The sequence below is a fragment of the Schistocerca cancellata genome, chromosome 6 (assembly GCF_023864275.1).
Source record: "Schistocerca cancellata isolate TAMUIC-IGC-003103 chromosome 6, iqSchCanc2.1, whole genome shotgun sequence".
In the NCBI taxonomy this organism is placed as follows: Eukaryota; Metazoa; Arthropoda; class Insecta; order Orthoptera; family Acrididae; genus Schistocerca; species Schistocerca cancellata.
In genome coordinates, this window is record NC_064631.1 from 292,551,215 (window position 1) to 292,695,393 (window position 144,179).

Sequence of the window (144,179 nt, forward strand, 5' to 3'; positions counted from 1 at the left end):
TCGCGACATCTTATCTATGCTACAAGCTGACAGGTAGCTACAACAGCTCCAGAGCTCGGCAACTATTCCTCCAGAACTTTTGGATTCCACAGCACTGTGAGATTATGCATATGGCCAGGTCTTGACTTCTGAGAGACAAACAGTTACAGCTTTTCTTTTGGACTGAACGACGTTTTCTAGTAACAGATAGCAAAATAGAATAGCTCAAGTGGAAAGAAACACTTCCTATTTAAACTTCTGCATCCAACAATGTTGGCAGTTGTGTGTAGGTGGCAGTAACGTGATTTTATTTCTGTGATTACAAAATAGTCGAATGTATGCACTGGGTAGCCGAGGCAGCTAGTTCATGGTGATTCGGTCAACAAAGTAAATGAATTTACTGAACATGCTGCAAATTACTACAGGGAGCCTGTGTGTCAGAATTCTCATCCAGTGTGGCGCAACTGCGTTACGATAGAAAAATGACTCGCAGAGAAGAGGATTTCGTGGTCTGTTGGACGGATGGTAGGTTGTTATACCTATGGTCTGGGTTCGATTCCCACTTCTGTCAATGATTTTAGATAGGGAGAGACAGATTCCATTCTCTCCTGGCTACACCAAGTGAAGGAGATATAATGGCTGCGTGATCTGAAAATTCACATTAAAGATGATATTCCTTCTTTACCAAGTAGACGGTAGGTTGAACCACAATAAAGTCTGGAGTGGCGATATGTAGAAACTCTATCACCAGTAACCTTTCTTATACTAGTTATTTATTTCAAGTGACGACACAAACGCTATGTATGGTCACAGGACACTTATTCCATCTTTTATTTGAGCTTCTGTATGTCGATAAAATTGGTTCTGAACTGGGAATGCAACTCAGACCGCCCTTAACGCGGAATTTGATCCCTTCGTGGCAATACAGCTCGGCTACAATTTGTTGTTTGTTCAAAACTGCAGATTCCTCAACACCTTCACATATTATGCGTGAATGGGATCGAATCCTGGCCCGGCACTAAAGATTTAATTATGTATTATCAAGCTCTAGCATGAGAACACCTATCTGCTGGTGGATAATAATTTTGATTTTTAATGTATTTTCATTCGCTGTCAACACTAACGATATCCGACGTTTTTAACTCCCAGTGAGACACAGAACTATTTGCGAGATGACTGTAAGTTCAAGATGCTATTCTGAGCAGCTGGTGGAGAAAAATTCGGTAGCTGACGTCTCTTTGTGTGTAGTCAACAACGATATGTGTGGGGCTCTGTTCCCAGTGAGCTCTGAACTCTTCGTCATATTATTTCAGTTCAAACATGCTCACATGTCACTGCTGGTGCAACAAACCCATACTTAACGTTAGTTTTCTCTAGAATATAACAGCGATAGGTGCCGGGTTGGAGTCCTGGGAAGGAAAAAATTAATGTTTCGTCTCGTCATTTCAGTTAAAACATCTAGTTACTGCCGCGAAATTCCGATATGTCACATTTGACTGTGTTTCGATAGCAATCCGATTAGGTTCCGGGTTCGAATCCGTGTCCAACACACAGCTTTACCTCACGGCATTTCAAGTAAGTTACTTGTGAAGAAGCACTATTTAACATCTCTCGTAGTTCGTTAACAGGGACAATAGATGCTGGGTAGGAATTCGCGTCTGTTAAAAATGTTTGCGTTATGCAATTTAAAGTTGATATTTGCTAACTGATACTGTCTAAAATCGAGGTATATCACTCTCTGTATGCCTAATCAGGAATGACTGTTAGTTTCCGTCAGTCACGAGATCTTGGCTTAGTCTGCATGAGCTGGGTTTGAATCCGTATGCAGAACAAGACGGTTCGTCGTGTCATTTAATGTTCATACATATTCTCAACTAGCTGCTCGTGAATAACTTAAATTTTTAATGTCATTTTGTGTTAAATAGTTCAAATGGCTCTGAGCACTATGGGACTTAACTTCTAAGGTCATCAGTCCCCTAGAACTTAGAACTACTTAAACCTAACTAACCTAAGGACATCACACACATCCATGCCCGAGGCAGGATTCGAACCTGCGACCGTAGCGGTCACGCGGTTCCAGACTGAAGCGCCTAGAACCGCACGGCCACATCGGCCGGCCCCCACCATCTGGTATCAATGCATTACCTTATAATCCATTATATATAATCATTTTCAAAGTACACTTGATATTATAGATGAGTAGGACATAAGACGGGACATAGATAATGTCCGTTTGACGTCAACAGTGTGTAACATTTTACTTTTTTTGAATAGGACAATGTTCCTCTCCAATAATTTTTAGATTAGTTACATTAAGCTTACGCTGCAAGAGAATTCGCTTGTATTTTTCAATATGTGGTCTGTTGTCGGTTTGAAGGCCTTCCATAACATCGGCAACGTAGTGCAACTCCACCGAGAGCTGTTGGAGTAGGGTGGAGATACCAATGTGAAAGTTGCGAGCTGTCGAAGACGATCTTCATATTCCTAATGCGATTAGGACATCGTATACTCTTGACGACGTTTAGCACCTGTGCGGTCAGTCACCCAATTTCAGAATTCATTTTGAGTAATCCTGCTAAATTCCCAAAATATTGTCTTTTTATATTGATGAGTAATATGGATAGTCGTCACGTTCATGTGCCATCTACAACGCAAATTTAATGTTACTATCCTAGGAACTAACCTGCAATACGTTTTGTATTTCATAATCGGAACTATCTGCGTTAACCGTCATCAGAGCAATGTCAGGGAACAGAATGCAGTAGTGCCTACTTGAGGACCTGCTTGAGTAGTGTTCTAAGGAAAGGGTAGTTGCTGGTTCACATTATATTACACTAGCGAGAAGTACCGACGTTTCCTTTTCTCTGCAAACATCCAGAACTATATTCAGTAACTAAATGCTAAAAATATATTTGCATTGTGCCAACTCAAAGATCAATAGATATGGATATAGATATAGATTTTTATATTTAAAGCCATTCTCGTTCTGAGTTGGAATAAACATCATTCATTATTTGCTTGTTCTTGTTACGATTGTTATTGTCATTCTCTCACTCGCAAGAGTCTTATGCTGATGCTGTATGAATAAATTATGCCATTAGATACAAAGCGGTTTAGTTTTGAGACCTAACCAACGAGGGGGGAAGGCACAGTGGTCTGCTTCAGGAATTCCAAGCAATAAAACACAAAAAACAACCCAGGAAGGGTTCGAACAGCTACTTTCACGCAGAGACATGCATTTGGAATCTGTTCATCGTTACGGGGTCAAACAAGAGGGTAGCATTACTGAAACAATGATCGGGCTACTTAGTATATAATAGAGCATACAGATTTCAAGGAGGAAACGTATGAAGACGCAGACTTCCTCGTTATCAATATGTGCGGCATATCTTTCGTGTTAACGAAAGTAAATTCCCGCTTTACCTCTTCTTACGTGTCAAATGAAATGAATGCCATGAGGAATAGAATATTTGTTGACTGCGTCTCTTCTTGCTTCCATCCTTACCAACATATTTCTTCATTCTCGTGGTAATCATGACATTCTATGTGCATGCTGCAAACGATTGCAAGTGGACAAATTCGACATCGAGGTGCAAAGCGTTTGGTATCTTACATTATATTCAATTCGAATAAGCTTCCGGTGTATTTTTACTTCGTTTGTATTTTTAGATGATTATGAACGTTACGGAAATTTATCTCACATGCTTTATGTTGAATGAGAAACATTGAATGATCCGTTTTGCTTTCCCTACGTTGAAATGATATAATGTCGGCGTCAACAGCCTTCTTCCACGCCGGAAGCTGAAACTTGTATCATTCTGGATTAATGATAATTGAATGTCTCATATGTATACATAGCCCACAAGGCGACGTCAGAAACCATCAGGGGAGAACGCCGCATAGAAACCAAACGTGCGCGCGCGTCTCCACTCTGAAGAACCGTATCGGAGAATCACGGCAAGCATTTCGCTGAAGAGCTGCCTCGTCAGAGAGCCGAGAAATGGCAGCGTCGTAGCAAGTATTTGTCAACACTCTGATAGTGCATTTACTTCCGGGTGTAAGTCGGCGTTACCTCGCTAAATTCACTTGACATTCGTTTTCCACATCGAAGACTCGTACGATATAATCCACTGCAAGATGACACAATTAGAAAGTATATTTAATTTCTGGACTCCAAGAACGGCGTTCTTCACATAAGTAACACCTGTTTGTGTGTGTATTCGCGAAGACGACGGTGCAATCCCGCGCCTGGCCATCCCGATTTAGGTTTTCAATGATTTCCCTAAATCGTTTCAGGCAAATGCCGGGATGGTTCCTTAGGAAGGGCACGGCCGATTTCCTTCCCCATCCTTCCCTAATCCGAGCTTGTGCTCCGTCTCTAATGACATCGTTGTCGACGGGACGTTAAAACAGTAATCTCCACCTCCTCTGTTCGTGCGTTTAAGGTTGCGTTTTGAGACTCAGGCAACATCGCAGTGACTATAGTCCGCCTCTGGCCGCCAGTGTTTCGTTAGCTCAGAGGTTCCCTTGTGCGTTGCAGTGCTTGTACTACAAGTTCGAATCACGGTTGAAGCCGCTGACTACAACCTTTTATTTTCCATTTTAATTAATGGAGTTGCAAACTGCTAGTAAAAATTTCTTATGCGAAATCTGAAGAATGCCTTTAAACATCAATCTTCGTCCGATTTCGACTTAGTAAAGTAAGTTAATATCATGGATTTCTGCTTTGCAAATTCCAAGGTGCTTCACTGTAAAATAGGTCCTGAAAAGATTCAAACCGACTGTCAACGATATAAATTTGAGCTTTGTTCGTCATATAGGTCTAACATGTTGGAAGGTTGTTTATGAAGTGCACATGTTCATTAATATAGTTCCCATCTTCTAAATTTTTGCAATAGCATTTAACTGTAGACGTTTTCTAACACCGGCGTTAGCAATTCCTTTCCGTTCTCTGAAACCTTCAAAACGACACATTTTTCTGGTTTAAATCTGATGACCTTAACTATCACTTCCGATGAACAATAAATACTTCATGAATCCATACATGGAACTCCAAATGTGCAGTGTGCCTGCACTGCTACAGAGCATGCATTGCAAGGTATTCACACAGTTTATCGCATAGACTTACCATAACGAATGAAACAAGAACTGTAATACACTTTACACCACAGACGCTCACTCTGGCTTGACGAAAACATCCAAACATTGACCAAACGTTGCACAAATAATTAATTTTGAAAGGAAAAGAAACGAGGTATGAAGCATTTATAAATTCATCAAATGTAGTGAGGTGGTTTAATTTCGTCCCAGTCTATAAAATTAATTTCGGGCCATACTCAGCTCTTGCCGATTACCCGCCTACTAATCAGGGCGTCTGTCTCCGTTGCTTTTGAGCGTGAATGGAAATTGCAGAAATTTTCTGTGGAGCAACATTTAATAATAAAGCGTTTTAAATCATCAAAAGCGATGAGCGGTAGCAGGCGCTTTTGATAAAGAACGGGGGAGTGCAGCGCCGCTGCTGTCTCCACGGCCGCTGCCAGTAGCCAGCAAATGGATCCCGGAGCTTTGCCGCATACGGCGTCCAGAGGAGGACAGTCTGCAGGAAATCTGCCGCAAAATCGTTACTAGATAAAATTTTGATATCGGTGTGTCACAAAGCGAAATAGATTGAATCTGCGCTACCATTACATTCACGTCTTCAGCATTCAGACAGAAGAGGCTATAAAAATATTTTATGCCAGCTGCTCTCGATCCACTGACATTATGAACAGAAACAACGCACGCTACCGCTAGACCACAGGCGAAATCAGCCTAGAGTCTCTCTATCTTGGGACAAGTTTTCCTCCAAGAAGTGCCGCAGTCTACAGTGTTGCCAGATTGTGCAGATAACCGGACTTAGAGAATTAGCGAGTTGGCCAGTTTTTTTGTCCCATGTTGCGATCGGCGGGAATTAGCCTCTGAAGCGGCCGGCCGCCGGTCGAGTTTTATGTCAAAGAGTGTACATCAATAGTTAGCCAGTAGGTAGTCTGTTTTACTAGGCGAGATTTCTTTTCTGTGTGAAGTTCAAAGAATGAAAGTATTGAATTAGTAGTGATAATAAATAATAATAATAATAATAATAATAATAATAATAAAAGGGGGATAGGGAGAAAAATGAAAATTATGTTTTTAGTCTGTGAGAAGGTAAGGATGATGAGGGTTTAGCTGTGGGGCTTTCCAGTGTGGAAAGGAGACATATTTTAATAAAATAATAATAATAATAATAATAATAATCTGCTGACTATATTTTGGGAGACAACAATAATGAACAATTGAGTCACTGATCTTTAGTTTTTTTTTATGATTGCTGCTTCCCATTTTTAACACAGATGTATAGAATTTTACGTACATATTTTTACTGTCTGTCATTGTTGTACAGTGTTATACAATATGTGCTAATCTTTAAACATTTTTTTTATTTTCCCTGCAACTTTTTTTGTAAATTAATTGTATTACGCTTGTTATATGTAATTAACATTTCCTTTTTTTTCACTCGTTAGACCCTGTAGCATCACACACATAAAACAATATTTACGGTGTGTGTGTGTGTGTGTGTGTGTGTGTGTGTGGCGGGGTGCAGCATGCGCAGACACATGTCAAAATCCTGACTGTTTGGCTGAGACTTAAACCATACGTTGTTATAAAATAGTGTGTGTTGCGGGTTTCATCTACAAGTGTGTGTAAGCGAATTATCAGACTATTATTGTAAAATTTCGTCACTCCTGCATTTTGGTACACAACATCATCAATAGCAATTTCACTGCCAGCTGAAGTGCTGTTCTTTTAAACTATCTATTCAAATGTTCACCACTTTGTGAGAACAAAACTTATGTTATTTGCTAAATGTTACTTTTCAAACACATTTAATTTTGTAGACACTCAACAAAATTCCTGTTAACTATGCTCAGTACACTCAAACATACCAGCATTTTTGCACACAGCAATATAAATAACATTAACTGGTAAAAGTTAACCAAAGAGTCCTTGAAACACTGAAAGGTCATTCATAATGTAACAACACATATTAAGGACAAATAATTTTCTTTTACTCCTTTGGAAGAAAGCACATTGTTTGTGACAGCTGCAAAATTCACGTTTTTAGCTTCTGTCATCTCTCACAGCAACGGATGCACACAGCAAGAGTACATATTATAATTTAATGTTGCTTCACTTAACACCAATTGTCATTTTACAAGTATTTCACATTTTAAAAATCACAGAAAATCTTTCTTCACATTCTGGAGGAAAGTAAATGCCCTGTAGCAGTGCTGTAGAAACAATGGATGAAATGAAGAGTATCATTACTATGTGAAATGTCACTGCTGAAGTCGCTGAAGATATGAAGACTTCAGCTCTGTATTTGAGTTTCACACAGAGGAAACATCTGGATGGAGGGAAGGAGAAACTGTGTAGTTCCTACGCCATTTTGTTGACAACTGCCACATGTAGGGTTGCAAGCTGCGATGTCCACTTGTCCAGTGCATAGTACCTCGTAGCACAGAGTGACTGCTTGTCCAGCTCCAAAACCTGGTTTACCTGATCTATGCGACCACGGATGGTGCTGTTGGAAAAATTAGAAGTCATTAGCACAAATAATATGACAATGCTCTTCTAAAGTAAGAATAATGCATAAAATAAAAAGGGTTTAAAGACACACACACACACACACACACACACACACACACACACACACACACACGAGAGATATAGTGGGGGGGGGGGGGGGGGGGGATTGAAAACTTTTTCACCTAAACCAGATTTTGACTCCTCACAGATGTCTGTTACCTCTTTTCACCTATAGGAATAGTGACCCAGAAGTAGATTAATAGTGGCCAAAGGCTTGTGGAAAGCAAAAACAAATGTATTTTCACAATTTCATTATTCACTGAGAGTTGTGTTTTCTCTCCCCCCAGGAAAAGAGGTGTATGAATCAAACCCATCATTAACTCATTTATATGTGCTTGTTTCCAGGGTGAGTGGCATAAACTTCAAGCTAGCCATATACATAAAAACGCAATATTCAATACATATTACTACAAAATTTCGGGTCAGACTCACAAATGAGTCATATCATTGAATCTCTTCTGTACAAAGCTACTATTTTACTATTTTGGTGTGAAAAAACCCTTGTTCCAACAAATTAATAAAGGGAACTCTGGATCTTTGATCAATGAAATTACAAAATGTTGTTGGTTGTTTCGTGAGCTGCTGGTCACTATTTGTCTAGGTGAACAAAGATTATAAACACCTTTACCATGCCAAAAATTAGGCATGTCATTCACAGAAGCTACTGTGCTGGTCCAATAGGGCAAGCAGTGATCTCAGGTGGGTAGATGGTGGGAAAATGGAAAAAAGCAAAGTGAGAAGGGGAAGAACAGCATATGAGGAAATTGGAGAGGGTGACGATGGTGTGACCTGTGGAGGTGCACGCAGGAGATGTAGCTGGTAGGTAAAGGGCAGGGGAATCTGCTTTTGTAGGCACAGGTCAGTTGCTTATCTCTACTTTTGTAAGTAGCTGTTATGACTGCATAATTTCAGGGCTTACACCTTGGCTCTGACTGGTTACACAAATAACTAAAGGGTAGTGCTACAAAATCAGCAGACAATTTTATTACTTTGGTCAAGATATGAACAAGGTCCACAGTTCTTACTTTTTAGTGACTTAATGATTTTTGTGATTGTGTTTTCAGCTACATCTAGGAAGAACTCTGAATTTTGTGGTCAGTGAATCAAATTTAATATCATCTGTCTCACTGCTACTGCCATTAGGGAGATAAGTATCATTTGCCTTTGAGAGTCTGTTTCGTGCCTAGCAATGCTGAAGAGTGTCCTAGCCTTGTTCCGAGAATTTCAAATTTTTTGTGCACAGTACATAGTTTTACCTTTTCAATGATGTGGTGACAGATTTTGCAATAGTGTTGGTAGCACATTTTTAAGCCTTGATTAAAGGTAATTCTCTACATCAAATAAAGCTGCTATTGTAGGATATTCTTTATCACATATTTTGTCCCTCTTTTTTATACTGTCATTTTCCTTAAGCTATTATTTTAAAAAACATGGATTCTTAATGTTATAAAAATATTTTTTGAAAATAATTAAATTTCCCACCTACTTTGTGTACATGGTAAACCACTTCCCATTCTTCAACCTGTAAATTCTCCCAGAATGGTATAACTGAGATAACATTTACAATTCTGTGAAATTTTACTTTCCCATTTGTAGTTAATCCAGACTGACGGGGATGCGTTATTGCTACCATCTGGACATCATGGTCAGATAAACACTGCAGGGTACACATCTGTTTCACGAAAGACAGACAGATTTAGAGACAAATTATCGACCATCGTTGCACTGTTATCCTATTCTTATTGGGGATGTTACTGTGACAAGGAAACACAGGCTAGGTAGCATTAACTCAAAGTGCCCTCAATCAGATCTATTGGAGATTAAATCAATATTGAAACTTACACATACAATAGTCTCCCTATTATTTTTTCTGTATCTCTTTAGTAAACCCTCTCATTCACTAAAGAAGTTGAGAAGTTTTCCCACTGGAGAGGCCTGTAGACAGTCAGAACTGCTTTTTGCATGTTTCAATGTTTATTATTGAACCGCTCAGTGAAGAGCTCACTGAGGACTGTGACCCAGGACTTTTTATTCTACTTTTTGTGTATGTTGCCATTCCCCATTCATTATTTTAATCCAGATATTATACTAAATTTTATCCATCCAGGTGTACCTGTTCAATTTCTGTGACTTCCAAATGAAGTTCAATTATAATGGTACAGCTGTAAAAGCTTTTAGACTTTTCAGTGTTACCTACTGATGTGCAAAGCTCATCTTTCTAACAGAACAATTGCATCTTTTGATAGAGACGTACAAATATTGTAATTGTTACCATTTGCACTGCCCAAACTACCTTTCCATTTCTCCACTGATTGTTGTAACAGCACCTACAGCTTCTTGACAGCTTTGTCTTTCACAAACATTTACTCTAAAAGGCCAAACGAAAATTTGGGAATTATAGGGAATGGCCAGAAAATGCCTAGTTACACAGAAATTTTCTGGATTCCATCTCCAGTTTTCTGGACCTCCTTCCCCTTTTCATCAACAGAACATCTTTCCACAAAATTTTCATCAAGAACTTTCTCCTCCGAATGCAAAAACATTTCGTTGACTTCGACCTACATAGAGAGGAATGACCACTGTAATACAAAAAAGAAAAATCAGAGCTTGCATGGAAATATTTAAGTGTTCATTTTTCCAACAAGAGTGAAACTGTAGAGAAATAGTCCGAAGGTGGTTCAATAATCCCTCTGCCATGCACTTGAGTGTGAATAGTAGAGTAGTCATGTAGATGTAGAATATGAGCATGGCATCACCTTCAACTCTACACAACACAATCAGCTTAATAACACCTCTTTCATTCACACACAGATTAGACTTAGGGTGCTGCTTGCTGGGACTACAATGAGCTACACATGAACACAGAGATTGTACTAGACAATGAAGACAAGACCATTTCCTACAGTAAGACTGCTTTCCTACACTTCAACTATGGACCCAAAGGTCTCAGTTGGAAACACAACATTTCCTGTACTAGAAACGGAAACATGGCATGAAATTTAACCAAACTTAGAAGATATGTTATCTACAGGAACTGATATATTGCTTTACATCAAGAGTGCAGCAAACACCACTCAACATGCAGAGATAGAATTACAGAGTTCTGAAACACTCTGGCAGGGCTGCTCAACAACTAGACAGACTGATGGCATGGGATGTGTTCTACCAACAAAAAAAGTTTGTGAAAATTTGGTATTTTATCTTTTCCAAATGTTGCCTCATTTGTAAACAAGACTGAAGATACAAAGGATTTGGCAGCTCTTGCAAGAAGCCACTGGAAAATAATCTTCCTGTTCAATTATTGGTAGGCAAGAGCCCTGTACAAGTGTGAGATGATTCAAATACATCAGCTGCCCCACATGGTAGTACAACATGTATCACATGCCATGGAATATATCATGTGCCACTACCTGGATTTGTTTTGACAGGCAGTCTGCAGAATGCTTTCTTCCTGGTCAGGGATATGAGCAACTCTAGGTCTGTGTCAATCCACCTTTTGCAGAGCTATGGGTCCTATCCCAGCAATGCCACTATGAGCAGCATTTGATGTCTTATACCTGAACACGTTTTTATATAGCCACATATTTATTACCATTCATGTGGCCTTACATTTGCCTACTCACAAAATGAATATCCTAACTTGGGTAGATGGAACATTCGTCAGGTAGGTCAACTCTACTACACAGGGGAAACATTCAAGACAAACTAATTTCAAACGTATATGAATATAAAATTATATAAAAATATAATAGAGGGAAACATTCCACGTGGGAAAAATATATCTAAAAACAAAGATGTTGAGACTTACCAAACAAAAGTGCTGGCAGGTCGATAAGACACACAAACAAACACAAACAAACATACACACAAAATTCAAGCTTTCGCAACAAACGGTTGCTTCGTCAGGAAAGAGGGAAGGAGAGGGAAAGACGTAAGGATGTGGGTTTTAAGGGAGAGGGTAAGGAGTCATTCCAATCCCGGGAGCGGAAAGACTTACCTTAGGGGGAAAAAAAAGACAGGTATACACTCGCACACACATACATATCCATCCGCACATACACAGACACAAGCAGACATTTGGTTTGGAGGAAAGGTTAACTACTGAATTAGGGTGTTGTGGTTCCAGATTGTGTTGATTGGAATTTTGAGGTTTTGGAGGGAGTGGAGCTGGAAGTGGGAGATTGAGTAGATGGGAGAGACTGGGTTTGGGAAACCAGGAGATTGGATAGTTTTTTAAGGTGGAGGGCGGCATGCTGTTCTAATTTGCGGTTGGCCTGTAGGAGGATGCTCTGAACAGCCGGTGTGGATGTGGGAGAGGAAAGATTGAGGATTTTTATTAAGGATAGGAGTTGACGGGTGTGTTGATTGGCTAAGTTGATATGTAGGTGAAGGATTAGGTGGGTGAGGGCAATGGATTGTTCAGTTTGGAACTGGTATAGGGACTGATGGAAAGAAGGGTTGCAGCCAGAGATGGGAACTTTAAGTGTGAGGCCTTTGGGGGGTAATGCCAAATGTCAGACAATGTCTGCTTGTGTCTGTGTATGTGCGGATGGATGTGTGTGTGTGTGTGTGTGTGTGTGTGTGTGTGTGAGCGCGCGCGCGAGAGTGTATACCTGTCCTTTTTTCCCCCTAAGGTAAGTCTTTCCGCTCCCGGGATTGGAATGACTCCTTAACCTCTCCCTTAAAACCCACATCCTTACGTCTTTCCCTCTCCTTCCCTCTTTCCTGACAAAGCAACCGTTTGTTGCGAAAGCTTGAATTTTGTGTGTATGTTTGTGTGTCTATCGACCTGCCAGCGCTTTTGTTTGGTAAGCCTCAACATCATTTTTTTTAGATATAAATTATATAATAATGACTTCATGACAACATATCACCACTGACAGTACAATGACTTAATCAGGTGGAGTGACTTGCAACAAGATAATCACAAATGAATTTTAAATAGTGATTTAACACTTCTGTTGACTTTTACCTTTAATGTATTGACCTTAAGCTCCGATTACATTACGTGTATAAAATGGAGGAGTTTTGGAGATATGTCTATATGATCTTTTTTTATTTTGGTCTAATATGCCACAAATGTTTGTAAAGGTATTTGTGAAACACACTGGAAATGTCAAATTCTTTAAGTCTCCGTTTTCTTTTTTTAATCTTTACAAAAGTGAAGAATCAGAAATGACCTGGCCAAAAGCAATTATTTTTATTGATGTCAATCAGGATTATTGCCGTAGCTCAGATGTTTTTCCATTTTACATTTTTAATTTACAGTATCACACTTTTTATTGGTGTTTGAATAAAATATCCTTTTGAATATTTTATAACTATTCTGCAATTTTAATTTTTTTCTGTTGCATTTGATGGATGTGTCACAATGAGGACATATTTACAAAATATTATGTTAAGAAGAAGACATCAATAATCACATTATACTATAAAGAGCCTACAAAATACAGCACAAGAAACAGGAGTTTGCACATCATTTGAAAAGACTGAGATCCACCTATAATCGGCCACATAACAGTAAATAACATGAAAGTGAAAATAATGAAACAATTTAAATAGCAGCTGAAATTTTAACATACAAGTTGGATAAGAAACGTGCATGGCAAGTAATAACTAACAAAATGATAAAAACCTCAAAAATTAACATGGTCTACATACAATAAAAATGTCTTAACAATCAAAATTAAATTAAAACATTAAAAGGCGGTGGTTCAACCAGAGGTGACATAAGGAAGTCAAACTCTTTTAAAAGTTACCTAGATAAACAGAATCAACAAAATCCTAAAAGCAGAGAAAAGAATAGCTAGAACGCACATAAATTTGAAATATCAAAAAGATGGACAATGGTGGATAGTGCCAAATGATATGGTGTAGTTAGTTACTTGTTCCATTGATCAATCTCACAGTGACGATTATGATGTGGAAATGACAAGTGCATAAGAAATGCACACATGAATCAAAGGGGGGGGGGGGGGGGAAGCTTAAAATTTTTTATTACCTACCCCATTACCTTGAGTGGCACAAAATGCATATATTATACATACATATTTACTTATTCCTATTAAAGAATTCATCTGTGATACAGTAGGAGATGTCCAGGAGAAATGATTTCAATTTATTTTTGAAACTATTACTGCTGTCTGTCTGACATTTTATTTCATCTCTTAATTTATCGAAAAGTTTTACAGCGGCCAAAGATAGGTTAAGATGAGGATAGTGTAAGTCTTTCTATCTTCTGGTATTATACGCATGAATGTCATTGTTCTTCTAATAATTTCCGGGTATGCAGCCGGATCCCGTCGACATTCTGCCACGATATTTCGGCCCAGAGACGTCCGGCCATCATCAGGTGAGTACACAACTACTGTGTAGTTGTGTACAGTAGTTGTGTACTCACCTGATGATGGCCGGACGTCTCTGGGCCGAAATATCGTGGCAGAATGTCGACGGGATCCGGCTGCATACCCGGAAATTATTAGAAGAAGAAATACGCCGGGAAAACTTCAGAAGTCACAATGTCATTGTTGTTTTAAACTGGTCCATATTGTTGAGAACAAATTTCATTACTGAACAAATGTACTGTGAGGCTGTTGTAAGAATTTCTAACCTTTTAAACAGATGCCTACATGATGTATCACTATGAGCCCCACATATTATTGTAACCACTTTCTTTTGAACAATGAATACTTTTTGCCTAAGTGTTGAACTAGCCCACAATATTATTCCATATGACATCAGAGAGTAGAAGTATGAAAAGTATGTTAGGTTATTAATTTCTACATCCTCAAAATTGGCAATTATTCTGATTGCAAAAGTTGCTGAATCTGGTCACTTCAGGAGACCCAAAATATGAAGTTTTCAACTAAGATTCTTATCTACATGTACAGCCAAAAACTTAGTATGCTCTACTCTGGCTATTGACTTCTGCTAATGTGTTATATTTATTGAAGGAACTGTGCTCCTCGAGTGGAAAATTGGATGTAGGCCTACTGTGCTTTTTCAAAGTTCAGAGCAAGTCCGTCCAAAGAAAACCAATCAATAACTTTTCCAAAGGCATTATTTGTATCATTTTCTATTGGAGTTTCTTTTACTGGATTAATAATGATCGTTGGCAGACAGTGTTAATTTAGCTTCTTGTTTCAGATAAGAAGGGCGGTCATTCCCATACATCAAGAACAAAAGGGGGACCCAAGATCAAAACCAGTTAGATGAAGTGGGAAAACTTCCTTAAATCATTTAAACCATATAAAGAAACTTCTTGCTTCCTTATGTGTAGGAATGACTAACTACTCACATGCTGGTCCATTTATACCATCGAATTGTAATTTCTCTAACATAATATCATGGTGCACAAAATCAACTGCTTTGAATAAGTCATAGAAAATTCCTACTCTTGACAGTTTACTATTTCTAGACTATTATGTGGACAGTGCAACTGTATATTGTAGTAACAGTGGAACAGCATTTTTGAAATCCAAACTGTGATTTACTAAGTATCCCATTACAGTCGAGATGGCTAACCACTCTTGAGTACATTACTCTCTTGCAGATTTTTGAAAATGCTGTAACCAAGGATATTGGGAGGTAATTATTGACATATGTTGTGTGTCCTTTGTTTGTAGACAGGCTTGACAATGGCATATTTTAACCCGTCTGGGAAAATACCTTGAGTTAGTGATGCATTACATTTGTGACTCAGAACATCAGCTGTAACTGCTCCACATTGTTGTGATATCTTGTTAGAGATGTCATCTACTCCAACAGAACATTTATTTTTCAAAGATTTAATGATTTTGCTTCATTCACAAGAGGTTGTTAGGTGAAAATTAATCTGACTAGGATTTCCCAAAACTGACTCTTCCATGTACTGCTTGGCTTTTTCTTTTGAACTATTCTCACAAATTTTTTCACCTACACTTAATAAATGGTGGTTAAATACATTAGCTACTTGTGTACTGTTGGTTAAGATTGTCTCATTCTCTTTAATAGTAATACTACCTATCCGGTGGTTACTTTTCCGGTCTCCCTTGTAACAACATTCCATACTGATTCGATTTCATTGCCCAAGTTGTTAATTTCATCTCTAATAAACATATTTCTTAATTTGCTGACAACTCTTCTCAGTTCAGTATGTTACAATAATTTTTATAGTATAAAATTACTTCTATGTCTTCACTAATTTTTGCTGTCTCATGCAGTTGTCTTTTTCTTTCTGAAGATACTTTAATATCTGTAGTAATCCAACAATTCTTTGAAAGCTGTTTGGTGTTACATTTAGTAATTTTTTTGGGGCAACAATGTTCAAAAAGGGATAAAAATTCATCAAGAAATATGTTGCATTTATCATTAGCATTTCGCTCATTATACACATCTCCCCAATTAACATTTCTTAAACTTTCTCTTAAGTGCTCTATAGATACTGGTTTGGGCAATCTTACACTTTTACTTAATGGTTTTTGAACTGTACACCCAGCTAAGTTTTGTAAGTTAATCAATTGTGCATCATAGTATGATAATCCAGTGAACTGAAGCCCCCATTAGAGATACTATATGGAAAAAAAGGATCTCTCTTCCTGGTCACATTATGAGGACACCAGAAACCTGATTACCCAGAAAAATTATAAAGAATTACTGGGACACAAAGCAACAAGTAGGATGGATAAAGGACTCCAGGGAGGATATGAAAGAGCTAGAATTAATCCTGGGCGATTCGCAAAGCTAAACAGACTTTAATGAAACTGAAAAACATAAAAAACATGATTTAAACAAAAAATAGACAGACGGAAAATAATGAAGAGGTTATTTACAGGTGAGGGAATGACAAAAAAAAAATCAGAATGAATGAAAAGATACTGGGCAAATCAGAAAGAAAACCTACTGAAGAAGACTACTAGAAATGATTGCCTGAAATAGTCCAATAAGGCCGTGAAAGTAGAAGATGATGAAAGAGATGTATCACAAATATTTAATAATCACTTCTTACATTAGAAGAATGGCATGGTCACTGCAAGCATTAAAGAAAGAGAATACACACAAAAAGCAACACTGCAAGCATGCAGGTAAACTACAAGTACTCGTCAGCCTGATAAAGAAATTAAGAACCAATGTAATTAACTTCCTCAAAGCCATTAACTCTCACGGAATTGACAGTAGCTCAAGTAATGCACTGAAAATCTGGTCTTCGCTTACATGCAACATATACAGTCGCATATGCACTGTTGTGGGATACTTCCAGGCAGATTGAAATATAAATAAAGAATATGTTGTCCGATTTGGGCTGTACTATGCACTATTAAAATCATGTTATTAGCCAATTTTGGCCGTGAGCCATTGTCAAGCCCATTCACTACATAAAGTATTAAATATTGTGTTCTTCACACTCTTTATGTTACAAACATAAAACCAAAAATCGTATTCCATTGTATGTTAGCTAACAGCATGATTTTAATAAAGCACAATACAACCTACGACTGGAATGTATTCTTTTATTAAACATTAAGAGGTTGTCGATCCCAATGGAAGTAAAATCTTCAAGACTGAAATATGCTACTGGCAGACCATTTTACAAAAAAGAGGGTAAGACAGGTAAAAATAATTACTGACCAACTCAATCTCACTACTTACCATCTCTCAGGTATTGTACAATATTATGTATGCAACCACCACAACATACCTCTTTCAAAATTAAATATTTAGTCTGATTTTGGATTTCAAAACTGTTTCTCAACAGAGCATGCTATTTTTCAGTTAATGGACCAGATTATAACAAATTTAAACAACAAAATATTGTCCACAGTGATGTGTCCAAAACATTTGATTGTGCTGTTCACAATACTCTACTTGACAAGCTCAAACATTATAGTGTCAAAACTCTTGCTGCTGAACAATTTTCATCATATCTAGATAAAAGGGTGTAGTGTGTTTCACTGAGAAACTCTAGAGTATACACAATGAATGGCCACCTTCTGATTGGTGAATAATATCTGCAAGTGTAACACAGGGATCAATATTGGGTCTTCTCTGTCCTTGTTATATAAAAATAATTTTCCACAGAACAGGGTGTCTATAAATTAGCTTTACAACTTAAGTCTAATGCTCTGATAACTTTATAATTATACTAGATATTAACAAATGGTTTTCCACATGTGACACGAAAACTCAATTCCCCCCCCTTCCAGGTGATGCAATTTTGATGCAAAATCAAACACGAAAACCTGATAAAACGTGGAAGCCACAGCAGATCTGTATTTGGCCTGGTTCATACAGGTGAGGTCCGGCACCAAAGCGCAACAAAATTTTCGAACATGATATGGAACCATCCCAAGCAACTACTGGCATATATCATTTATGGAAACAGTTTCCAGATAGATGGATTGGACCAGATGGTCCAATTCCACAGCTGCCACGATCCCCTGACCTCACACCACTCTACGTCTTTTTGTGGGATTTTGTAAAGGATCTGGTGTACTGAACCAAGGTTAGGGATCTACAAGACTTTAAGGTATGCATTCACAATGCATTTGAACATGTCACTCTGGAGATCTTTAACAGTGCATTGGGAGAAATGGAATTCCAACTATACATTAACCATGCCACTAAGGGTGCACACATTGCTATGTATGAATGAGGAAACAAAACTTTATGAGTTATCATATGTTGAAAACCATTTGTTAATATCTAACACAGTTTTAAAGGTATTAAAGCCTTATGTTGTATTTATGCACACCCTATATACCCAAGAAGCAGAAGTATCTCTCTCTGTTCAATATTCAAGTATTTTGATGAAGCCTAGTGGAGTAATCACCATACTGAAAAATGTAAGTAATATTTTGATGAAAATTACCAACCAGTTCTCTGGAAATGGATTGTAAACGAATTAAAACAAAAAACAGGTAAGTGCAGGTAAGGCATGACCACACGATCAGAAAAAACAAGTTTTAGGATAATATAATAAATGGACCAGAATATCCTAAATTCTTAGGTGTTTATCTTGATAAATCTAAACTGGTAGTCACATGTTACCGGTCATTTTAAACATCTAAGCTCATCAACTTTTACATTATACGTAATAGAAGACTTTGGAGCTAAAAATGTAAGAAAGTCATCTTATTCTCCTTATATCGAGTCACTAATATCTGGGGGAGGCGGAGAGGGTGAGCGACGCTTGTTCATCAAGGAACAACTGCTTGCTCCACAGGAGCCATGATAAGGATAATATGTGATGTCCACCTAGAATCCCTTGTTGACAGATCTTTATACAGTTGGGCATATAAAAACAACCTCACAGTTTTCTCTAATGAAGTTTTTTTGTCAACAATCAATCAACGTTTCAAAATAACTGTTAAGACTCATAAATACAACACTAGAAGTTGAAATTATTTACACTATCACTTGGCCTTGTTGTGGCACAGAAACAAATGAGGTATTCAGACCTAAAAATTTTTGATCGTCTACCTAGTGATGTAAATCCTCTGGATCAATTTTAACAAAATATGGCACACAAAAAGCAACTTCACAAGGATTGGCACTGTAGTGTTTATAACCTCTGATCTCCAATACTTGTGGAGAACTGGGCAAACACTTTTTTTAGCCCCTGCATATAGGCTTCCCTGTAAGACAGTCTTCACATGTAGAAGTAGCAGTATCGGCTTGTCTTATCGACTGGTTTCACTAACGCAGCCCACACATCACATGGAAAAAGGTTTCCCAGCCCTTGACGTGTAGGGTGCCTGCCCTGACAGGTGTGTTGCAGTAGTGTCACCTATTTTATCAATCTGTTATGCAGAGCTATTCATCAAGGTGTGCATCGCTGGTGAGACTTCGAGATGGATGAGGAGTGGACAGACAGACAGACAGGGAGGAGGAGGAGGAGGAGGAGGAGGAGACTAATGGAGAGAGGACAGGGAGGAGGTGTAAGGAGACTGGGTCAGGAGGAGATGGATGGAGACTATTGACAGAGATCTGGAGGGAGAGGGAGATGGAGATGTGCAGAGCAGGTGGAGAGGGGGAAGGGGAGGGGGGCAGGAACAAGGTTGGCAGACAGGGCAGCGGAGTCAAGGTGGGCAGACAGGGGATAAGTGTATTGGCAGTGACGGGAGAAGGAGATGGGCAGAAATTGGGGAAGGAGGAGGCACTGTGTGCAATGACTGTTTAACTAAAGTGCGCGTCATTTATGTTGGCAGCCGAGTTTAGGTTCGTTCTGCGCATCTGACGTCACAAAACACAGTCATCCAATGAACAGAGAATGACGTTGCCACATCTCGACTGCAGTGCAGAGCATGGACGAGTGTCTTCAGTTTTAGAAACGTTCAGTCATAAATAAAGTAATAGAACAAAAGCAATGTCTTGATAGCAGACATTCTTTTATAGAAAGTTTGGAAAAAGAATTCTTTATACCAATTGCTTCATATTCTATTAATTAATTAAACCAAACAAGCAATAAGACTCCTAATTCAGTTGATAGCAAGGAAAGGTGTTTGTATCACTCTCACGAACCGCTTTTTCGCAATAAAGAACAGCGGTAATTGTTTATTTCCTATTGTACTTCGACGAAGCGTGAGTAATTCATAGTCATACCACAGTGTTTGTCAGTATTTTGCGTGACGTGTTATAGTCCTCGCGGCATACTCTTGTCAGACGAGGTGCGTTAGCGTAACGGTTAAGGTGTTTGGCTACTGCGCGAAAGGTTACGAGTTCAAACCTTGAGCGGTGCTTAATATTTTCATTGTTTAAAAACAATATCGAAGTGCCTTACTTCACGAATTATACTCGTTTGAATGCAATTTTTTGAAATTTCTAGTGCTTTGTCTCTTCATTAACCCTTTCGCTGCTGCAGACACGTGCTCCCCGCATTCCGCGCAGTGCGCGATTTTGTCACTGCACTGCTCACCTGTGCAGACACATCGTGTTCCGACTGCTTTGACACTCTTATCAATCGATTCCACAAAAACTATTTGGCCCAAAAATTAGATTTTTACACATCTTCTTGACTGATACCTTCCCCCCATAAATGACTTAATTTTGTTTCGATGTTCAACGCAGTTATTATGCAGTATTAAATACAGTAAACCATTGCACGAAATTTTGAAGAGTTTGCAGAGGTAAAAGTCCATAGAGTATACTTTCCGTAAGGTCGATTTTAGTTCCCACAATGTTGAGAATGAAATGTGGACAAGATACCTAAATTTCATATAAAATTTACTGTATAACCATATCTCATTTAATTTAAGTACAACATAGGTGTCGTATGTAATATTGAGAAATATTCCGTCTTTCGCGACTGTAATAAAAGTATTATTTACACCAGACGCGTTTGGCTTTATTTTAAAGCACTTCAATCAAGGAAAGGTACGGCACATACACAATGGTACTCAAGTTCTCTTTCTTGTTTTTGTTCCACACTCGCAGTTTTACCAATGGTACTGAAATTTATTCCTCTTCTGCATCTGTAATAAGGGACTTATTTAGACCAGACGCGTTTCTCTCTTTTGAAGCATCTTCAGTGGACAGTATTTTGTCTCCTCCATTGCCAAGTCACCTTTCATAGTTTTGTGCTGCGGTATCACAATATTCAACGTTTGTGTTGGCAGATCAGTGTTTTAGCAAATAAATGATGTTTGTGTGTGCCACACACAAAAATTATATTTGACATAGCTCAGAGCACTTCACTGATAGACGGTATATTCAAGTCCTAATGTTTTTGTAAGTCCACAGTTTTGTTTAATGTATTTTGTCTACTTCCTTTTGATTGATTGAAGTGCTTTAAAATAAAGCCAAACGTGCTCAGTGTAAATAAAACTTTTGTTACAGTCGCAAAAGACGGAATATTTCTCAATATTACATACGACATCTATGTGGTACTTAAATGAGCTATTGTTATACAGTAAATTTTATATGAAATTTAGGTATCTTGTCCACATTTCATTCTCAACATTGTGGCAACTAAAATCGACCAAACGGAAAGTATACTCTATGGACTTTTACCCCTGCAAACTCTTCAAAATTTCGTGCAAAGGTTTACTGTATTTAATGCTGCATAATAACTGCGTTGAACATCGAAACAAAATTAAGTCATTTATGGGGGGAAGGTATCAGTCAAGAAGATGTGTAAAAATCTAATTTTTGGGCCAAATAGTTTTTGTGGAATCGATTGATAAGAGTGTCAAAGCAGTCGGAACATGATGTGTCTGCAGAGGCGAGCAGTGCAGTGACAAAATTGCGCACAGCGCGGAATGCAGGGAGCACGTCTTTGTAGCAGCGAAAGGGTTAATGCGGCCGTGGTGGCTTTACTTCATGAACTGCACACTCCCCCCTACACGTAAGCTTGCGAACTATGCTATACTATGGCGCTGCTTCTATTGGCGCGTGCGTCGTTTGCAACTGGCAACGCAGCAATCTCCCGCGTCTGGGCGGGCATGCGCAAGCCGCCAAGATAAAAGAATTGAACTATAGTACACAGGTGAAGCCATGAGCAAAAGGCTCGTAGATGATAAAATTAAGTTCAAGCTGGAAACATACCTGATACATCCTTGAAAATGCACCTACTCCACAGGAAAATTGTGGAATGTGTAGTTTATTTGAGTGTGGTGTTGGAGGGGGGGGGGGGGGTGTAAAGAGGAGGACGGAGAGAGAGAGAGAGTTTATAAGTCACTGTTGGCATGCCACATTTTTTCCTGACAAAGTGTACTACAATTGTGAGACTGACTGACTCCATAGTATAGTGAGAAGTCACTACTATGAACCATTATCCAGATAACTAACTGACTGACCAACTGTCTCACCGCCTGCCTGATTAACTGATACTGGCTTAGGCTACTGGCATGTAATCTACAGAAGAATCATCAAGATGTGATACATGACAAAAAAGTGAAGAAGTCAAAAGGCATGGTCAGACATCAGTGTAACTTCATACACATCATTAGCACATATGTAAATGATTTGAGTTGCAATTCTCCATGAGAGGTTGAATGGCAAAAAGTGTGCATTGGTGTTATTTGTGTTTAGTGTTGCTAACAAGTCCGTGTCAGTTGTTGAGTGATCACTGTGAAGGACATATATGCCATGTACTTGTGCGAGACATTTATCAGCACCTGACAGAGTTTGAAAGGGGTCTCATTATGTGCACCCATTTGGTCAGCCAGTTGAATCATGCAATATCCAGATACGTGAGGCATTCAGATGTGACAGTGACCTGATGTCGACAAGGTTCCGGTCAACCAAGTCTGACCATCTGAAGGGAGGATCACCATATTGTGCACGAATCACATTGTAATTCCTTCATATCTGAACCTGTCTTCTGAGAACAAGTAATGGACTCCCTACAATGTTCTACATCATCTCATACCATTGCTCTGAGACTAGCAACATCTGTACTACGGAATTTTCACCCCCAGGTATAGGCTGCCATTTACTCAGTTACACAAACTTATGCTATCGGAGTGGTGCTGTGACCAGGAATCATGGAATACTGATGAATGGTGTTGCCTTGTGTTTAGCGATGAACTGTGCTAACTTGTATGACTACTGTCAATGAATATGGCAGTGACATGGTGAGAGGTCCCATTTTTCAATGTTTTGGAGAGTCACAGTGATGTTACTCCTAGCATCATGGTACTGGGAGCCATTGGTTTGGATTGGTTGGTTGAGGTTTAAGAGACTAAAACGGAAGGTCATCAGTCCCTCAATCCAAGTTATTTCAAAATTAATTATGTCCACCAGGAATGTGTTCTGATGACAAAAGTACAGAGGAGCTATAAAATCAAGACAATGAAGGCAATACTAGTATTTATGGAGAAGTGTATGGGTCATGCAGGCACAAAGTCACAGTAGCCGAGGGGTCTCCCAGGACCTGACCAAGGAGACAGAGACCTCGCCCACATCCAACCACTGCCAGCCCACTGAAGGTCACAGACAATTACAGAGCAAAGAATGCTTTGTAGAGCAGATTCAGAACACTAAAAATGAGAAGGCTAAAACGCAATGGACATGAGTTGGTCAATAAAAAAAAAAAAAAACGAGATGAGAGAAGTAGACAAAGCAGCAGGTGGGTGTCCCTGTGGCTCTGTGCACAATGAGAGGTGTCGCACCCACAGCTGTCCCACCCATGATCCATTACAGTCAAGGAATAAGGAGTGCCCACTATTCAATAGAGTACTACCCCTAAAAAGGTAAACAAAAGCAGCAGAAAAGGAGGTAAAGTGCATCTAAAAGCAATTAAAACACAGTAAAAGAGGGATGAAAGAGTTAACTGGTCAAGGAGGAAGGGTCCCACAGACACAAGATGCAGCGGGGGATGATGCCCCAACCACAACCTCCCTGAAGATAGGTTAAAACCTTACATCTGAGAATAAAAACCACTTTCACAAAGAAAGTGGAAAACCAGATCAAGTGTCCATGATTTGCCTGCTAATACTGTAGGCAAGGAATTCAGAACATAATGATTAGCACTGAGGTCCAGAAGGAAGGGGAGGATATGAGCCAATGTCTGCAAGGCTTGTTACATAACAAAAGCTGTGTGTTTGCCTGGTATGACCAATGCAGAGGCAACACAGGATGGTTGATTCCTTCCAGGAGGAATGGAAGGAGCAGTGGCACGCAGCAGTAGTCCTTGATGGTGCAGAGATTGTTAGAGTCAGATGTAATTCCATCTTCAAGTGCAAAGAGGTCTTATTTGCACCGAAAAATCAGCACTTGGGATTGTCGAAGTGAGTGAGGGAGGGGGATTGCTTCTCTAGCAAAACGCTCTGCCACTTCATTCCCTGGAAAATCTACATGACTTGTGACCCTGAGAAAGACAATCGAGCAGTCAGTATGACTGAATTCAGCAGGAAAGTGATGAATAGCAGAGACCACAGGGTAAAGAGTAATGTCGGTCAATGACCTGGAGATTGCCCACTGAGTCACTATGTATTAAAAATCAGTCAAGAAAGACCCATTTAAAAAACAGAGGGCTCTGTTAACAGCTATCAGCAGCACCATAAAAACCATACATTTTCCTGGCAACGATTAGTGTTCCTGACTGGTAGGAGATGTGAAAACGTGTCTTGTCTTATCCACAGCTGTTATAGAACTATTTCTTTAAAAGTCAGTAGCATCTTAAAACTACAGAAGAACTGAATGTCTAGTTCCACTCCAGATTAGCTCCTAGCTTCTCATCTGTCTAGAGGGTAAGGTCTCTCTGGCAGATGACTCCTTGGACCATATTCACAGTTTTATGTGGAGCACTGGTCACTAGTATATCACCCACTCATTCATATGCCTCAAAAGCTGCAGGCTGTGCAGCAGTGGAGGCTTTAACAAATAACGATCCATTGCGGATTTTTCCCAAAGACTCAACTGCTTCAAATTTATTTTCAATGTGTTCCATAGAAAATAATGGTTTTGTCACAGTAAAAGTATCTCCATCTGAGTATACATCATATACTGGATATAGTGTCTCATCCCAATCATTTGACTTGTTCCTCCTACCCACAAGGCAGCCAGAGTAGGGAAATCAGTAGTATTGTAACTGCACACATTGAAATTTCTATACCTTTCTGATGAAATGGCCACGTCAGAATGGCCAATGTTTTGGTTTAATTTGGTACACATTGTGTGCGACGCATCAGCCTTGATGCTACCAGCTCCAGTCAAGTGTTCTCCCCACATATGCCACCCAGTCACAGTAAAGAACATTTGGCACAAGAGACATTGCTGGGAGTCCTGATGCCCCAGGAAGACCCATATCTCATCCGTGGCCTGCACTGGGACCTAGTAGCTCAGGAACACCAGTGTGCTTCTGTGGTGTTGGGGCCTCTACCAAACGGATACATAAAGATCTCGCCACATCAGATTGGCTACCATGTTGTCTTTCAAGCGTACGAGACTACACAGGTACTGTGTGCAGGTGATCTATAACACTGCAAGCAGTAGGAATTATTTAAGGTGTTTTTCCTCAGTCTGTCCACACTACATAAAAAATTAGAATAAAGGTCCATCCAGAAGAGGAACAAAAATTGCTTCAGTCCAAAGGTTATTTAAAATAAATGACATGCAGAACCTGGGGGATAGCCGGGCGAACATCAAAGGCTGCCACTAGGGAGAAGTAAACAAAAGAAGCATAGATAGTCTGAGATGAGAGACTGCAGCAATAGCTGGGGGTCCTGTGTTCACCGCGCATGTACATAACTGTCATGAGCCCCCTCAGGAGCCATAGGATGTGACTTCAGGTCATGACTGGTAGTGGATGAGGTAACTCCGATAGCACAACTGTATGTTACAACATAGCAAGCTGGGACCAGCTACTACTGTTCCACTACTACTAATAATTATTGCTGTTGTACTGATTTTTAATTTACTCTTCTACATAATGTATATGTAATATATGCTTGAATCTTTCAAAATGTTAATCACATGGCACTTCATGTCAATTTATGCAAACTCATTATTCAGGCTGCAATTACTCACATGCTGATTACAATAGCACATTTAATTTTACTAGAAACCATTCTGATTAAAAGTTACTGAACATCTTACTACAAAATGGAATACATAATTTTGACTGAGAATCATTCAAAGTGAACATGTCAACACATATCACTGAAGATCCATGACTCCAGACTTTACAATAACATGTTTTAATTTTACTGAAACTACGTAATTTAAAAGATAATTGGTACTGAAGTTTAGAAACACAAAACTACTATTGCCTTTTGCGCCATTATACCTGCTTAGTTATAAAGTTTGACACTATGCTTTTGCTGCTGTAATTTTTCTGGACCAAATGACATCCTTCATTAATAAATTAAGAACTTGCATAAATTATAATAATTTTCAATATGACAACTGTATTTATAAATTAATAATTATCAGCATAGACATACAAAATAGTTCAGTGATCTTTTGTATTTTATTAACTCACTACATACTTTGTAAATCACATCTTTGTTGAGACATTTAGTTTACCAAAATTAGTCAATTCAAACATACAGGTTCTTCACACAAATATGTAGTTTCACAAACCCAAAAGCATTCATACACAAGTCCTTAAATAGCACACTCCACCCAAAAATCTTTAGTCCGTGCCCGATCAATACACGACACGACCTGACCTACATCTCCACGATGGTCCGCTGTCGATCAACATCAAGTATAAGGGCTGTTCAATAAAGAATTATCATAATTTCTCGCACTGAAATTTAATCTTATGATATTCTGTTAGCTTAATGTGCAACAGACACGCCGTAGTAGTTTCATTGTTGAGACACCTGGTTCCCGCCTATGAGAGGCAGGCAAGGTCAGACGTGTTCAGTATCGCCTATCACTGCAATGGAGGTAAACGTGAGGAACAATATGTGGCTTTGAAATTCTGCTTTCATCTCAAAAAATCTTCAGCTGAGTCTTTTCTTCCCTACAGTACAGCTCGAAGATAGTTTAAAATGTTTAAAGAAGGGAGACAATCAATTTCAAAGGAAAGTGGACACAGTGCTCCAGTTATTGCTCTAACGGAAGAAAACATCAACACTGCTGGTGTCATCGTGAGAGAGGATCGATGAATTACCTTAAGAACACTTTCTGAAATACTGAACATTTCATTGGGTGCCACCCACACATTGGTGACAAAAAAATTACATGTGACACGTGTTTGTGCGCGATGGGTTCCACTACTGTTGGTTCCCGAACAAAAGAACATTCACGTGCTGATCTGCATGCAGTTAAAGCTGATGTTAGAGTTTCTTTCAAATGTAATCACTGCTGATGAAACTTGGCTACATCATTTTGATCCTGAGAGGAAACAGCAAAGCTCAATTTGGAAATCTCCATCACCAACCCCCCAAAAAGCAAAAGTTGTTGCTTCTGCTGGGAAAGTTATGGTCATCTCATTCTTTGATATTCATGGAATGGTTTATCAGCCTGTTGTATCTGCACACACGTCAGTAACTGGACAATACTACAGGGATATCCTGAAAACATTGCAAGTTCATATCATGCACAAAAGACCACATTTCCGTGAACCAGGCTGGATGCTGCACCACAATAATGCGCGGTCACATATTGCCAATGTTGTTATTGAAATCGTGCAAAAATCAATGTGAAGTGCATCCCTCACCCTCCCTATAGTCCAGATTTAGCCTCATGTGACTTTTTTCTATTTCCTAACATGAAGAAACGCCTTCGTGGGATGCATTATCAGTCATCAGAAGCAGTGGTGAAGGCTGTGGAGCCAATTTTGAATGAAGGAAAATGGTTTCCAGCATGTATTTGAAGACACCATCAAAATTGTGAGGATGAGTAAAGGTATGTTGTAAAAAAAAAAAAGATAGATAAGTAAAATAAAAAATTATGATCATTCTTTATTGAACAGCCGTCGTAGAAACATCATGAATTTGATTCATTCTGTCACTAAATTCCTTGTTCTGTTGGAAATTGGTACCACGATACAGCTGTACGAGTGGTTCTGGTCACGTCTGTGTTCATTTCTATAAGTGATCAGAAAGTTTATTGTATTCAATGACCACATAATTGAAAGCCAATTTTGATGTTAAACTGTGAGACTTCATATGTGAAAGTACACTTTAGGTAATTTGCCACTGTCATACAGATTAACAGGCTGTTGGAAGAGCCTGCCTGAGAAACATTTTATTTGAGGGCCGAAACTGGTCTTCATGTTGCTAATAGTCAAAATAAATGTGAACAAAGTCACATTAATTACAAGTTGTGTGGTATATGTTATTGGAATATTTTCCATAAAACTCATTTTACAGCAAACCAATGAACTTTCCTCATTGATACACCAAGTGCAGAATAGGACTCACAGATAAGTAACCTTTCAATGTCATGGACACCTTGCATCATAAAAGTGTAACCTCTCATGCAACAGTATCATGGTGCCAGTTGTCAACAGGGAATGCTCATCCACACATGGCACGTGTCTCTATGAACTGCCTGTGTGATGTTGAGGTACTCCCATGGTTAGCAAGATCCCCAGAACTGTCTCTGACAAAATATGCAGCATCAGTCAGGATGTCAACCTTGTCCCAATGTCAGTGTTCTGGATATCGAGACCAATTTTAACAATTGCGGTCCAGCCTGCCTCAAGAGAGGATGCAACAGCTATATGACATGGTTCCCAGCATAATCAGTTCATGCACCCAGGCCAGAAAGGGTGCAGTCTCATACTGATAAGTGGGCTCCACTGCTAAGTTCTTTGTTAATTTGGTTCAATTTTGTTATTACTGAAACACCATCACATACAATCTCTACCTATGAAATTTCAATTTATTTCCTCCTCCCCTTCTGCATATCTCCATTTTTTTGTCAGATAGTGTATTAAATATTACAGAATAAGCTAAAATTTAAGGTACTACATGTTTGAAGAGCAAAGTTGTGTTTGCATGCATAGTTTAACTGTCACTATGGTAGAGACTGAGACATGGTTAGGTTATATTCACTACCCCAGCATAAAAATAAACCAACATTTTAAAAAAATACACTTTGTTGCTACAAACACACACATACTAACACTCTTACAGCTGCAGATGCACTAAAACTAAACTTTTAACTACCTTTAACTTATGCAGCAGCATTTAATCACTAAAATATAACATTTAGGTGCACTTACAAATTGTAGTGATATTTTCAGTGTTAATGTTGCAAATAGTCTGCTCAAAAAGAGCTGCTATGATAATCTACTTTTGCTGGTGCGATCAACATTTACTACAGGGTACTTAGTAGATCCATATTATGCCATTTCTTTAGATTTTATCAGTAATGTTTCGGTAAGCTTACCTGTCCAGAATGCAGGACACCAGTAGGCTCTCAACTTCACTTGCATCAATATTCAGCTCTTTAGAGATAAAAGGGATGTGAATTCGTGTGTATGGTGTGATGAGCTTAATAAGTACTTGTGTTCTTATATTCCGTAACAGATCTGGAACCAAAAATTGCAATAACAAATTGCTGAAATTGTGAGGGGAAATCATCATTATCATCATCATCATCATCATCACAAACAGTATGCTACGCGCGCGCGCGCGCACACACACACACACACACACACACACACACACACACACACACACACACAGATATATATATTTTGCAGTTTAAGTTTCATTTATCAATTCTTATCTTCTACTTGAGCTACAGGTTACTCATTGGCTGGATGATTAAAGGGACCAAACTACCAGGTAATCAACCTTTTTCCTCAGACAAACACATCTACATGACTGTAGATCAGAGATAACCTACCACACAAAAGCCAGGGGAATAAAATGCAAAGGTCTATGAAACACCAACAAAGGTGAGATAAAGGACAAACACAAGGAAGGGAGACAGATGAAGAAAGGCAGACAAGTTGCCCCATCTAGTGAGCAGCCAGAAGCTCCCAAAAGCAATGTGCAATGAGGGGACATACATCCCTCAGCCCCCACCACTTACCACAGGTACTCCACTCAAAAATTTCCTGCAAAAGATTAGCAACTTGGATGGGTCAAAAAATGCACAGAGAGACAAAAGATGAACAAGTCTGATGGATCATGTGAGAGGGGAGAAGAAGAGTACAAGAGCAGGTAAGGTGATGACCAGGTTGGACCACCAAGCCCAGATAGCCACAGCCCAGTCTGGGCAGAAGAGGCAACAGTGTTCTGCCAACCCCTCAATGGGCCAATAAGGTTAAGTGCCTTTCCTTAAAGAGAGTGGCAAAAGCTTACTTAACAAATAAAATGTAAAACTAAGCCAGCTGTTGAGGCATTATGTTCTAAGACCAGGGGTATCGAGTCAGGGAGATTAAGAGAGGGTCGCAGGGTGGATAGGTTGGAACAATCCAGCAGAATGTGGACCACTGGCAGACAGGAAGCACAACGACAGTGGGGTGGGTCCTTGCAACAGAGGAGGTGACTATGAGTCGACCAATTATGGTGGATGTGGAGCCGGCAAAGGACATTACAGTCCTTGTAAGATGCGTGCGTGGATGACTTCCGAGATTCATAGTCTCCTTCATCACCCGTAGTTTGTTTGGTGAAGTCACAGTAAGCCATTCCAAATTCCTAAAACTTGGCAGCATAATACGATCTGAGGTCTGCTTCCAAAATACCTATCTCAGGAGTCTGATTACTGGTAGCCTGTTTGGCCAGGCTATCACTGAGTTCATTGCTGGGTATCCTGAAGTGGTCCAGGGCCCAGACGGAAGTCACCGAGTGTCCACATTGCTCGAGGGCATACAGGGAGTCCTGAATAGCAATGACCACGAACTAGCAAGGGTAACGCTAGTCGAGAGCTTGCAAACTGCTCAAGGAGACGCTCCAGATGAGAAAGGACGCACCAACACAGAAATGAATATGCTTCAGAGCATGAGAGACGGCTACCAACTCAGCAATGGAAACACTACAGCCATCCAGCAAGGAGTGCAGTTCAGTATGTCCCGTGAGGGTATAAGCAAAGCCCACACGACCAGCAACCTTCGAGATGCTCCAAGGTTGGAGAAAAATTGGTGGTGGAGGGACCAAGTCTTTCGGATCATGTGGTAGGTCAGGATGAAGCTGTGGCACAGGAATGCACCATGGAGGTGTACGTGAGTGGGTTCAGAAGAGAGGTGGAAGAGCAAATGGAATAGTGATCATAATCCCTGATCTGGGTCACCGCTGAGGGAGATGGATTTCTGTGTTTGGAATGAGGAGATGGTAGTTCGGTTGCTTAGGGGAGCTGTGAACATGGGTAGCACGATCGACAAGTTGTTGATGCCTGATCCATAATGGAGGGACCCAGCCTCCACGAGTAAGCTGTTCACAGGATTAGTCCCAAAGGCTCCTGTCACAAGCTGAACCCCACAGTGGTGCGTTGGATCCAGTATCCTCAATGCTGAGGGTGATGCTGAACCATATGACAGACCCTCATAATCAAGATGAGATTTATCAGGCCTTAAAGTGCAGTCAGCATAACCACTTAAGATGGTGAACATGGGGAATCTGTACCAACCAAGAATCAAAGACCAGTCCTAGAAAGCAACAAGTCTTCACAACAATGAGGTAAAGTTCTGGTTGTGGGTACAATGTTGACAGAAATGCATGACTTGAGTCTTGACAGCTGAAAATGAAAAGCTATGAATGAGGGCCCATGACTGCACCTTTTGAATGGCATCTTGCAGTCTATGTTCAGTGATACCCATACTAGAGGAGGAATAGTAGAGGCAAAAGTCATCAGCATCCAAGGAGGGTGAAACTGAGTACCCCACAGCAGACCTTTGACATCGATAGAGAGGAACACTAAGTACAGAGCCCTGTGGGATCCCACTCTCTTGGATATGGGGGTACTGTGGGAAGTACAAACTTGAAACTGAAACATACAGTGCAACAGGAAGTTCTGGATACAAATTGGGAGCCGATCCCAGAGACTGCACTTGTGTAAGGTAGCAAGGGTATAGTGTCACCAAGTGGTGTCATAAGTCTTTTGCAGGTCAAAGAAGATGGCTGTAAGATGTTGAAGTTGAGCAAAGCTGTTCAGATGGCAGACTCCAGGTAAACCAGGTTATCAGCAGTGGAATGGCCTTACGTAAACCATCCTGGGATGGAGCCAGAAGACCCCGAGATTCAAGGAGCCAACACTGCTGTCAGCTCACCATGCATTCAAGCACCTTACAGAGAATATTGGTGAGATTTATTTGGCGGTAACTGTCTATCTCTAGACGGTGCTTACCTCGTTTTAGCACTGGGACAATGATGCTTTCTCCCCACTGCGATGGGAACTTGTGATTGAAGATGGCAAGGAAATGATGGCGACAATCCACTAACTATTGACTATTTGGTTCTGGATACAGTCTGGCACTGGGGCAGTGGGCTAGGACATGACAAATTACCAATTGCTGAATGAAGCATTATATGACACCAGGTGATTAGTAGTGAAAGATAATTACTTTCACTCCACCTGCTGTTTTAGGACACGAAAGGACAGCTGATAATTCTCCGATGCTGAGGCTTGAGCACAATGCAGAGCAAAATGTTCAGCAACAGCATCTGGGTCAGCAGACAGTACATTCAAGGTAATATAACGTACACGTGCAGGTGTCTGGTACCATAGGGACGTCTGATCTTAGAACAAACCTACAAAGGAGAGGTACGTGATCCGACAGTTGAAACATACCATTCCCAGCATTCTAGCTTTGATTAGGTGGCAGACCTGAGTGCAGAGTTTCTTTAGGGAAGTATATGATGAAATTGAGCTTTTCCAATTATTATCTCTTCATAATATTTTATCTCTCTTGAATAATTTGATGGGTCATTTGTTGATTAATTCCAACTGAAAGCGTAGTTTTTATTATTTCAAACTGAATAGTGCAAGTCTAAAAAAAATCCAGTCATTCTGCACTTACTTCCGTAAGTATCTCTGTCTCTGGTATTCAATCTAGAAGGCTGTGGTTTTCAGCTATTTATTCCATGAATTCATATCAATGTTCGTGTTAAAAGTTTGGATGCAGTGTGTAAACAGAAATGGCGGTATTCCACAAGCATTTTGTGGAGACTCTGAATGGTAAAGGGAGACTTGCAGACAAAAGTATTGATGAACTCCAGCAACATTATAGAACGACAATAAGAAACAATACACCTGACTTACAAGGGATGAAAAGAGCAGTATGGGCTACATTCTCCCAAAAATTATACACTGATGATACATCTATACAGGGTCTTTGCCCACCTGGTGTTGATTCATGGTGCAAATACCTCAAAGCTCATGCAGATGCTGTGACATCGTTCAATGATAGTGATAAGGGAAGAATTAGGGCACTAGAGAAACTTGGTATCACTCCAGGAGCCAACACACTGCAAGCCTCCCAACGAATGGATCAACTTAGGATCATGAAAGCCCAGTGTGCAACAGAGGAAATGACTAAAGAAGTAATAGGTAGGAGAAGAAAGAAGCTTTCAGGTTTGCAGGATGATCAAGAACAGGATTCATATAATGCTGATTATGCGCCTGGCTGTTTTTAGGAGCTGGCATGCCTCCATTCACGATTTAATAGCAAACGAAACATTTAAAGTCAGTTTCCTGAAAATAACTATTTTAAAAATTATACGACCCCTTATCTCAGGAACTATTACAGATATGAGTATCTAATTTTACATTATGTTACCTCTTAGTATCTGCTCCTGCTGAACCACCAAAACATTTCTACCTACAATGTTTTTTTTTTTTTTTTTTACTTACAGAAACAAAACTGGATTTAAAAAAAAAGAACATAGATTTTTAAAAAATTATGACTGATTATTTCCAGAATGAGATTTTCACTATGCAGCGGAGTGTGCGCTGATATGAAACGTGAATGTAGCAAGCCAACGCCCAGTGAGACCCAGTGCTATGCGTCCGCACTCCTCGATGTTCGCAGAACGAATAACGCTCCGTGCTGCGGCGCAGTGTAACCCAGCAGCTTATCGCTGACATCACATCCTGCTACGCGCCAGTCTCAGCGTGCAGCAGCAACCGCAACTTCCGGCCAAGCAGCGGCCGAAGGTGACTTTGAACGTGATTTCCAGCATCACGGGCCTAGTAAAACTAAGGCTCGTGCGCCCTTAGGCGCTGCCATGTTGGCCAAAGAGCTTAATGCCAAGTCAGAGATATTACGTCCAGTTCAAATAAAGATTATTGTTAATAGTTTCTTAAAAAGGAGATAAGGAATTTTTATTGTCTATAATACAACATATAGTCACCATTAATATTTATTTTACAATTGCCATTTCCGACTTTGGCCCATATGAACAAATACTCATCAGCATTTAATTTCTTCTTCTTCCTCGTAGACAAAATGAATGGCATGCTGGGAAACAATGTACCATAAGGCTGTTTAGCCAACAGTCCTGTAGTCTCAGTAATACTCCAAGTCTTCCAAGCAATAATATTGGCATCTGGAAGTGCTTCAAGGCCACGATAGTCAGCATGATTGCCCCAAACAACAGCCAAGGTAAGTCATGTTGAGCCTCCAAACACAGCTTGTACATCACACGTAAAGTTCAACGAAGTCCACGAAACACATTTGGACCTCCAATTAATTGCTGTTCATTAAACTGCCCAGCCAAGTAATATCAATTGCTTTTAAGCTCTGATACACAGGTACACTGCGCCGCCAGCGACGACGGTAACCTAGACGTCGCAGAGGCATTGCTGAGGCACGTTAACACAAGTGAACGTAGCAAGCCAACGCCCAGCAAGACCCAGTGCTATGCGTCCGCACTCCTCGATGTTGGCAGAGCGAATAACGTTCTGTGCTGCGGCGCAGTGTAACCCAGCAGGTTATCGCTGACATCACATCCTGCTACGTGCCAGTCTCGATGGACACAAGATTATCAGTGGTAGAGCGACCCCGGAGGAAGCTGCCCTGACATGGAGCCAGCAGGCCACGTGACTCCAGGACCGAACCCAACCGCCGACATACCATACGTTCCAGCAGTTTACAAAGAATATTGGTGAGGCTGATAGCTTTCCACACAAAGCGGGTTTTTACCGGGTTTGAGCACTGGAATGATGGTGCTCTCCCGCCATCGCGATGGAAAGATTCCATCGCACCAGATCTGGTTGAAGATGACGAGGAGATGTCGCTTGTAGTCAGATGAGAGATATTTAATCATCTGGCTGTGGATCCTATCAGGCCCAGGAGCTGTGTCAGGGCAATGTGCAAGGGCACTGAGAAGCTCCCACTCTGTAAATGGGGCGTTACAGGATTCGCTGCGGCGTGTAGTGAATGAGAGGACGTTCCCTTCTAGCCACCATTTAAGTGTGCGAAAGGTTTGGGGTAATTCTCCGATGCAGAGGTTCGAGCAAAGTGCTCAGGAAAGTACTCAGCAATTGCGTTTGCGTTGGTAGATAACACGCCATTTATGGTAACACCGGGGACACCTGTTGGGACCCGGTACCCAAAAAGACATTTGATCTTTGCCCAGACTAGGGAAGGTGATGTGTGGCACCCAATGGTCGAGACATGTTTCTCCCAACAGTCCTGATTCCGTCATTTGATAAGTTGGCGAATGTGGGCACGGAGCCGTTTAAAGGCTATGAGGTGCTACAGGGAAGGGTGCTGCTTATGCCACTGTAGAGCCTATTGACTCTCCTTAATTGCTTCAGCGACTTCCGGCAACCACCAAGGGACTGCCTTACACCTTGGGTACCCTAAAGAGCGAGGGATCACATTTTCTGCCGCAAAAACAATTGTTGTAGTCACCTGCTCAACCATGACATTGATGGTACCGTGTGGGGGAGATTCAACGGTGACAGCACAGGTGAAAGTTTCCCAGTCTGCCTTGTTTAAAGCCCATTTGGGCAAGCATCCGTGGGACTGATGCTGGGGCAGTGACAGGAAGATGGGGTAATGGTCATTACCACACAGATCATCATGTGCTCTCCAATGGATACATGGGTGAAGTCCTGGGTTGCAAACTAATAAATCAATGGCCGAGTAACTACCATGAGCCATACTGAAATGTGTGGCAGCCGCAGTGTTTAAGAGACAGAGCTCGAACTGAGGCATTTCTGCCTCGGCCAGTAAGCATGGTGCCATCCCAAAACGGGTTATCGGCATTAAAATCTCCCAAAAGTAGTAAAGGTTTAGGGAATTGATCAATCAGTGCAGCTAATACATTCAGGGGTACAGCACCATCTGGACGAAGATAGACATTGCAGACCATTATTTCCTGTGTCATCCTTATTCTGACAGCCACAGCTTCAAGAGGGGTTTGAAGAGGCACAGGTTCACTACAGACTGAGTTTAGGACATAAACACAAACTCCACCTGACACTCGATTATAGTCACTATGGTTCCTGTAATAGGATGTGTCCTATCACCAAATCCCTTCCCTTCATCAAGTTGTGCCAAAACTTCTTTTTCCCCCCTATTTCATTCAGTACCTCTTTTGTGGTTTTCTCTATTCATCTGGTCTTCATCGTTCTTTTCAAGTAGCACATTTCTAAAGTTGCTACACTCTTCCTGTCCGTACGGCTGAGCATCCAAATATCCCTTGCATAAAAAGTTACCCTCTACACAGATAGTTCAAGAAAGATTTCCAAACATTGAAATTTGTATTAGATCTTAACAAATTCGGCATTTTAAGAAATGCTTTTCTTGCTATTACTGGTCTGCATTTTATATCATCTCTACTTCTGCCACCACCAATTATTTTGTTACCCAAATAGCAAAACTCATCTCCTACTCTTAGTGTCATCTCCTAACCTAATTTCCACAGCATCACCTGGGTTAATTCAACTACATTGCATTGCACTTGCTGATGTCATCTTTTAATGTCTTTTCATGACATTGTCCCTTTGGCTCAACTGCTCCTCCTAGTCCTTTACAAATAACAGAATTACAATGTTCTTGGCAAACCTCAACATTATTATTTCTTCACCCTGAATTCTAATTCCCTTTTCAAATATAACCTTTGTTTCCTTTACTGGTTGTTCAATGCACACATTTAATAGCATCGAGGATGTCTACTACTTTGCCTCATTCCCTTAGCAATTACTACCTCACTATGACATTTCTGTAAAAATTGTAAATGAACTTCAGAATTTCAGTTCTAGTCAAGATTGTCTAACACTTACTCTAAACCTGCAAATGTTACACACGGATTTTATTTTATTTAACTGATTTTCTATGTCAAGTCACATAGTCCGTAGTGACAAGGATGTTATTACATTTCTCTGGAAACCAAAATGGTCTTCCCTTAAGTCACTTCTAACAGTCTTCCATTCTTCTGTAAATAAGTTGAGTCAGTATTTTGCACCCACAATTTATTCAATTGGTGGTACCAAAATATTCACACCTGCCAGCACCTGCTTTCTTTGGAACAGGGATTACTACTTTATTCTTACAGTCTGAGGGTATTTTGCCTGTACTGCATCTTGCACACAAGATTGTATGGTTTGCTTGGCTCTGCCATGGATCTCAATAATTCTGAAGTAATAATATTGATGCCAAGGGCCTTGTTTCGACCTGGGTCTTTCAGTACTCCATAAAATTATTCTTGCAGTATCTTATCTCCTTTCTCACTTTCATTTAATTCCTCTTCCCTTTACACAAAAGCATCTTCAAGTTTATATCTGCTGTATGGATCTTCTATACATTTACATTGTTTCCTTCTTGCAGATTTCCCTTCTTTGGTGAGCACTGTATCACGCTCAGAGCTCTTAAAATTCATACAGTTGCTTCTCATTTTCCCAATAGTATCTCTCATTTTCCTGCAAGTGGCATCTATCCTTCCCCCTACTGAAACACGTTTCTATAGCCTTGGACTTGTCTTCTAGGCATCCTTGATTAGCTATTGTGTACTTTGTCAAGCTCACTTTTTAAACAATTGTGTTCAACATAAGATGTATGGTTGAAACAACACTTACAGCAAGCAGTGAAGAAGACATTAAAGTATATCAGAAAACATTTGTAAACAAAATGAAAAAAACTGACTTGAGGCCAAATTTCAAGAAGCAAAAACTATGACAAAAGGTACCGAGACTCACGTGGTGATAGACGGACAAGAAATCGGTAAGTCAATAAATACACTGATTGAAAAAAATCTGAACACCAAGAAGTTGTGCAAGATAAACAAAAGTTAGTAGGCATGTCTCTACACCTGAAAGATAACGACTATCGAAATTTAGTGCCAGTAGTATATGAGTGGCCATAGCAGTACCACTCCGAGGAGACAAATCAGGTTTGTTTTAAATAGACAATGTAATTGTGATGAGCAGTAGTTTCTTTTGAGATTGGACACTGTGAGATAACATTAGTTAAGAATGCCTTTTAGATGAGAAAAGTGTCACTATCAACAGCTCAGCTCATAGTGTTTGAACGAGGTTGTGTTGTAGGGATACGAGAAGCTGAATGTTCCTTCCAGGGTATTGCAGAAAGACTTGGCAGGAATGCTGCCACTGTACGAACGCTAGCAGCATTGGTCATGGGAAGATATGGTTGCAAGAAGACCAGTCTATGGATAGCACATCGTACTGTGCCTATAGCAGCAATCTGAGCAGCAGTTGGCACCACAGTGACACAATAAATCACTACAAATCGGTTATTTCAAGGAAAGTTTCAAGACAGATTCCCTTTAGTATGCATTTTGCTGACCTCAAAATACCACTGTTTGTGACTTCAATGGTGTCAACTGAGAGCTCACTGGAGAGTATAGGGGAGGTCTGCTGTGTTTTCTGATGAAAGCACAGTTCTGCCTTGGTGCCAATGAAGACTGTGTGTTGGTTAGGAGGTGGCCAGGTGAGACCTGCAGCGAAGCTGTCCGTAGCCTAAACACACTGGATATACACCTGGAGTAACAGTCTGATGTGAAATTTCGTGTGACAGCGTGAGCATTCTTGTGGTTATCCCATGCATCCTGACTGCAAATTTGTATGTTAGTCTGGTGATTAGATCTATTGTGTTGCCATTTGTGAACAGCATTCCTGGGGGTGTTTTCCAGCAAGATAATGCTTGCCCACATACTGCTGTTGTAACACAATGTGCTCTATGGCGTCGGCATGTTGCCTTGGTCTGCTCAATCACCAACTGTCTCCAAGCAAGCATGTACGGGACATCATCGGACAACAACACCAGCGTTATCCACAACCAGCATTAAGCATCCGTGTATTGATCAACTAAATGCATCAGGCATGGAACTCCACCTCACAAACTGGCATCTGGCATATGTATGACACACTACATACACATTTGCATGCTTGCATTCAACACACTGGCAGTTACACCAGTTATTAATGTACCAGCATTTCACCTTTGCAGTGGCTTTTCGCATGCTTATGTTACCCTGTGAACTTGCAACACTAACTACTTAAATGCGTCACTCAGACAAATGTAATCCCAAAATTTCATCACTCTATATTAATTAAGTGTGGTGTTGGGATTTTTTCCATCAGTGTATATATTTTTAGGGTCTGTAAGAAAGAAGTTCCTGCACTGAGGAAGTGAGGAGGGAAAAACAGTTATGATTAAATTAAGCAAGTTTATAAAGGAAAGAAAATTGTCACTACTGAACAAAACAAAAATGGCTGTAACTTTGATCTTCCCCATACTTTTATACAGAGAGAAGTCATAGACAATAAAAAAAAGTGGATTGCAAGAAAATTTATTATTTTGAAACTTGGGTTTGGGAAAGGATTCTGAAGATTCCATCAATTAAAAAAGTAAAAAATAAAAGCCATGGAAAAAATAAATTAAAAATATCTTCAGAGATCAAAATACTGCAGATGAAATTCTGATACTCTGGATATATCATGAGAGCAGGACATTCAGTAGAAAAAGATGAAATGCGCAGATAGTCAAAGACATAGTAAAAAACAAAAAGACAGATGAGGGACATAAAAGAAAGACTGGAATGACCCCCGCAGACTGAGGACCAAAACAAAAACCAGGAGTGCATGGAGGGATATTATTCATCATGTCATCAGGAGTATGAAATGACTTGATAGATTCCCTTTTGTCAACTTCATGTGCTGCATTTTTATATTTTCACTTTTTGTCAATGAAGTTTGATATACAGTATTACCGAGCATTTCTATTGGGTCTTGCATTTTTCCTATTTGATTCTCCTCCTGCCTTTACTATTTGATCTCTCAACAATTGTATTCACATCCTTGTTTCTGTCAATTGTTCACTAATGCTTCCTTTGAAACTGTCTACAACCTCTGGTATTTTCAATTTATCCAGGACCCACCATCTTAACTCCCTAGCTTTCTAGCATTTCTTCAGTTTTACTCTTCACTTCACAACCAAAATATTATGGTCAGAGTCCACATCTGCCCCTGGAAATGTCAAACTTTAAACCCGTTTCAAAATCTCTGCTTTTACCATTATATAACCAATCTGAAACTTTCCAGTGTTCCCATGTCTCTTTCTCATAAACAACTTTCTTTCACAATTCATATATCAAGTGTTAGTGATGGTTAAATGATGCTAAGTGCAGGTGGCTTCCTCTTTCTTTCCTTTCCCCCAGTCCATTTTCTACTATTTTTCTTTTCTTCCTTTTTCCAATTATCTAATTCCAGTCACCCAGCACAACTAACATTTCATCTACCTTAACTATCTGAATAATTTATTTTATCTTGTGCATTCTGTCAATCTCTTTATCGTCTGCAGAGCTGGTTGGTGTATAAACATGCACTATTGTGGTGGGTGTTGGCTATGAAAATGTGTTCACTATGCTGTTCACAGAGCCTTTCCTGCACTGCTATTTTCTCATCACTGTTAGAGCTTTACCCCTATTTGATTTCGTACTTACAACCCCATATTCACCTGATCACAAGTCCTGTTTCTCCTATCATCGAACTTTACTAGTTCCCACTAGAACATTAACCTGTCCATTTCACTTTTTAAATTCTCTAATCTCCCTACCCAATTAAAGATCTAACATTCCATGCTCCAATCTTCAGAATGACAGTTTTGTTTTTGCTGATGACAATATCCTCTTGATCAGTTCCCACCTGGAAATCTGAATGGGAACTATTTTACGTTCAGAATATTATGTGCAAGATTGGTGGGATTAAAAGGAACCAAACTACAAGGCCATCAATCCTTCCTTTCTACATGTGTCAAGCCACGAAGAGGCCTCAAAAAGGAAGGACACCGAAGACAAATCCTGATGAACCCAACTTTAACTGAGAACCAATATAACCAACACATAGAAGCAAGTAGAAGGGAGAGTTTCTCCACCCAGAAAGCAGCTAGAGGCCACCGAGATACAATATGTGATGGGAGATGCACCCTTTGCATCCAAACAGTGGTTCCTTACTCTCCATTAACAGAAGAAAACTAACAATGCAAACAAGTTGATAAATGCCAAAACAAAACTAACAACAAAATCTAACGACAGATGTAGAAGAATAAAAAGAATTACGAAGGTAAGTAGAGCATGAGCAAATGAAAAATGGCAGCGATGGGATCTCTGAGCAGATGGTGCGGCACCACTCCACTACCTCAGGCAGCCAATGAGGCCAATAAGCCCAACCTCAGAAACAGGAGTAAAAACTACCTTCAAGGGTAAAATGTAAAACCAAATCAGCTACTTTGGCATCTTCCACAAGCGCCAGAGACAGGGTTTCAGCAAGTTTTAGGTCTCACCACAAGGTGACCAAATTGGGGCAGTCCAGTACAATGTTGGCACCACACTGACAGTGAGATGGATTCTCATGTCATAGGATGTGGCCATGGATCAGCCAAGTGTGACCAGTGCGAAGTCGACAGAAAATTGTAGATTCCATGTGAGAAGCATGAAGGAAAGACTGCCACATGGTCATGTTTGCCACATCACTCTGCATTGTAATTATCCTTTCCTACAGATGATACGGCTGGGGCTGTGCGGCCACTTGATACAGGTACTTGATGACTACCACTACATGCTGCGCCAACGAACCTGCATGCACGCACGCACGCACGCACACACACACACACACACACACACACACACACACACACACACACACACACACACAGTGATGGTTACCACTTTGGCTCTTCAGTGTATTACTTTTGCCAGAATGGAAGGGTGCAAAGATAGAAGGCACAAAAGGTGGAATGTACATCACGTTGGGTGACCTACCCCAAATGATCCACATTTCTGCAAAATTTAGAGGAGAAATGGTAGGTCAAACCCAACAATGCATTTGCTGTACCAACTTAGGTCTTGTTGGCTGATGTTACACGACTACACTCAGTCATTCATGAAGACTATTGGCACTGCAACTACTGAAAAGACCTCCCCTCTAAATGAACCACAGGTTTATCCAGCCCCTCCACATATATGCCTCAGTTGTTGTTGCACATACAGTTTGGCTATCTTTATCACTGAAGCACACAAACCATGCAGTCTTGGCAAGATCCATGGTTCACAGTTGAATGGTTATGAGAATGAAAATTCCATTCTTCTGCAGAAAAGATGATACCAAATTTACTACAAACTAAAGACAAATGTGCAATTACTAGGCTAGTAAGGTATCACTACACAGGTGATTCTAAACTTTCCTTACAGAAACTAAACACTGACTGTTAATAAGTACATTTCTGCTGATCACACATGACATACAGCCGACAAAGATGCTTCTTATGAAGCCGAAGACATTCTTTTGGGAAGCAGGGGGTGTGCAAGCCAAGACTGTCACGGAATGTGGCAAGGATCAGTACTTTCACCCACTAGACAATTTAATGTGACAACACAGCCTTCCGAAATGCCTTCACAAAAGAAGACGAAGTAAGTATTCCAGAATTTGAATCAAGAACAGCGGCCAACGCGAGTAACATAGAAGCAGATATCCTCGGAGTAGTGAAGCAACTTAAATCACTTAATAAAAGCAAGTCTTCTGGTCCAAACAGTATACCAATCAGATTCCTTTCGGAGAATGTTGATGCAGTAGCTCCATACTGAACAATCATATACAACCATTCACTCGAAGAAAGATTTGTACCCAAAGACTGGAAAGTTGCACAAGTGACACAGATATTCAAGAAAGTTAGTGTGAGTAATCCACTAATTCACAGGCCCATATCATTAACGTCAATATGCAGCAGGAATTTGGAATGTATATTGTGTTCGAACATTATGAATTACCTCGAAGAAAACAATCTACTGACATACAACACGGATATAGAAAACATTGTTATTGTTAAACACAACTAGATTTTTACTCTAACATAGTGTTGAGTGCTACTGACAATGGATTTAAAATTGATTCCATATTTCTGGGTTTCCGGAAGGCTTTTGACACTGTACCACACAAGTGGCTTGCAGTGAAATTGCATGCTTATGGAATATCATCTTACTTATGTGACTGGATTCGTGATTTCCTGTCAGAGGGGCCACAGTTCGTAGTAAATGATGGAAAGTCATCAAATAAAATGGAAGTGATTTCTGGCATTCCTCTGGGTGGTGTTATTGGTCCTTAGCTGTTCCTTATCTATATCAACAATTCGGGGGACAATGTGAACAGCCGTCTTAGGTTGTTTGCAGATCATGCTGTCGTTCATCAACTAGTAAAGTCATCAGAAGATCGAAACAAATTGCAAAATGATTTAGAAAAGATATCTGTATGGTGTCTTGAAAGGAGGATATAAGATGAACATTAACAAAAGCAAAACGAGGATAGTGGAATGTAGTCGAACTAAGTCGGGTGATGCTGAGGGAATTAGATTAGGAAATGAGACACTTAAAGTAGTAAATGAGTTCTGCTATTTGGGGAGCAAAATAACAGATGATGGTCAAAGTAGAGAGGATATAAAATGTAGACTGGCAATGGCAAGGAAAGCGTTTCTGACGAAGAGAAATTTGTTAACATCGAGTATAGATTTAAGTGTCAGGAAGTCGTTTCTGAAAGTATTTGTATGGAGTGTAGCCATGTATGGAAGTGAAACATGGACAATACATAGTTTAGACAAAAAGAGAATAGAAGCTTTTGAAATGTGATGCTACAGAAGGATCCTGAAGATTATATGGGTAGATCACATAACTAATGAGGAGGTACTGAATAGAACTGAGGAGAAGAGAAATTTGTGGCACAACTTGACTAGAAGAAGGGATCTATTGGTAGGACATATTCTGAGGCATCAAGGAATCAAAAATTTAGCATTGGAGGGCAGCACGGGGGGTAAAAACCATAGAGGAAGACCAAAAGATGAATACACTAAACAGATTCAGAAGGATGTAGGTTGCAGTAGGTACTGGGAAATGAAGAAGCTTGCACAGGATAAAGTAGCATGGAGAGCTGCATCAAACCAGTCTCTGGACTGAAGACCACAACAAAAACAACAACAACAACATGGTGTGAAAATTGGCAGTTAACTCTAAATAATGAAAAGTGTGGGGTCATCCACATGAGTGCTAAAAGGAATCCGTTAAACTTTGGTTACATGATAAATCAGTCAAATCTAAAGACCCTAAATTCAACTAAATACATGTTAACAGAATCTTCTGTCAGTTCTTGGTGGAACAACATTATAATAAATGAAAAGCACCAGTTTGCTTTTGTTCTACAATATTATTTTTATATTGTGTTAGCTGGTTTTTGGCTTACAAGGCTATCTTCAGACATTTACTGAGTATTGTCACCAAAGAAGTTACAATGTTTGCAAACAACATTGGAAGAGAAGTAACATGTCTAGACTGAAGCACAAACATACAGTAACATCTTTGACAGTGTGGTGGAAAGGCAATGAAAAAGTAAAAATTGAACAGTAAATAAATAAGAATGGAGTAGACAGTAAAATCTTTAGCACAAAATAGGAACAGCATGCCTACATAACAGTTTCTATTAATGAACAAAACTAATAAAATAAAATAAAATTAGTACTAGACAAGGCTACATCAGGAGGTATGAAACATGGAGAGTGATACACAAACCAATCAAAATAAGAAACAATTATCAGTGTAACTACAGAATACTTAAGGAACTTAAGCAATATCAGTAAGACAAATAGAAATAACTAAATGCAGGAAAATGGAGGTGTTTGAGAGAACATACAGTAAATGCAATCTTTGAGTGTGTGGTGGTACTGCATTTTAACATTAACATGATATTCAAAACAGTGGCTATGTAACAGTTTGCATCAAATAAATGAAGAAAGTAAAATATGAACAATATTTGATGAGACAACTACAAGAGGAATTACCATTAAGAACAATTTAAATTTGAAGGGACACAAAGAAAATGCTGCGGGGAAGGCTAACAGAAGACTGCATTTTATTGTCAGGACACTTAGAAAATGTAACAGATCTACTAAGGAAACTGCGTACACTACACTTACCCGTCCTCTTTAAGAATACTGCTGCGTGGTGTGGGATCCTTACCAGATAGGGTTGATGGAGTACATTGAAGAAGTTCAAAGAAGGGCAGCACTTATGTATTATCCAAATAGGAGAGAGAGAGTTACTGATATGATACAGGATTTGGGATGGACTTCAGAGAAGTTGCTTTTTGTCATAAATTTATTTTTAGGGATCAAATGCTACAAAATACTTACATTCAAGCAATGATATCAGCATGAATATTTTCAAAACATATGTACTTTTCCTGTATGAAGAAGAAGAAAAATCAACATACCTTCAATGTGCTCTCGGATAAATGGATCATCCATTATGTTCCGTCTATTCTGTTTGAGGATGGTCTCAAATTCATTGATATCATTATTTTGGTATGCAGAAACTAAATTGGTCATTGCTAATATTTCGGGGTCATTTTTATAAGGCTTTGCCTCTTGGGAGTCAAAAGGATTAATTCCAGATTTCATAAGCCTGCGAACAGAAGTCACAATTAATACAAATTTCAGAACAGAACACACAATGCATCATATCAGATACAGCATATCCTTTTCATGCACAGTACAGAAACAATTATCTAACAGTACCTAGGTGACAAACTCTGAGCTATATTGATACAGTCATTTTAGAGATGAAGCTACAATATCCACAATGATTTCTGTGGATGTTAAATTCTAATATGTATAAAACATACACCTCTATAATATTGATGTCCCAATCAAAAAGAATCAGACAAACTGTCTATTGGCTTCTGTCTTGGGGTCTTCAGCCAACATTTGTTCAACTGTTTTCCCGATGTTTATGCAGCATGAGAGTTTGGCAATGTCACAAGGTTTTTCTACATTCCTAGCGGCGGACTAGAATCAAGCCTGCAGATGGAGATTACACACACCCGCTGTGTCAGCATCTGGGAGCTTTCCCTTGACCATTACTGCTATCATTTTTCCCCAGCTACCTTCGATAGTCGTTCACTGTAGCAAAAGTATCCAGAATCATTTGCCTTGAGGATTTCTTCTTTTTTATTAGGACTAAGACATAAGCTTCAAGGTAAATGGATCCTGGATTCCCGAGCTGCAGCGAATGATGGTTGGAGATAGCACAGGGAGTATCAAAACAGCAACAGCCAGGGAAAAGCCCTCGGGGATTGGCACAACCAGTACATACAAAAACTGCCTGCAGGCTTGGCTCCAGTCCAGCAACCTGCGCTGGTAAAACATCAGGAAAATCATTAAATGTTGAGCAAGATCCAAAACCAGAAACAAACAGGCAATCTGTCAACACATGGCCTTGAAAGACACAACAACTTTTTAGAGAGAGAGAGAGAGAGAGAGAGAGAGGGGGGGGGGGTTACAGGGGCCTACATATTGAATGTAAGTTTACAGGCTACAGCTTTTGTTGAGTACAGACCACATTTTAAGTAATCATCTCATGTAAGTAACCAGGATCTGAATACATGGTGCTTAAAACTGTTTATATGCAGTACAAATCTGTCATACTTTTTGGAGGCAACTTAAGCTAAATTCGCTTTCAGTGCATATTCTCCAAGTTTTAGAGATAGATGATGAGGAAAATTACATTTATTGAGAAGCAAAGGTTAAACTATGCCTACCACTGCTGTTCTCCATGAGGGTCCTGTAGAATGACAGCCCCCCCCACCCCCCAGTAATACAAAATATTCATGATTTCTAAAGAAATGTCCTGTGAGCCCAAGCCCTCTAAATTTAGTGAGCTGTGTGGTTTGTACATGTGAGCAGACAGTTTGCAAAGTTCATACTGTATGTATGGTATGTAGGGTCCTGTTTTGTTTTGTTTTGTTTTGGAATATAGTAAACATGTAATGTTTAAGTGTTAATACAAACACAAACAGATGTGCTTAAGTAATAAATGGATGCTTTATTATATTTCATACCTAATAGTTTCACTGCATCATGCCTAATTCAATTCCCCAAGCAGAAGTGGATGAATTAAACATCTGAATTGAAACCATTGTGGAACGGAAACTGTACATTCCTGAACATGGGTCCCTATTCAAAGTATTATGTACTCACTCTCCTCTACAAGTCATAGAAGTTTGAAACAGGAATTTCCAAATACCCTATAAACACTCAATACTTTGTTTTATAATAAAGAGCTGCAGTTTCTATAAGACTGTTCTGAATCAATCCCAAAAACTACACTTTAATGAATACTGAGAACGAGTGTTTTATTATGTTCCTGCCTTGATAAAAGGATCGACTCTCTCCATGTTTCACAACGGCAATTTCATATAGTGGTGTTTTCGAGGTTCTTACTGATGTTGGTATGGCTGAAAGCAAAAGAAACCTACAGCTGTCATTTTCCCAAGGGCATGCAGCTCTAGTGTACAGTTAAATAATGATGACAGCCTCTTGGACAAAATATTCTGATCTCAAGGTGGGGACTATTCAAGAGGATGTTCTTATTAAGTTATACAAATCTGCAGTTCTACGGGTCACAAAATGAAATGTACATACTTTAATTAGGTGTGTAGGATAGAGAATTTAAAAAGGAAAACAGATAGGTTGAAATCGAATAATGTTGGAATTGGTGAACTATGATTGCAAGGATACGTTAATTGAGTGTTATAAATATAAAACCAAAATGGGTAATGAAGGAGAAAGTCTAATCATGAATAGAAAAATATGATTGTAGGTAAGCTTCTAGGAACAGTGTAGTTAACACATCGTCACAGCCAAGAGACATAAGCCACAACACACCAACGCAGTACAAGTTTATATGCCAAAACCATGTGAAGTGATAAAAGAAATTATTTACATAATTCAAAAATTTCATTGTGATGGGGGACTGGAATTCAATAGTACAACAAAGGAGGGAAGGAAAATTCATAGCAAAACCTGAACTGGAGGAAAGGAATGAAATGGGAAGTCTTCTGGCAGAGTCTTGCACAGAACATAATTTAATCCCTACTAACACTTGGTTTAAGAACCACGAAAGAGGACTGTGTACATGAAAGAGATCTGTCGACACCTGAAAGTATCAGGTAGATGATATAATAGTGAGACAGAGATTTCAAAACCATAATTTATTGATTATGAAGTACGATTAAAATCGAAGAAATTGCTGGAAGGTATGAAATTAACCAGAGGTTGTTTAGAGTTTTAAATGCAGCATTAGGCAACAACTGACAAAAACAGGGGTAAGGAATGAACAGAAGGTGAATGGGTAGCTTTGAGAGATGAAATAGTGAAGGCAGCAGAGGACCAAATATGCAAATAGGGAAAAAAAGAAAAAAAAAATCAAGTAGAAATTCTTGGCTAGCCCACAAGACATTTAATTTAATTGGCAAAAGAAGAACATACAACAATGCAGCAAAAGGGCATATAGCATTTAAAAAACAAGTGACAAGAAGTGCACAATGGTGAGGTAGGAATGGCTAGACGAGAAATGCAAGACTACAGAAATATGTATAACTGGGGGAAGCATAGACGCCACTAACAGGAAAATTAACGAGATCTTTGGAGGAAACGGAATCAGCTGCATGAATATCAAGAGCTCAGATGCAAGCCAGTACACTAAGCACAGAAGGGGCAACAAAGGCAGGAGGAATATCTAGAAGGGTTGTAAAATGAAATTAACTTTAAGACAATATTATGAACAGAGAAGAGAGAGCAGATGAAGAAGAGATGGGAGATACAATACAGCAAGAAGAATTTGACAAAGCACTGAAGGACCTAATTTGAAACAAGGCCCATAGAATAAACAACAATCCCACAAAATTACCGAGATCATTTTGGGAGCCAGCCATGACAAAACAATTCCACATGGTGCGCAAGATATGTGAGATAGGGGAAATAGCCTCAGACTTCAAGAAGAGTGTAGTAATCCTAATTCCAAAGAAAGCAGGTGTTGACCAGTATGAATACTGCCAAAATACCACTTTAATAAGTCACACTCCTAAAATACTGATATGAATTATGAGGGTGGCTTTAAAAGTTCTCGGAATCACCACGAGAGGTCAGCCCTAGCGCAACAACTTGTTTACACGATATTCATTGTACTGTTGCCTGTAAAAGCGTGCCATGTCAGTGCTCTTGGAAGAGAGCTGTGGTGGTGATGTGGTTCTTCTGTTGTTCCTGTGTAGTGATTTGCGAGGATGAGGGGGGAAAAAGGGGGGGGGGGGAGAGAGAGAGAGAGAGAGAGAGAGAGAGAGAGAGAGAGAGAGAGAGAGAGAGAGGGGGGGGGGGGAGAGAGAGAGAGAGAGAGAGAGATTCGAGCAGTGATTAAGTACTTTGTAAAGAAAGGTATGAAAGCAAAGGACATTCATGCCAATTCCCAGGATACACTGGGGGACTCTGCTCCTTCATATTCAACTGACGCCAAGTGAACAAATGAATTTAAATTCGGTCAGGAGAGCTTAGATGATGATCCATGCAGTGGTTGGCCAAGATGTCACTATTGCAGAAATCGTTGCAAAAGTGCACAAACTGGCCATGGAGGATCGTCGATTGTAAGTGCGTGAAATTGCTCGCGCTTGCCAGATGTCATCTGAAATGGGATATCACATTTTAACTGAAGAATTAGAAATTAAAAAAAATTATCTGCAAGGTTGGTGCCGTGACTATTGACCCTGGATCAAAAACGTGCCATCACCATGACAAAATTACATGAACTAAGGTATGAACTGTTGTCACACCTGCCTAATTCACCTGATATGGCTCCGTCAGAATTCTCTCTCTTCGAAAAACGGAAAATTTTTCTTGGTGTGCAAAGATTGACTTCGAACAAAGAACTGATAGCCGAAGTTGACAACCATTTTGCAGGCCTGGAGGAAACTCATTTTCGAGATGGGATCAAGGCACTGGAACACTGCTGGACCAAGTGCATTAATCTACAAGGAGAATACATTTAAAAATAAAAAGTTTTATTGATGTAGGTACTTTTTCTTCTATTCTGTTCCAAGAATTTTTCAAACAACCCTTGCATTTCCAGAAGAATGGAACTCAGGGAGGATGAGCTTGATTTCTTGAGAAATGTAAAAACATGCAAAACAATACTAACCCTATGACTTATCTTGGAAGAAAATGTAAAGAAAGGCAAACATATGTTTATAGCATTAGTAGATTCGGAGAAAGCTTTTGACAAGGTTGACTGGAATACACTCCTGAAATATCTGAGGCTAGCAGGGATAAAATTCAGAGAATGACAGGTTGTCTTTGCAGCTTGTGCAGAAACCAGACTGCAACCATAAGAGCTGAAACGCATGAAAGAAGCAGTGGTCATTTTGTAGATGGAGCAGGCAGCAATGGAAACCAAGGAGATATTTGGATGGGGGATTAAAGTTCAGGCAGAAAAAATAAAAACCTTGAGGTTTGCTGATGACACTTTAATTCTATTACAGAAAGCAAAGGACTTGGAAGAGAAGTTTAATTGGATGGCCACTGTCTTAAAGAATGGTAATAAGCTGAACATCTACAAAAGTAAAACAATGGTAATAGTATGTAGTAGAATTAAATCAGGCAATGATGGGGCAGTTAAGATTAGGCAATGAGACACTAAATTTAGTAGATGAGTTTTACTGTTTAAGCAGCAAAATAACTTGTGTTGGTTATAATATGCAGACTGACTATAGCACAAAAAGTGTTCATAAAAAAAGAAACTTGTTAACATCTAATATCAATTTAATAGTTATCAAGTCTTTTCTGAAGGTAGCTGTCTGATAGAAGTGAAACATGGGGGATAAGTGGTTCAGACAAGAAGAGAATAGAAGCTTTTGAAATATGGTGCTGTAGAACAATGGGCAGATCAAGTAACTAATGAGGAGGTACCAAACATAGAGAAAGAGAGAGAGAGAGAGAGAGAGAGAGAGAGAGAGAGGGGGGGGGGGATTTATGGCACAACTTCAAAAAAGAAGGAATCTGTTGATAGACCGCATATTGATGCATGAAGGAAAGTGTGTATTGAGGGAAATTAAGGCATAGAAACAGCAAGCTGGTTGAAATGGGTGTAGGCTATAGCAGTTATTCAGAGATGAGACTTGCACAATATAAACCAGCATGGAGAGCTGCATGAAACCAATCTTTGGAAAGGAAGAGGAGGAGGAGGAGGAGGAGGAGGAGGAGGATGAAGGACCTGACTACCACCAGATGTTGGTATTTCTCTACCCAAACAATTCACTAGCATTACGCCATTGTTATCAGATGTAGCAGTGATGTGCAAAGATGTGAAAACATTTTCTGGTGTCACATTATATCCACATCTAAGGTATGATGCCATAAGCTTCATTGCAAATGTATTCAGAATGGGTTTGATCCTCTGGTCAATGTTGGTCCACTTCCAAGTTGGGCGTGGTGGTCTAGTGGTATAGCTTGCACCTCAAAACTGAAACACTGTGGGATCAAATCACAGTCAGACTTTGGATTTTTTTTCCTGTGTCTTTAGCCTAGCCTTCAACTCTCAATGACATGAAGATTCACCAGAAATGACACAAGGTTCAGATTCTGCATTACACTGCAGGTCCCATTTTCCCAGTCGGATAAATGGAATAGGTTAGAGACACGCAAGTCACCAAAGTGGGGTGCAATTGAAAGACATGTCCCAGACCACCGACACACGAAATTATTGATTTCCAGCAATGGAAATTCATTGAACAAGATTTAATGTCTACATCTGCTGCTAATCAAATTTTGATGCCAAATTTATCTGGCTTAGGAGCTGTGTACTGTGCAAATCAGTTTCTTGTCCTAGTAAGAAAGAGTTATTTTTCAACTCTGATGTTTTGTCCAAGACTGTAAAGCAGGGAATAACTTTCAATGAAACAATTTCAAACAACTGAAATCAAAGTACAGCTGTCTGCTTTGAATCTTATTGAACTTTGTTCCATAATACCGAAGTGTAAAAAATTTCATAATGTCTTTAAAGCTCTCCCTTCACCTTATAATTATGAAAAATTTCTGATCTAGTATTCTGACCAAAATAATCTAACAATAGCAGTTCCCCTGGTGCAAATGAGAGGCATGAGCATAGAAAACTGTTTCCTAGTTTCCTATGGGTTTTTGTCTCCATACACAGTTATATTTTAAGCATGGCGGCCATCTTGATTTCTATATTCACTCAGTGCAACAGTTGCAGACCAGCTAAAGCAGCCAGAGACAGCAGTCATCAGTGCCTGAAGCATGCCTGCCTGCCTTTCTCTCTCTCTCTCTCTCTCTCTCTCTCTCTCTCTCTCTCTCTCTCTGTGTGTGTGTGTGTGTGTGTGTGTTTCCCTTCTTTCTTTTCCAAAAAAAGGCTTTGGCCAAAAACTGCAGTATCTTCTTCTGCAAATCTATGGATTTGCATTTAAGTAAAAACTAGAGTTCGTGTGGCAGAATTACTACGCAAAGCTTTAGACAACAACATCCAAAACAAGAATCAAAGAACATCTTAGTTTTTTTCTGACCCACATGTTCATTCTATTAGTACTCCACATGCACACTTGTCATATGTACAATAGGCGTCTTCTGAAAAATATATCAGTTTCTTAAATGAACTAGAGTCATAAATATTCTACCGTAGAAATAACTTTATGTAAGGGATATAGTGTCTCATTCTTACTGTTAGCAGTTACAAGTAAATATTTTTTGTTATACTTCGGGCTACATCTCTTTGTATCCCTTTCCAGAGTTTAGAAATCGGATCCTTAATTTGCTGTTCTGTACGTAATAATTTTAACCAACCAAGTTTGAAAACTTATTAAAAATAGAATTAAGGTTATACAGCTCTTTAATTCTTACAGTCAACATTGTTAAAGAAGATAATTAACATTTTACACTTTTTTCTTTTTCGAGGAAACGGTTTTGTCAATATTTGGTGCAATATTCCCTGAGACTGATAACCTCAAAGAATTAGTCAAATTTTTATCACCAAGTAATGAACGGTTCTTAGTTTTAGCAAGCTTTAAAAGAGAGAAAAAGTGCTCACAGATATACACGGAACCAAACATTGAGAGAACTTAGGCCGCGTGCTTGTGCAAAAGAGGATATTTCTCTCGTGGAAGACAGCTGTAAAAGTTATCCAAAGTTTTACACATGAGAAAGCGGTCCTTCAGGCGGATATCGCACTGCAGGTCAATCAGCTCTAGTTGAAGCACTTGTGAGACGTCCTATGCCGAAGGGAAAACAGACGAACAAATATATATAAGGCCGATTGAAGCTCACTTAACTCAAAAAATCTGTTTTCAAACCGTTCTTGTAATTCACAAATGATTGCAACATAATCTGAAAAATCCACATCTTCTTTAACGCTGTCTAGTGCAGGAAAGTGTCCACAATTCTTCTCGCACAATTGTTTTTCCCACAAAATAAGACTTTTTTTTTTTTTTTTTTTTTTTTTTTTAAATGCTTGAATCGTCTGCACTGAATCAACAACATAGTGATTTTCCCGTTGGAGTGAAATGTTTAAAATATTTAAATGACCAGCTAAGCGACACAGTTTGCCCACTGTGACAACATACGAATTCGCCTGGGGCGCTGGCTGCGGGCGATCGCGGGCGCTAGCGACCCAGGGGCACAGTTTGGACGAGCCTGTGTTAAGCTGTCAAAATGACTTCCGTCACAGTTCTAGGAGTGTAGTGAGAAATAATACCAATGAGTAAGGTTAAGGTCTTAATATCATCAGGGAAATCTCCATTGAAGCGTGAAGCTTAGTACAAGTTGCAAAATTTCAAAGAAAAAGAATCACTTCACATAGATGAAACTTCAATATTTGACCACTTATACAGCCCTACTTTAGCTGGAACCTGTGAACAGAACTGTATAACTTAGAATGAGAGCACCCCAAAACTCCTGAAGTTATACTTAGAGGAATTTCTCCGATTTTGGCATCGTATTTAAGTCTGCTGTTTCATTAAATTTGTCTTGGGGGCAAATACTTTCAACTCTAATCAGTGTTGGATCTCACTCAATTATATAGTATTACAACAAGATGTCTCAAATGGTAAGTTGAAAGTGTCGAAAAGAGGAAAAAAGAGAACATCTCGTATTGCTACTGTGTTTAAGGGGGGTTCTTTTTCTAGCTATCTGATTTTGGACGAAAACAGTTCTTTAAGACAGATATACTTGCCACCATATACCTAACACAACTAGCTCACACTGGTGATGAGAAGAAAGAAAATTGTCTTCTTTAATTTTCTTCTTCCTTTTAGCAACAAGAATCCATATTAATATGCTCAGGGACTGTACATTACTGATTCTCTATGTCAACCAGACAAAATTCCTACACAACAGTAGGAAAAATTTATTGTTAACATTGTTAAAATTTTCAGGAGCAAGGACAATGAATTCTCACAACTAGAGAGACCATATACAAAAAAATTTATACAAATTAGACATGTAAAGAAGAAAATCAGAATGGTTATTTACTAGAAGATGCAACACAGATGCAGTATTATGGACTTGCAAATAAAAATCTATGGCTTCATTATTCAGACCATGTTTCATGGGCAAAGTAGGTAGTATTTATCATTCACTATTTTCACAAATGCAACTGGAGAAAATTTAGACACATCAATTAAGACATATCCGTATACTCACATGTTTGCTAGCACTAAGTACTTTAGACATGTAGTACGACGTGGACTGCCCGATTCATCATAATTCTTGAAAGCTTCAAAGAAGTCTGTGTGTGCTTTCTCAAACTCTCCTTCTCTCAGATGCATTTTACCCCCACATTCTAAAATGAGTGCAAATATTTTAATATTGTAAACATAAACATATATGTAAAACATGACACTGTTCCAGAATTTGTTTAAAATATAAGTAAACCAGTAAATTGCAATGTAATTAACTGTTATGCTAAATTTACATACAAAACATTAAAACTATTGAATCAAAATCCAGAAACATCACAGGCATCACATTCTGCATCTCAATTTCAAAACTGATGACACTATTTGTAGAGCAGTGAATGGGTTCCAATTCTTTCAATACTGGGCTACAAAAATGGAGCAGTGCAACCATGCACTGTGGGTTTAGTTAGCTATGTGCAAAGAACCAGAAATTAAAAAAGTTTGGACTGTGATATCCAGTAATACATTATGTACCCACCTCTTATGACACCCATGATCAGTGGATGGGGAATGGCAGATTTTATGTGCAATGACTGTTCATACAACGTCTTTAGTTTTTTGTTATTCTTCTGGGCAGTGTACATTTGAATTTCCAGTGCATAAATTTCCAAGAGCTGTGTACCCTTCTTCAAGTCATCCTCACCTTCATCTGTCTGAAAAATGGCATATGTTTTCTTTCAATGTACGCATCAGTAGATTTTCATTTGTTACATCTGGGACCTCCAATGTGCTACAACTGCACTAATTCTATGCAAAAACCTTCTTTCTATATGCATATTTCAGTTCTTTGATTTCAAGACACAATGGAAAATGATTTCTGGGTAGATCTGAAAGTCTGGAGCAACATACTGCAAGTTCTAGGAGCAAATATGAATATTTTAGATGACGACAGAAATTATCATTTGCAGCAAAAGTGTTCATAAAGTGATACAGAGTATTTTTCCAGATAAAAGATTGTAATTATGTTTATAATTTTATTTTTATTATTAACTGCAATGGACATTTTCACTCTCAGTGGAAGAGGGTACAATACCTACATCAATGCACCTCTATGATCCTTTATAAAGATAGATTGCAATGTACATTGCAATCTAACTCCCACATCCACACCCTATTTACAAATTCTTTTATTAAAGTACATCCAAATATAACACACTGAGGTGAAAAAAGCCCCATACAGTGATATGTACATACATGGCATGCCCAAGAAATCAGAAAATATTTCTTTTTCCCATGACACTATTGATCACTGTGCACTCTGGTCAAGTGGGTTAAGTGGGGAGCAGACCCCCAACTTTACATCACATCAAAGCTCAAACTGCTCCAAGCACCAGTAGCATCACCATCATTGAATAAGTGCACCTCTGTTTCGCAACCTTGTCACGACACGCAGAGGTTGGTTCAGTCAAACAATGTTTGGTGATAAAGTTTTGCACAAAGCTTGATACAAAGCCTTCCGAGACTCGTGCAATGTTAAAGCAGGCCTACAGGGAGTCTGATGAGTTATGTGCAAGTTACGAGGCGGGTGAAGAAGTTTAAGGATGGCCAGGAATGGGTAAATGATGATCCTCACTCTGGAAGACCATCAAACAAGCAAAAATGAAGACAACATGAATTGTATTTGTGAATTTTCGAATTCTGACTGCTGACTGAGTGTCTGGTTTTTAACTGACACTGAACATTCCAAAGAAATACTAAGCTGAATACTAAGCTGAAATGCTAAACACCTTTTTCCAAAGCTGTTTCACAGAGGAGGACCGCACTGCAGTTCCTTCTCTAAATCCTCGCACAAACGAAAAAATGGCTGACATCGAAATAAGTGTCCAAGGAATAGAAAAGCAACTGGAATCACTCAACAGAGGAAAGTCCATTGGATCTGACGGGATACCAATTCGATTCTACAGAGTACGCGAAAGAACTTGCCTCCCTTCTAACAGCCGTGTACCGCAAGTCTCTAGAGGAACGGAAGGTTCCAAATGATTGGAAAAGAGCAAAGGTAGTCCCAGTCTTCAAGAAGGGTCGTCGAGCAGATGCGCAAAACTATAGACCTATATCTCTGACGTCGATCTGTTGTAGAATTTTAGAACATGTTTTTTGCTCGAGTATCATGTCGTTTTTGGAAACCCAGAATCTACTATGCAGGAATCAACATGGATTCCGGAAACAGCGATCATGTGAGACCCAACTCACTTTATTTGTTCATGAGACCCAGAAAATATTAGATACAGGCTCCCAGGTAGATGCTATTTTTCCTGACTTCCGGAAGGCGTTCGATACAGTTCCGCACTGTCGCCTGATAAACAAAGTAAGAACCTATGGAATATCAGACCAGCTGTGTGGCTGGATTGAAGAGTTTTTAGCAAACAGAACACAGCATGTTGTTATCAATGGAGAGACGTCTACAGACGTTAAAGTAACCTCTGGCGTGCCACAGGGGAGTGTTATGGGACCATTGCTTTTCACAATATATATAAATGACCTAGTAGATAGTGTCCGAAGTTCCATGCGGCTTTTCGCGGATGATGCTGTAATATACAGAGAAGTTGCAGCATTAGAAAATTGTAGCGAAATGCAGGAAGATCTGCAGCGGATAGGCACTTGGTGCAGGGAGAGGCAACTGACCCTTAATATAGACAAATGTAATGTATTGCAAATACATAGAAAGAAGGATCCTTTTTGTATGATTATATGATAGCGGAACAAACACTGGTAGCAGTTACTTCTGTAAAATATCTGGGAGTATGCGTGCGGAACGATTTAAAGTGGAATGATCATATAAAATTAATTGTTGGTAAGGCGGGTACCAGGTTGAGATACATTGGGAGAGTCCTTAGAAAATGTAGTCCATCAACAAAGGAGGTGGCTTACAAAACACTCGTTCGACCTATACTTGAGTATTGCTCATCAGTGTGGGATCCGTACCAGATTGGGTTGACGGAGGAGATAGAGAAGATCCTCGATAGAGAAGATCCAAAGAAGAGCGGCGCGTTTCGTCACAGGGTTATTTGGTAACCGTGATAGCGTTACGGAGATGTTTAACAAACTCAAGTGGCAGACTCTGCAAGAGAGGCGCTCTGCATTGCGGTGTAGCTTGCTCGCCAGGTTTCGAGAGGGTGCGTTTCTGGATGAGGTATCGAATATATTGCTTCCCCCTACTTATACCTCCCGAGGAGATCACGAATGTAAAATTAGAGAGATTAGAGCACGCACGGAGGCTTTCAGACAGTCATTTTTCCCGCGAACCATACGCGACTGGAACAGGAAAGGGAGGTAATGACAGTGGCACGTAAAGTGCCCTCCGCCACACACCGTTGGGTGGCTTGCGGAGTATAAATGTAGATGTAGATGTAGATGTAGAATTCTGTGCTCAGTTCTGTTATGGAGGCATTGCACAAATGAAAGGTCTGCAGCAAGCTACTGCTGAAAATTCTGTCAGACGAATAAAAGGCCAATCGAATGTTGATCACGAGTGAACTGTTAGAATGTATGGACATTGAACCAAATTATTTGGACAACATTATTAGTGGTGACCCGGACATGAAGTGTCCCAGTTCAGGATTGCACACCCCAGAGTCCCCAAAACCCAAGAAGGCAAGGATGAGCAAATCCAAGGTGAGAATGATGCTGAATGTCTTCTTTGAAAGCAATGGTGTGATGCACTATTTCAGCGTACTGGAAAGATTAAGAATTGGGTCCTCCGAGTGCGAAAAGACACTGCCACTACCTGACTGCTGCATCACAACAGTGCCCCAGCCACACGGCTCTGTGCACCCGCGAGTACATGGTCAAGCACGATATGCCAACGCTGCTGCAGCCATTCTACAGTCCTGATCTCTCTCTGCCAGACTTCTTCCTGTTCCCCAGGATTGAAACCACACTCAAAGGACATCATTTTGAGATCATTGAGGGCATCCAAAAGGCTGTTACAATGCTCTTAAATGAGGTTCCAGTCGAGGCCCTCCAGGGGGCTTATCATCGCGGGTGAAATGCTGGAAAAAATATTAGATTTAACAAATTTGAAGAATTTTAAAGCTTTGTAAATATATTGCCAACAAATATTTAAAAAGAATGTATTTCATGCCTTTTTGGACACACCTTATATACAGATGGCAGTAGTATTATGTACACAAGGTATAAAAAGGCAGTGGCTTGGCGGACGTGTCATTCGTACTCAGGTGATTCATGTGTTTTGGTTTTCAACTTGACGGGAATTACAGAATTTGAATGTGGGATGATAGTTGAAACTAGACGTGTGGGACATTCTACTTCGGATATTGTTAGGGAATTCAATATTCTTAGTTCCACAGTGTCAATAGTGTGCTGAGCATACCAAATTGCAGGCATTATCTCTCATCACAGAGAATGTAGTGACCAAAAGCCTTCACTCAATGATCGACAGCAACGGAGGTTGTGTAGAGTTGTCAGTACTAACAGACCAGCAACACTGCACGAAATAATTACAGAAAATCTATATGAAACGTACAACGAACATATCCATAGGATTGTGCAGCAAAATTTGTCATTAATGGGCTATGGCAGCAGACAACTGACGCAAGTGCCTTCACTAACGGTGCAACAATGTTCGTGACTACATTGGATGGACCCAAGACAACTGGAAAACTGTACCCTTCTCAGATCAGTCCTGATATCAGTTGGTAAGAGCTGATGGTAGGGTTCAAATGTAGGGCAGGCATACAAAGCCGTGGCCCCAAGTTGTCAACAAGCAGTGTGCAAGCTGTTGGTGGCTCCATAATGGTGTGGGCTGCATTTATATGGAATGGACTGGGTTCACTGGTTCAACTGAACCAATCAGACTAGAAACTGTTATGTTTGGCTACTGTGAGACCATCTGCAGCTATTAAAGGAACAACAATGAAATTTTTATGGATGACAGTGCACCACATCACTGAGCCACAATTGTTCACAATTGGTTTGAAGAACATTCTGGACAATTCGAATGAATGATCCAGCCACCCAGATCGCCAGACATGAATCCCGTGAAACATAAATGGGATGTAATCAAGGAGTCAGTTTGTACACAAAATCCAGCACCAACAGCACTTTCGCAATTTCGGATGGCTACAGGGACAGCACGGCTTGATATTTCTCCAGGCAACTTCCAACGACTTGCTGCACTACACTGGGCAAAAGGAGGTCATACACAATATTAGGAGATATCCCGTGACTTTTTGTCACTTCATTGTAATATACACAATATTGCTTTTGGTTGGTTGTAACCACCTCCTGATTTGGCACAAATAAAACAATGTAAAGTCCAAAATGGCACTACTGTTGTTATTTCATTCTTATCTGATATTATTATAGTAACCATTGATGGTTATAATGTTTGTAATTATACAGTGTATGCACCTTTACATTACAATGTCCTTTAGACATGCATATACAGAATTTTATGCCAGACCATGACTCAAACCTGGATTTCCCTCATATCATCAGAGGTGACCGACTGTGATATGTGGGAAATTTTGGTCCAAGTCCCAGTCCGGCAAAAATTATCATGTGTTGCAAATAGCTGATGCCAATGCACAGCTGCAGAATGCAAGACTACTTCATAATATTATAAATATAAAGAAAGAAACATTCCACAAGGGAAAAAATATTAAGAAAGGTGCTGTGACTTACCAAACGGGAAAGCGCTTTCCTGTTTGGTAAGTCATAATATTATAATAATGATGTGTCAAACAGTAGCAAATATCAACGTACTACTTATCCCATCAAGAACATGGGAAGATGTGTGCTTTCTTGCAGTTCACCAAATGGAATCAAAGAATGACTTAGCATATCATTTCTTTTCAAGAACTGCAGAATCTTACACACAAACATCAGTCAACCCTGAATTGATAGTACTATAAACAAAATGCAATACTCTATGTGACGTTTCATGCTTTCCCGATGTATCTGTTGCAAATACACTTCTCGGGTTTGCCACTGAATTGTATTGTGAAACTCACTCAATATTTCCATTGACACAGCTGCTTGACATCATCAGGTGGTGGTAGCTGCTGCTGTCACTGCTGCAAGGCACGACTGATGAAAATCACACAGTGGTGATGAAATTTATCATGGCAGGAGAAGGCAATAAGTGTGTGCGAGGAGCCGCTCATAGCTGGGGGAAAGCAGCACTCCTAGTACCCCCATGTTGGGAGCCGCAGAAAGGCCACCCACGTGTGCGCTATGGGCAATGACTGTGCTGCTGGACCCTCCCATGGTTAAAGGCTGAATTAAATCTCAGTTGTGTGTTGCATCACATGACGAATCAGGTCTTGTTTTCCCTGTTTTGATTTAACAGCAGCCAGTGCTGGATTCCAGGTGGTGCTTAGTTGAAAACCTGCATCCCTACTGATAAGATTGTCCGTCGTATGGATATGCATGGCCTCCATAACAACACAGTCCCAGAAAGATGACGCTGGGGATAAAATTTCAGTCTCTTCGTACAGCACATGATGTCCCATGTCCAGGCAATGCTCTGCTACTGCAGATTTATCAGGTTGCCCAGTCATGTATGACATTGGGGTTCGGCGCAATGTTCTTGCACAGTTCAGCATGTTTGCCCAATATAAGATTTTTCACATTGGCATGTGATTTTCTACACACCACGTTTCCTAAGGCAAAGGTCATCTTTCACTGAGCACAATAAATTCCTCAATTCTGATGGTGACTGAAATACACACTTTATGTCACGCCTTTTGAGGATTCTTACTATTCTTGATGACATGCCGCCAAAATAGGGCAAGAACACTATTGCAGTGGGTGCCTCCACATCTTCATTTACATTCCTGCTTCGAATTTGCTTACAACGGAATGCACAGCATATCTGCCTTATCGGAATAGCCATTCTGTCAGAATATCATTCTTAGGTGTTGTAGCTCACCAGGTAGACTGTCAGCATCTGTGACCACATGTGCTTTGTGCACCAAAGAGTGTAAGACAGTATCACATTGCCCAGGGAGATAGCAACTTGTGGCCTGCAAATATAGCTCCATAGCTCGTCAGTCACGCCTCACAGCAGTGACAGCAGCAGCTACCACCACCTGATGATGTCAAGTAGTTACATGATGAAATATTGTTCAGCGGCAAACTTGTGAAGTGTATTTGTCAGATCCAACACTTTTTTCCTTCTTCAGTCCACTGCGGTTCCCAGTTTTAGTACATGCACTGATGAGCCAAAACCTTATGACTACCTGCTTAATAGTGTGTTCATCCACCCAACGTTTCTGCACAGTATGGATTCAATGAGTTCTTGAAGGTTTCCAGGTGCATGTAGTGTCAGGTGTCATGTACGCACAGATCAAGTAATTCCCATAAATTAAGGGGTGGTGGTGGTGGTGATGGTGGTGGTGGTGGGGACCTGGTGCCTGATACAGCCCCAGAAGTCAGAATTATTCTTCTTCAGTAGTGTTACAGCTTTTGGGGAGCCTTGGCTTCAACGATCTTCCTCCCTGTTTCTTGGTTATTGCTGCTCTTTTACACCCCTGGACTCCCATACTGGTGAGGTCCATTATTACATTGTCAGTCCATCTTATTGTAGGTCTCACTTTTCACCTAACTTAATGGATCACACCATCCATCATTTTCCTCAGAATTCTATTCTCTGCCATTCTCTCCCTGTGTCCCAGACATCGTATTCACTGCAATTTCACAAATTTTACTTTGCCCCTACCTTGTATTAACACTTGTAATTCAGCATTGTAGTGTATTCTCCAGCCTTCTTCCTCCATTATTGGACTATAGATTTTGTGTAGTATTTTCCACTCAGAGGTTCCTGGTGCATTTTTATCAAATTCTGTTGCATATTTCTAAACTAAGCTCGTTTCCTGCTTGTATTCTTACCTTTATACTCTGTCCAATAATGTTATCATTTGTTATTAGGGCTCCCAAGTAGATAAAAAGAGGATACTCTTTGAAGCATTTCCCATTGATGAATAGGTCTTTAGGGGTTCTTCTGGCCTCCAATTGTGACATTATTATATATTTTGTTTTGTTTTGTTTCATTTACTGTGAGGCCAATTTTTAAGGCTTCTACTTCCCATATCTCTGATATTAATGTGTACAGTTCCTTTATTATAGCCTCACCATCAGTTTTTATTAATTCCTTCCCCAGGGGCTCAATTATTTTTTTGTCTTGAGCACAGCCTGGGAGACCTCTTTTAGTGTTGGCCTTTTTGCCTCATTGGCATCATTGTCTAGTTCCAGCTCCATGTGTTTCCTCCTCATCAGCTATCTCTTTGTCTTCTAGGCTATGTATTTTTGAAACACTCTGCCCATCTTCCCACTATCCGTTCTTCCCCCTTATTTCCCCATCTTTACTGGAACATGCCTTTATTTTTGGCTGGAGTCTGTTCTTTATTTTCCTACAGCACGATAGAACTTCCTTATTTCACTCTGTTCCTTTAACTCTTCTAGTTCTTGAAGTTTCTCCTTAGTCCACTCTCTTTTCTTTCTCTTGCATGGTCTGTTAGCTCTTCTTCTTAATTCTCTATATTGTTCCACATGTCTTCTGGTTTCTCTCTGTAGTACTTTTGTTCTTGTCCTGTTCTTTTCCTCTGTAGTTGACCTGCAATCTTCTTCAAACCATTCCTGGGTTCTTCTGTTCCTTCTTATGCCTATTATTTCTTCTGCAGTATCTTTAATGGATTTGTCAATCCTGCTCCACCTTTCATCGTCTACTACTACAGCCTCTTCACTGCTCAACTTTCTGCTTAGTGTTACTTTTTTGTTTTTTTTCTTCACAGTTTGGTCCTCTGCACCTCCATACATCCATAACTGACATGAAGTGGCATGCATTCACCAAAATATGGTCAATCTGATTGACTACTCCATTCACTGCACACTTACAAGTACCCAGATGGATCCTTTTGCGTGGGAAGCAGGTACTTTTATCATATTATTCCTTGCTGCGTATTGGCATAGTAAGTCTCCATTTTCGCTGTTTTCTTCATGTAGTGAATATTTTCCAGAAACTCCATTTGGATGTTCATTCCTCCCTATTTTTGCATTAAAATCTCAGGTCATATTTAGGTACTGCTCAGCATACTTTTCTCAAATCTTCGTAGAACTGTTCTTTAATTATAGCCACTTTTTCCTCTGTTGGTGCATGTGCATTCACTATTGTTATATTCCTAAATTTCCCTCTTGGTCCGAGTTTGCACATGCTTTCATTTATGGGTTCAAATTTTACCCTGCTTTTACTAAATTCCCTAGTTATTATGAACCCTGTTCCAAGTTGGCCTATTCTTTTTTCTGGTCCACTATATACCAATGAGTACTCCGGTTTATCTATCTGGTCATTTCCTTTCCATCTTATTTCCTGAAGCCCTACAACATAATACTTAAATTTCATTGGCTATTTCTTTCATTTTTACAGGCTGAAGCATTGTTCTCACATTCCATGACGTTACTGTCAGATCGTTTATCTGTTTCCTTTCCCGAGCTCTTGATCCATGTTTTCCTTCCAATTTCTGAAGCTTCTGTTGAATTTACGTAATTTTTTTTCCCAGTATCGGATTATTAGCCCCATGCTCAACCCCAACCTGGAGTACCAGGATTTGTATTTCATTTACTCCTCTAGGGAAGCTGGCTTCACTACACCTCTAGAGCCTCCCTGCTCTATGTTGTGGGACACTTTGTCTGGCTCCTCAGTCAAGACCTATCGTATTCGGGAGGACGACGGTTCAATTCCGTCTCCGGCCATCCTGATTTAGGTTTTCCGTGATTTCCCTAAATCGCTTGAGGCAAATGCCGGGATGGTTCCTTTGAAAGGGCACGGCCGATTTCCTTCCCCATCCTTCCCTCACCCGAGCTTGCGCCCCGTCTCTAATGACCTTGTTGTCGACAGGACGTTAAACACTAATCTCCTCCTCCTCCAAGACCTATCCGACTTGGGTGACCCTGCCAGTAGCTATGCTACTGCCTGCACAGCTATCAACTTCAAGGAAGTACGCAAACCCTCCTGTCCAGCACTGCTGGAAGATACCACTGCTGTTGGGGAAGACATCAAGTAAGAAGGGATGTAAGTCATTCGCAACAATGTTCACTTAGTCCACAGCTATCATGATGCCTTCAATTATTATCACAGGTCCCATTCAAGCCGAGGCGAATGTCCTCCACAGCATAATATTGCCTCCACTGGCCTGTGTCCTGTGTTCACAGCGCAGTGCACATTTTGAGCAGCCATTTGCCTGGATGACACTGGAGCTCGACACGAGCATCAACGTGGCGAAACGAGGATTATAATTCATCTGAACAGGTGACATGTTTCCAGTGATCATAGGCCTCAACAACGTGTGCTGAACAGTGTACTTGAAAACTCTTCTGTTTGCTCCAGCACTGTGATCTGTCATCAGATCTGCCACAGACTGCTTACTATCCAGCTTTACAGAGCAGGCAGTCCTATGATCCACCATCTCTGATGAGGTGTGGACATCCAGCACTTTGTCCCCTACTCATGGTCTCACCTACCTTCAAGCACTTTCCACAGATACTGACGACAGTATCAAGTGGATAGCCAATCACCTTCACCCTTTCCAAAATGCTCATTCTCAGGCAACAGGTCATAACAACCTGCCCTGGATTTCCCCATAAATGGCACATTTTGTCACTAGAACTGTTCTATCTTCCTCTATGCTCTGCCTATAGACATTGTGTATCGCATCATGTGCCGCAATGCTCTAAGGCAGCATTAAATATTGTGGTAGGCAGTGGTGATAATGTTCTGGCTCATGAATATATTTGTCCCATCGCCACAAAATAACTGCTTGTGACACACACACGCGAGCGCGCGCACACACACACACACACACACACACACACACACACACACACACACACACCTCTCCTCCAATTTCTGCCTACAGTCCCCCACAAAGCAGACTTTTTCCCTAATTCCAAGACTGTGTACAACATCATAGACACTTCTGCTGCTTAATTGTCACTTTACCATACCAAAGTTTGTGTTTATTTGCATTAATGAGATACTTTTGTGTTGGATTTACAAGATTACCTGCTTAATCATACTCTAAGATATGATTTCATAACAATATCACTTTATAAAAAGGTAGAAAGGATGAGACTTAACAAGACTACTCTTTTACCTGACAAGATTGATGCAGCTGCTTTAGTATTTTGGCAAGTTTGTTGAAGTCTGAACGATCGAAGTAGAGTTTTCCCAGCTTTGTGTTTGTCTTGAACCAGAGTCTGTCATTCTTGGCATCTTTCAGGGCATCCAAAGTTGTCTCATAGAAGTCTTGTAGCAATTCCATCTAACAACAAAGCCAATATTTGGTACAATTAAAAATTAATTCTTTCAAATACCGGGTGATCAAAAAGTCAGTATAAATATGAAAACGGAATAAATCACAGAATAATGTAGATAGAGAGGTACAAATTGACACACGTTTGGAATGACATGGGGTTTTATTAGAACCAAAAATATACAAAAGTTCAAAAAATGTCCGACAGATGGCGCTTCATCTGATAAGAATAGCAATAATTAGCATAACAAAGCAAAGGTTATGTTCTTTACAGGAAATGCTCAATATGTCCACCATCATTCCTCAACAATAGCTGTAGTCGAGGAATAATGTTGTGAACAGCACTGTAAAGCATGTCCGGAATTATGGTGAGGCATTGGCGTCGGATGTTGTCTTTCAGCATCCCTAGAGATGTCGGTCGATCACGATACACTTGCGACTTCAGGTAACCCCAAAGCCAATAATCGCACGAACTGAGGTTTGGGGACGTGGGAGGCTAAGCATGACGGAAGTGGCGGCTGAGCACACGATCACCACCAAACGACACGAGCAAGAGATCTTTCACGCATCTAGCAATATGGGGTGGAGCGACATCCTGCATAAACATCGTATGTTCCAGCAGGTGTTTATCAGCCAGGCTGAGGATGATGCGATTCTGTAACATATCGGCGTACCTCTCACCCGTCACAGTAGCAGTTGCAAAACCAGAATCACGCATTTCCTCGAAGAAAAACGGCCCGATAATGGTAGATGTGGTAAATCCAACCCATACCGTGACTTTCTCGTCATGCAATGGAGTTTCCACGACAGTTCTAGGATTTTCGGTAGCTCAAATTCTGCAGTTGTGGGCGTTGACAGACCCTCAAAGCATGAAATGAGCTTTGTCGGTCCACAACATGTTACTCAACCAATCGTCATCTTCCGCCATCTTTTGAAACGCCCACACTGCAAATGCCCTCCGCTTCACTAAATCGCCAGGTAACAGTTCATGATGCCGATGGATTCTGTACGGATAGTATCGGAGGGTACGCCTCAGTGCCAACCAAACAGTAGTGTATGCAATGCCGGTGCGACGTGCGACTGCATGAGCACTGACTTCCCCATGCGTAAACGAGCCCGATACAGTCTCCATTTCTTCCTGAACTGTCTCAGCAGCATTACACCTTGTGCTCGGTCAGCCACTACGGGGTCTATCGTCTAAACAACCCGCGGCTTCCAACTCCCAAAATCATTCACGCCACAGCTGCATTTGTCAACGGACCTTTACCCGTTCGAATCCCCTTCCTACGGCGATAGGATCGTAACGCTGAACTAGCACATTCCCCATTCTGATAATATAGCTTCACTAAAAGCGCCTTTTCAGGTAACGTCAACATGTTCCCCCCCCCCAATAAAACCCCATGTCATTCAAAGCATGTGTGTCAATCTTTACCTCTCTATCTACATTATTCCGTGGTTTATTAAGTTTTCAAATTTATACTGACTTTTTGATCACCCGGTACATAAGTAACAGTTGAAAATGCACCTAGCATTTGAAAATTCAGACTGCACCAACATAAGGAAACATGATCAACCACCCAATTTTGAAATCATTCTTTCTTTGAAAGTAAATTAAATTATACATTAGACTGAAAAATTAATAATAATTTATAACATTCAGCTACAGAATTCTAATATAAAGGTGCAGACCATCGACAGAATTGAAAACTATCACTTCAAATACAATTTCGCTCATGGTATTTTCACACCCAAGTTATAATGACTGACTGGTGGAACTCAAGACTTCCACATTAAATAACATGATATGAGGTGTGTGTGTGTGTGTGTGTGTGTGTGTGTGTGTGTGTGTGTGTGTGTGTGTGTGAGCGAGAGAGAGAATATTAAGTCAATCCAATAGTCAACAATTCCTATATATAGAGGTTAACGTCTATCTTTAATGCCAAATGTGAAACTGAATGCATGCTCAACATAAAATACACTCTCAACTGGGTGTAGGCCAAAGACAACAACAACAATAGATAGCTGTTACAAAAGGGAAAGAAAAATATGGTGTAAAAAAATGTATGTAAACAACACCATAATATATTTGTGCCCTTTTATTTGGATTTACTTTTGCATTAGAGGAGATATAAGTTTCCTCCACCTTTAAAATTTCAAGCAACAAGAGAAAATCATCTTCTACCATAACTTATATTGAATTTAAGCTACTGTCTGCAGTATTGCTTACAATATAAGATGATGTTCTTTTTCACAGCTGGCATCAAATCCCTCAATGCAGTTACACATAAAATAAAAAAGCTGCTGTTCAAAAATCTCTATTCATTTGGTTTTGTGTTCTGGAAAAGAACATACCATCAAATGGTGAAGAATATGAATAGTACAGGGCTACTACAAATGATTGAAGCGATTTCATAAATTCACTGTAGCTCCATTCATTGACATATGGTCACGACACACTACAGATACGTAGAAAAACTCATAAAGTTTTGTTCGGCTGAAGCCGCACTTCAGGTTTCTGCTGTCAGAGCACTCGAGAGCGCAGTGAGACAAAATGGCAACAGGAGCCGAGAAAGCGTATGTCGTGCTTGAAATGCACTCACATCAGTCAGTCATAACAGTGCAACGACACTTCAGGACGAAGTTCAACAAAGATCCACCAACTGCTAACTCCATTCGGCGATGGTATGCGCAGTTTAAAGCTTCTGGATGCCTCTGTAAGGGGAAATCAATGGGTCGGCCTGCAGTGAGCGAAGATACGGTTGAACGCGTGCGGGCAAGTTTCAAGCGTAGCCCGCGGAAAATTGGCTCATGCCACAACTGGAGACCGACAGTGCCGACTTCATCTTTCAACAGGATGGTGCTCCACCGCACTTCCATCATGATGTTCGGCATTTCTTAAACAGGAGATTGGAAAACCCATGGATCAGTCGTGGTGGAGATCATGATCAGCAATTCATGTCATGGCCTCCACGCTCTCCCGACTTAACCCCATGCGATTTCTTTCTGTGGGGTTATGTGAAAAATTCAGTGTTTAAACTTCCTCTACCAAGAAACGTGCCAGAACTGCGAGCTCGCCTCAACGATGCTTTCGAACTCATTGATGGGGACATGCTGCACCGAGTGTGCGAGGAACTTGATTATCGGCTTGATGTCTGCCGAATCACTAAAGGGGCACATATCGAACATTTGTGAATGCCTAAAAAAACTTTTTGAGTTTTTGTATGTGTGTGCAAAGCATTGTGAAAATATCTCAAATAATAAAGTTATTGTAGAGCTGCGAAATTGCTTCAATCATTTGTAATAACCCTGTATTATTAAAAATCTATTTACAAATTAAATCAACTGTAACCACATAGCTGAGAGATAATAAACTGATGCATTGTGACATTGCTCTTATTTACAGTTTACATGCCCAAAATTAGCAATTCAATACAAAGTAATATCTTCCTGATATTTTCTGTCTTTCAATCAAGGAATAACTTGTTACATCTGTAATCAGCAAGCCACTGTACTCCTACAGAATTGTGGCATTTGGATATTTTGTTACATAATTCATTTCTTGGCGTATCTTAAGTAACCCCCCCCCCCTTCCAATTTATAATTACTCAAATTCTTTCATTACACAAATTTCATTTTTTAAATTTATTTCATTATCAACATCTAATTCAGAGACTTCACTAAGACTCTTTCAATATCTGACATTCTGGGGAGGAAAAAAAAATTTGATTTGGAGTCTAATAAAAACTAATGGCCATAACTGCTGAGTGAATAAACAAGTGCCCTATCAACAGGTGGGCTCCTCTCAACATCAGTCTGAGTGACTTGCTCGTCCTTCCCACCTTCACCAATCTTTCCCTTCTTCCCTGACAAAGGAGCTAACAGTTGCAAAAGCTAGGTACAGTGTCGCCCCCCCCCCCCCCCCCCTTCCTTCCTTCCTTCCTTCTAAATGTATATGTTAGCACTACTTGGAATATGCCCCCTGAAAGTAAGTGCTGGCAAGCCATTCTCTCTAATTGTAATATCAGAACTTTAGAACTTTTTCCAAGTCAATTTTCTTTTTCCTTTTACATCTATATCCATATTCAGCAAACCACATTTAAGTGTGTGGCAGAGGGTGCTTCCCATAGTACAACATAATATGATTTCTTCCCATACCATTCATGTATCGAGCACAGGGAGAAAGTGCTGAAATGTTTCTGTATGCACTGTACTTGCACTAATAATCTCTTCACCCTACAAGTACAGGAGCAATACATACAGGGCTGTTATACAATCCTAGATTCATCACTTCATACTGGTTCTTGAAACTTAAAGTAGGCTTTGGTGAGATAACTGATGACCGCTTTATGTTCAATGCACCTTGTCAGACCTTCCCGGTATTTGTCCTACATATTTGAGTAAAAACCAAAGTTCTGAGCATATGACTGAGTTTATGTGATTGTTCCATTTCACATTCCTGCAAGTTGTTACATCCAGGCCGGCCGCGGTGGTCTAGTGGTTCTAGGCGCTCAGTCCGGAACCGCGCGACTGCTACGGTCGCAGATTCGAATCCTGCCTCGGGCATGTATGTGTGTGATGTCCTTAGGTTAGTTAGGTTTAAGTAGTTCTAAGTTCTAGGGGACTGATGACCACCGATGTTAAGTCCCATAGTACTCAGAGCCATTTGAACCATTTGTTACATCCAGATATTTCACAAGTTCGTCAATTCCAACTGTGACTCATTGATATTGTAGGCATAGAATGAGGATGTACTGGATCAAATTGGGGAGCAGCAAAATTCGTAACGCAACTCAACTAAAAGAAGGGCTTGGTTAATGAAGACACATCCTGAAGTATCAGAGAATCATCAATTTGGTAATGCAGGGTAGCATGGAGTGGAACTTTTTGTAGCGCACAGTACAACGAAAGACAGTGGTCAAACAATTACGCAACACAACACGACTTTTAACCCGCCACGCTGCAATACTATTAACATTGTCTGACGTGTCATTAAATATATAACTTTAACAGAAAGGGTCTCGACACACCTGCCTGGGACACCCTATGTTGCTTCTACCAGTTGGTCGTAATCAAAGTGCATTTACTGACAGAGGCCTACTGTGGGCTGTAGTTATTATAGGGCACCAAAACTTAGTAGATGTGCTAATGCATTATACGGAACTGATTTACGCTGCAGAAGAATTAGTTCCAATTGCAGGTGCAACTCTGGCACTATATAGTATATGGTAGTATGACATCCAAGCTGTCATTTGACATGCCACAGCACGAGTGAACAGTATGGCTATCAAGAAGACAGACCGTGCACTGTTAGTGAAACTGTTTTACGTGAACAGCAGCAATTACGGTGCTGCAGTGAGAGAGTACCACTGACAAAGGTCTGAGGAGAGGCCCAATGTTATTAAATGGTTTAAAGAAGAATATAATGCAATTTGAAAACATGTGTGAGCCTGGTGTGGCACTTGGAAGACGAAGGTGTCCAATCCCAGTGGAAGTTACTGACGAGGTTGCTACTGCTGTAAGTGATGATGCAGCATGTGCTCCCGAAATACTGGTGCTTGCGCTCGTGCAGTGTCACGAGAATTGTCCATCCCATGGTCAACAGTACGGCAAGTTTTGTGGTCTATTTTACACTGGCACCCGCACATGATCCAGACAGTGCAGTAACTGAAACCTCATGATCGGCAGCAACATTCTGGATTTGCTCCTCGATTCCTGGCAGAGATCGAAATTGATGACATGTGGCTCGGCAGTATTCTATGGAGTGACGAGGTACATGTTCCAACACTGCCGGTTGCAGTTAATACACAGCACTGGCAAATTTAGAGTACTGTTAAATTGTGTGTTGTGTATAAAAAGCAACTGCACTCATTATATTTGACTGTGTGGTGTGGATTCACAAGCATATTTATTCTCGGTTCATTGTTCTTCAAAAAGAATACAACCAGATGCCCCAGTCATATGTACTGTGATGTCTGCATGTTGTCAAAACTTTTTTGTACAACATGTGATTCCCACTTTGGGAGAGCACTACTGTGTGGAAACCACTGTTTTCAAGCAGGATGGGACAACTCATGTCCTCACCCACTGAACAATCTGCTTAATGCAAGCTTCCATACTCTCTAGAGATTTTCCAGATGTATGGCCTGCAAGATCACCTGATCCATGTGACTTTTAGCTGGGCGAATACCTAAAAGAACATTCATCAGAGATGTTGCTTAGATTCCACTGGAGCTGCTGCAAGCAAATGTTGATCATGTAGTTTTACAGATTCAGCATATCCTCGATATCTCCAGAGCTCATATTAAACAATCTGTGCAAGCAAAGGTTAATAACAAAATCAACATTATGCCCTTTTCACTTGTTTAACCTTTTCTGCCCATGTCCCATTCCTAATCAATTGTGTATGGAAATATTTCCACAAGTTTTTCTTGCATTTGCGGTGCCAGATTTGCACGTGGTGACCAAAATTTGAACCAATTTTTTCCAGTGTAACCTGCATTACTGCACTGGAATACTATCATGTTTCACTGACATACCATAATTACATCCCACACTGAACCTCTGTGAATAGCTGCACTTTAATTATAACCACACAGTATATCTGTCAATGATTCCCTGTCACAATAATGTGCTGTTCCTTCTCAAAGAAATATTCAATCCAGATACAAATTTCCTTTGATATCCAGTATAATACTTTCATTAATTCTAGTTAGAGTAGTATCAAGTCAAATGCTTTCCGGAAGTCTAGAAATACAGCACCTAACTGATTTCTTTGATCAATGGCTTTCAGGATGCTATGTGGGAAAAGCATGAGCTGCTTTTTTCATAACCAATTCATGCTGGTTGGGCTGAAGGGAGTCATTCTGTTCAAGATACCTCATTACTTCTGAGATCAGAATACATACCAAAATTCTGTAACAGAAGGAAGTCAACGATATTGAATGTTTCTTTAATGTATCACTTCTGATACTCTTCTCATAGATGAGTGTAACCTATGCTTTCTTCCAAATTAAGTGCACAGTTTTACACTTTAGTAATGTATGGTATATTATAGTTAAGAGACAACCTAACATGGCCATAAATTTGGTATAGAATCTGATAGGTATGCCATTAGCCTCTGGAGCTTTGTTCAATAATAGTTATTTCAGCTTTCCATCAACATCACTCACACTAATATCTATCAGTCATCTTTGCAGTGTTACAAGAATTAAACTTCAGCAACACCCTTGGATTTTCCATTTGTAAAGGAACATCTGAACACAGTTCAGCATTTTAGATTTTGCTCTGCAACTCTCAATTTCAGTTCCTATCCCGTCTGAGTGCAGACCTGTTGAGACCTGCAGTTACGTGTCATCCATGTACATCAGATAATTTAACATACAGCTCAAGCAGTCGATGTTTTCGATGGTAAACCCATATACAATTGGACTGGATACAGAGGAGAACTTTTGAAGTGCTAAAAATAACCAAAATTGGCTTAATCTTTCATCCTTGAGATATGCCTCTAATGAATCTAATTTGCTTTGTTATTAACTTATTATTATTTTGTTGTTTTTGAGCTGAAGATATTGCTTCATAATGGATGAGAATGTTTTATGCCCCCCCCCCCCACACACACACACACACCGCCTCAGACTATACGCCCAGGTACCCCAATACCGTACATGGGAATGAAAATTTGTAATAAATTAAAAGGGAACAAGTTAATGCAGATGAATTTAGGTCAACTTAACAGAAAGCTATATGAGGCACTGATACCGAAAGGTTATTACTCAGTGGCTCAATTCATGTACGACGAACTGGAAATTTGGGCTGGATACAACGTATTACATATTCCAAGAAATATCATTATAGTGTTGTTATTTATTTTAGTCCTATAATTTATTGACATAAAAATCATTGTAACTGTATTATAAATTTTTGACATGTCTCCTGTATGCAAACCAAATGGATCGCAAATGTACATCATGAGATGAATAAACCACAATTCCAGTGTGGTGGTGATTGATCTGTTCATTTTACAAAATCTGCAAATCTGCAATAACATGGAACAGAGTCAAATTCTTTTTGTAATCATTGTAAGCTGAAATTGTTTTTTTATTTGCTGTGCACTCTACAATGACCGAATCTATGATGGGCTGTTCTTTGCAACATTTAGATTCCTTCACACAGCATTTATGTTGTTCTGCTAATATTTTTATTTGTATCATCAAATGTCTATCCAGCATATTCCTTACACATAAAGTGAACACTTTACAATGTGCATAAGTATGTTGTTTCCTTCTCATCTAGTATGGTTAAGTCTCCACTGACCCGCAGTTCTGGGTGACTTTCCCGAAATATACCTATTTTCCTAGACCTCTCCTGTCCTTTTCCTTCACCCTTCTTCCTTCCCCTTCAACCCTTCTGTCTGGAGAAAGAGCCACTGGCTCCAGAAGTTTACCAATCACATAAGTCTTATGTGCGTGTTTTGCAGCCACTTGGTGAGTAGATTTTTTTATCTATTCAATTACATAATTTTGAGCATGTTGTTAGTAGTATTTGTCTCGCTCTCTGTTTTGGCAGAAAGTATATTGTGCCTGGCCTTGAGGATAATATCTGGCTGCTGAACAAAGGTACTGAACCTGATAGTCATAAGTCAGGTTGAAGAGTTTAAGCTACACGTTTTGAATACTGTTTGGGTCTGGCACTTTCCAGCTTAATGTTTATGCTATTGCCAGAGTGGCAACTTATATAGTGATGGTGTTGTGTTCCACTTCTTATGTGTGTTTTACTATTTCCTTCTCACTTTTATCCAGATGTCAATTGGGTCATAATTCACTTCTTTTTTCCACACAGAGCAGTCTGTTCCAGCTTAAGAGCCCTGTGCTGAGCTGCAGAGCGTTGTCACTTGCTGTGAACAAATGGGCCAGCAGCCTGTGGCATAGTAGTTGCAGGGCAAGCATTTTGACCTGCCTGCTGCACCTTAAATGATCGCCAATGTCTTACTCTTAGTGGCTACGAGATAACAGTATGCTACCTTGGGGAAATGGGAAGTTAAGAAAATAAATAAGAAACAACTATTTTAAAAGAAATTGCATATGTTTATTGGGCATCTGAAATTACACTTTTTTTCCACAATGAGAGTGGAAATATCAAGCATCAAAGTGTTTGCAGTGTTAATGAGGACGATAGCCTTCAGTGCATCCTGAAGAAAAGACTGTTCCTTGGTTTTTATTCTTTTCATTGCAGAGAAAAGCTCTCACAAGAATATGTAGAATCAAAACATGCTCATGATCTGTGTGGCATTTTTGTGGGGCTTTGGAAATGTTTTTTGCTGTAATGAACGATACCACTATAAGAATCCAGTCTGCTGTAGTATTTGTTTTTCAGCAAAGCTGAATTATGGAGATCAATAACTCTCAATTGGAGCGAGGATGATAAATCATTGTGTGAAACTGAGAAAGGCGTGCAGAACAATTTCATTTCTATTTCAAAAATTCAAGCTCTCAAAATCTTGATTCAAAAGATATGATGAGCTGCCTTATCTCAGCTTGATAATCACTGAAACTGGTACCGTCAGGTAATTTTAAAGAAGTGTGACAACTGAACAAAGTTAAAATTCCTTTACCCATCTGCCTCTCATGCAAACTTGACTTCCCTACGAATACACTGATTTAGTTGTGTATGTCAACTACTAGTTACTCTTTACCCTGCAATGACAGTTTTAAATTTATGTCCGATGTCAATTTAACATCATTTAGGCATTCTAATTTCTTCCCTTTTCATTTCCAAAAAGAGATTTATTTCCTCACTAATGGCAAAGAAAACATCAAGCACTTCTCCTCAACTCTGCTAATGACCTGTGCTGTTGTTAGGTATGGCCCCACACTATGTTTCCTCATCTTTCAAGAATCCTTTGGAATGGTGGTGATTTACATCACGATGACATGCAAAATTCACACACCTGACCACAACTCTCATTACATCACTTAGTTCCACTGTTTCAGCACACAGTGCCTTCTGGTGAACAGTCCAATATCTTTTACTAATCCATTCCCGCATTTACTTTTCAAACGAGAAGCGAAACCTTGATGACACCCCCCCCCCCCCCCCACACACACACACCATTTGTGGCACACTGTCCACGGCCACATATGGCACGCTGTCCATGGCTACAGAATGGAGCTTAGCCCGAGGCCAATTCATAATGTCCACTGATTCACCGACAGCTAAAAAAAAATATCTAGTACTGTTGCAGTGTAATCGAATGGTACCACCTCCGGCCCCATATCAACACCGTGCACAAATATTGAAGGTTGAGCACAGTCACATACATCAGTGACTTTGTCAAGTACTAGTGAAAATGCAACAATGGTCTTTACTTTTTTTGTGAGTTGTGGCTAAATTCGCTTCGAGGTCGAGGATTCGACGAGACACTGTATGCTTTGAAAGGCAAACCCCCTTCGATTACCTGCAGCTGCCTTTGAAACAAAAATTCTTCAATTGCTACCATGTACAATTTTACAAAAGCCCCACAGAAAACAGCTTGCCACTCGTCACTATAATGTGAGCAACTTTGTAGCTTGCACAAACTGCTGTATGAAGTACTTCTTAAGAGAATTAAGTACTTTGTGACATATGAGGCACTGCAAGACGTCCATCTCTCTCAAAAAAATCTGTATCCTTCAATTGAGGAACAGGACTTTCACAACCAACCACAGCTGCCACTGAACACAGAATTCTTGTGTCAGCTGTGGCTTAATGTGTCCAGGGCACAGTGAGTTTGCTTTCCCCTCCACATAGGCTCCGAGACACTGCACGGAATGCTCCAGTGTGTTCATCCTCCCAGGGGTACTGTTAGAAAAGCCTTCCTAAAATTTCCTGGATTATTAGTGAGACATCTTTTCCAAGGTGGTATGGTGTCTCAATACATTGTTTATATACTGGCACTATCTTTCCGCCTGCTCAAATGTGTTGCTGCATAGACAACTGTCTAAACTCCATCAAAACTAAGTGCATTTGTGACAGGTACTCTGGTATAATGGTGATGATGTGCTTGGGAATTCACAGCATCTATATGAGATACTCCTCTGTATTCCATGACTGCTGTATTAAATTTAGCTCTGAGGTTTTCAGTTATTTTCCATTACATACCTCCCTTAGGCTCCACTGTTGCTGCTACTCTATATGACATTGATCCACTGTGTTCTACGAAGGTGGAACAGCCCCCTGGGTAATGTGAGCAATGTTATTTCTGACCTTTTTCAGTGCTGGTATTGGTATCAGGTCTCTCATTACCTAGTCAGTCTGATCTGCAATTCTCTGTTGTAATGCTTTCAAAGAAGGATACAGGTTACTAAAGGCACATGCAGCTCTGATTTGTAGCCGAGATTAGTGTCAAGTTTAGTGATAAAGAAATACTGGTGCTTCATGAATACTGCACTTGCAGTTTTTCCAGCCTTTGTGAGTGCTGTCTGAGCTGTGGTTGACTGGAGCCATCAAACACATTTAGCTGGTGGCAATATGAGCTAACGGTGTTGGGTTCTCTTCCAGTGTGACAGTAGCCAATTCTGCCGACCTACTGGCTAGCCAGCTGGAACCCTCCCCACCACCGAAAGCTCACATATTGTCATCTCCTGTAGCAGCTCCAAAGACATGCTGGCAATTCTGTGAACACAACTTTTTCCAAGACTTGTTAGTGTTTCACAAACTCTTCTACTACGACTACTATTAATACAACAACATCAAGAAACATCAGAAATGTGTTATCAATGCAATATTACTGTAGTGAGGTGTCGCCTAAGTTTCATTATTTTCTGCAGCCTTCCTTTTGTTATCTATTATTTTTACTTGTTGGCACTTCTCCATTTGTCAGCAGTTGATGAGTTAAGCAGTTAACATTGGAACAACAGACCTGACACTTTTACAGCGGTGCCGTAAATTTTGATAGTTGCATAAACATTACCAATTTTGAGATTATCTTTTATGGTCATCAGTATAAAATGACAGTATCAACATTGTTTAATTTCAATGCAAACTGTTTATTCAATTCTTTTTATTGGAGTATGTTTCAAATTATTGCAAATGGCAGTAATTCAAAGATGGTTTTCTTATTATTAAAACAACCTGACACCTCAGCTTGATGTCTGAGTACAGCAGGCGTTCTCTGACTACCCAGATGTTGTGCACAGGAAATTTTCCATTTTCTTTCTGCAGGCAACTTTGTAGAACTTATAAAGGTAGCTCCTCTTACAAGATGTGCACATCCCTAGATTTTTTTACAGTATGTTGCAGTGCTGTTTATATTACAACATTTCTGGGCCATTATTTATTTTTTTTCCACGCTGTGACGGTACTACTACCTGTAGTGATCCAAGGTGTCTTTAATGATTTGTTGTTATTAATTTTGTTGTCTTCTTACTAATTTCTAAAATGGTAGCTGCTGGTTTACACCCCTCCCATGACTCCTACCTACCAGTAAAGCTCTCCTTTTCCTGTTGCGATTTTCACCAATCTTATTGAAAGTTCCTTAGCAGTGTTCTGCTGCATCCCATATTTCTCTACATCTGTACTCTTTGGGAATAATGATGAATGAACCTGTTTAATTTATGACGTATTTTTAACTTTACCATGAGGTATAAGTTGGCAAAAATGCATGCCAATAAATCAAGAGAAACAATTAAACATGGTAACTATATTTGTTTACCAGTAGTATACGTCTTTACCAATGTCACTTTAAGGATCAACAAAATTAAATCCAATTAGACAGAAGCGTTGTTTTTGAATTTATAATGAAATAGAGAAAGCTTTTCACAACGTTGACTGGAATACTCTCTTTCAAATTCTGAAGGTGGCAGGGGTAAATTACAGGGAGCGAAAGGCTATTTACAATTTGTACAGAAACCAGATGGCAGTTATAAAGAGTCAAGGGGCATGAAAGGGAAGCAGTGGTTGGGAAAGGAGTGAGACAGGGCTGTAGCCTATCCCAGATGTTATTCAATCTGTATATTGAGCAAGCAGCAAAGGAAACAAAAGAAAAATTCGGAGTAGGAATTAAAATCCATGGAGAAGAAATAAAAATTTGAGGTTCGCTGATGACATTGTAATTCTGTCAGACACAGCAAAGGACTTGGAAGAGCAGCTGAATGGAATGGACAATGTCCTGAAAGGAGGATATAAGATGAACATCAACAAAAGAAAAATGAGGATAATGGAATGTAGTCTAATTAAATCAGGTGATGCTGCGGGTATTAGATTAGGAAATGAGATGCTTAAAGCAGTAAATGAGTTTTGCTATTTGGGGCGCAAAATAACTGATGATGGTCAAAGTAGAGAGGATATAAAACGTAGACTGGCAATGGCAAGGAAAGTAGCCATGTATGGAAGTGAAACATGGACAATAAATAGTTTGGACAAGAAGAGAATAGAAGGTTTTGAAATGTGGTGCTACGAAAGAATGTTGAAGATTAGATGGATAGATCACATAACTAATGAGGAGGTATTGAATAGAATTGGAGAGAAGACAAATTTGTGGCACAACTTAACTAGAAGAAGGGATTAGTTGGTAGGCCATATTCTGAGGCATCAAGGGATCATCAATTTAGTATTGGAGGGCAGCGTGGAGGGTAAAAATCGAAGAGGGAGACCAAGAGATGAATACACTAAGCAGATTCAGAAGGATGTAGGTTGCAGTAGGTACTGGGAGATGAAGAAGCTTGCACAGGATAGAGTAGCATGGAGAGCTGCATCAAACCAGTCTCTGGACTGAAGACCACAATAACAACAATGAAATAATAGTTGAGGAAAAGTGTGGCACGCAGAATTACTTACGTTTTTGGATGTGGAAATATAATCCAAAATAGAATTGATTGACTTCTCACTATGATTCCTAGTGACTGCACTCTTTATGTACGTTAGAAGTTGTTTGTATCGTGCCATCATTTCCTTGTAGTTTCCCTGTAATGTACATAAATGAAAGAAAATATCAATTTAATTAATAAGTAAAACAATTACTGCAACGTGCATACTTGATTACATGGATTATTTTAGTAATTATAATAGCAACACATTACTCAGTTATGTCTTAACAGCCAACGTTTACAGCAGCAAAAGCCTTCTTAAAATTTTGAGCAGATAATCCACATATGCTGCTTTTAAATATGTTGTATACTACCTATGGTTTTCGTAGTGCATATCAGTCTTCGGGAGGGCAGAATTTTGTGAAATTTTGATCTTCCATTTTAATAACAACAATGAAGACTACAAATACGGGTGATTCAGGAAGATAGGCAAATATTTTAATATGTTGTCAAAAAGAAAACTCAAGGAAAGGAACGGGGAGGGGGGGGGGGGGGGCCACAGTCAGGCACTGGGCATCTGTGTAGAGCTCTGGTCAGGACTGATCATAATACGGCAACAAATACATCACCCATGATTTAATAGGGGGCATACAATTTAAAACTATGTGAGTGTGTCCACACACAAGTGTACCAGATGGTACCTGGAGCTGTTGTTACGCAGAGGCCACCAAGTGGGAACCAGCCCAGATAAAGCAATCATCCACATACAGAGCAGTGGTGATCGTTGCTCTGACAGGCCAAGAGAGCATCAATAGCAATGAGCAAAAGGACACTTAATATCGAGCCTTGTGGAACACCATTCTCCTGGGTCTGCGAAGAGCAGAGAACATTGGCAACCCAAACTCAGAATGACCAGTGGGACAGGAACTGGTGAATACAATTGGGAGGAGGCTCCAAAGACCTCACTCACTGAGTGTAAGTAAGATGTTATAGTACCAAGCTGTGTCATAGGCCTTATGAAGAGCAAAGAAAACTGTGATAAGATGGCGGTGCTGAGAAAATGCCTACTGAACTGCGGTTTCCAATTAAAGCAGATGATCTGAGACCATCCCTCCCTAAAGCCATAATGCTAAGGTGGTAAAATATCCCAAGATTCGAGGACCCAACTAAGCTGACAAGCCACCATCCATTGAAATAACTTTCAGGGGACATTGGTTAGACTGATAAGCTGGTAACTATTGACGGATGACAGATTCTTAGCAGGCTTAAGGACAGGAACCACAACCTGACTCTCTAATGAGAGGATCAGATGACTTAGAGCCAAATATAATTAAACACTGGAGGAAATATTTCTACTGTGGAGGACTCAGGTGTTTCAGAAATTGGTTACATATAGAATCAGGGCTAGGGGCTGAATCATGGGAAGAGGAGAGGGACAGAAGAAGTTCCATCCAGAAGATGGTTTGCTACTGAACTCCACCTGACAAGGGATACAACTTAAGAGGGAAGCTTCAGCCCATTGTTTCCAGAGGAGGAAGGCAGTTGGATAGGAGACTGATGCCAACACTGTTACAAGATGAATCACAGCATGTTCTGTGAGAACTGATGGATCCCTACAAAGGCCACCCAGAAGGGCAAGGCCTGGGATGGAAACTTCCATTGGCAATCTTTGAGGGCGCGGACCGTAACCCACACCAGTGATGAGAGGACAGAAGAAACTACAGAAGAGTCAAAATGTTCCCAACACACCCACTTGCTCTGTTTGATTAAGTAACAGGCTTTGACAATAAGACAGTTAAAGGTAATAAGATTGGCAGAGGACGGATGCTGTTTACGGCATTGCAAGGCCCGACAACGATTACAGATGGTGATGACAATAAGTGTGCTCCACCACAGGACCAACCGGCAATGAAAGGAGCCAGTCAAGTAAGGGACGACAATGTTGGCAATGTGAATAACTGAACTGACCTCATCAATGAAACCTGATAAAAAGGGGGTAAACACAACCTGGGGGATATATAGAAGCCAATCAATGCAATGGCAAGCCCAGTCGAGCAATCTGACCAACAGAAGGTGGGAAGGGAATGAGAGAATCAACGGGAGCTCATCATTATCGCAGTGGTCATCATGTGGTGACCAGTGTAATGAAAGGAGAAGGGAAGGGAAAGTGAGCGAAAGATCTATGACAGAGGAAGTGTCATAAGTGACACTGAAATTGCTAGGGGAACCATCATTAAGAAGGTTGTAGTCTGCAAGAAACTGGTTTACGAGGGGGACCCCGTTTAGATGAAAAGCACTGCTTCATAAGGAGTGATGGGCGTTAAAACCCAAAGGAGGAAGAAGGGAAGGGGTAGTTGCTGAAGCTGGGAAGTCTGGATAGCAGGCTTAGGTGGCCTGTTAGGAGGGGGACAGAGACTGCAAACCATGACTGCAGTGTCAAGTGGACCCAAATGACAACTGCTTCCAATCTGGTATGAAGAGGGTGGAGGGGGGGGGGGGGGAGGAGAAGAGCAAATGTGGTAACAACATCCATACGGACCAACGTGCAGGAGCCGCTGAAAGCTCTCAAAGCACTGACTCAGTTCTTACAAAGCACAGAACCCATGAAGGTTCGATGGATGAGCATCAGAAAACAGATTCCTGGAGAACAACAGAAGCTGCTGAGTAAAAGGCAATGAAGGATTGCAATGCCAGAAGGTGATGGTGGCATCCATTACAATTCCATTGAATAAACACAAAAGGGAATCAATTGTCAGTTAACCATCCGTCAGCAACAAGGATGGGATGATATTCAAATACAAGAGGTCTGACTCAAAGAATGGAAAATCCAGGATGGAATGTAACAATATTATGAGAACGAAAGTTGCTACTCACCATACAGCGGAGAATCTGAGTCGCAGATAGACATAACAGTAAGACTCACAATTATAGCTTTTGGCCATTAAGGCAATTGTCAACAATAGGCACAATGGATATGCAGTTGTTGCCACAATGGTCACAGGCACAAAGGGCCGCCAATTGGATGGTAGAAGCAGGTTTGACCCAAAGCAAACCTGACCACATCTCAGACAATCCACTTTGCCAAACTTGTCTTCAACAGTATCCACAAAAAATAATGGCTTGGTGGTGATGAAAGTGTCCCCGTCAGTCCTGGTGCAGACAGGTAGCACGGAAAGGGTTTCACCCTAAGATGGCGACCCTGGCTGACCTGCCAGTGTGTAGCCAGGGAAGGGAAGGATGCAGTGATATAAGAAGCAGCAATAAAATATCCATTGGTAACTAGAGAGATGGCCAGAGAGGAACAGCCAGCTTGAAGCTTAATGCATTTTACATTCATAGCACCCCAATACCAGAACTTCGATCAGAGGCTCTTTCCAAGGTTGCCACACAACCTAGCAAAGGACTGTCAGACATGGCGGCTATTGCTGGGAGTTCCGATGCTCCACTCACTCAGACTTAGGTATCAGAAGCGTCATCCCTGTGTTGTCAGAGGGCTCAACCATAATGGTACATACTGACTCCACCACTTGGACTGGCTACCGTGCTATCTAACATTATAGGACATTGGCATCGAGGAAAAGATGGAAGAGACAGGAAAGCCACCGAAGATGTTAAGCAAAGTGTCCTTCCACAGTTGGCTCACACTACAGAAAGAAAATTTAGAAGGGGAGGCGAGACCCCCAAAGGGGAACCAAAAAAAGTGAAAATTAAACAGCAAGAGAGAAAAACAAACAAACAAACAAACTGGAGTGCCAGAAAGCACAAGGATAGCCAGGCTGATGTAAGCAAAGAAACCAGGAGGAGGGAAGGATGGAATAGAGAGCAAAGAGAGGGGAAGGATGGGACAGAGGAGAGGGGACAGGGAGAGAGAAGGACAGGGAAAGGAATACAGCCCTGGAAGGAGGAAAGGGCTGAAAGGGCTGCAATACCTCGGGGCATCATGTGCACCACACATGAACTCATGAAAGAGCCACAAGCCCCTTCAGCAGGTGGCGTACATTTGTGGTTTATCAAGCCAGGAAACTATCACAAACTGGCATACAAAAAAACTACTTAAATTACAATGCATGTACACCACAGGAGATTTTCAATAGTCTCTCTTTGTACAAACTTGGTCTCAGAGAAAAAATGAGTAGGAATTTTTTTTGGAAATTTAATGCACTTTAATTTTGAAATTTGATACATTTTCACTAGAGGCCGCATTCTTTATTAGTTATTCCAGAAAAATGCACAAACATCACCTTCAAATGCGACCCCATCCCAGGCTCACCTCTCCAGCCCCAACTGGAAAGGATGTTTAGTATGTTGTTCATGGCACTCCCTCCTAGGACTGTACAAAATTTTGTGACTACGCAAATTATTTCCAACATTCGACCTTTTTTGTCATCACCGACTGGGCTGTTACGCCATCGGCTTAGTTGGCTGTTACGTTAACACCATTCATTTTACTTTCCCCATGAGAACAAGGAAATACAACAAAATTTGTAAACATTGTGCAAAAACTAAGTAAATTTACAATTCGATCCAAAATCACCCTTAAAAGCACTGTAGTTTCGTGGCAAGGTGCCAAGACAAACAATACAATTTAATTGTTCATTTCGTACTGTTAAAAGTCACTAGCTACATAAATGTCAATTTTACAATTTGTAACTCTATGAGTAAGCCAGTGGCTTAACAACTGTCTAGTCAATGAAAATCAAAAGAAGGTCGAATATGGGAAAATTAGTGTAGTCTCAAATTTTTGTACAGTGCTACGAGGGAGTACCACAAACAATGTACTAAAAATCCTGACCAGTGGTGGCCGATTACGTGGTTTGAGGGTGAGGGGAGGTGGTTTGAAGGTCACCTTTCTTTCCATTTTTCTTGAATAACTTCAAAATGACAGTCTCTGGTGAAAACTTATCACAACACAAAATTAGACTACATTAAATTTCCTACAGTAAAAGTCCTACTCATTTTTTCTCTAGGATCAATAGTTTGCATGATGAGAGCAAGAGAACATTGCGAACTTTGTGCATGGCAGTTGTGGTAGTTTCCAGAAGTGTCCTGTATCAACTCATTCGTCTCAACTTCCTCTACACCACTGTGATGTGTTCTAAACGACTAGCATTTACCGCCGCATTTATAGTTGTCTGGTCTATACTAAGGAAAATATTATTTAGTTTAATCATAGGGACCCAGTACACAGCTTCACAAGAAAAGCAAATACAATTTACATGTCATACACTAAACTAGCAAATATCTAGCACCATTATAAACATCTTTGCATCGACATCTTTACTCTGCAAATCACTGAAGTGATGGCAGAGCAGAGGGTACATTCCATTGTAAACACCCCCCCCCCCCTTTCCCTCCCCCATTCCATTCATGTACGGAGCACAGGAGATAAGACTGCTTAAATACCTCTGTGCATGCTGTAATTAATCTTATCCTCACTATCTCTACGGGAGTGATACATAGGGGGTTTGTAGTACAGGGTGGGTGAGACTTTGCTCCCTAGTTTTAGATGCCCATAAGTTTTGTGATTGTTGATATTTATTAATTAATGTAGTTGTGTTTTGTTAAAAGATCCCTGAGAATATTTTGACCATCCATAGTGTCTACTTATGGTGAATGACGAGATGGCAGGAAAGTAACTTTACAAGAGTTCACCCAGGTTGCTTCATGGTTTGAAGTGTGGTGATCTAGCCCTTGTTCAGCGATGGTGACAGGTGTTCATGGCCCTCACACCACACTTGATGCTGAAACTATTAGGAATCACACCAAGCTATTGACAACTGGCTCAGTTGTTGATAAACCTAAAAGATGATGACATTCGGTGTGACCTCCAGAAAATGTAGTGGCAGTGAAGAACATTTTCACACAAGGTCCTGGTAAACCAACACTCCAGTCAGCTCAAGGGAATGGAATCAACATGCACACAGTGTAAGTTCTACATCTACATCGATATTCCAAAGCCATGGTATGGTGCTTGGCGGAGGGCACACTGTATCACTACAAGTCATTTCCTATCCTGTTCCACTCACAAATAAAGTGAGGGAAAAACTTTCTATATGCCTCCATATGAGCCCTAATTTCTCGTACCTTATCTTTGTGGTCCTTACACACAGTGCATGTTTGTGGCAGTAGAATCATTCAGCCATCGGCTTCAAATGCTGATTCTATAAATTTTCTCAATGGTGTTTCTCGAAAAGAATTCTGTCATCCCTCCAAAGATTCCAATTTGAGTTTCTGAAGCATCTCTATAACAATTACGTGTTATTCCACGCTACCGGTAACAAATCTAGCAGCCCACCTCCGAACTGCTTCAATGTCTTCCTTCAATCCAACCTGGTACAGATCCCAAACACTCTAACAGTACTCAAGAATTGGTCGCACCAGTGTCCTATATACAGTCTCCTTCACAGGTTTACTACTCTTTCCTAAAATTCTCCCAATAAATCGAAGCTGACCATTCGCTTTCCCTACCACAGTTCCCAAATGCTCGTTCCATTTTTTATCACTTTGCAACATTACACCCAGATATTTAAATACTTGACTGTGTCAAGCAGGACACGAGTAATAATGTATCCGTACATTACAGGTATGATTTTCCTACTCATCTGCATTAACTTACATTTTTCCACATTTAGGGCTAGCTGCCATTCATCACACCAACTGAAGATTTTGCCTAAGTCATCTTCTATCTTCCTACAGTCACTCAACTTCGACACCTTATCATACACCACGGCACCATCAGCAAACAACAACAACAGATTACTGCCCACCCTGTTGGCCAAATCATTTATGGATACAGAGAACAACAACAGTTGTATCACACTTCCCTGGGGCACTCCTGATGATACCCTTGTCTCTGATGAACACTCGCCGTCAAGGACAATATACTGGGTTCTATTATTTAAGAAGTCTTCAAGCCACTTGAGTATCTGTGAACTTATTCCATACACACATACCTGCAATGGGTACTGTCTCAAATGCTTTCCGGAAATCTAGAAATATGGAATCTGCGTGTTACCCTTCATCCATCATTCTCAGAATGTTGTGTTAAAGAAGGACATGCTCTGGAGACCTCGTTATATTTAGAAGTTAATTGAAGGACTGTGACAGGCAGATGGTATACGAGGAAATTATGCTGTCATGGCATAACAAATTATTTGTTCAAGCACATAATTTGGAACAATGAGGTGATGTTTCACATTGGGGCCCTCATCAATCCACACAACTACCATTATTGGGAAGAAACAAATCCAGGAATAGCAACTGAAAAATCACAGAGTTGACCAAAATTGACAGTCTGGTGCAGTACACCATGGATGGTCTCACTGGCCCATTCATACTGTGAGACACCATGAACCAGTATCACCAGGTGCTGAATGAATACGTAAGGACACTGACAACACAGTGGGACGATGTTGCAGATTTCCTTTTTCAGCAAGACAGAGCACCGCCTTATTTTGACAGCATCGTTCATGACTGACTCAATGAATACTCTACAGGATGTTGGCTGGACAGCAGGGACCCCAAGAATGGCCTCCAAGAAGCCCAACCTCACCTCTTGCAATTTACTGTGGGGTTTGGCGACAGAAGAGGTATACCAAACAGGCCCACACACACTGGATGAATTAGAGGACAGGATCACATTTGTCCTTGAAAATGTACCTGTGACTTTCCCACAGAAATCAATTTATGACAATCCTATATGTTTACGTTGTTTGGGTGACAACACAGGAGAATATGTGGAATTTTAGTGCAGTTCACATATTCTCATGGTCATGAGAACCGACTAAAACTTGTTCTGTATGCAAATATTCATTAATAAAATATATATGGGTATTTAAAACTAGGGCGCAACTTCTCACCCACCCTGTACATTCCTAGGGCCATCATTTAAAGCCCGTTCTTGAAATTTTGTTAGCAGAAGTTCTCGGGATAGTTTACATCTGTCTTCAGAACTCTGTCAGTTCAGTTTCTTGAGCACCTCTATGACATATTCATGTGTCAAACAAACCTTTGACTAACTATGCTGCCCTTCTTTGTATCCATCCAATATCCCCTGTTAGTCCTTTCTACTATGGGAGCCACACACTTGAGCAATATTCTATGATGGGGAACACAAGTAATTTGTCTCAGTCCCCTGCTGACTGATTGGATTTCCCCAGTATTCTACCAATAAACCAAAGTCTGCCACTTGTTTTACCCACAGCTGAGCCTATGTGGTCATTCCATTTCGTATCCACACTAAGCTTACACCCAGGTATCTGTACAAGTTAACCAATTCCAACTACAACTCACAGATATTGCCGTCATAGTATACTATGTTTCTTTTTTTTTTTTTTTTAATTTTATGAAGTGCACAGTTTTATATTTCTGAACATTTAAAGCAAGTTGCAAATCTTTGCACCATTTTGAAATCTAATCAAGCTATGTCTGAATATCTGCACAGCTTCCTTCGGAGAGTACAGCACATGTGGAAAGTCTGAGTTTACTATTAGCCTAATGTTATCCACAATGTCATTACTATACAACATGAACAGTAAGTTTCCCAACACACTTGCTTTGGGGACACTGAGTTATTCTTACACCTGTCTATGATGCTCTTTCCCAGATAGATTGCTGTGTCCTCTCTACCAAAAAGTCTCAATCCAGTAACAAATTTTGCTTGTTATCCCATACAATCATACTCCTTATAATTAGACAATGATGATGATGATGATGATGATGATGATATGTGGGCGAGGGCACTAAACAGCAAACTCACCAGCGCCTTGCATGAATGATACACTCTGATAAGCCAAAACATTATGACCGCAGCGTATCGCAACGTTGGATGCCACCTGCTGGTGTCGCAGGCACGTGACGCAGTAATAAAAGTATGTAGGCAGAGCAGACACGGACAGGAGATCGTCCTAGCAATGATACGTGCTGCAAAAGGAGAAATCCACTGAAATAAGCATCTTTGACAAAGGGAAGATATTATTACACAGAGCCTGTGAATGAGTATCTCAAACAGTGAAGCTGGTCGAATGTTCACATGCTACTGTTCTGAGTATTTACGGAAAGAGGTAGATAAAGTACCACTACACATTAAATGGTTGGATGTCCACAACTCTTCACAAAACATGGGGTTCAGAGGCTTGTCTGCTCTGTAAAGTGGGATAGATTGTGATCTGTGGCATCTCTGCCAGAAGAGCACAATGCTTGTGCAAGCATAAGTGTTTCAGAGCACACCATTCATCGAACATTGTTGAACAAGGAGCTCTGCAGCAGACCACCCCAACGTGTTCACATATTGAGCCGACAACATCGCCTATTATGATTGCAATGGACATGGGACCATCAGGATTTGACCACCGAACAATGGAAACGTGTCATCTCTTTGGCTGAATCACATTTTTGCTAGACTAAATCGCTGGTTGTCTCCACAAACGCTATCATTGAGATGAACAGCAACTCGGAAAGTGCAGTGCACCATGGATGCATGCTGGCGGGAGCAGTATTATACTTTGGGAGACATTCTCCTGTGCTTGCACTGGACCTGTGGTAGTAAGCGAAAACACGCTGACAGCTGCAAACCACCTGCATCCCTTCACGCTTGATGTCTTTTCTGATGGTGATGTCATCTTTCAGCGGTACAATTGTCAGTGTCTGAGCCAGAACTGCTCTACAGTGGTTTGAGTAACTCGCATTGATGTCTCGGCAACCAAATTCACCCGATGTAAAACCTGTGGAACCCATGTGGGTCACTGTCAAGCGTGATCTGCATACACACATAAATGGACCATTATTTATACGAATTACATGACCTGTGCGTAGACATCTAATGCGACATATCTGCACAGACCTACCCACAAACTGTCAGATCCCTGAAACACAGAATCATTCCAAAGACACACAAACAAGCTATTAAGCAGGTGGTCATAATGTTTTGGCTCACCAGTGTGCCTACACGTGTGGTCAAACTTCATTTAAAAAAAAATAATAAATTGAAAAACCAAGTTGCATTCACACACAAGAATTGAGAAGACAACCCCTATATGGTGAGCATCAGAAAAGCCCTCAATAAATGTCAGATGAAACACAGCAGAATACCTAGATAAAAATCAAGGATAAAATACCAGTAGGGACACAGTTAAAAAGGGGACAGGTGACTTTGGTTGGATGACTACCAAGAAATAACGGGTCGACCGAAGAATTCTGCAACTCGTTAAAATCTTTCACTAAATATTTTGGGAAGAATTTCAGACATCACACAAAATCTTAATATACGAACTACACTCACCTCATTATCAGCTAAAATAAACAGGTCCTGTAGGAGATCTGGATCAGTTCTCAGGTTGTCATATAAAACAAACAGAATCGAAATCTGTCTTATCAAAAGCTGTGTCCACACCTGTGACACACTGGTAGTTCCTTACGACTTAAGAGAAAGCCATATGTCAAGAGGCAATGTCCCCCTGTAAGCTGCGTAAGTGTCATTTCTTCAGCTCCTTGTGGTCAGAAAGCAGTAAGCCGTGATTGCACTGAGGGTATTACAGAATGTAGCTTATTACTCCTCACTTCCATCCACTGAGCCTCCCACCAACACAATTGTCTTGGTCACAAATGAGGTAAGAGTGTTAAGAGCCTGCAGTGGGCCTGAACAGCGAGCAGGAGGTGGCAGGCAACAAGCCTCCTTTGCAGCCACATCAACAAGTTAGTTTCCCAAGATCCGTATGCACCCCTTAACACAGCAGAAAAATATTTCTTTGTCATGCCTGTGCAAGAAAAGGAGAGTTTCCTGCACTTCTTGTACCATCCAATCTGCAGGGTACATCTGACCAAGAGTGAGGCCTTAATGTCCACCCCTAACAGTAGTAACTCAAGGCTCTTTCTAGCACAGTTCCCAAATGGTCTAGCTGCCCGTGGATGGTGATAGAACAGATGTTCCAGTGGTGGCTATTTGACTAAGATGGACGCAAGTGATTTTGAAATGGTCAGAGCCCTGTGTCCTTGGCGTACCATCAGGAGATTACTTCGAACAGCCAGCAGAGGCTCACCAGCCTTGCATACAGGATAGCAGCTGGATTTGTCTGATAAACCCCTCTTGACAGCCTGATTCACTTGTGATGAGCCGCATTCACCATTTTGAGGCATGAAGGCTTCGCTGATTCATAAACCTAACATCTGGCGTCACACAAAAGCCTTATAAAGTTGGAGCACATGTGCCCTGTTAGCTTCCCAAGACCTATGACTGATACATTTAAGGATATCTAAAGCTTTGGGACACCTCAGTTTTAGTTCTTTAAAGTGTGGCAGCTACATTAGCTTCTCATCAAAAGTGAGGCCCTTATAATTCACAGTATCCCGGGTAAAGCAGGTATATTAAAAAGATAGCAGGTGCGGTTAAGATCGACTCAAACTGTTTTCTCCATAGAGAATTTAAAACCTTTGGTGTTAGACTCTTCCTCCAACTGCTTATTGTCATATCCAACAACTGAGAAGCTGTTGCAAGATGCAAGGACACGTAGAAGATGGAGAAGTCGTCCACAAATAGGGAACACAGTACATGACGCCCTACTGTGGACATAATACTATCAATTGCAATAGCGAATGCCGTGACACTTAGAACACTTCCTTGAGGAACACCATCCTCCTTTTTACAACAGTCAGTCAGGACATTCCCAACCTTTTATCTAAAATTCCTGTCTGAAAGGAAGGATAATTCGAAAGTGAGTAGGCATCCATGCAATCCACACTGATAGAGGTGCAAAAAAATATTGTGCCTCCAGGTAGTATTGTAGGCCTTGTCCAAATTGAACAAGACAAGAATAAGGTGTTGGTTATGGAGAAAGCTTGGTGAATTGTTGCTTTACACAACATTAGGTCATTGAGAGTTGAGTTATACCTCCTGAACCCACACTGGGAGCGACTTAGTAGGGACTTGGTTTCGAGAACTCACACTAGGTGCCAGTTGATCATACACTCCAATGTCTTTCCTATGCAGCTTGTCAGACAAATTATGATAACTACTGACGTTAGTCCACTCCTTCCCAGATTTTCAAATCAGGATTAAAATACATTATTTCCACGAATTGTTAAAGTCTCCTGTCATCCAAACTCCATTAGAGAGCTGAAGGAGGACCTCCTTTGACTGCAGGTCCAGCTGCTCCAACATTCTGGACATTATACGGTCCTGACTGGGTGTAGTATCACTAACTACTGACAATGCAGAAGCCAACTCTCATAGAGAGAAAAGCTGGTTGTATTCCTCAATGTTGGTGAAACGGAAATCAAAACCAAGCCTTTCCTGATTGGTTAGTTAGAGATAATAGAGACTAAGCTACAAGGTTATCACTCCCTTCAACACTCTACTGCATGTCGCAATAATTATGGAAAGGTGGATTCTGGTTTTGAACAGCTATAATGGACTTATACAAGTGATCCACTGAGTGAGTAGTGTCTCTCGGCAATGTTAGGAGACACCCTCGCTCTCATATGGCTGCAATTTGTGGTCATGATTTCTGCCTCGAGATCTTCCCAATGCCTTTACTTGCAAATGTGGATCTAGTAACAGAGTTCAGGAACTCTAGTCAAAACCTCTGCTTACTCTCCTGAATTATTCCTCCTTGCCTTTGCCTACGCCACTCAAAAGGTTGCAAGAGTGACATCTGTACAGCAGTGATTGAATCTTCACACAGGAGTCCTGCTGCATTGATTGCAGAATGACAATCATCATCCCACAAAGTAACAGGCTGCCTCCCAGATGTTCCTGCTGTCTATGGGATGAATGCATGTGCAGCGTGGTGGTTCACAGTTGTAATATGATTCACCCAGTTGTTGATCCTGTAACAATATTCTAAAAGAGCCAACTGCCTGTAAAACATTCAGTTAGACCTGCAGAGCCATTGTGGCTGCTTCCTTTCAGGATCTGCTCCATCGGCAAAGGGATCCAAATAGCATAGTGGTCAGATAATGGTCACTACCATGAAGGTCATCTTTCACTCTCCATTGAGCAGTGTCTGCAAAGGCAGGCAAGCAGAAAGAGAGGTCAACAGCCATAGACAAACCTGCAGAAGTGCTGAAGTGCAGCTTGACGCACATTCATCAATATGTCACCTGTGGCTCATGTCAGATCTTCAAGTAATCAACCCCTAGGACAAGTGGTGTTAGAAGACACTAGTGCACTGTATGCATTTAATTCTCCTAAATGGCCAGGTAAGTTCATCAAGGTGATGTGGTAGGACCTCACTGTTAATGGGCTCTTGGGGAGGTAAGCACACAGAGCACATCATGGGCCCCTATCTGAACATCGATCACTTGTAGCGTTGTGGTTACGCGGGCACAGGTGAGGAGTGGAAAGTGTCCTTGATGAACACTGCTACCCTACCTTTCACCCTATCACCAGTAAAGTCATCTTTTCTGTAGAGTTGATAGCCTCCAGGTACATGTTCACCATTCTATTTAAAATGAATGAGGTCTGCCCCGTATGAGAAGTCTCAATTCCTTCAGATGAGTCTTTTATTCATTTGTATTCCTCTGGAGTATGGGAGTCATTTCAGCAGTGTGTTTTCGAGTTACTCTATCCTTGCAATGGCTTGTTGAGGCACTTTTAGAGTGAGGGAGAGTGGATGGGCTGCCAGGGTCTGATGATGAAGCATCAAAATTCACATTGTCAACATTAGTCAAATGTTCCAGAATTATATCTGACTGTGCTTGGAACAGCTTCTGACTTGAATTTTGTGACCCTTTCCCTGCTCCCTTTTCCTTTGAGGACAATGGGGAAAGGGGCTGTTGAGAGGCACTCTGCTTTCAGGATTCCTTCACAATGCTTGCTGCAAAAATGCTGCTGGTCCGTTCTGTCGTAGCTGCCTGGAGCACTATGCCTTTGGCATGTACAGCTGTCAGCATAGGTGCTGTTGACAGATAATGGTATGCTGGATGTCGTCTGTGTTGAGGCATCAACCCTGAGAACAGGTTTCTGTACCACAAAAGCATTCAAAGTGGCCAAAAGAGGAGATTTCGCTGCCTTATATTCCTTTTTGGTTCCAGGACAGCAGATCCATTTGGCCATTTATTTCATGAATTCTGCAGGCCCCAGCAAAAACAGGGCAATCTCAGCTCCAGAATGGGTGGCTCCCAGAGCAGTTGTTGCAGACTGCTTGGGACATAAAATCAATTCCAGCTTCATGAGCTGCCTTTCCACACTTCCTATTGGTCAATTCACCTCTGCAACTCAGGACTGTTTGCCAAATTTGTAACACTGCATAGGGTGAGTTATGTAAGGCTTAACCTTAGGCCAAAGGAAACCTGCCATAATCTGTTCAGGCAGTGTTTCAGAATTGAAGGTCACAATGACAGTGGCAGTCTTCTCAATTTCTCCATTACTACTTCATGTACTTTGCTCCACATCCACTGTCCCCTGCAATTCCCATTCTTGTTTGAGTAACTCGAAATCACACTGCTGAGATGTCTATGTCCACATATCACAGCATGTGACATTTGCTTGAGTCAAGGGAGTTATGCAACTCAAGTCAGCATCTATCTATAGCCCCATGCTTTGTTTTAAACCTGTTTGTTTAAAAGTTTCTTCCAGTGTCTGTATACAATGAAGAGTCCCATCATGAACTGTTCTATTGGGTATGCATCTATCCACTTCATGGTCAACTAGTCTTTTAACAAACATTCATAACATGCCTACACAGTGTGTACAAATAAATTCAGAAACAAGACTGGAAAGTGAATTATAAGTAAAGAATACAACATAGTGAATGAATTTAAAGCCAGTATACCAGAAGATCTACTTTCATGACATGTTATTTAAAATTATAAAATGCAGTATTGTACACTACATAATGTAAAATAAATTAATATGTAATGCATGAAGTCTAGTGTGCAAACATAATGTATTACTGCAACTGTGTTAATTAATTATTGTAAGTACATTAATGTAATGCGTAAAGTCTTGCCATATAAACGTAAAAATAGTTCTGTTATCATAGTTTACGTAAAGTTCAATGACATCAAATGCAAGGAAAATATTCTAAGATAAATAAATCTGTTATACTCTTAAGACAATTCCTGCGGCAGCTTGTAAACTGCCAGTACTTCTAGCTTTTGGGTAGCCAGGTCAACTCTTGATCTACATTCAAAGAGCTTTTAAACACAATATTCAATATCCTATAGGACTTCATTTAATTTCTGTACACACAGCCACTCCGCTCCATTTTATTGGTTCTACAATGATATACCACCTTGCGGTCAATTCAAGTGTCCAATTCCACTCCTCAGCTTTTGGGACTAGTACACAAGAAACAAAAATTCACAAATACTGGAACCGGTAACTAGAACTGACCTATATAGGTTAATTCTAGTTACCGATTCCAACCATTCCACAGTTCATTATTTAGATCATATTAACAAATGTGTGCTCTAAAGTGTTACAGGATTTCTACATATGGTATTACTCTCTTCACTACTATAAAAAAAAGAAAAATTTGGAAACTGTACCTACAATATTATTTACTTTTTAATAGTAGTTCTGGGATCAACAAGAAATCTAGAAACAAAAACACAGTCCACAGGTTTACTGCAAAAATGTCCAAAATTACGAACATGAAACAGCTGGAATTAATTAATACAGTTGCAGTAATACATTATGTTTGCACACTAGACTTCAAACATTACATCTGCATTACATATTAATTTATTTTACATTATGTAGTGTACAATACTGCAATTTATAATTTTAAATAACATGTCACGAAAGTACTGGTAGATCTTCCAGTATATTCCAACTGTTGGAATCCTCCTATATAAGTCAATTCTAGTTACCAATTCCAGCCAATCGATGATTCATCTAATTAGATATTTTTTTCCAGCAGGTGTGTGCACTAAAATTTAGGCTAATAGCATTTCTGCACTTGTAATTGCTCTCTGAACCACTGCAAAAAAGTTTCTAAAATTAGAATTGGTGACCAGAATTGACCTATATAGAGAGTCAGTTCTAGTTACCAATTCCAATTTCTCTTATATACTGCAATACTTTTACAGAGCAATTACAAATGTCAGAATGCTACTACGTTTCAGCATAAAACAACTACAGCAAAAATAATTTACAAATGAATCACGGAGCAGTTGGAATCGGTAACTGGAAGTTACCTATGTAGGTTAATTCTAGTTATCGATTCCAATATTCGTTATATTTTTGGGGTTGGGTTGTTTTGGGGAAGGAGACCAGACAGTGAGGTCATCGGTCTCATCGGATTAGGGAAGGAAGTCGGCCGTGCCTTTCAAAGGAACCTTACCGGCATTTGCCTCGAACGATTTAGGGAAATCATGGAAAACCTATATCAGGATGGCTGGACCCGGGATTGAACCGTCATCCTCCAGAATGCATGCGAGACCAGTGTCTAAGGTAAGTCTTCCCGCTCCCGGGACTGGAATGACTCCTTACCCTCTCCCTTAAAACCCACATCCTTTCATCTTTCCCTCTCCTTCCGTCTTTCCTGATGAAGCAACCATTGGTTGCGAAAGCTTGAATTTTGTGTGTGTGTGTGTGTGTTTGTGTTTATTTGTGTGTCTATAAACATACCAACACTTTCGTTTGGTAAGTTACATCATCTTTGTTTTTAGATATATTTTTCTCACGTGGAATGTTTCCCTCTATTATTTAGGGAAACATTCCACGTGGGAAAAATATATCTAAAAACAAAGATGATGAGACTTACGAAACGAAAGTGCTGGCAGGTCGACCTGCCAGCACTTTCGTTTGGTAAGTCACATCATGGATGGATGTGTGTGTGTGTGTGTGTGTGTGTGTGTGTGTGTGTGTGTGTGTGTGTGTGTGTGTGTGTGTGTGTGTGTGTGTGTGCGCGCGCGTGCGCGAGAGAGAGAGTGTATACCTGTCCTTTTTTCCCCCTAAGGGAAGTCTATCCGCTCCCAGGATTGGAATAACTCCTTACCCTCTCCCTTAAAACCCACATCCTTTCATCTTTCCCTCTCCTTCCCTCTTTCCTGGCGGGGCGGCCGTTGGTTGCGAAAGCTTGAATTTTGTGTGTATGTTTGTGATTGTTTGTGTGTCTATCGGCCTGCCAGCGCTTTTGTTTGGTGGGTCTCATCATCTTTGTTTTTAGATATATTTTTCCCACGTGGAATGTTTCCCTCTATTATACTCACATCATTAATCTGAACCCAACAATTACATTTGTTATTGTCACTGTTGCATTTCGAAATCTTTTCTGTCATCTTATTTTCTCCTTCTGTTTTTGCCAGTAGTTTCACTTTGTATTCAGCTTCTCTTTTTTACCGTAATCTACTATACAATTTTATCCCGCCGATATATACTCAATAATACGTAATGCGTAATAATACGTAACCCACTTCCAAACCATAACAAAAAAATTATTTTTTTCCGCTTTCAACACTACCGCTGCTATAAAATCCACCGTTTCTAGTTCACAAACAGTTCCTTTCACCTATTAAACAATCATTTCGGCTAGTTCTAATAACTTTTGCTTTATTTCCATTTCCGTTTTTCTGACATCACCGATCATTTTTAGCTGCTTCCCACAGGTTTTAACGTCATTATTTCTTCGTCAGACAATTGTTAGCCTCATTTTCATAAGCTGCCACCACAAAACCACTCCTTTTAATACATTTACAAGTATGTTTTTTCGAAATTTTCCCGAATTTCTCCACCCTTTAACGTGTTTTGGCGGCAACACAACCACCTGACCTTTATGCACATCGTTGTCTACATACACAAGTTCACCACAGGATCAACATAGCCCAGCTCTAACCAACACTTTTTCGCCTTTTTTCACACCAGATCTCCAGTTGCTTTCTAGTTCACCTTTATCTCTCCCCATATATTTTTACTTTCATTTTCATTTCAGCCTCATGTTACACTTTCCACCTTCTAATACCACGTCACCCTCACAACACCTCCACAACAACCCCATTAAGTTTTATTTACATTCCCTCCGCAAACATGCCTTCGCCCTAGCCAGATTACACTCCCATGTTTTATTTTCTCAGGCTTGTCTGACATTTGGCATTACCCCCAAAGGCCTCACACTTAAAGTTCCCATCTCTGGCTGTAACCCTTCTTTCCATCAGTCCATATACCAGTTCCAAACTGAACAATCCATTGCCGTCACCCACCTAATCCTTCACCTACACATCAACTCAGCCAATGAACACGCCCGTCAACTCCTATCCTTAATAAAAGTCCTCAATCTTTCCTCTCCCACATCCACACCGGCTGTTCAGAGCATCCTCCTACAGGTCAACCGCAAATTAGAACAGCATGCCACCCTCCACCTTAAAAAACTGTCCAATCTCCTGGTTCCCCACCTCCGGAAAGGCAACTCACTCACCCTTCACAACCTTTCCAGCAAACCTCAACCTCCTCTCATTGCACACAAACCCAGTCTCTCCCATCTACTCAATCTCCCACATCCAGCTCCACTCCCTCCAAAACCTCAAAATTCCAATCAACACAATCTGGAACCACAACACCCTAATTCAGTAGTTAACATTTCCTCCAAACCTCTCTCCCAATCTGAAACCTCTGTCCTATCCAAAGGCCTCACCTTCAGCCCCACTCCCAGATTCAACCAAACAGCCCTCGTCAAAGATTTACTGTCCTACACTCGTACTCTCTGCTGGAAATATCACTTTGCCACGAAGAAAAATGATCCTAATCCTACTCCTAATGATCCAACTTGAACCCTGCCTGGAACAGTTCCGTCCTCTGTCACAGCGGGACCCACCTCCTCTTCCTCAAAATCACCCCCTCCAAACCTTCCAGGAATTTCTGACTTCCAGCCTTGCCTCTTAATCCTTCATAAAAAACCTTAATCCTACTCCCAACATCACCACTGCTGAAGCCCAGGCTATCCGTGATCTGAAGGCTGACCGATCCATCGTCATCCTTCCGGCGGACAAGGGTTCCACGACCGTGGTACTTGATCGTCGGGAGTATGTGGCTGAGGGACTGCGTCAGCTTTCAGACACCACCACATACATAGTTTGCCAAGGTAATCCCATTCCTGGTGTCCAGGCGGAGCTTCAAGGAATCCTCAGAACCTTAGGCCCCCTACAAAACCTTTCACCTGACTCCATCAACCTCCTGACCCCACCGACACCCCGCACCCCTACCTTCTACCTTCTTCCTAAAATTCACAAACCCAATCATCCCGGCCGCCCCATTGTAGCTGGTTACCAAGCCCCCACAGAACGTATCTCTGCCTATGTAGATCAAAACCTTCAAAACATTACATGCAGTCTCCCATCCTTCATCAAAGACACCAACCACTTTCTCGAACGCCTGGAATCCTTACCCAATCCGTTACCCCCGGAAACCATACTTGTAACCATTGATGCCACTTCCTTATACACAAATATCCCGCACGTCCAGGGCCTCGCAGTGATGGAGCACTTCCTTTCATGCTGATCACCTGCCACCCTACCTAAAACCTCTTTCCTCATTACCTTAGCTAGCTTCATCCTGACCCACAACTTCACTTTTGAAGGCCAGACATACCAACAATTAAAGGGAACAGCCATGGGTACCAGGATGCCCCCCCCCCCCCCCCCCTCGTACGCCAACCTATTTATGGGTCGCTTAGAGGAAGCCTTCTTGGTTACCCAGGCCTGCCAACCCAAAGTTGGGTACAGATTTATTGATGACATCTTCATGATCTGGACTCACAGTGAAGAAGGACTCCAGAATTTCCTCTCCAACCTCAACTCCTTTGGTTCCATCAGATTCACCTGGTCCTACTCCAAATCCCATGCCACTTTCCTTGACGTTGACCTCCACCTGTCCAATGGCCAGCTTCACACGTCCGTCCACATCAAACCCACCACCAAGCAACAGTACCTCCATTATGACAGCTGCCACCCATTCCACATCAAACGGTCCCTTCCCTACAGCCTAGGTCTTCGTGGCAAACGAATCTGCTCCAGTCTGGAATCCCTGAACCATTACACCAACAACCTGACAACAGCTTTCGCATCCCGCAACTACCCTCCCGACCTGGTACAGAAGCAAATAACCAGAGCCACTTCCTCATCCTCTCAAACCCAGAACCTCCCACAGAAGAACCACAAAAGTGTCCCACTTGTGACAGGATACTTTCCGGGACTGGATCAGACTCTGAATGTGGCTCTCCAGCAGGGATACGACTTCCTCAAATCCTGCCCTGAAATGAGATCCATTCTTCATGAAATCCTCCCCACTCCACCAAGAGTATCTTTCCGCCGTCCACCTAACCTTCGTAACCTCTTAGTTCATCCCTATGAAATCCCCAAACCACCTTCCCTACCCTCTGGCTCCTACCCTTGTAACTGCCCCCGGTGTAAAATCTGTCCCATGCACCCTCCCACCACCACCTACTCCAGTCCTGTAACCCGGAAGGTTTACACGATCAAAGGCAGAGCCACGTGTGAAAGCACCCACGTGATCTACCAACTGACCTGCCTACACTGTGACACATTCTATGTGGGAATGACCAGCAACAAACTGTCCATTCGCATGAATGGACACAGGCAGACAGTGTTTGTTAGTAATGAGGATCACCCTGTGGCTAAACATGCCTTGGTGCACGGCCAGCACATCTTGGCACAGTGTTACACCGTCCGGGTGATCTGGATACTTCCCACTAACACCAACCTATCCGAACTCCGGAGATGGGAACTTGCTCTTCAATATATCCTCTCTTCCCGTTATCCAACAGGCCTCAATCTCCGCTAATTTCAAGTTGCCACCACTCATACCTCACCTGTCATTCAACAACATCTTCGCCTCTGCACTTCCACCTCGACTGACATCTCCGCCCAAACTCTTTGTCTCTGTATATGTCTGCTTGTGTCTGTATATGTGTGGATGGATGTGTGTGTGTGCGCGCGCGCGCGCGAGTGTATACCCGTCCTTTTTTCCCCCTAAGGTAAGTCTTTCCGCTCCCGGGATTGGAATGACTCCTTACCCTCTCCCTTAAAACCTAAATCCTTTCGTATTTCCCCCTCCTTCCCTCTTTCCCGACGAAGCAACCGGGGGTTGCGAAAGCTCGAAATTTTGTGTGTGTGTGTGTTTTTTTTACCAGCGCTTTCCCGTTTGGTTCGTCATGGAAAAAAAAAAACACACACACACACACACACACACACACACACACACACACACACACCAAAAAAACTGAGTGTTGGCTTTTCTGTTAGAATTTAGTGTGTGGTTTCTCCACACTCCACATTTCATGCTACTGTTTCATAACAGTCATTCATTTCATTTTCCTGATTTTCTGTTATATTTTAGTTTCTCCCCACCCAAAACCACAATTTTCCTGTGCTTCTCCTGTTAGATTTAATAATTAATAGTAAAATTAATGCTGTTTTATAACAGTACGACTTCATCATGCACTTCACTGTAATACAATTTAAAGGTGCTCTGTGTTTTTCTACTTGCATAAATTAGAAGAATACTTCTTATCGGACATGAAACTTTGTTGCTAATTCTGGTTCTTAAACATTTCCGTTACCTTCAATTTGTTTTGATATAATTCATGACTAAGTAAATAACTGTGAGAAATATGACCGTATGCTGCATTCATTTGCTTGTGAGTATAATCTGTTGCTTTCACAGATTGCCTAAACACTGCATCTTTGCCTTAGGTAACTATGTCATCAAAAGTATCCGGACACCCAGCTGAAAATGAGATACAAGTTCGTGGCACCCTCCATAGGTAATGCTGGAATTCAATATGGTGTTGGCACATCCTTAGCCTTGATGACAGCTTCCACTCTCCCAAGCATACGTTCACTCAGATGCTGGAAGGTTTCTTTGGGAATGGCAGCTCATTCTTCATGGAGTGCTGCACAGAGTAGAGGTATCGATGTCGGTTGGTGAGGTCTGACACAAAGTTGGCATTCCAAAACATCCCAAAGGTGATCTATAGGAGTCAGGTCAGGACTCTGCGCAGGCCAGTCCATTTCAGGGATGTTACTGTCGTGTAACCACTCTTTCACTAGCTGTGCATTATGAACATGTGCTCAATCATGTTGAAAGATGCCATTGCCATTCCCAAATTGCTCTTCAACAGTGGGAAGCAAGAAGGTGCTTAAAACATCAATGTAGGCCTGTGCTGTGATACCGCCACGCAGAACAACAAGGAGTGCAAACATAAACACACCATAACACCAACACCTCCGAATTTTACTGTTGGCACTACACCTGCTGGCAGATGACATTCGCCATACCCACACCCTATCCTCAAATTGCCACATTGGATACCACCATTCAACACTCCACACAATGTTTTTTCCACTCTCAATCAACCAATGTTTACACTTGTAACACCAAGCGAGGCGTCATTTGGCATTTACTGGCGTGATGTGTGGCATATGAGCAGCCATTCGACCACGAGATCCACGTTTTCTCACCTCCCGCCTAACAGTCATAGTACTTGCAGTGGATCCTGATGCAGTTTGGAATTCCTGTGTGATGGTCTCGATAGATGTCTGCCTATTACACATTATGACCCATCTGTCGGTGGTCTCTGTCAGTCAACAGATGAGGTCAGACTGTTCGCTTTTGCGCTTTGTGTGTCCCTTCACGTTTCCACTTCACTATCACATCGGAAACAGTGGACCTAGGGATGTTTAGGAGTGTGGAAATCTCACATACAGACGTATGACCACCCCATTCTGCTCTCCCACGATGTCTAATGATTACTGAGGTCGCTGATATGGAGCACCTGGCAGTAGGCGGCAGCACATTGCACCTAATATGAAATACGTATGCTTTTGGGAGTGTCTGGATACTTTTGATCACAACATATATGACGTCATTGCTCAAAGCCAATGAGTGGTCACTAGAATTTACCCAAGCTTGCATCCACATAGATAAGGCTGTTTATGTGTTTCTTCAGTGCCATACTGTGTGTGCAGACAAATTTGAACTGAGAATATTGTCCCCTCCCACACTCAACAGCTAATCAATTTGTTATTCTGGTTGAGGTATAGTATAAGTAGTCTTCTCAGCAATGTGTCTGATGATATCTTCTATTGAGAAATTAAGATTGCAATCCAAACTAGCGCTGCACCATTACTTTCATCTTACTAAAATCTTTTCCAAGACGTGTGAATCATAGTTGCTCTCACTGAGCATAGCAACTGGTTTAACATTACTAGGTAGCTAGTAATTATCACCCAACGGTTTTCATAAAGATCTGGCATTCTGTTCCTTGGCAGCTGCAGCAGTAAGTCATTAAATCCTTTCTTGTCTCACTTTTGCTTGCACTTTATTACGCAGACTGTGAAGGTGGAGTCCAAACTTGGTTTGTCACTTAACTGGAGTGGTAAATTTAGCCATCTGAAATGATTTACGGACACCTGCAAGACTAAATTTACAAAAACTGGGCTCCAAACATAAGCTCTCACAGGAGGTGCTACTAATGGAAAGCTACAACTAGCACCAGTTTCAGGTAGGATATTGAAAAACACGTTGAACTTCTGGTAGTTAACACTAAATGTCCAGCTCATGAGTATCTAGATTGAAAACATTCTACATAAACGCCACACATTGAAGAATATATTGAGTCCCTCCTTGTGGTTTCCTATGGGAGGCAGTAAAGCAAGATACCCACCCAAGTGTTCTTCCTTTATTAAAATTGTCCTCTAACAGATCTGTAAAGCTGTTCATGTGGTGAAGGAAGAACACCAATGTTGGCCCTCTGATTTACTATTTCTAAAGAGAAATCTTGGTACAAAACTTACCAATTTGAAGTTTATTTTAATCATCTGTTTAAGGGCCTTAAACCCCCACTCTCCTTTTTCTCCGCCCTCAAGATCAAGTACTTTCTGAAACGAAGCAAGGGCTGCTTTTGGATCATCTTCTTTCAATGCTTTCGAATTGTAGTATTGATTCTCAAGATCGACATCTGGCTCGGAGTTGCTGTCTTCGGAGTATTCCTAATGGAGAGGCAAGCAATAACATCTACAACTTAACGTTCTATTTTGACTTCTTTTTGAAATACTGCGTTCACTATAGAATATTGTGGACAAAATCTATAAAATATCATAAGTTAGTTGCCAGATTTACAAAGAAAAACATAAAACAATTCGATAATGTTTATACGATGACTAGATAAAGAGATGAAAATGAAAACAAAACTCATTTGTCTTAACATGTCACGGAATGATTAACTGCAGCAACATGTAGTAATATCCAATACCAAGCCATAGTCCTCCTCTTCTTCACACATGAAATCAACTTCACAATCAGACATATTAATATTTACTTCTGCTGAACCTGCCGTCCTCTGTATACAGTATATACTAAACTACACAGATGCAATGAACTTCACCACGAAGATATTGAAGCGGAAGAATCGAGAAGCACTGTGGTTGTCATTAATTTTCAAATAAATTACAGACTTGGGCTGTATCCGTGATAAGTAATTTTTCCCTCTGATAAAAAATTTCGGTTTGTTTACCAAAGTGACTTGGACCCACTCGACTCACGAAAACGGAACAGCATAAAATGATATCTTTGTGACAGGACGAGCTACAAAGACAAAAAAGAAACACTCACCTCTGTTGCGAATTCGGAATTTTATTCCTACGGTTGTAAGAAGCTGTGGCAAGTTGTGATTAGGTAGCATTTTGTCTTGTACGCAGTACAAGGCGTAACTCTTGTATTTTTAAGAAGTTTACGTCAACATGACAGCATTACCTAGGAGAATTATCAAGGAAACTCAACGCTTGATGCAAGAGCCTGTTCCAGGAATAAGTGCTGTGCCGGACGACAGTAACGCACGATACTTTCATGTAATTGTCACCGGTCCTGAAGATTCACCGTTCGAAGGAGGATTATTTAAGTTGGAGCTTTTTCTACCGGAGGATTATCCTATGTCTGCGCCAAAGGTTCGATTTATTACGAAAATATACCACCCTAACATTGACAGACTTGGCCGCATTTGCTTGGACATTCTAAAAGATAAGTGGAGCCCGGCCCTTCAAATTAGAACGGTGCTTTTGTCTATTCAAGCCCTTCTTAGTGCTCCAAATCCAGATGACCCGTTGGCTAACGATGTTGCTGAACTGTGGAAAGTAAATGAAGCCGAAGCCATCCGTAACGCGAAAGAGTGGACAAGAAGATATGCAATGGACAATTGATATGCATCGATTCCAAGGAAAGGTTAAGAGCGTTGTATGGGTTTATTTTTTTTATGAAAACTATTTCACTGAATCTGTATCACCATGTTATATTTTAAGTAAGGTTTTTTGCCAAGCTAGGTTGTCGCTGGTAGGAAAAATACAGTAAACTTGTCATATCTTTTGTAAATGTGAAATTTCCTATGGAACCCATACGTTGCTAATTATAATCATGATTTACGCGTGAGAGTATAGTATAAAGTAAAACAGAAAGAGCGGTGATTTCAGATGTTATTCCATGAATCTGTCCATTTATATTCATTGTGTACTCTCATTTTTGTGTTTATTATCTTTCGAAATACTTCACACTTACAGATCATGTGCATTTAGCTACTGTTGCTGTAAATATTGGAGAGTACCTTCAGCTTAAGTCTTCTGACATTTCGCCCTGGCTTCAGTTTGTCACCAGATACCAATTTAGTGAATGCGGCTTGATGTACTACCAGTGTAATAATGTCCATATTAATTATAAAGTCCACCTTGTTTATGGCAAATTTTATCAGAGCAGACATTAGTATGATATTGATAATTTTGCTGCATAAAGTATGTATTATTTGTGATTTCTGTTTTTGTGGTATTGATGCAGCCTTTTGTCATGGACAGCTTTAAATTATGTCTGACTTGGTGTAACACCAAGAGTAGTGGTAAGTAAGACACCTTTATATAAAATTTTTGTCAGGCGTTGTGAATTAAAACATTATTTCCTTCGTAACAAGTGCCGGTCAAACTACGAATGAATGAATGTTCCAGTGTGAATACTTACCTACTTGATCTCTCTTATCTGGCTTCTAGGCAGGCAAGGTGCATACACACATTAACAGAAACAACTTACAGGAGATCTTTCATTTCCAGTTTGTTTTTAAGAAACTGTACTGATGTATTTTATTCGTTGAAAGTATCTGTGTAATTGTATTGTATGTGACTAGAGATTTATGTGGATTTATCTGTTTTACCAGCAATATGTGCCTGTTGGCCACTGAGCAGTTTCAGTGGTTGCAAAATTAGCAATCCTTTGGTTTTAAAGACTTTGTAGAATGTCTTGACCTTATGTTGATATAACTTATTTCTGGAGCTGTTTAATTACTTATGTTTAGTCACAGCAAGAAATTTAAATTGATGAATGTCTTTAGATTTAATAAATATTAGACTTGTAAATATACATTTTTGTTTTGAATTTTATACCACAATAAATGCGTGCAATCCGTTTTCCATTTTCAGTAACTTTTTTTTTTACACTCAACACCATTAGCATGTGAGGAGTTCCGCATTTAACATGCAGTTGTAACTTTCATTGGACTGTCAAAATTAAATGACAGCCATGTAAAGAAATACTTGGTTGGAACTGAAACAGATTGTATGTTTTGTTGTCTTAAATTTGGTAGTAGAAATTGCCAAAATCTTCAGAAAAAAGTTATTCTACAAGCTTATCAAATGATACTCCTTTACTTCCTGCGAAATTGCTGTCTTTAAAATACTTATTTTCATAACTTTGAGACAGAGAAAATACTATTACAGCATAGTGATAGTTTGTGTAAACTCCAATTTGTTATTGTGCCATACATTGCTCAAAAGGGTAGAGTACAGTTTTATTTTGTGCTGGGACTCTCATGTGGCACACCTTCATTGTGTATAAAGGGCAGCGCATTTTCTGAAATCTGCTCAGGTATGTTTTGTAGCTTGTAAATGAAGGCATAAATCATTTAATAAAATGAGGTTGTAGAGGGAATTTACATGTAGTAGGCCCAATTCCAGCTGTGAATATTATGGCAATGTTTTTATGATGACTGAACTAACTGGCTGTGTATTAGTTGGTAAATATGTGAACTGATGAACAGAGGTTTGTGCTATTGATTGAGCAAGTAGGTCCAATTCTAGTTTTAGATGTTTGGATACCATTTACGGTTATTAACTCAGATATCAATATTGTTACTGTGCAGCACAATTAAAATTGTGCTGGCACAAATTGTGTGTGCTTTTATCAGCAGGAAGTTTGCTGTGGATGTATTTTACTGAAATTGCAGGATCTATGGGCAGTGATTTGTTTCATTTATTAAACTAACATAACAAATTTTGTGATTTTTGTTTTATTAGGTGTAGAACATGTTTCATGAAAAAATCCTCGCATTATAAACATTATTCTTAATGATTTCAACCATCCAAAATAGCTGTGTAGTGGTTTCAGAACAGGTACTGAGTGTGCAGTGCCTCTCATTCGGTATATCAGTTTTAACTGAATTTCATTAAGAGATTAATGTAGAGGCAACATATTTATTTCTGTATTTCAGAGTTAGTAAAATTGCTGTTACAATATACATCAATCTTTTTCATTTCTGGAACTACATACCTGTGGTATTGCACGGACGAGTTTTTAGACTTGGAAGTCTTGTGGCAGTTCTCAAATGGTGCTAGTATAAATTTATTGTGTGTGTGTGTGTGTGTGTGTGTGTGTGTGTGTGTGTGTGTGTGTGTGTCGCGCGCAGGGAGAGAGAGAGAGACAGAGAGAGATCACATCAAAAATAGCATACAAATTATAAGAATTTTGGAGGGTGGTCAATATTAGAAACAATTTATTTGGTGAAGTATTAAAGCTACTACTGTAATGAAATGTTATTTGTGTCAGTATTAGTTCCTGAAAAACAGTTAGCTCATATGAACTTATCAGTGCTTCACAGAAGTAACTGTCATATATATGAAATGTGCTGGCATAGTGCATTTTCAGATCTGTTATCTGAACATAATTGGGGCAATAGTTTGTTGAGCTCATAATGTCGGATTTAGCACCCAGTGAGATTTTTTAATCATTCCAAAATGTTGACTTTATTATATTACTGTAACGTACCCATCAGGAGCACTCAAGCCCTGTTTTCTTTAAGTTTTATTTGTTAAGAAAACACTTAATATGTAAAAATATTTAGAGTTTTAAATACACTACTAGCTGTTTTCCCCGTTATGTATTCACTTTCCAGTAATCCTTGTTTTGGTGTCTTCAGCGGCTTATGAAATGGTAAGGGACAGGTTACACAGAACACACTGTTACAGTGGTCTGAATGGAGGGCAGTATTTTTTACTTTATTTTTTCTTTCCAGATTTCATTCTGCCTACTTCTATTTCATTGGATTCTTCTGGTGCCAGTACAGTGCTTTGTAAAAGCTGTTGATTGTAATAGCAAAACAAAATATATCCAGTCCTCATATCAGCAGTTGCATGATCTTCAGTGAAATTTGTTTGTCATTCTTTTGGGCATGGCTTTGTTTATTTAAGAAACAACAGTAAATCATTCTCTGGAGACGTTGGCACATGAGGAATATGATGCAAAAGCATCAGTGTGCATAATGAAATTGTAACACCCATGGTATACAATATGTGAAATAGTAATGGTTAGAAAAATAGAAAAACCGGTATGTTATCGGAAAATTTCTCTAATAGCAGGGAAGAAAACGCACAAAAATATCCAAATACTATATTTCTTTCACTACCTCTCACAGGTTCAGTTTATATGCTGACAAGCTGTGTGTCAGTCTCCAAGTGACCACTTGGCAGTCATTGCATGAAGTGACTCTTCCTCTTATTTTCTTTTCATACTGTGCAGTTTCAGCTGTGAAGCAGTTTTCAAATGTGTGCATAAATGTAATCCATCAGAATGGCCATAGTCCTAGGTCTTGTCAAGTGAAACACTTGCCAGTATAATTGTAGATTATCCACATTATATGTCACCAGTGAAAGGCATACAAGTATATGTAATGCAGTGGTTATCAATTACACCACAACTCTGATGTACTAGACTATGTATATATGACTGTGACATGTTACTATGTACTGTGCATAGCAGTTTATGGAGAAAGGAAAATGTTAAGCATTTTTTTGTGTAAAGGTAAAATTGTTCACAGTAATATGTAATTAAAAGAACATCAACTACACTTGAAGTGAAGTAGTGATAAATTTAAAAACAACTTTTACAGGAAGTACATGTAGTGAGACACTTTTTCAACTTCATTTTTGCCAATTTCAGTATGCTAACAGGGAATGTTGGACTCAGTGATTCTTAAATGACAAACTGTACACTGCACAGACTATTTTTAGTGTTTTATTTAGTTTCTGTAGTAGCCTACACATTTTTCCATTGTGGTATATTGTGTATATTAACTCTTGCATAATTGCAAAATTATTTAATGTATAAATATTGTATGGGAAGCCTAATACAGCCATACATAACATGCTAGTAGACTAAAATTATTTGTGTGTTACGGTGTCTGTCAGAGGTTACATATTCAGGATTAAAAAATATCAATATTTCAGTGGAGGTGTACACTAGGAAATAAGGTTTCAAAGCATAACTGACTGGAAAGGTAAAAAAGTTATAGCCTTTTATACTTGGTCCACTGTCACATTCTCTGTAGCAAATAGAATAGCAACTAACATGCGTGCTCTGTTAATTACTACAGAACACAGTGCATATAAGTTGTACATTTACGTCTCTACTCTGAACTCCGTGGAAGAGGAGTGCTTCCCATTGTACCATTTACTAGAGCTGCTTGTGATTCCCGATGAGTGGCTTATAAGTTCTCTGTGCATGCCGTAATAGTCTACTCTTGTCTTCACAGATATCATAGAATCCTAGCGGGTCTGATATTTATGGTCATTTACATAATTAGTTACCATGTCTTCTTTTACCTGATTATGGTCAACTTTCAGTTATTAAAATTGCTAACAGAATATACTTGAGAGGAAAAATAGGAAAACAAGCTTTCTGATGGTACACCTGTACGCAAGAACAATAAAGTTCTAAACTATATTAAGGGACTTTTGTGTATAATAATAAATGTGTTTCACTAAAAATCTTTAAATTGACAGTGCAGATAGAAGATTGTGTGCTCCAGTGCAAATTGTTTGTCTGTTTAGAGATACTGAGAAAATACTTCTTTTTGAATGAAACCATATCATTAACAACAAATCAAATGAAGCAGTTCCAGAGTTACAGTGTCAAAATTCTTGCACAATGCCTAAACCAAGGTCATGAAAAGTCTCACATTGTACAATGTTCTGCTTCCCCACCCCCCCCCACCCCCCCTTATCCATAGTATTTTAACATATTTGCAATATTATGTGATATTGTGGTGTTTTTGTTCAGTCAGCTCTCTTCTTCTTCTTCTTCTTCTTCTTCTTCTTTTAAAAAAAGGAAAAACTGGCACTATTACAATGTTACCTGCCCAACAAGAAACAAATGGTTGTTTAGGCTTTCTAATTGTCATATTAAAGGAACTTGGGAGCGGTGAGGGTGGTTCCTGTATCAATACTTTTTTTCTGTTTACTGGCTATGTGGAAGATTTGCCTACCTTTCAAAGTAGACAATATCATAATTATCAGTTTCAATAATGACATAAGTGTCACAGAGCAAATTAATAAACTTACATTGGAGACAGGATCTGCCTGACATCAGGCAGACAGGTAAACAATACTAAAATTTAATGTACAATTTTGTTTTTGTAAGCTGTAAATTAAAATTGCCTTGATAAAGAGTCTATCCATCTTGAAATCATACTCTGCTGGAATTCCATACAGATGATGTATGACTAAAGTTAGCAGTGCCATAAAGGTGGCATGCAACAAACATAAACTGGGATGAAGTGTACCACATACTTGGATATGCAAATGATAAGCATTTCAGCACTACCACACAAAGTAGGTAGGCATAATTCCATCTACATTCTGTATATAAGGGATTACGCAGGGGTTTTCTCATTCAGAAATTGCATTTCAATTTTGATTGTGTATGAGAAGATTGTGTTACACCTTCTTAAGGAGAAAAACATCTATTGGCGCACCTCAGAATTCAACAGCATCAGGATCATGTCCTATCAAAACTACGATTTATCGTTCCACGATACTACTGCTTGCATTGATCAGCATCCCTTGAGTGTCATGTGAACCTGGAAAGGACCAAACTCAATGCCGTGCAGGATTTCAGTGGACTAGCACCTAATGGAATGGACATTGTTTGCTCAGCTGCACATGATAATACAACCACACAGAGAGACAACATTTGGAGCACCAAGGACTGTCAGGCATAGTAACGATTGTTGCAGCTTCCCTTAATGTGACAGCAGAGGGAAGCAGGTTGACAGTGATTCGCTGTATGACAACAGTGGGCACAGGAGTGGCACCACGGCGTTTTTTCAGGTAAGTCACAATTAGTGTATATCAGGGGCACCAAACTACAGCCCATGGGCCAGACCCCGCCCGCAAAGTCACTTCATCCAGCCCACCGACTGCTCTTGACTATGCCTGATAAAACATGTGGAGTGTGATACTTAATGATACAATTTAATGTTCACACCTGTGGAGATCTCCTGACTGCTATGTGCTTTAAATTCACTATGCTCAGATTTAAATTACTCTATCGAGGTACTGTACAGAATGATGATGGGGTCTGCACTCATCATTTAGTCAGTTATTCGGCTGTTAAAATAGTTTGGTGACCTCTGGTATACAGCATTAAGATGAATATATCCATGTGTGGAGGCTCCAAAGAGAATGAACATTCCCCAATTGTTTTTGTCATCATCATAAGGGCCCAACCCATGGAGTGATGGTATAGTGTGCTATTGAGCACACAACACTTGTATCTAGTTTACATAGCTGATAATTTGAACAGCAACCATTACATTTCTGACATGTTAAGGCAGGTGGCAGCATACACCGATCAGCCAGAACACTGTGACTATGAAAGCAATGAGGCCTTGGTAGGTCGCTGGTGGGAGTTGGCACCACATCTGCACACACACAAGTCACCTAATTTCCTTAAATTCTGGGAAGGGATCAATGAGCTCTGACACCACACTTGGTCACATCTCAGATGTGTTCTACGGTATTCAGGTCAGCCAAGATGGGGGGAGCAACACATCCACTGGAATTTGCCACTGTGTTCCTCGAACCATTCTGTCATGCTCCTGATATAGTGACATGGTGCATTATCATGTTGAAAAACTGCCATTGGGAAACATGATAGTCATGAAGGGTTGTACATTGTCTGCAACCAGTATACAATACTCCTTGGCCTTCATAAAGCCTTGCACAAGCTCCACAGGAACCATGGATGCCTAAGTGAATGTTCCCCAGAGCATAATGGAGCCGCTGCCAGTTTGTCTCCATCCTGCAGTACAGTGTCAAGAAGCTGTACCCCTGGAGGACGATAGATTCGCGCCCTCTCATCAACGTGATGAAGAAGGTATCAGGAATCATCAAACCATGCAATGCTCTGCCACTGCACCAGCCAAGAAAATCCATTCAGTAGAACACAATACAACATAATATCTTCAATTTAAGAGTAAAGATGTTCACTCACAATATAGTTAACATGCTGAGCTGTAATCAGATGCAAACAAGACTGTATAGACTCAGCTTTCAGGTGAACAAAGACACATGGCTACACTGTCCTGTCAGTGTAGCCTGACCAGGCTACTCAGTGCCCCCACTGTATGGTGTGTGGTAACCTAAGGCCCGATGCTAGGGCAGATGAGGCCACGAATGGTGGGAAGGGAAGCAGAGACTGAAAACTTTCTTCAAAATAACTCATTTTCTTTATTGACAAAATTAAATACAACTTTAAGTAAAATTGTCACTTACCACATTTTAAACACACAAAATCATAGAAGACATCACCGGATATGCAAAGTATTTGGTGAGCAGGAAGTTAAACAAAACTGATGGAACCATTTTACAGTCAGAAAATTAAACCCTGACAGCCGCGAACTACATAATTTCCCTTGTGTTTCCTTACAAATATGGAACTCTGCGTGCCTTACATGAAGCAAGCTCTCAAATTATGAATTCTTTCTTCAGCTGAAGCGCCTCATCATTTTGGATTGAAAGAATAGTGAGCTTGTTAAGATTGTCCTGCGCCGTTGTAGATATTAGTTAGTTCTTAATAAGTTTTAATTTTGAAAAACTTTTTTCTCCAGGTGCCACAGTGACACATCAGCAAAATTTGATAGGCTGTGATGATATTGGCGTACTATTCTTTGAGTGAGACTTAAGTATTTAAGTGTGTCCAACGTTGTCTTCACTGTAGAAGGAATTGTAAATCACATCAGTTTTACTTCTGAGACAAGTTCAGATGTGTGTAGATCAGCTAGTTCCCCTCTTCCAGATAACTCACTAGTTTCTGACAACTCATTTCAATTTCCTCATTATTCATGTCACAAAGTATGAACAGGTGAAAAAGAAATCCAAAGTATTCGGAATAATTCATCAGTTCTCTGAGTTTTGATCTCGTGTCACTCAAAGCTCCAGCAATGACCATCGAGAAGTATTCAATTCTAAATCTGTCTTCGGCTTCCTGGTGCTTTAGAGCCTCATTGGAGCCAATGTCTGGCTTGCCTTCAGTCCTGTCAAAAAATCATTTGCACTTCTTTCAGCAATGAGTCGAAAACTGTGTCCCATCCTAAATCTGCCATCAATGGCTTGTCATTCAATCCACTTATATCTTTAGGGCAATGTCTAACTGTATACCTTCTTGAAGAACTTAACTGATCTCATTGACAGCATGTAAGAAGTTGTGCCATGTCATAAGAGCTAAAACGAATTCAAAAGGGCTGAGGGAATGATTTACTAAAGACATTGCTTCAGATCAGACAGATGAATCCTTTGCTATTTTGGCAGCCTTTTCAAACACTTCACAAACTTTCCCCAGCCAGTGTCTGACAGGTCTGGCGCTCTCAACATGAGACTCCCATGTGTCTTAGTTCAGAACAGATCTTAGTCAGAATATTCCACCTCTCTATAGATGCAGAAAATAAAGTGTACAGTCACTATATTTTGCCGAAAAATGTCATTGCCTCTGTCCTACATTTGGCCATGTCTCCAAGGACCAAGTTCAGGCTGTGAGTAACACAAGGCATAAACATTGCCTGCTTGTTGATCTGCAAAACTTGAACCAGTACTCATGTGGATTTTCACTTCACATTGGCTCCATTATCATATCACTGGCCGCAACAATCCACGATTTTTAAACTGTTTTCTTCCAGCACTTCTATTAAAACCTTCATTAGTCCTTCTCCGGTTGTATCTCTCACTGCTAAAAACTGAATGACTTTTTCGACTGTGGTTGGAACTGGAACACCGGAGATTTTGACATAACGGGTAATAAAACTCATTTGTTCTTGATGACTAATGTCTGGAGAGTAATTGAGGATGATGGCATAATATTTTGCAACTTGAATATCATCTAGATTCCTTCCCTTAGTTGTCATACCTGTAAAAAAAAAAAAAAAAAAAAAAAAAATATATATATATTAAAAAATTTGAAGGAGATTTTTAAGAATTTAAGGGTTTTCTGTTAGTTTCAAAGAACATTGAAGGAGGTAATACTTGGGGAAAATAATGTGGTCATTTGAACTGTACATTGTGTCTGATCCAAGACTGTACACAGCCTTGACCGATCCAAGCTTATCTGTTCATGTACTCGGTGCATGGTTTGAATGCATGGATGTTGGCTGAGCGGCTGCCAAGAGAAGCGCTGTCACACTCGCAAACAGATGCAATTGAACCATGTATGCTCGATGCCTTTATCCTATCGGTAATATATAATTTTTTTGCCTTTACTTTAAAATTATTCTCCAGTGTCTTATTTGACTATGTTTATACTACATCACATCTTTACAGTACCACTAAAAAATCTTTAAATTTACTTTAAAATGATACAGGAAAGTGGAGGAGAGCATTGCCTCAAATGGCACATGGAAACATGCATGATGTTAAAAAAAGAAATTATGAGTGCAGCAGGCTGTCATGCGTGACAATGCTAAATATCAACCATCATTAACATGACCTTCACTCACAATAAATATCAGTGCAGCAAATCAGATTCCAAAAAAGGTTGCAGAATAAATATTTAAGAGTGAGACTGTTTGTTCGTGCTGGCCATCTGTCAAATAGCATGCATTCTTATGGAAGATTTGAATGGTAGTAAACCTGAGTGGAATTGTGCCCATTTATTTTAAATGGCACTTTATGGATGAATAGACACTTCCAATATCTAATGAAACTGCATAAAAATTGGTGGGTGTATAATGGGTGATGCATAAATTTTGTTATTTTGTCACATAATTTTTTATACTCAGTCTTTATTCTGCTTCCCCCCTTTCCCTCCACCTCCCACTGCCTTCCTTACTTCACATGTGTTATTTCACCATTTGACCCAACACAAATACAGTTACAACTTACCTAACATTTCAGTCACTTTGTTTTTGAATTTGCCCTCTAAGGTAGTGATAATGAGTCTCCTCATCACAAATATGACGTAAGTGTTCCTTCATTGGTGCATCAAAAGATGCAATCATTTCTGTCACTTTCAGGAAATTTCCACTGTCAAAATGGAAATTATTGACAAAGAACCTCAAAATGGTGATTTTTTTTTTGTGCTAAAAATTCCACTGCAACAATCATTCTTGTTAAAATGTTTTGCATGTGTTTCTTTAATGTTGATGTTCACAAAACGAAAAAGAGAGCAGCAGTGTTACAGAAACACCCCAAGTGACAATGTATGCTTCTCATTTTTAGCTGATTGTAGCGCAGCATCGAGCTGGTTCCAGCATTGCCAGGTTTTGCCCAACTTGAGGCTGGCATACTACTTTTGCACTTGGCCCTCTGCCTGCCCACAGATGTCATACTATATCCACAGACAGACTTGTTTAGTACCACAGATTAGTACTATATCCATTATTAGACCAGAGACAAACTTAGCACCACAGAGCAAGTAAAATTTCATTTGCACCGTTTCTTTGCCTTCATGAAAATTCACTTGCTCTGTCTAGTACCGATCTTCACAAGTTCAACGCAAGAACGTTGCAAGCACAAGGTCACTTCAAGTGATTGCTACAGCCGATTTACCCTTGCAATGGCTCTGGGTTACTTGCACTCATTTCATTATTTGTATTCCACAATGGGCTAAACAGTATTGGACTAATACAATGTATTTGTTAGTTTTTAGTCACAAATTATTTGAATCAATATTATCGACTTTATAACTAAGATTTTATGTTAAGTATTCCAAGTTACATATACAATAAGACACTGTTATAGAACTACATCTTATAAAAACATTTGTTGGTTAGATGCTTCCATAAGTTCCTTCCAAATATTCGTTGAGTATGTATGTCACTCTCACTAAAGTTGCATTGTTGTAGTCTTCAGTCTGAAGACTGGATTGATGCAGCTCTTCACACTACTCTATTCTGTTTAAGCTTCATTATCTCTGAATAATTACTGCAACCTACGTCCATTTGAACCTGCTTACTGTATTACAGCCTTGGTCTCCTCCTTCAACTTTTACCAACTACATAACCCTCCATGACCAAATCAATGATTTCTTGATGCCTCAAGATGTGTCCTATCAACTGATCCCATCTTTTAATCAAGTTGTGCCATAAATGAATTTTTCCTCCAATGTGATTCAATAACTTCTCATTATTTACTCGATCTACACATCTCATTTTCAAACTACTTATGTAGCACCACAGTTCAAAAGCTTCTCTTCTGTTCTTGTCTGCCCTGATTACTGTCCATGTTTCATTTCCACATGAGGCTATCTGCCACACTGATATATGGAAATAATAATAATAAGATGCAGAGGTGACATATCAAGCTAAAACTAAACAAAGGTCACTACACTACGCATAGATTGATTACAAAAAAGCTTTTGATAGTGTACCCCACTCATGGTTACTACAAATATTGGAAATATACAAAGTAGATCCTAAATCGATACAGTTCCTAAACATAGTAATGAAAAATTGGAAAACCGCACTCAATATCCAAACAAGTTCAAATAATATCACATCACAGCCAATACAGATTAAGTGTGGTATATACCAAGGAGACTCATTAAGTCCTTTCTGGTTCTGCCTTGCTCTGAACCCACTATCCAACATGCTAAATAATACAAATTATGGATACAATATTACTGGAACATACCAACACAAAATCGCACATTTGCTATACATGGATGATCTAAAACTACTGGCAGCAACAAATCAACAACTCAACCAATTACTAATGATAACGGAAGTATTCAGCAATAATATAAATATGGCTTTTGGAACAGACAAATGTAAGAAAAATAGCATAGTCAAGGGAAAACAGACTAAACAAGAAGATTACATATTGGATAACCACAGCGACTGCATAGAAGCTATGGAAAAAAAAAATGCCTATAAATATCTAGGATACAGACAAAAAATAGGAATAGATAATATAAATATTATAGAAGAACTAAAAGAAAAATATAGACAAAGACTAACAAAAATACTGAAAACAGAATTGACAGCAAGAAACAAGACAAAAGCTATAAATACTTATGCTATACCAATATTGACCTACTCATTTGGAGTAGTGAAATGGAGTAACACAGACCTAGAAGCACTCAATACACTTACACGATCACAGTGCCACAAATATAGAATACATCACATACATTCAGCAACTGAAAGATTCACATTAAGCAGAAAGGAAGGAGGAAGGGAATTTATCGACATAAAAAACCTACATTATGGACAGGTAGACAATTTAAGAAAATTCTTTCTAGAACAAGCAGAAACTAGCAAAATACACAAAGCAATCACTCATATAAATACATCGGCTACACCACTGCAATTTCATAACCACTTCTACAACCCTTTAGATCACATAACATCAACAGATACAAAGAAAGTAAATTGGAAAAAGAAAACACTACATGGCAAGCACCCATATCATCTAACACAGCCACACATCGATCAAGACACATCCAACACATGGCTAAGAAAAAAAAATATATACAGTGAGACGAAAGGATTCATAATTGCAATACAGGATCAAACAATAAACACCAGATATTAAAGCAAGCACATTATTAAAGATCCCAATACCACAACAGATAAATGCAGACTTTGCAAACAACAAATAGAAACAGTAGATCACATCACAAGCAGATGTACAATGCTAGCAAATACAGAATACACCAGAAGACATGACAATGTAGCAAAAATAATACATCAACAACTTGCCATACAACAGAAACCTATAAAACAACACGTTCCCTTATACAAGTATGCACCACAAAATGTACTGGCGAATGATGAATAAAAATTATACTGGAACAGAACCATTATAACAGATAAAACAACACCACATAACAAACCTGACATCATACTCACCAATAAAAAGAAGAAATTAACACAACTAATCGAAATATCCATACCCAATACAACAAATATACAGAAGAAAACAGGAGAAAAAATTGAAAAATACATCCAACTGGCTGAGGAAATCAAGGACATGTGGCATCAGGATAAAGCTGACATTGTACCAATTGTACTATCAACTACAGGAGTCACACCACACAATATCCACCAATACATCTACGCAATACAGCTACATCCAAACGTATATATACAACTACACCCCCCCCCCCCCCCCCAATGAACCATGGACCTTGCCGTTGGTGGGGAGGCTTGCGTGCCTCAGCGATACAGATAGCCGTACCGTAGGTACAACCACAACGGAGGGGTATCTGTTGAGAGGCCAGACAAACGAGTGGTTCCTGAAGAGGGGCAGCAGCCTTTTCAGTAGTTGCAGGGGCAACAGTCTGAATGATTGACTGATCTGGCCTTGTAACAATAACCAAAACGGCCTTGCTGTGCTGGTACTGCGAACGGCTGAAAGCAACGGGAAACTACGGCCGTAATTTTTCCCGAGGGCATGCAGCTTTACTGTATGATTAAATGATGATGGCGTCTTCTTGGGTAAAATATTCCGGAGGTAAAATAGTCCCCCATTCGGATCTCCGGGCGGGGACTACTCAAGAGGATGTCGTTATCAGGAGAAAGAAAACTGGCGTTCTATGGATCGGAGCGTGGAATGTCAGATCCCTTAATCGGGCAGGTAGGTTAGAAAATTTATAAAGGGAAATGGATAGGTTAAAGTTAGATATAGTGGGAATTAGTGAAGTTCGGTGGCAGGAGGAACAAGACTTCTGGTCAGGTGACTACAGGGTTATAAACACAAAGTCAAATAGGGGTAATGCAGAAGTAGGTTTAATAATGAATAGGAAAATAGGAATGCAGGTAAGCTACTACAAACAGCATAGTGAACGCATTATTGTGGCCAAGATAGATACGAAGCCCACACCTACTACAGTAGTACAAGTTTATATGCCAACTAACTCTGCAGATGACGAAGAAATTGAAGAAATGTATGATGAAATAAAAGAAATTATTCAGATAGTGAATGGAGACGAAAATTTAATAGTCATGGGTGACTGGAATTCGAGTGTAGGAAAAGGGAGAGAAGGAAACGTAGTAGGTGAATATGGATTGGGGCTAAGAAATGAAAGAGGAAGCCGCCTGGTAGAATTTTGCACAGAGCACAATCATAGCTAACACTTGGTTTAAGAATCATGATAGAAGGTTGTATACATGGAAGAACCCTGGAGATACTAAAAGGTATCAGATAGATTATATAATGGTAAGACAGAGATTTAGGAACCAGGTTTTAAATTGTAAGACATTTCCAGGGGCAGATGTGGACTCTGACCACAGTCTATTGGTTATGACCTGTAGATTAAAACTGAAGAAACTGCAAAAAGGTGGGAATTTAAGGAGATGGGACCTGGATAAACTGAAAAAACCAGAGGTTGTAGAGAGTTTCAGGGAGAGCATAAGGGAACAATTGACAGGAATGGGGGAAAGAAATACAGTAGAAGAAGAATGGGTAGCTTTGAGGGATGAAGTAGTGAAGGCAGCACAGGATCAAGTAGGTAAAAAGACGAGGGCTAGTAGAAATCCTTGGGTAACAGAAGAAATATTGAATTTAATTGTTGAAAGGACAAAATATAAAAATGCAGTAAATGAAGCAGGCAAAAAGGAATACAAACGTCTCAAAAATGAGATTGACAGGAAGTGCAGAATGGCTAAGCAGGGATGGCTAGAGGACAAATGTAAGGATGTAGAGGCTTATCTCACTAGGGGTAAGATAGATACTGCCTACAGGAAAATTAAAGAGACCTTTGGAGATAAGAGAACCACTTATATGAACATCAAGAGCTCAGATGGAAACCCAGTTCTAAGCAAAGAAGGGAAAGCAGAAAGGTGAAAGGAGTATATAGAGGGCCTATACAAGGGCGATGTACTTGAGGACAATATTATGGAAATGGAAGAGGATGTAGATGAAGATGAAATGGGAGATACGATACTGCGTGAAGAGTTTGACAGACCACTGAAAGACCTGAGTCGAAACAAGGCCCCTGGAGTAGACAACATTCCATTAGAACTACTGACGGTGTTGGGAGAGCCAGTCCTGACAAAACTCTACCATCTGGTGAGCAAGATGTATGAAACAGGCGAAATACCCTCAGACTTCAAGAAGAATATAATCATTCCAATCCCAAAGGAAGCAGGTGTTGACAGATGTGAAAATTACCGAACTATCAGTTTAATAAGCCACAGCTGCAAAATACTAACACGAATTCTTTACAGACGAATGGAAAAACTAGTAGAAGCCGACCTCGGGGAAGATCAGTTTGGATTCCGTAGAAATACTGGAACACGTGAGGCAATACTGACCTTACGACTTATCTTAGAAGAAAGATTAAGGAAAGGCAAACCTACGTTTCTAGCATTTGTAGACTTAGAGAAAGCTTTTGACAATGTTGACTGGAATACTCTCTTTCAAATTCTAAAGGTGGCAGGGGTAAAATACAGGGAGCGAAAGGCTATTTACAATTTGTACAGAAACCAGATGGCAGTTATAAGAGTCGAGGGGCATGAGAGGAAAGCAGCGGTTGGGAAGGGAGTGAGACAGGGTTGCAACCTCTCCCCAATGTTATTCAATCTGTATATTGAGCAAGCAGTAAAGGAAACAAAAGAAAAATTTGGAGTAGGTATTAAAATCCATGGAGAAGAAATAAAAACTTTGAGGTTCGCCGATGACATTGTAATTCTGTCAGAGACAGCAAAGGACTTGGAAGAGCAGTTGAACAGAATGGATGGTGTCTTGAAGGGAGGATATAAGATGAACATCAACAAAAGCAAAACGAGGGTAATGGAATGTAGTCGAATTAAGTCGACTGATGCTGAGGGTATTAGATTAGGAAATGAGACGCTTAAAGTAGTAAAGGAGTTTTGCTATTTGGGGGGCAAAATAACTGATGATGGTCGAAGTAGAGAAGATATAAAATGTAGACTGGCAATGGCAAGGAAAGCGTTTCTGAAGAAGAGAAATTTGTTACCATCGAGTATAGATTTAAGTGTCAGGAAGTCATTTCTCAAAGTATTTGTATGGAGTGTAGCCATGTATGGAAGTGAAACATGGACAGTAAATAGTTTGGACAAGAAGAGAATAGAAGCTTTTGAAATGTGGTGCCACAGAAGAATGCTGAAGATTAGATGGGTAGATCACATAACTAATGAGGAAGTATTGAATAGCATTGGGGAGAAGAGAAGTTTGTGGCACAACTTGACCAGAAGAAGGGATCAGTTGGTAGGACATGTTCTGAGGCATCAAGGGATCACCAATTTAGTATTGGAAGGCAACGTGGAGGGTAAAAATCGTAGGGGGAGACCAAGAGATGAATACACTAAGCAGATTCAGAAGGACGTTGGTTGCAGTAGGTACTGGGAGATGAAGAAGCTTGCACAGGATAGAGTAGCATGGAGAGCTGCATCAAACCAGTCTCAGGACTGAAGACAACAACAACAACATATACAACTACAGAAATCTGTAATTATTGATACTTGTCCAATTACCCGAAAGTTCCTAAATGCAGTGTAACATATACCATACAGTTAAAAGGAAGTAATGCTTGATCAAGATCCGCATCACTTTCCATTTTTAACCAGACATAACGTCCGAGAAAGAAAAGAAATAATAATAATAATTTGTATGGAAAGTTCTGGTTGAGAATAACAAATTATTTAGGAATAAAGGAGATGACTCACTGAAAGGCAGAACCACTGTGTCACTGACAGGCACACAAGCAAAAGGTACACAGGATGGGGTGAGAGATGAAGAGAGGTAAGGAGGAGGCTGTGGGGAAGCTTCTAGAGGCTCATGGAAAAATGAGGAGCCGTCTGCAGGCTAGCTGGAGGTGCAGGTAGAGGGGGCAGACTAGATGGCACTACACAACTAGCTGACATGTATTAGGTGGGGGTACTGGGAAGGGGAAGGATAGCTGCCACCTGCACAGCTCAGAGAAGGTGGTGGTGGTGGGGAGGATCCAGGTGGTACAGGTTGTAAAGCTCTGTGGCATGTTGTGCCACTGTATTTCGCAACATATTCGTGTTGGTTATTCATTTTGATTGACACCAGCTAGTCCACCTTGTTTTTGGCAACTGTTTGGTTGCCAAAAACAAGGTGTATGTGTCTGTAAAACAAGTTTGGGAAAGGAATTTCATTCTGAAATCTAGCAAAGCAAAAGTTTGTACCTTTTGTTGTTACCTGTCGATGATGCAGTGCTTCTACCTTTCCGTGAGTCATCTCTATTCCTAAATAAATAATTCGTTTATAATAATTTGTAACATTTAAAATTGTAATAGATATTAACAAATCCCTCTTCTTCAAAGAAGCTTTCAGTGTTGTAGCCCCTCTGCATTTTCTGCCTCTCTGCTTCGGCCATAATCAGTAATTTTTTTGCTCAAATGCCAAAACTCGTTGACTGCTTTTAGTCTCTCATTTCCTAATCTAATCTCTCAACACACCAGATTTAGTTCAACTACATTCATTGCCCTTGCTTTTATTTGCCTTACTTTTACTGATACTCATCTTCCAAACTCCTTTCCAAGACACAACCCATAGGCTCAGTATTGTCCCATGTGTTCCTAAAATTCTCTGGAACCCAAAGTGATCTTCCCCAAAGTTGGCTTCTACAGATTTTTACCATTCTTCTGCAAAAAACTCATGTCTGTAATTTGCAACCATGACTTGTTTTTAAAAATAAAAAAAATAAAAAAAAAAAAAAAACAAAAAAAAAACAAAAAAAAAAAACGAAAAGTTCAAATGTGTGTGAAATCTTATGGGACTTAACAGCTAAGGTCATCAGTCCCTAAGCTTACACACTACTTACCCTAAATTATCCTAACGACAAACACACACACCCATATCCGAAGGAGGACTCGAACCTCCACCGGGACCAGCCGCATGACTTGTTAAACTTATGTTTCATTAGTATTAACATTTGTCAGCACCTGCTTTCTTTGGAACCGGAATTATTGCATTCTTCTTGAAGCCAGAGGGTACTTCCTTCTAGCTCATATATTTTAGATGACTCTCCCAAGTATCTCACTGATTCTGAGGAAATGTCATTTACTCCATCGACTTTCTTTGAGGTTAGGGCCTTCTGCACCCTATTGAATTCCTCTCATAGTATCATATCTTCCATTTCATCTTCACTTACTTCCTCCTCTCTTTCAATTATATTGTCCTCCAGTCTATATATCCTTTCACCTTTCAGCTTTCCCTTCTTTGCTTGGTACTGGCTTGCCATCTGAGCTCTTGATATTCATATAGCTGCTTCTCTTTTCTACAAAACTCTCTTTAATTTTATTACATGTAGCATCTGTCTTTCCTGTGATCATGCCTTGCATTTGTCCTCTAGCCATTATTGCTTCATCATTTTACAGTTCCTGTCAGTCTCATTTTTTAGACATCTGTATTGCCTTTTACCTGCTTCACTTGTTGCATTATGTAAATACTTTTGGAATAAAGGAGACCACAAAACAAAAAACAGAAGCACTGAGTGGTCATTAGACACACATGTGTGCCTATCAATAACTCAACACCTACGCTTTTCAGTGAATGGCTTCCTTTAATACAAAAAGTATTTACACTCTACCAGAACTTTCTTACATCATTTGTTGCTTTTTTATATTTTCTCCTTTTGTCAACTACATTCAGTATTTGCTGTGTTATCCAATGATTTCTACTGGACCTTGGCTTTTTGCTTAGGTAAGCCTCTGCTGCCTTCACTGTCTCATTCCTCAAAGCTACTCATTTGTCTGTATTGTATACCTTTCCACTGGTTCAGTTGAATGTTGCTTACTGTTCCCTCTGAAACTCTCAACAACCCTTGGTTCTTTCTACTTACCAAGGTCCCATCTCCATAATATCCTACCTCTCTGCAATTTCTTCAGTTTTAATCTGCAGTTCATAACCAATAAATTTTGGTTAGATCCCACATCTGTTCCTGGAAATGTCTTATAGTTTAAAATCTCATTTCGAAATCTTACAATTACATAATCAGTCTGAAACCCTCTAGTGTCCTCACGCTCTTTCACATATACAATGTTCTTTCATGATTCTTAAAACAAGTGTTAGTGATGTTTAGATGATGCCTTGTGTGAAATTCTACCTGGTGGCTTCTACCTCTTTTGTTCCTTGGACCCCCCCCCACCAACCTGCATTCTCCTCAAATTTTCCTTCTCATTCTTTTCCTACTAGTTAATTCCAGTCACCCATCACAATTAAATTTTTCTCTCCTCTGAGAACACTGCCCGACAAAAAACGTGAAGCATCCATAAGGGGTGGACGAAATGAAATGGAACTTATGGGTTGAGAGAGTATGTGATGTTATTTCAGCAATTATAAAATTGAGTCAAATTTACAAATAACTTGACAGTATGAGTGCACTCCCTTGTATGATGTTGCACCTCTCTATCCTGGATGCAACCACTGACTTGGTGGGGACGGTTGTCATGAAGCCATTGTTTTCTCATCCGAGGCAAGCTTGGGATATAGTTGATGTCTAAGTTAGTCTCACACATATGCAGTTGGGGGACAGATCTGTGATCTTGCTGACTATGGGAGTACCTCTACATCAGATGGGCAGTTGATACACACATACGTTTTATGTGTGGTTGAGCAGTGTCCTGTTGTGAAAGAGAAAAACAGAACCATCGCATGAGAGGTAACACATGAGGTCACAGTACGTCTGTGAAGTACCATCAGGATTCCCTCAAACACTACCAGTCATAACCTGAAATAATATACCTGATGGCTTCTCATACTGTGATGCTAGGAGTAACACCACTATGCATCTTCAAAACAATGGGACCTCTCCTCAGGTTGCCACCATATTCGTCGACAATGGTCGACAGGGATAGTTCAAAACAATGATTCATCACTGAACGCAATGTGACAATAGTCATGAGCACTCTGTGCTTCTCGATCATGGCACCACTCCAAATGCAGCCATTTGTGTTGTGATGTTAATAGCGGAAACCCGCGAGTGCGATGGTAATTGCCTAGTCTGGCTTTTGCTAGTCTCTGACCTACGGTGCAGGACAACATGGAATGTTGCTGGGAGCCCTTTACTTGTTCTCAGATAGCAGGTGCAGATGTGAAGCGGTAATGATGTGTCTGGTGCACAATACATGATGGTCAGGTATGGTTGTCTTGCAACTTGATGACTGGTATGCCTGCCCTCACTTTCCCATGCAGTTCAACATTGGGCCAGTGTAACATCGGAATGCCACACAGATCCGAATACTGCATGATGTGACTAACTGGCTAAATATAGATCCACAATGAGCTCCTTTTAAACCCTGTCAGGTGCTGATAACACTGCCTCACACGAGTACAAGGTGTCTCTACGTTCTTTGTAGTGATCACTTAACACTTGATGCTGTTCACACCTGTTGTATACCATACCAGCCCTGGCAACAACGCTACTGCACTCTGGTGGCCAATCTACCTGTCACAGAAAATTGCAACTCTAAGTCACTTACATACTTGCCAATGGTGTGTACTTGTACAAAGTTACTTTGACATCTGACCATGTCTTCTATGTGCTTCATTTTTTTGTGAGGCAGTTTATCTGAATATTCTCCCTTTACCACCTTAAAACATTCATTCATTTGTGGGAGTGATTGGCATTTAAGTATGTACTTGTGTGGTGTTCATTCCCATCTTGGCTACGATAATGCATTCACGATGCTGTTCACAGTAGCTTATTCACACTCCTATTTTCTTATTCATTAATAGGCCTACATTACCCGTATTTGACTTCACGTTGATAAACTAGTACTGCCCTGACCAGAAGTCCCAATTTTCCCACCACTGCAATTCACTAAACCCAATAAATCAAATTTAAATGTATCTGTCTACTTTTTTAAATTCTCTACCCACACAGTCTAATCCATAGAATACTAGCTTTGTTTTTGAGTACTCTCTGCTCAGAGAATCAAATGGGAAACTATTTTACCTCTTGAATATTTTACCCAAGAAGATGCCATCCTCATTAAGCCATATAGCAGAGCTTCATGACTTCAGAAAAAAATATATATTTCTTTTATCCGCTTGCAGTACCAGCAAAGTAAGGTTGCATCAGTCAGTCATCAAGAGTGTTGCCCCTGTAACTAGTGAAAAGGCTATTTCCCCTTTTCAGGAACCACAGATACTTTCCACAGATACTATTCCACTTTGGTTGCACCTACAGAATGGCTATCTGCATTGTTGAGACAGCCAAGTCACCCCACCAGGGCAAGGGTTTGGGTTGGGTTGTTTGGGGGAGGAGACCATACAGCGAGGTCATCGGTCTCATCAGATTAGGGAAGGATGGGGAAGGAAGTCGGCCATGCCCTTTCAAAGGAACAATCCCAGCATTTGCTTGGAGTGATTTAGGGAAATCACAGAAAACCTAAATCAGGATGCCTGGATGCAGGATTGAACCGTCATCCTCCCGAATGCGAGTCCAGTGTGCTGGCCACTGCGCCACCTCACTCGGTCCCTTGATGAGGCCCACGGTTCATAGGGGGGGAGGGGATCACTGAATAAAACTCATACATTTCACCGAGAGTTTTGAGAAAGAAATATATTACTTCAGTTTTGATTTTGCTTAATGTTAATTTCTTTTTATAAAATCAGTAGCCAGTGTTTTGACCATTGTTTGTATTTGTCTTTTCATCTCATTCACATCTGAATCCAGCATGTGGAGAGTTGTATCATCAGCTTATGTGAGGGTCATCCATAAATTAAGTTTCCCTTTGTTAAGTAAACATATTTAAATAAAAATGTACTTTATGCATGACATACCCATGATGCATCAATCATATAATGGCCAGGCAAGTCTTGGCTGTTGTCACCAGTGCTGCAGTAGTGGCTGAAAACAGCAGATCTTATTCGTTCTCCCACTGGAAGTTCAGTCTTTGATACCACTGGAGTAATGCACAAAACATAGTGCTGATCAAAATTATTTTCATCTGCCAGGAGCTTGAGCCAAAGAGCATGAGCATAAAGATGGTTTCTGGTGGAGGTAATTTTCTGAATGTCATCAAACTGTCCACATTGAATAGGACCATGGGCAACCATCCCTCATCAGTGATGACTTTTTGGGGTTGGTGTAACAGCATGTTATTGGAATTTTGACTCCATGCTTAAGGATCTCAGCTGTCATTTTCCAGAGATATAATGATCCTTGTTGCATGAAACTGTTACTAAGCACCTGCTGTTCAAGTAAGTGTGTGTCAGGTGAGTGCCAAAAAACCTGACACCCAAACACAAAATAAGTTACTTTAAGAGCAGTACTGAGATTTCTGAATAGTACCATGATGACAGAGTCGAGTTCCTTGGCAGGAGATGTGGGTGTTGACTTTAACCTGGAAACCAGTCAGAGTTGTTGCATTGGTGTCATAGTGGATCTTCGAACACAAAGTTGAAAGAGATTGTGTTGATATGGAAAGTGATGTTCACGGTGTCCTGGGCAGCAAGGGCATTCTGTCTATTTACTTCCTGTCTAAAGCTGAAACAGTGAACACTGACTGTTACTGTGAAAATCCGAAGAAATTGCGCTGGGTCACTCAGAACAAAAGGTGTGTAATTCTCAGCGCACAGTGTTGTACTGATCTGTACCAATGCTTGCTGACATATAGCTTGGCACACAACAGCTGTTCCAAAGGAGGTCAGCTGGAACCTGTTTGATCATGCACTACTTATAACTGATCTTGCTCTCTGTGATATCCCCCTTTTCCTGCACCTCAAGGAATTCCTATTCTCCATTCAGCATTTCCACAATGACAAAAGAGTTGAAGAATGTCACACACTGATTCCATTCCCAGGCAGCAGACTTTTATGACATAGAAATACAAAAGCTAATCAAATGTCTCAATTCTAGTGGTGATCACACCAAAAAATAGCTCAACATTGCTGTATTTGTTGCCAGTGAAGGTTTTCATGTAATTATGTTCTCTTTTTACAAAAATAGGCGCTCCTAGAGCCAAAGGCAGACCTTGCAGGACTCCTGTAGAAACTAGTAGGGTATTTGAGCTACAGTTAACAACAACAGGATATTTTTCCTGTATAGTAGTTACCATTTCATTGGAGGTGTTGATTGCCTTTGACACCATAATATTCCAAATTAGAATATCATACTTATAACATAGAATCAAGTGATTTGTTTCAATCTAGGATTCTTTACTTCCTTCCTTCTTTCCTTCCTTCCTTCCTTCATTCATTCATTCAGTGTCTTCCATAGATCCCATCAAAAAGCAGAACCTAAAGGGACATTGAATGATTCAAGGTATACATTATCAAAAGGCAAGCAAATAATGGAAACCTAATCTATAAACTGTACTGTTGTTGTTGTTGTGGTCTTCAGTCCTGAGACTGGTTGATGCAGCTCTCCATGCTAATCTATTCTGTGCAAGCTCCTTCATCTCCCAGTACCAACTGCAACCTACATCCTTCTGAATCTGCTTAGTGTATTCATCTCTTGGTCTCCCTACATGATTTTTACCCTCCATGCTGCCCTCCAATACTAAATTTGTGATACCTTGATGCCTCAGAACATGTCCTACCAACCAATCTTTTCTTCTAGTCAAGTTGTGCCACAAACTTCTCTTCTCCCCAATCCTATTCAATACCTCCTCATTAGTTACGTGATCTACCCACCACCTAATCTTCAACATTCTTCTGTAGCACCACATTTCAAAAGCTTCTATTCTCTTCTTGTCCAAACTATTTATTGTCCATGTTTGACTTCCATACATGGCTACACTCCATACAAATACTTTCAGAAACGACATCCTGACACTTAAATCTACACTCAATGTTAACAAATTTCTCTTCTTCAGAAACACTTTCCTTGCCATTGCCAGTCTACATTTTATATCCTATCTACTTCGACCATCATCAGTTATTTTGCTCCCCAAATAGCAAAACTCCTTTACTACTTTAAGTGTCTCATTTCCTAATCTAATTCCCTCAGCATCACCCGACTTAATTCCATTATCCTCGTTTTGCTTTTGTTGATGTTCATCTTATATCCTCCTTTCAAGACACTGTCCATTCCGTTCAACTGCTCTTCCAAAGCCTTTGCTGTCTCTGACAGAATTACAATGTCATCAGCGAACCTCAAAGTTTTTATTTCTTCTCCATGGATTTTAATACCTACTCCGAATTTTTCTTTTGTTTCCTTCACTGCTTGCACAATATACAGATTGAATAACATCGGGGAGAGGCTACAACCCTGTCTCACGCCCTTCCCAACCACTGCCTCCCTATCATGTCCCTCGACTCTTATAACTGCCATCTGGTTTCTGTACAAATTGTAAATAGCCTTTCACCCCCTGTATTTTACCCCTTGCCACCTTCAGAATTTGAAAGAGAGTATTCCAGTCAACATTGTCAAAAGCTTTCTCTAAGTCTACAAATGCTAGAAACGTATGTTTGCCTTTCCTTAATCTTTCTTCTAAGATAAGTCGTAAGGTCAGTATTGCCTCACGTGTTCCAACATTTCTACGGAATCCAAACTGATCTTCCCCGAGGTCAGCTTCTACCAGTTTTTCCATTCGTCTGTAAATAATTCGCGTTGGTATTTTGCAGCTGTGACTTGTTGTTGTTGTTGTGGTCTTCAGTCCTGAGACTGGTTTGATGCAGCTCTCCATGCTACTCTATCCTGTGCAAGCTTCTTCATCTCCCAGTATCTACTGCAACCTACATCCTTCTGAATCTGCTTAGTGTATTCATCTCTTGGTCTCCCTCTACGATTTTTACCCTCCACACTGCCCTCCAATGCTAAATTTGTGATCCCTTGATGCCTCAAAACATGTCCTACCAACCGATCCCTTCTTCTAGTCAAGTTGTGCCACAAACTTCTCTTCTCCCCAATCCTATTCAATACCTCCTCATTAGTTACGTGATCTACCCACCTTATCTTCAGCATTCTTCTGTAGCACCACATTTCGAAAGCTTCTATTCTCTTCTTGTCCAAACTAGTTATTGTCCATGTTTCACTTCCATACATGGCTACACTCCATACAAATACTTTCAGAAACGACTTCCTGACACTTAAATCTATACTCGATGTTAACAAATTCCTCTTCTTGAGAAACGCTTTCCTTGCCATTGCCAGTCTACATTTTATATCCTCTCTACTTCGACCATCATCGGTTATTTTACTCCCTAAATAGCAAAACTCCTTTACTACTTTAAGTGTCTCATTTCCTAATCTAATTCCCTCAGCATCACCCGACTTAATTTGACTACATCCCATTATCCTCGTTTTGCTTTTGTTGATGTTCATCTTATATCCTCCTTTCAAGACACTGTCCATTCCGTTCAACTGCTCTTCCAAGTCCTTTGCTGTCTCTGACAGAATTACAATGTCATCGGCGAACCTCAAAGTTTTTACTTCTTCTCCATGAATTTTAATACCTACTCCGAATTTTTCTTTTGTTTCCATTACTGCTTGCTCAATATACAGATTGAATAACATCGGGGAGAGAGCTGTGACTTATTAAACTGATAGTTCGGTAATTTTCACATCTGTCAACACCTGCTTTCTTTGGGATTGGAGTTATTATGTTCTTCTTGAAGTCTGAGGGTATTTCGCAGGTCTCGTACATCTTGCTCACCAGATGGTAGAGTTTTGTCAGGACTGGCTCTCCCAACACCGTCAGTAGTTCTAATGGAATGTTGTCTACTCCCGGGGCCTTGTTTCGACTCAGGTCTTTCAGTGCTCTGTCAAACTCTTCATGCAGTATCGTATCTCCCATTTCATCTTCATCTACATCCTCTTCCATTTCCATAATATTGTCCTCAAGTACATCGCCCTTGTGTAGATCCTCTATATACTCCTTCCACCTTTCTGCTTTCCCCTCTTTGCTTAGAACTGGGTTTCCATCTGAGCTCTTGATATTTATACAAGTGGCTCTCTTTTCTCCAAAGGTCTCTTTAATTTTCCTGTATGCTGTATCTATCTTACCCCTAGTGAGATAAGCCTCTACATCCTTACATTTGTCCTCTAGCCATCCCTGCTTAGCCATTTTGCACTTCCTGTCGATCTCATTTTTGAGACGTTTGTATTCCTTTTTGCCTGCTTAATTTATTGCCTTTTTATATTTTCTCCTTTCATCAATTAAATTCAATATTTCTTCTGTTACCCAAGGATTTCTACTAGCCCTCGTCTTTTTACTGTACTAACAATAAATTATTACTGTACTGCTTAATGCTATTCATGCTTATGCCAGCTAAATTTAATGAAGTAAATTAGAAAGTAAGTTGTTACTTTTAAAAATTATGCTGCTTCCTCAGTCACACTAGCAGCTGCTATTTATCTGTTATTGGAAGCTTATCAAGTCTACAATCATCACTGGACATGACAGCATTGTCTCACTACAGAGCCAGCTGTACTAGGGTTGTCTTAGAAGAACTATGTAGCAAAATTTATAGTCAATTGTATATTGACAGAAGAGACTATTATTTTGTATGGTATCAAGTGATATGTTGTTGATCAGTGACAGTAACAAATATACACACACAGTTCCATGGACATGGATTGTTTTTGAGTTAAGTACTTCATCTTGTTCAAGTTATAATAAAATGATCTAATTTTTGTGTGTGTTGTAGTATCCACTCGGACTCCTACAGAAGTAAATCTAAGAACCCACCACAGTGCTGATGAGTGTTTTTTGTCTGGCACAAGAAAGGTCGATGAGACTGATCCCTTACATAGCCTTTCCTCGCCTGCTTACAAAGACGGCAGTGATGAGTCTGCATTGTTCTGGTGCAAAGTCTGTCCTGGTTCGCCTTGTCGTTAATTGTAGAGTTCCGTTAGCCAATGGCCAAACTACTCCTTGTTTATTGATTCTTACTATGTGTCCTACAAAGTGTTTAAGGGTGTCTGAGCTGTCTCGGTTGCAATTACAGCACACTGCTGCTCAGCACCCAACAGATGACTACATTACAATCACAACAAACAGCACCACAGCTGGTTGCTGCACCAAAGTTTTGCCAGTCTGATATTAATGAAGAGAATTGGTCTGAATATTGTGCTCAACTGGAAAACCAGTCCACCGCCTACAACACTGCAGGTATGGTGCACATTGCCTTTTTCTGGAGACCATCTACGTTTAAAACTGTGCCCAGTTTCTCGTCCAGAAGGTATTAGTTACAACAAACTCATTCGTATGGTTGGTTAACATTTTGATTACAACAAACTCATTCATATGGTTGGTCAACATGCTCAGGTTCATGTCACAACAGCAAGGTTTAAATTTTTTCATCTCAAGAAGTGAACTTAGACGGCTAACAAGACATTGAAGATTCAAGTGTTCTTGTGGGCTCCATTACAGTGATGTTATGTTACATGATGCAATCACACAAAATATGTCCAATGTATGCATATGCACTGCTACTCTAAAATTGACAAATCCTGTCTGAAATCAGTTTTGTCTATCATCTTGTTGTGGACACAACTTATGTTGATGATGATGCTCCATCTGTTTGTCTTGTTAATAATGCAGAAGACACTCAGTCCACAGTTTATGCTGGTCTTAAAGTGAAGAAAAACAAGGCTCCAATTAACAGTACATGTAAAGGTAAAACGTTCGAGTCTCATTATGCATGAGGTGTACTAGAGAATGCAGTGAGAAAGTCTTGTCCTCACTGCTTTTCATATCATGAGAGAAAATGAGACAGTCTTGTCCTCATTGCTTTTCATATCATGAGAGAAAAGCTTGTCCTTGTCATCAAATAAAATTTTTTCCAGTGTGGTACGCAAGATCATACCCAATTACAAGGCAGCCAGGACAATGAAGCCCTGGCTCAGGACTTCAGTGAAGGTTTCAGGAAGTGCATGTCACGTTAGCAAAGCCATCAGAGCCAACACAAGTAAAGGTGCACATTTCCACCTGATGGAAATCTTCTGCCGTAGTACACAGACAGAATAACAAACTTTTTCTCTTCAGGGAGACGCAGGTGCATCTGTTTTCCTTATCAGTAAAGACACACGTGAAAGGACCAGTAGCCCATGGCTAAAGAAGCCTAGTTCTGTTTTGTCTGTACATAACTGTCATGACATACCAGCACTTGGTGTGTGCAGTTTGCAGCAACCTTTCATGTGTTTCAATTCATATGCTCAGTTCCAGGAACAGTGCAAACATTTTTAGTTTAGACTTGTTTGATTTGTTTAACCTGTGCATACAAGACAATGTGTTACAAATCAGTGTTTCAATGCCTAATGCCTATGCTTCTAACTTGTGCAATAAGTACAGTGAACTGTTTGAAATAGGTTCAGGAAAGGCTAAATATTTTGAAGCACACATTACTGTTAAAGACATTGTGCAAGCACTGTTTGTTCATGAAAGGTCTATCTGCCATGCAATATGGGGCAAGTTGCTCAGGAACTGCAATGCTGGAAAGACAGTGGGATGATACAACCCTTTCCTGTGAGCCTATGATCATTCTTAGAAAGCCACCCTACTCTTTTGAAAGCCATGAACTGTCTAGGATTCGTTCCCTCTTCCATGACCAGAGGAACTAATGGACAGATTGGGATAGAGTAGATTCTTTTCCAAGATTGAGTTATGCAAGGCATACTTACAGTTACTGCTGGATGAGCAATTCAAGCAATATACTGTGATCAACACTCACCAGGAATTGTTCCCTTTTCAAAGACTACTGTTTGGAAGTGCTTTTCCGCCTCCTATTTTTCAACAGTCCCTGGACAATTACCAGAAAAGTCCCTTCCTGTCAAGTTATTTGCCTGATATTGTTGTCACAGGTCATATGCCTGCTGGATATTTGCAAATTTAGACTGTTTTTTAAAGTTCTTTTTGTGGCTGGCTTCAAATGCAACAAGGAAAAGTGCTGCTGCTCCTCCTCCTCCTGCAAAGAACTTTAATATTCAGGACATGTTATAAATGCACAGGGTATTCATCATGCTAATCTTCACTTGTCTGTGAGTAAAGAACTGCTGGCACCCCATGACATTATGGAGCTCCAGATTTTCATGGGGAAGCTTACATATTCCATTAAGTTCACAGAAAATGCTGCGCAAATTGCTGCTCCACTGAAACGTCTGTGGCAGAAATGCGTTCCCTTCGTGTAGTCCCAAGAATGTCAGGATGAACTTCAGCAATTAAACGATTCATTGTTAAGTCATTGCCATCATCTGCTTCCTTTTGACCCTGCTAAGCCTGTTGTGTTCGCTGTGGATGATGCTTCTTATGAGGTTGGAGCTGTACTCTTCCATCTAATTGATTCATTCGACAAGCTCACTGATTTTGTCTCGAGAATTCTCAACAAATTGCAGTACAATTACAGTTAAGTTGAAAAAGTGTTATCAAGTTCTGTCAATATTTGTTGTATTTGAACGCAGACCATCAGTGTTTAATGGCTTTGTTCAATACTTCCAAGCTTGTCCCACCATGGCCAGTGCAACACTAGCAGCATTAGGCTCTTATATTGTATTGAACTGAATTGACTTGAATTTTATTTGATCCTGTAGAATTACATGGTGTACAGTGAACATACATGTAATACAGGGCATGTCAAAAATACAAAACTTTCATTATCACATACTTCCTAACTATTCCTACATCATTGGGTACAATTAACAATATTTACAAATTTAATGTGAGCAGTACTCAACAACACTGTAAAATTCCTTTTCTGACAGATAGTCTTTTAGGTTCTCTGAAAACTTAGTGTCCTGTATGCTGCCACACAGTTTTTTAGACAGACTTCCTAGTAATTTGATACCTGAGTACTGGGATCCTTTTTCAAGCATTGTTAAGTTAGTGGGGTAAGCTTCGTACGTCATTCTTCCTCCGTGTGTTGTGGGTGTGTACACTAGCATTTATAGTTCACTCTGCACTGTCGTTTGTGACATATAGTATAGTTTTATATATGTACAAAGAGGGAACAGTTAAGATGCCTAGTCTTTTGAAGCAGTTTCTTCATGTTTCAGAAGTCTTTCTTCTTCATATGATTCTGACTTTTTTTCTAAAAATGTGAACACCCTTTTTATTTCTTGAATATTTGAGTTTCCCCACACTACCAATGTGTACTCCAGGTATGGTTCAAAGAGTCCATGGTATACTGTGCACAGAAGCTGTTTGTTTGCGTACTGTGCTAGCTGCCTCATTATAAATATGGTGGAGCTGAGTTCTTACAGACAGAATTACTATGTTGTTTTCATTTCAGCTTGTTATCCACAGTAACACCCAAGAATCTAGTGGATTCTACTACTTCTAGTCTCATTTCACCCACCTCTAAACCCAAATGCACAGCCTTCTCTTTATTTCTGAATACTGCACACATAGTGTTTTTTAGGTTTATAACAAGTCTATTTTACAGGAGCCATCGGACTGTGGTGTTTGCAAATATGTATGCTCTTCTCTCAAGCTGTGCCACAGTTTGGTCATTGTTCAGTATTGTCATGTCATCTGCATACAATATTTTCTTCTCTTTCTCTTCAACACCTATGTCGTTAACAAATGGAATAAACAGCAATGGCCCCATTACTGATCCCTGTGGCACTCCATATTTGATGGTTTTGGTTTATGACTTATATCCATCCCCTATTGATACATATTGCTCCCTGTTGATTTGATATGATTCTATTCACTTCCCTGCTTGCCCTTGAATACCATAGTTTTCCAATTTTCTTATCAGTATTTCATGGTCAATAGAGTCAAATGCTTTGGAGAGATCCAGAAACAATACAGATACAACTTGTTTTTCATCTTAGGACTGTGTAACGTATTCTGTCAGACTGTCAGTTGCTGATTCCATAGATCTACTCTTTCTGAAACTGTGCTGTGATGGTATGAAAATGTTGTATTTGTCCAGATGGTCAACTAATCTATTATACATAAGCATTTCCAGGATTTTTGAGAAACCTGATATCAGTGAAACTGGCCGGTAGTTGTTGGAGACATCCTTATCCCCTTTCTTGTACACTGATACCAACCTGCTTATCTTCAGTTTTTCTGCAAAAATTACATCTCCGAGAGAGCTGTTTGTTATGTCCAGCAATAGTGAGATTATCTGCTCGCTTGCTTGCTTTATTACATGATTTGATATTTCATCACCACCAGCTAATTTTTTGAACTTCAGTTTCTATATAGTTTTCCTCAGTTTCAAGAATATGGTTCTGCTTGATTTTTGTGATTGTCTAATTATCAGTATGAGTTGTTATATTGGCCCACTGCACAAAATTTAAATGCTGACTTCTTGTCTCAGTTACCAGATGGTAGCAACATGGCATTTGATTCACCTGGGGAATCCTGTTATCTGATCGATACTCAGGATTTTAAAATTCTTCAAAATTTTCCTCTTGATTTTCAGCACATTGCTGCAGCAACTGCTTCCGACCCATCTCTTCAGGTAGTTCTGCAATACATGTATGTGGGGTGGTTACATAGTTTGAAAGAAATTCCAGATCCAATGGCATGTAGGATAGTGAGTGACGATGCTAAAAATACAATGAAGTCAGGTGTTCCACTGTTGCGTACAGATAATGACCATTCACAGATTGTGATTCTTCATTTCCTGCTGTGAGAAGTTTTGTCTTTGTTGCACCAATGTCACTGGGGTGTAGTTGCACAAAGCAACTTGTCCATCATTGTACTTGGCAGGGCATGGATACCCGGATGGAGTGAATTATCTCTCATTTTAATACTGGTGTAGAACATCAGTCAGCTCTATTGCAACACTTTTTTGAGTGGCCACATCTGTCCAGATTGTGGCAATGCATTCATATTGTTTTTGCAGTCCATTCTGAAACAGATGATATTTGTTGGGGGTAGACACACACAATAAATTTCTTTTTGTTGTCCCCATGACATGCACCACTACTGGTGGTATGGTAATGGTTTTGTCTGGAAGATTTTCATGAGGTCCTTGTGTCTGAAAATCAGCTGCAATTCATCTAGGCCAATTTTCAACAGTTTTGTGCTGCCAACAGCATACACCATGTGAATACTGAAATTTTTACCCTCAGTCTAATGGTGAAGCTGAATTGTTGGTTTGAATATTCAAAAGTCACATGGATTTTTCTTTCTTCTTTGTCTTCATACAAAAAAATCAGAGACAGATGGACTGTTTTTGACACTCTTGAAGAGCTCAGAGTGGGCATAATGATCAGAGAACTAATCTGACATAATCTTACAGATATATAAAAAGTAAAATTTCCTTGTGAAAACTTATCCTTTCAAGATAAATAAAGGTGTCTGACAAGGAGACGGCCCCTCCATCACAAAATTTGACTTATTTCTGGACAAAACTATAAGATAATTAAAACAGACATCAACATTATAAACACTGGAAATTCTGAATGCTCAATCAACGTTATATGCTTGGTCTCTGTTGCTAGAGTACCAGTTATCACTAAGACTAAAGAAGAAACTAAATTACCACGTGAAAACTACACAAGATAGTGACAAAGGCAGGTCTCCAATGTATTATGTGAAAACTCATCATGCGAAAAAACTGCATCAAAACAGTAGGAAAGTGCCACTAAAGAAGGAACATGGGACAATTTTACAGGTATTTTCCCCCAAATACTTAGGAGAGATCAAACTGCAACCAGGTTTGGACAGTACTACACTCTTAGAAACAACTACCATTCTACAAAAGGCATTCAGAATCATATGGAACCACTATAAAAAGGTAAGTTCACATAATGCAAGACTGTGATATTACAAGACAATCCTTTTACTGGAAGCACTATATGATCAGAGATCAAAGCTGTTTAAGGCAATCAAATCATGCAGAAATTGAAAAAACAGGAGTGAAAAAGGAAAATAAATGGCCTCACATAAGAAAATGGAATTTGGACGAACAAGAAATTGTCTGATCTTCACATTTTTAATGGTCAAATTTACTTACACCATCAGCAAGTGACACTTGAAACTCTTTGGCCATATTTATAGAATGGGCAAGAACAGACTCACCAAATGACTACTGAACATTATTAACTCAAAGGTCAAAAATCAGTTGGTTAGAAAAAGTAAGTGAAGATTTACATGCTATAAACATCACAGAATAAATCATAAAAGAGCATTATCTAGTCTTAGCGACGTTAGTAATAAACCACAGATTCACGGAGGAGCTGAAAAAGAAGGCTGGCAAGAAACGGTCAGGAGAACAACCATCAATTCACCTTCTCAAAAGCGCCAAACATTTTCCCTGTAACAATTACTCACAAATGGAGCCGGAAGTATTTGCCATAATTTACAGCTTAAATAAATTTTACGCGTATGTCCTATGGAGTAAAATTGTACCTAACCACCAATTATAAGCCATTAGCAACAACATTTGGATGTAAAAACCAAATTATCAGAGGGGACTGCCCAGTACATAAGAAGATGGGCATGTTATTTTTCTCGTGCAACTGTGAGAGCCACTAGTGGTCCAGTAGACAACACCCATATGTTTACCTGAGTCCAGACACCCTATCTTGACCAAACAGCCAAAGTAAGTGTCCATCTGAGTAAAAAACTATCACAGGCAGCACAGATAAACATGACATGTCAACAGAAGCTATTGCATAGGAAGCAGCCTCTCAGGGCCATGATACTTAAATCTGCATTGTGCCTGAAAAGAGCAAAAGTGTTTGGTTTACAAAATGTATGGACTCGGGATGGCAGAATCATAATGAAGACAGTAGAAAGGGGAAACGTCATTAACAAGCGCATGTGAACTGAAAAACATTAAAAGGAATCTTGTGAAATACATACCATTTTCTTTTCGTTCACTATACTTTTTTAATAAGTTTCTTAATCTATTATACTTCCTTATATTATTAATTATGCTTTGAGTATTTATGTATACCCATATGCCAGTCAAACAGGTATTAACTTATTACACTAACAACAATTTCCTTAATCTGCCCTTTTAGTCTCTTAGTTTACATTTGCCTCACAACTATAGCCTATTTCTTTAACTGTGTTTCATTGCTTAACAGCTCTCAGTTGCTTTATTTATCACAAGTTAATGTATGTTTTTATTTTGTTTACCTCTGCTAGCTGCAACCTATAATTCCAGTGACACTTATTTCTGAATCTTATAATGAGATTTCTTTAAGCTTTTTCCTCTGCCACTTCTGAACTGCCATTTAAGACAGGTAGAAGCACTCAGAGTGGTATCTATTATCCCATCTTGTTGGGGACCACTCCTTGTCATTAAACAGTCCACTTCTTTTCAATACTTTGTACTAGCAGGTCCTAATTCAACAACCCTTCAGATGATTTGTGAGGTCGTTACTTGAGTCAGGCCAGCAGTATGTCTTTCATAGTAAATGCTGGCCTTTATCTCCCTCACTGCTGCCCAGTAGCTGCAGTGCACATCAGCCTTCAGGCAGTCACCACAATGATACTTACCAGTGAACTGCTTGTTGCTCACATCAAAGTACAATTGTTAATAGCTCATTTTGATGAGTTTTTCAACCTGTTTCCAAGTAATTTGTTGATGAGAGACTTGGGTCAAACTAAACGTCCCCTCCGACCACCCATCTCACAGGTTATATGTTCTAATAGTTAACTGCATAATTCATCATGAGGGTGATGTGGGTGCATGTTTTTTCTCTGATTAATAATGGTAGATACTAAGTACATCAGACGCAAATGGTGAAAGAGAAGTAGGGTTATCAAAATAAATGTATTTAATAAGAAATTTTTAATCAGAAAAATCTATAAACCCCCAAAATCAATATGGTATCATCCTTCCAAAGAGCCTTGTCCTCACTTGTGTCACAGTGTGAGCATGTAATTGTTAAGGGAGACACAAATTTAAATCTGCAGTTAAAATCTCACTCTATAGAGAATTTAAGAAGACTGTTTCACCCTAACGATACAAGCATTATACCTTTGGATCCAAGCCATCACACGGCACAAAGCCACACCATTATACTGTAGTGATTCGAGAATTTCAGTGTAAATTCTAGAACCATTCGGCCTTCTATCGTCTTAAACACACGATATTTTAGATACAAGTGTGGGATGATAGAATCCTACCTACTGCGCATCCTACCTACTGCGCATCACATGTTTGTGCGTGCAGGTTTGAAATTCAGTCGCGAGAAGAATGTAGACGCGGTGGTTGAACGGCACCGACAAGTACCTGTCGGACGATCCATGGAAGTTTTAGTGAAAGTGCGTACGAGAGGACTATGGAGTATTTATATAACTCTGTGATAGTAGTGTCAGTGGCTATTGTTAGTGAAAAAAGAACAGTGGAGAAAAAACTATTATCCAGCCTTGCTAGAGGCAAGATGTATTTCATGAATCCTGTGCTACAGAGTTATGGTTATTAAGTCAATTCATTTGCAAATGTAATTGACTTTGTTTCTGACGTGAGATGATACGAGTGACTTAAAAGAAGTCAGATGTTTATGTGAGAAGTGGGAATTATGTTCTGTATGAAGTTTTAATATTGCGTTAGTTGACGAAATGTAACCTTGTGGCGATACGAGTGACTTATAAGAAGTCAGATGTTTATTTGAGAAGGGAGAAGTTTATTCTGTATGAAGTTTTAATATACCATTCGTTGATGAAAAGCAACCTTCGAGTATCAACTTATTTCACAAGTAGAGGGAGAATTTTCAATATTCCTGTACCTAGCATCACTCTTCGGAGAAGAAGTTTAAAGAGATTCCAGAAGCCAGGGAAGAAGATCGGATGCGGATAACATGTAAGTCAACTCAAATAAAGGAGGTGGGAAGGTAGCATACATACACTTCGCACAATCTTCTGTCATCAAAAGTGTTAGAATATATATAATAGGAAGGTAGATGCCAGATAAAGTAATTTGTGCTCCAGGATATTCCGCCCATGACATGATATTCTTAATGTACTCAATGCAGACCACCAGAGAAAATTCTCAGCCAATAAGCCACAGAAACTTTTAAACATCTTAACCACAATTAGAGCATAAAACTAGGTAATTCAGTTGCAGACTTGTTGCATTGTATAATAAGGATCCTCCTAAATGGTCTTTCAAAGTAAAGAGAGCTCCTGCTCCATGGTTGACTTCAGAACTACATCAGATGATGTTTAAACAATATTCTTCATATAGAACATTCAACTAAAATCCAATCCTTTTACTGTTTGAACAGGGTGTATATGCGGACAAGGAAAAAAAAAAATCCCCGATTATTCCCGGATACCCCATTTAAAAAATATACTTCTTCCCGGGCGAAAATATACTTTTTACATGCTAATGACAGTAGGTTTTCCGTAGATTTTCCTTTGGAACTGTAAACCTTATCAGTCCTTTGAATGGTTAATGTTTTATACATTGGCGTAGAGCTTCCCAGAAAAACAAAAAAGACGGGGGAGAGAAGTTTTGGAAAGATTTTTGCGTATTACGAAAGTATAAATTCAAATTGCAGCATGTTGGTTTCCAGAGCATTGAAATCGAGATTGCGATGTCCTTTTGTAAGCCAGTCATATCTCGTGCCATGTGATCTTGCCAGCCAATGACAGCAGATATTCAGAGCACAGGACACGTGTTATAGTCAGCCAACAGCAAGATCACTGTTACATAGCACGAACACACAATTAGGAAAAGTTAATGGTTTACATTAATATACATAGTATAGCTTCAAGAAAAGATAAGCTTTCACATATAATAATGGTCTTGAAGATTAATAAGCTACAAGAGAAGCTAAGCTTTCACATGTAATATTGATCTTTTTTGTGCATGTTATACTTTAAGATACATCACACAAATGTGCCAGTATATTAAAAGTAATGACGTAAATGTCTGGTCTTCTGGGCTCAAAATTCTTATAAGTGGCTGGTCCTCAAAGTGTTCAGTTTTAAAAGCTCTGTGATTTAAGGAATTCATCCCACTTTCTCACATGTAACATAATTCACCTTGTGTAAAAAGAAATTTACTTTGAATGTAACACTTTTCGAATCACCGATCGTAATACTATCCTGAGACTGTTAGAAATAGGTTCGATTTAGCAGTCGCCAGATAGAGCCAGAAAACAGGCATTATAGCGTGTGCGCAGCTGCAATGATGTAGGAAGCCCGGATGTTCTTATGTATAAAGCACTGAGAGAGCTTACATTACGCCATAAAAGAAACAGAACATCAGAGGTTACTCCAAGAGCATCGGAATTTTGTAAACCATACTGAAATGCATAATTCGACATGAAGTGCACATTGTTTTTTTCCAGATTCACACTGAAGTAAGTCCCACCTGATATTAAGCTTTTCAGTGTGGTTTTTGGGATGTAAATTTTCTTTGAGTACCAGCACTGTACTATCTGTAGGCGCCCCAGTGGTCCCGGTTGCCTATGGTGGACTGGAGGACCGAGCGGTGACCTCTCCAGTTGTCAGGATGCTAGGAAATGGCTGTAGAAGCGTCAGAAACGCCAAAGAAATATTATTAACTCATAACATCTTTATTCCTGCCGTGTACAATGTGGCTTGGTGATATCAACGACCTTCCCCGAGTCCTCGCTGACTCGTAGCGATGACACCAGATCTGGGCCGCGCAGTCTTGCTAGCGCAGCGCCGCGTGCTGTGACGTAGCGGAGGAATGCCCTTACTTCAGCCGCACTTGGCTGGCGGCGCCCGGCAGGGCGGTCGCCGGCTCGGCAGCGGACAGCAGATCGTTGCACGTAGAGGCTCCGGGTTTCAGTCCCAGTGCTGACGGCACGAGAAGTGTTCTCGTAGTGTGGAGTGTACTCTATCCCACCCCGTCTTCTTCCTGCTCCTCCTGGTGGCTCGTTTGCGGTGGACGGGCGGAACGGGCTGCAATCCCTCAGCGTCGTCAGCTCACCCGGTTATGACGGCGGATGCACAGGGCCTAGGCCCCGCACGATCTCGACAGCTCACTGATGTGGTCAGCATTGGCGGCGAGCGAGTCTGCCACAATGTCTGCTAATCCTGGCTTAATGATTGATAGCAGCAGCAGAGAGGACCAGAGCTGGTACTGTCCCCTCACGTCTACTGCTGGATGGGCCGCCGTTACTGCAACATCTCCTTAATAAAGATTAACATGTCGATCACCGAGCTGAGTGCTACGCAGCGACCCAGTACACATCTAACTGCAAGTCTACCTGCGACTGCGAGTTGCTATCAAAGCTGGCGTATTTAAAGGAAGCACGAGCGACGTCCTGACGTCATGCTCGTTTGTAATGACCGCATTCGTTCCACTTATAGTGCTGACTTATCTGTCGTACTCGCCCCTTAAATGTTCTAGCGACAGAGTTACGTGTTGTTGCGGCAGACGTATGCGAAGTTGTGAAATGCAGTACAGCTGACGCTATACCTATGTCTTGCACTCTATGAAAGTCTCCGTCTAACACAAACCCGCGTGCTAAGCAATTCTCTCTCGCCTGCTGTGTGTAACCAGGCCATTGCCCCTGCATGGCGACACATTCCAATTTACGTGCAATCCTCCTACCTCTGGCTCTCGGCATAGGCAACGAAACTTTGACAATATTCCGCGACACTACATATCTCATATTTGGTTCTTTATTATGCCATAATGCCATATATAGCAGAAAATGAAAACATGCACTTGAAATTCAGAGAACAGTTGGAAATAGCCAATACTGTGGAACGAAACCCTTCATTTCAAATAAATTGATTGCCTCACCAGAAAGATTAATAAAGCCAAATTTCTTTAGCAAACTGACAAAAATAACTTCATTGTTCTGCAAGGCACTTAATGCTTGACTGCTAAT

General features: G+C 40.1%; 2 protein-coding genes across 2 annotated transcripts; one reads left to right on the forward strand and one right to left on the reverse strand.

Annotated features, from left to right (window-relative positions):
* Window positions 1-7,354: 7,354 nt before the first annotated feature.
* On the reverse strand, window positions 7,355-104,463 carry LOC126088580 (COP9 signalosome complex subunit 2). The gene is made up of 9 exons (XM_049906777.1): window positions 104,245-104,463; window positions 103,787-103,981; window positions 80,067-80,192; window positions 66,096-66,263; window positions 55,463-55,637; window positions 54,950-55,088; window positions 45,688-45,878; window positions 29,413-29,554; window positions 7,355-7,579 (listed from the first exon to the last, which is right to left on the reverse strand). Exons 1-9 carry the CDS (start codon window positions 104,296-104,298, stop codon window positions 7,435-7,437), a joined length of 1,335 nt encoding a protein of 444 aa, XP_049762734.1. The 5' UTR covers window positions 104,299-104,463; the 3' UTR covers window positions 7,355-7,434.
* Window positions 104,464-104,594: 131 nt separating this feature from the next.
* Window positions 104,595-107,538, forward strand: LOC126088581 (ubiquitin-conjugating enzyme E2 N). The gene has a single exon (XM_049906778.1). The coding sequence runs from the start codon at window positions 104,732-104,734 to the stop codon at window positions 105,185-105,187; it is 456 nt and encodes a 151-aa protein (XP_049762735.1). The 5' UTR covers window positions 104,595-104,731; the 3' UTR covers window positions 105,188-107,538.
* The last annotated feature ends 36,641 nt before the right edge of the window (window positions 107,539-144,179 follow it).

Coding starts and splice junctions, on each gene's coding strand:
- LOC126088580 (XM_049906777.1), bottom strand. CDS start 104,298: ATGTCTGATTGTGAAGTTGATTTCATGTGTGAAGAAGAGGAGGACTAT. Junction 66,264..80,066: donor ATATTTCCACATCCAAAAAC/GTAAGTAATTCT, acceptor CTTTGTTGTTAG/ATGGAATTGCTACAAGACTT. Junction 55,638..66,095: donor AGCTGCATCAATCTTGTCAG/GTAAAAGAGTAG, acceptor GCCATTTTTCAG/ACAGATGAAGGTGAGGATGA.
- LOC126088581 (XM_049906778.1), top strand. CDS start 104,732: ATGACAGCATTACCTAGGAGAATTATCAAGGAAACTCAACGCTTGATG.